Source organism: Schistocerca cancellata, chromosome 3 (genome assembly GCF_023864275.1).
Source record: "Schistocerca cancellata isolate TAMUIC-IGC-003103 chromosome 3, iqSchCanc2.1, whole genome shotgun sequence".
Lineage (NCBI taxonomy): Eukaryota > Metazoa > Arthropoda > Insecta > Orthoptera > Acrididae > Schistocerca > Schistocerca cancellata.
This window is the reverse complement of record NC_064628.1, coordinates 409,183,381-409,327,559: the sequence shown is the minus strand read 5'-3', so window position 1 is coordinate 409,327,559 and position 144,179 is coordinate 409,183,381. Positions and strand designations below refer to the sequence as shown.

The 144,179-nt window shown below is 40.2% G+C and overlaps 1 protein-coding gene across 2 annotated transcripts; it reads left to right on the top strand.

Annotated features, from left to right (window-relative positions):
• Window positions 1–52,276: 52,276 nt before the first annotated feature.
• On the top strand, window positions 52,277–139,913 carry LOC126175157 (protein phosphatase PP2A 55 kDa regulatory subunit). Of its 2 annotated transcripts, none has more exons than XM_049921735.1 (11): window positions 52,277–52,406; window positions 88,133–88,198; window positions 88,454–88,551; window positions 90,078–90,243; window positions 95,212–95,324; window positions 122,500–122,677; window positions 124,093–124,257; window positions 124,594–124,763; window positions 125,087–125,302; window positions 133,684–133,863; window positions 136,241–139,913. In XM_049921735.1, exons 1-10 carry the CDS (start codon window positions 52,295–52,297, stop codon window positions 133,834–133,836), a joined length of 1,437 nt encoding a protein of 478 aa, XP_049777692.1. In that variant the 5' UTR covers window positions 52,277–52,294; the 3' UTR covers window positions 133,837–133,863; window positions 136,241–139,913. The 2 variants fall into 2 exon arrangements, with proteins under 2 accessions (XP_049777692.1, XP_049777693.1); XM_049921736.1 differs by lacking the exon at window positions 52,277–52,406 and adding an exon at window positions 87,745–87,958.
• Window positions 139,914–144,179: the final 4,266 nt, after the last annotated feature.

The window sequence follows — 144,179 nt, the reverse complement described above, 5'->3', positions numbered from 1 at the left end:
TGCAATAACCACTGATAGACGGCTGGTGGCAGCATTACCAGTGAAAGGTGTTTCGGGAGGATGCAGAAAATAGTGCAGTTGTCGTAATTACAACTTTAAACATAACTGTGTGCAGCAACCATGAAAATATTTTTTGTAATAAAGATAGCCCACTGGTTGCAATGGATCTTATAGTCGAATTGACCATGGTTTCGTTTCCTAAACTAAAAGAGTCTTCATCAGAATTTATATTACCTAAATAAGGGGGATACAAAGTTAATCATTAATAAGAAAAATACAAGACTAATAATTAATATTCGTATATAAAGAAGTACTTACATACGTAAAAAGTTGAGCATTACAGCTCTCGTCATACAATTTTAACACCAAAAGGGCCACGTCACATAATAAAACATCCTGCGTAAAAGTTTTACTGTCATTTCTAGTTAAAAATTAAAGATTGCCGCTAAGGGCTGCTTGTGTATACTGAAACAGGGGGCATCAGACTGGGTGGCGCGTGCGCCGGCTATACTACGATGTGGACATGAGGTGTGACGCCATCTAGTGATGAAAATTGGTAACATCTGGTTTACGTGATAGAAAGGTTACAGCAGATTGTGTAGCAGATGTGTGTACAATTTTTAAACATTTTATAGTACGAAGACTACGGAAGAATGCTGAAGATTAGATGGGTAGATCACATAACTAATGAGGAGGTATTGGGGAGAAGAGGAGTTTGTGGCACAACTTGACAAGAAGAAGGGACCAGTTGGTAGGACATGTTCTGAGGTATCAAGGGATCACAAATTTAGCATTGGAGGGCAGCGTGGAGGGTAAGAATCGTAGAGGGAGACCAAGAGATGAATACACTATGCAGATTCAGAAGGATGTAGTTTGCAGTAAGTACTGGGAGATGAAGAAGCTTGCACAGGATAGAGTAGCATGGAGAGCTGCATCAAACCAGTCTCAGGACTGAAGACAACAACAACAGTATGAAGACATATTATAATTTAAAAGCAGTAAGAAATTATGAAAATTTCTTTTCAGTAATTTGTTACAGTAAAATAGAGTAAGTGATTAAACTGTAATAAGAGTATGGGGAGGAAAACAACATTACAGAAAAAACACGAGGAAAAATCGACATAGATGAAAAATATCTTTTAAGGATCCTTCAGTAAACGTTTGAAGCCACTGAAAGAATTCTTGTTACGTAACTGTAGCCGGCCGGGATGGCCGAGCGGTTCTAGGCGCTACAGTCTGGAACCGCGCGACTACTACGGTCGCAGGTTCGAATCCTGCCTTGGGCATGGATGTGTGTGATGTCCTTAGGTTAGTTAGGTTTAAGTAGTTCTAAGTTCTAGGGGACTGATGACCTCAGCAGTTAAGTCCCATAGTGCTCAGAGCCATTTGAACCATTTTGAAGGTAACTGTAACTGTTCATTAAGAATAAGGTTATCATTGAGGAGAAGTGTTTGAATATCTTTTAAGGATCCTTCAGTAAAGGTTTGAAGCCACTGAAAAAATTCTTGTTACGTAACTGTAACTGTTCATTAAGAATAAGGTTATCCACATCGTACTATAGCCGGCGCACCCGCCACCCAGTCTGATGCCACCTTTTTCAGTATACACAAGCAGCCGTTAGCCGCAATCTTTAATTTTTAACTAGAAATGACAGTAAAACTTTTACGTAGGATGTTTTATTATGTGACGTGGCCTTTTTGGTGTTAAAATTGTATGACGAGAGCTGTAATGCTCAACTTTTTACGTATGTAAGTACATCTTTATATATGAATATTAATTGTTACTGTCTTGTATTTTTCTTATTAATGACTAACTTTGTATACCCTTTATTTAGGTAATATACATTCTGATGAAGACTCCCCTAACTTAGGAGTCGAAACCATGGTCAATTCGACTATAAAATCCATTGCAACCAGTGGGCTATCTTCACTAAAAAAAAATAAATAAAAAAAATTAAAAAAAAAGAAAGATTTGTCGTAATGCAAAACAGAGCGATTTATGCGACGTCGAAAAGGGCCTATTGATTGCCTTTAGGGGGCAAGGATGGAAGAATTTCTGGAACGGCTAAGTTTGTAAACTGTTGTAGTGCCGCCCTGGTTAAAGTATACCGTGCTTGGCAAAAAGGCGCTATCCAAACCCGGCAATGAGGCAACTGTGGTGCCATAGATGACAGAGTTGAACGACGGCTACGGAAGTGTGTACTGGCGGATAGACGTGCAACTGTTGAGCGACTGACCGCCCCCATGAACCAACGGATTACCAAGAGTGTCTTCTGAGCGACTGCACAGCGAGCGTTGCTTCGTACACATCTGCGCAGCAGGCGCCTGGTTCGTGCACCCACGCTCACTTCTCGTAATTGGCGACGAAAGCTGGAATTTGCGTGCCGATACCGCAACTGGACGTCTACAGTGGGGACGTTTTATGCGCCATCGGACATATGGCTATTTGTGTGTACGGCGTGAAACGTCTGAAAGCAAACAGCCCGGAACAGTCATCGGAAGGGTCCAAGCTGGAGGAGGGGGCGTTGTGTCTAGAGCGGCTGTTGCAGATTGTGTGCTCAAGGCCTATACTGCCACTATTGGGCATCACCTTGGATGCCTACATACTGATTGGTAACGTAAATAGATTAGTTTGTTATGCGCTCGCAGTAAACTAGTTACAGTAAGGCCGCGGTATGGTGGCCGCCGGCCAGCAACTACTGATCGTTAAAAGTTGGCATCAAACGGAACAGTTCGTGTTGATTGTAGTCTGTTTCAGACTGCTACAAACCTCAGCGACCTAACAGTTGTGACCCTGTAACTGCGTGGTGAAACGTTGGTTTTACTACGTGTGCGAATGACTTGGATTATTAATAGTATCCGTATTTTAAATGCACGAATGACTGTGTGACAAGATAGCAAAAGTTTCATAAATAATTTATGAGCTAGTTTTCCTCTGCTCGCTGCTGGTATTACAACTACGGAATTAGTATAACGTACCTTGCTAGAGTCATGGACTGTGCGGCTGGTCCCAGCGGAGGTTCGAGTCCTCCCTCGGGCATGGGTGTGTGTGTGTGTTTGTCCTTAGGATAATTTAGGTTAAGTAGTGTGTAAGCTTAGGGACTGATGACCTTCGCAGTTAAGTCTCATAAGATTTCACACACATTTGAACATTTTTTTGTACCTTGCTAGAAATAAGTATCGTATTTTGACATTACCGCCTCTGTAATGTGCACTCACGAATCCATGTTACTTCCGCGTCAAAATTTATACCCTATTAGCTTATCGGTACCAGTTGCATACGTCCGTGGGTTTTTCAGTACTGGAAGATAAGTAATAAAACAGTCCTCCTCTCACATCCTCTAACCATGCAGGGGCCGCGCTACTTACTCTTCTACTCCGGATGTAAGCGGCCGAAATCAGCAACGTCAGTTGCAGTTAAACATTTCAAAATGTTGTTGGCCCAGTAACGTTTTGTTACTGAGCAGGGAAACTGCACTCTTAAGAAACTCGTAATGTTAGTTGACATCTTTGGATTCGGCTATTGGTCTCTAGTCGAACATTATTGTAAACTGCGGCTGAGAACCTAGAGGCTGCACATTACTTGATTCAGTGTCGTATGCGATCCTCGAGCCGCTGTTTGACGTCCACTGGTCTAGGTAATGGTTCAAATGGCTCTGGGCACTATGGGACTAAACTTCTGAGGTCATCAGTCCCCTAGAACTTTGAACTACTTAAACCTAACTTAACCTAAGGACATCACACACATCCATGCCCGAGGCAGCATTCGAACCTGCGACCGTAGCGGTTGCGCGGTTCCAGATTGTAGCGCCTTGAACCGCTCGGCCGGCCGGTCTAGGTAATGTTCTCGTGGCATTTCCGGGGCGATCTCGTCATTCTGGAAGGAACAGTGGACCAACACAAGTATGCATTTATCTATGTGGACCACGATCCTTGAATTGTTTTCCCTCGGCACATTGCCATCTACCAACAGGACAGTGCAACGCGTCGCGCAGCTCGCAGTGAACATGCACGAGTCGAAGAGCACCAGAATGAGTTTTACCGTAGTATTTGGGCGGCAGACTCCACGGCTTTAAACTCAAACGAGAATCTGTGCGACCACGTTGATCGGGCTGTTCGCGCCACGGATCCTGTCTCAGCTGGCCACGGCGCTGGAGTCTGCAGGCTGCACATACCTGTCGGCACCTTCCAGTACATGACTGAATCACTCCCTGCACGTCTCGCAGCGGTCCTTCTCAGGCTTTTGACAGGTCGTCACATTAATTTGACTGGACAGTAGAGTTTTGTCTGATTTCGCTGTGTCCACGTAGAGTGTCAACATTACACTAGAATGTATAATTACTCATGGAGTAGAAACAACTGTGAAAAGTTAACCTGAAACCGAAGTTGCCACTTACATTAAAAAGGAATACATACGTAAAAACATGTACACCCTCAGGTTTTGTAGTGACTAGCATTTGGAAACTTGTGCTGAAAAGTTCGTACACAGAATACCATTCGATGATTTTAAGTTGTTTATGAAACAGCTAGACGCATTATTAAAGTTATTAACTTCCAAACAGAATGCCGGCCGGTGCGGCCAAGCGGTTAAAGGCGCTTCAGTCTGGAACCGCGCGACCGCTACGGTCGCAGGTTCGAATCCTGCCTCGGGCATGGATGTGTGTGATGTCCTTAGGTTCGTTAGGTTTAAGTAGTTCTAAGTTCTAGGGGACTGATGACCTCAGAAGTTAAGTCCCATAGTGCTCAGAGCCATTTTGAACCAAACAGAATGACTTATTATTGATTGGACATTTTACCTTAAATGTTTGGGACATAGCTATTTGCAGCTTTGTTATTTCATATAACGTATATCTCGCTTATACGAGGGTTATGGAAACAAGCAGTGTTGCATTTGATAACACATCTATATACACTGCCGGAAAAAGAATGCAATACCCACAAAAACTGTGTTCAGTGGCATATGCGTACTGGGGGACTGTAGTGTTAGTGATTCATTTGTCACGGTCATCGGTGGTAAAATGACACTCAGGAGGCCTGTCTGTGGGTCCTCTGTTTTGATTCTGTAGGCAGTAACTGTACTGATTGTAGAGGTGAACAGTGTTTGCGATATTCATTCTAGCGTAGGAAGATGCCCCGCGGACGAATAACGTGCTCCTGTTGAACAGCTTCAGCCATTTGAACGGGGTCACATTGTGGCCTGCAGGAAGCTGGATGGACGTATCGAGTGATTGGTATCCATATTGGGCGCAATTTAACGGTGCTATTTGGAGCGTTCTCACATTTGTACTGGCGCACGTCAAGATAGAAATATCCGAGCAGTGCTGGCCTATCGAATATCATCTTAGGGACGAATCGGGGCACATATTGCACCTGTTATGTCACAAGTGACCATTGGGAACCGTCTGACTGCAGCAGGACGAAGATAACATTTGCCTCTGACCAGGCTACCATGGACTCCACGACACCAGCAAGCACGGCAAGTCTGGAGTCAAGAGTCGACCGGAGAGTGGATTGGCGCTCTGTTGTTATCAGTCACGAGAGCATGTTCTGGTGAGCTGCCTATTCCGGAATGCATTCGCTCACAACACGTGGGGCTCATCTCAGTCTTCGTGGTGTGGGTGGCCAGCAGTTACAACTGGCGGTTACATTTGATGTTTCTGAGGGTGAAGTAATCAGTGCCCTCTCCATTACACAGGCTGTTATCCCCGCGTTACTTCCGTTTCTCCGATAGGAACTCAAGATGATGTGCTACTTCAGCATGACAGTGCAAGTTCTCATAGGGCTGCTGCCAGTCAACGTGCTCTTCATGGTATAAAACAAGTGCCCTGGCCAGCAAGATCACCAGATCTCTCGCCAATTGAACATGTGTGAGACATGATGAAACGGGAACTTACTTTGTTCTCCACAGCCAGAAAGAACCATTACCGAATTACAACAAAAGGCGCAAAATGCTTCCAAAAACCTGTCGCAGTATGCCATACGGGACCTTTATGGGCCTTTGCATTCGAGAATACACGACTGCATTGCCACCAGAAGAGAATACAGTGTGTGTTGTTGCGACTTTACTGTGACATGCGTTTTTCATTTGATCTCAATTTGTTATAATATACTCTTAGAAAGATGAACCTCACTTGTCAATAAAATGACCTTGTCCTTAAGGCAGCGTGCATTGCAAACTCATTCTGTACTTATCTGCAGTTAAAGTAGTAGACTAATAATGAAAAACAAATTGACAACTTCAAGAGGTATTTGCGAAATACAAACAGGAAAGATGAACATTGCGCACACGACGTCAATGAAAAATATAATGTATTCTGTAACATAGCCTACCATTTCCAAGAAAAGTGTTTCAAAAACAACAAGCTTAATGAGTTACAATTATTGGGAACGAAGTCTTTCGCGTCGGCACCTATATGTAAAACATTCTCGGTTTTCTTGCCGCGTCAATTCGGGATAAAATCTCAACCTTTCGACGATTACCTCCATCGTCGTTGTCGTTGTCGTCAGGAGCAACTAACGATGACGATGGAGGTAATCGTCGAAAGCTTGAGATTTTATCCCGAATTGATGCGGCAAGAAAACCGAGAATGCTTTACATATAAGTTACAATTTTTGCTTTTTATGTATATTATTGCAAGCATCAGTGGATGTACGAAGATCAATAGGCATTTTTGCTAAACACAGCATTTCGTTTACCATAACAGAAAACTTCGTGACATTGGTTTCGAAATACTGGTTGAAATTGCTCGGTAAAACGTTGGTGTGTGGTGGGGTCTAAGGAAGCGACCGACTGCAGGAGGTATCTCGGGCGATACCTTCAGCGATCCGTTCTCGTGCGTGGTACTCTCAGTGACATCGTCGTCGATGGAAATGTAACGCCAAATTTTCCTTTCTGACTGGTTGTTCTACAACATACGGAAGCATGTGTCAAGAGCCTGACGTGAACTTGCATACAAACCCCAGCTACAATACAGGGATATTACAAATGATTGAAGCGATTTCATAAATTCACTGTAGCTCCATTCATTGACATATGGTCACGACACACTACAGATACGTAGAAAAACTCATAAAGTTTTGTTCGGCTGAAGCCGCTCTTCAGGTTTCTGCCGCCAGAGCGCTCGAGAGCGCAGTGAGACAAAATGGCGACAGGAGCCGAGCTAGCGTATGTCGTGCTTGAAATGCACTCACATCAGTCAGTCATAACATTGCAACGACACTTCAGGGTCGAAGTTCAACAAAGATCCACCAACTGCTAACTCCATTCGGCGATGGTATGCGCAGTTTAAAGCTTCTGGATGCCTCTGTAAGGGGAAATCAACGGGTCGGCCTACAGTGAGCGAAGAAACGGTTGACCGCGTGCGGGCAAGTTTCACGCGTAGCCCGCGGAAGTCGACGAATAAAGCAAGCAGGGAGCTAAACGTACCACAGCTGACGGTTTGGAAAATCTTACGGAAAAGGCTAAAGCAGAAGCCTTACCGTTTACAATTGCTACAAGCCCTGACACCCGATGACAAAGTCAAACGCTTTGAATTTTCGGCGCGGTTGCAACAGCTCATGGAAGAGGATGCGTTCAGTGCGAAACTTGTTTTCAGTGATGAAGCAACATTTTTTCTTAATGGTGAACAGACACAATGTGCGAATCTGGGCGGTAGAGAATCCTCACGCATTCGTGCAGCAAATTCGCAATTCACCAGAAGTTAACGTGTTTTGTGCAATCTCACGGTTTAAAGTTTACGACCCCTTTTTCTTCTGCGAAAAAAACGTTACAGGACACGTGTATGTGGACATGCTGGAAAATTGGCTCATGCCACAACTGGAGACCGACAGCGCCGACTTCATCTTTCAACAGGATGGTGCTCCACCGCACTTCCATCATGATGTTCGGCATTTCTTAAACAGGAGATTGGAAAACCGATGGATCGGTCGTGGTGGAGATCATGATCAGCAATTCATGTCATGGCCTCCACGTTCTCCCGACTTAACCCCATGCGATTTCTTTCTGTGGGGTTATGTGAAAGATTCATTGTTTAAACCTCCTCTACCAGGAAACGTGCCAGAACTCCGAGCTCGCATCAACGATGCTTTCGAACTCATTGATGGGGACATGCTGCGCCGAGTGTGGGAGGAACTTGATTATCGGCTTGATGTCTGCCGAATCACTAAAGGGGCACATATCGAACATTTGTGAATGCCTAAAAAAACTTTTTGAGTTTTTGTATGTGTGTGCAAAGCATTTTGAAAATATCTCAAATAATAAAGTTATTGTAGAGCTGTGAAATCGCTTCAATCATTTGTAATAACCCTGTACTTCAACGACGATTGTTACGAGCCCCATTCAGGGGCGATGGATGGCTGCGTGCTTTGACCCCGTCACACAAGCGATTCACCGAGCAGTTTCAACCAGTGTTGTTAGATCTACCTTGTTGCAGGAGATTTCCTGCTTTCTAAACAATCTACAGCTCTAGTGCTAAAAAGTAAATAAAAAGGCAAATCTCCTACTTCTTTTCAAATTCGTTTCTATTCCTTGAAAATATGATTCATTTTGGCCAATGTTGGTACACCAGTTGAGAAACTCTTTATTTATTGGAATACTAATGAAGTTTACGACATCCTTGAATTTCTCGTAGCAGAGACTTTCTTCTTGCCAGTTCTAGCTCCTGAATGAAGTTGCATTCAAGTTCATTCCTAGCATGGATATTATTTAAAACCTCTGCTTATCTGTTTATAATATGTGCCTAGGCAATGGTAACCCACCCTTTGCCCGAATGCGAAAAGCTGAACAGACTATTTTTGTACATTGTAATGACTCACAACAGTCTGACGTGGTGATAAAATGCCTGTCATTTATTTCCATATAATGTTGTCAAAATAGGTCTGCAATAGCCCCTACGTTGTTCATTCCAAGAAAATAAAACTGTTCATATGGTCTTTCTACTTTTCGTAGCTAAAATTTGGCGGAATAGTTGGGTAAAAATGACTGACATGATTGCAAAACTATTGTGTCAAAGCATTCTAGAGTAATGGAGATGGTAAGATGTGTTCCTGGTGTCGACTATCTTGAAGTACTGGAATGGTATGAGAGAAGAATTCGAAAACTTGAATAAGGTAATCTGATATTGCGATAGTGCGTATTGCTAACAATTTCTGGTTTACTGAGTTTCGCTATTGAAATTAAGATGTCTCAGTTCGCCCTACAGTTGGTGTGTTAAAGGTTTGAAATACTCTGTCTTCCTGAAAGTTAAAAAGCAGAAATGAGTGCACCGGGAGCTTGGAAAAATTAAAGAACCCTCAAAACTAACAAAGTGAGTAGGAAAATAAAGCTAACTTAAGTGTCGGCTACAAGGTAGTAAAAAGGGTGGTAATTTTAGATATATTGTTTGTTAAACCACTGTAATATTAATTTCCTAATTTAGTACGAGTTTTTGTATATGTATTATATTTAGTAATGTATAACAGTGGAGAAAAAAAAGGCTCTCTAGTATTTCTGCTATCTGCTGCTTTTTCGAATTTCTGTCACCTGATTTAGAGACTGTTGTATCTGGGAGCACTGATTTCAACTAGTTTCGAGCACCACTACTTGGTGAATCTCTACTATGGCAAATGTTAATCAGGAGTGGCTGCTTATCCCCGTAAGTCTACGAATACTCGTAAAACAAACAATGAATAAAAAGAACGGGGACTGAAATATGTTAAACTTGTTTTGAAACGCTTAATATGTTTGCTTAAGACGTCTCATTCTGTTTACAAGGTGAAAACTTTAAAGCGTCAAGTTGTTTCATAAGTAACTTTAAATATCAGCTGGAGAGCAATATAGTGTAATTATTACTATGATCTTTTCATGAATTTCTGCTTCTACAGCACAGGCTTCTAATTGCTGCTCACTGCTAAATCTGGGGGGTGTCATTGTTTTTATGTTTATATTACTTGTTAATATGTCAGTCCCCCCATGAACCATGGACCTTGCCGTTGGTGGGGAGGCTTGCGTGCCTCAGCGATACAGATACAGATACCACAAAGGAGGGGTATCTGTTGAGAGGCCAGACAAACGTGTGGTTCCTGAAGAGGGGCAGCAGCCTTTTCAGTAGTTGCAAGGGCAACAGTCTGGATGATTGACTGATCTGGCCTTGTAACAATAACCAAAACGGCCTTGCTGTGCTGGTACTGCGAACGGCTGAAAGCAAGGGGAAACTACGGCCGTAATTTTTCCCGAGGGCATGCAGCTTTACTGTATGATTAAATGATGATGGCGTCCTCTTGGGTAAAATATTCCGGAGGTAAAATAGTCCCCCATTCGGATCTCCGGGCGGGGACTACTCAGGAGGACGTCGTTATCAGGAGAAAGAAAACTGGCGTTCTACGGATCGGAGCGTGGAATGTGAGATCCCTTAATCGGGCGGGTAGGTTAGAAAATTTAAAAAGGAAAATGGATAGGTTAAAGTTAGATATAGTGGGAATTAGTGAAGTTCGGTGGCAGGAGGAACAAGACTTCTGGTCAGGTGACTACATGGTTATAAACACAAAGTCAAATAGGGGTAATGCAGGAGTAGGTTTAATAATGAATAGGAAAATAGGAATGCGGGTAAGCTACTACAAACAGCATAGTGAACGCATTATCGTGGCCAAGATAGATACGAAGCCCACACCTACTACAGTAGTACAAGTTTATTTGCCAACTAGCTCTGCAGATGACGAAGAAATTGAAGAAATGTATGATGAAATAAAAGAAATTATTCAGATAGTGAAGGGAGACGAAAATTTAATAGTCATTGGTGACTGGAATTCGAGTGTAGGAAAAGGGAGAGAAGGAAACGTAGTAGGTGAATATGGATTGGGGCTAAGAAATGAAAGAGGAAGCCGCCTGGTAGAATTTTGCGCAGAGCACAACTTAATCATAGCTAACACTTTGTTTAAGAATCATAAAAGAAGGTTGTATACATGGAAGAACCCTGGAGATACTAAAAGGTATCAGATAGATTATATAATGGTAAGACTGAGATTTAGGAACCAGGTTTTAAATTGTAAGACATTTCCAGGGGCAGATGTGGACTCTGACCACAATCTATTGGTTATGACCTGTAGATTAAAACTGAAGAAACTGCAAAAAAGTGGGAATTAAGGAGATGGGACCTGGATAAACTGAAAGAACCAGAGGTTGTACAGAGTTTCAGGGAGAGCATAAGGGAACAATTGAGAGGAATGGGGGAAAGAAATACTAGAAGAGGAATGGGTAGCTTTGAGGGATGAAGTAGTGAAGGCAGCAGAGGATCAAGTAGGTAAAAAGACGAGGGCTAGTAGAAATCCTTGGGTAACAGAAGAAATATTGAATTTAATTGATGAAAGGAGAAAATATAAAAATGCAGTAAATGAAGCAGGCAAAAAGGAATACAAACGCCTCAAAAATGAGATCGACAGGAAGTGCAAAATGGCTAAGCAGGGATCGCTAGAGGACAAATGTAAGGATGTAGAGGCTTATCTCACTAGGGGTAAGATAGATACTGCCTACAGGAAAATTAAAGAGACCTTTGGAGATAAGAGAACCACTTGTATGAACATCAAGAGCTCAGATGGAAACCCAGTTCTAAGCAAAGAAGGGAAAGCAGAAAGGTGGAAGGAGTATATAGAGGGTCTATACAAGGGCGATGTACTTGAGGACAATATTATGAAAATGGAAGAGGTTGTAGATGAAGATGAAATGGGAGATACGATACTGCGTGAAGAGTTTGACAGAGCACTGAAAGACTGAGTCGATACAAGGCCCCCGGAGTAGACAACATTCCATTGGAACTACTGACGGCCTTGGGAGAGCCAGTCCTGACAAAACTCTACCATCTGGTGAACAAGATGTATGAAACAGGTGAAATACCCTCAGACTTCAAGAAGAATATAATAATTCCAATCCCAAAGAAAGCAGGTGTTGACAGATGTGAAAATTACCGAACAATCAGTTTGATAAGCCACAGCTGCAAAATACTAACACGAATTCTCTACAGACGAATGGAAAAACTAGTAGAAGCCGACCTCGGGGAAGATCAGTTTGGATTCCGTAGAAATATTGGAACACGTGAGGCAATACTGACCTTACGACTTATCTTAGAAGAAAGATTAAGAAAAGGCAAACCTACGTTTCTAGCATTTGTAGACTTAGAGAAAGCTTTTGACAATGTTGACTGGAATTCTCTCTTTCAAATTCTAAAGGTGGCAGGGGTAAAATACAGGGAGCGAAAGGCTATTTACAATTTGTACAGAAACCAGATGGCAGTTATAAGAGTCGAGGGGCATGATAGGGAAGCAGCGGTTAGGAAGGGAGTAAGACAGGGTTGTAGCCTCTCCCCGATGTTATTCAATCTGTATATTGAGCAAGCAGTAAAGGAAACAAAAGAAAAATTCGGAGTAGGTATTAAAATCCACGGAGAAGAAATAAAAACTTTGAGGTTCGCCGATGACATTGTAATTCTGTCAGAGACGGCAAAGGACTTGGAAGAGCAGTTGAACGGAATGGATGGTGTCTTGAAGGGAGGATATAAGATGAACATCAACAAAAGCAAAACGAGGATAATGGAATGTAGTCGAATTAAGTCGGGTGATGTTGAGGGTATTAGATTAGGAAATGAGACACTTAAAGTAGTAAAGGAGTTTTGCTATTTGGGGAGCAAAATAACTGATGATGGTCGAAGTAGAGAGGATATAAAATGTAGACTGACAATGGCAAGGAAAGCGTTTCTGAAGAAGAGAAATTTGTTAACATCGAGTATAGATTTAAGTGTCAGGAAGTCATTTCTGAAAGTATTTGTATGGAGTGTAGCCATTAATGGAAGTGAAACATGGACGGTAAATAGTTTGGATAAGAAGAGAATAGAAGCTTTCGAAATGTGGTGCTACAGAAGAATGCTGAAGATTAGATGGGTAGATCACATAACTAATGAGGAAGTATTGAATAGGATTGGGGAGAAGAGAAGTTTGTGGCACAACTTGACCAGAAGAAGGGATCGATTGGTAGGACATGTTCTGAGGCATCCTGGGATCACCAATTTAATATTGGAAGGCAGCGTGGAGGGTAAAAATCGTAGGGGGAGACCAAGAGATGAATACACTAAGCAGATTCAGAAGGATGTAGGTTGCGGTAGGTACTGGGAGATGAAGAAGCTTGCACAGGATAGAGTAGCATGGAGAGCTGCATCAAACCAGTCTCAGGACTGAAGACCACAACAACAACAACAATATGTCAGTGACGGTTTCAACTTCATTTTTCACAATGGTTCGTGTTCCCTGAAAAACTGTAAATTCTAACGTGTTTATTAGCCACGTGGGCACAGCGAAACGAAATAAAACCACACAACCACGCTCAGTAACTACTAAAACGAGTCGCAGCCATATTCTGGCACAGAGACGATTCGTCTAATGTGATTCATCATATTCCGAGCGATCATCGATATATCGCTATGATGTGCAATTCGCCAACAGCTTGCCATTTACGGACTGATCGCGCAACCTGGTGACGGATTGCTGTGGTTTTTTCGCTCGAGTGTGGGGCCCTTTAAGCAACAACGCTGTCCTTTTGATTTCTAACGGCCTCGCTTTCCGCAATTCTTTTGTACCAAAATTCGTTCCTAAACAACTCGCTTTTGCGTAATTTTGGATGCGCGGTAGTATCGAAGCAGCATACGTTCTCAACAAGCTAGTTTAAAAACGAAAGGTAGCAGATACTGCACTTGTTTTACTAAGCTGTAATACATCATGCTTCTATAAGTCCATAGCAGAGGACACGTGACATTACCAATGACTGATGGAAGAATTTAACCCACGATGCTCGAATAGCATGATAGCTTCACATGAAATTACAGTCGACGCCTTTGTGAACTCATAACCAAACCATCACCTTCCATCGTAACCTAGACCTCAGACTGAGACTGGCTGATAAAACAAACCAAACAGGCGTCATACTGGATAGCAACTTTGTGAAGCCTGAGTGCCGTATAATACGATTTTCTGACATAAACCTGAGTGCAATTAACAGACGCTGTTTAAAACGCATGATTTTCGGTACGATTTGTGCTCTTAAAATGTCGTTAGATCAAACCATTTTACGGCTTCTGTCCTCCACGAAGTACGCTTTAAAACAAGTTCATCAATGTTAACACACAGCTACCATTTTTGTTTGGCTTTGGAATCTGAGGTGCTCGACATTCCACATGGTTTTCTATTTTGCCATTGTTAAGTGCTGTCGCGGAAAATATCAATTTTATCTGAACGACATTGTCCATTCGAAACATAGTTCGCACATTTCTCATATGACAGTCAGAAAGACGTAGATCAAGCATTCGAAAGTCCTTCACCAGAGAAGACGAAGAAAATGTTCTAGAATTCGAATCAAGAACAGCTGCCAACATGAGTAACGTAGAAGTGGATATCTTCGGAGTAGTGAAGCAACTAAAATCACTTAATAAAATCAAGTCTTCCGGTCCAGATTATATAGCAATTTCGTTTCTTTTAGAGTATGCCGGTGCAATAGCTCCATACTTTAACAATCAGAACACAAACGCCAGCTCGACGGAAAATCCGTACCAAAAGACTGGAAAGTTGCACAGGTCGCACCAATATTCAAGAAAAGCAATAAGAGTAATCCACTAAATTACAGGCCCATATCATTAACGTCGATATGCAGCAGGATTTTGGAACATATATTATTTTCAAACATTATGATTACCTCTAAGAGAACGGTCTGTTGACACACAGTCATCACGGATTTTGAAAATACACTTCTTGTGAAACACAACTATCTCTTTATTCGTACGAGATGTTGAATGCTATCGACAAGGGATTTCAAACTGATTCCGTATTTCGAGATTTCCAGAAGGCTTTTGACACCGTGGCCAACGGCCTTGCCGCATTGGTATCTCCGGTTCCCGTCAGATCACCGAAGTTAAGCGCTGTCGGACTGGACTAGCACTTGGATGGGTGACAATCCGGTCTGTCTAGCGCTGTTGGCAAGCGAGATGCACTAAGCCCGTGTGAGACAATATTTGATTGAGAAGTAGCACCGCTGGTCTCGTAAACTGAGATACGGCCGGTAAAGCGGTGTGCTGACCGCATGCCTCTCCATATCCGCAATCCAGAGACGCCTGTGGGGTGAGGGTGACACGGCGGGCGGTCAGTACCGTTGAGCCTTCCAAGGCCTGTTAGGATGGAGTTTTTGACAACGTACCTCACAAGCGGCTTAGTAAAACTGGGTGTCTATGGAATGTTGTCTCAGTTTTGCTACTAGATTCGTGATTTCCTGTCAGAGAGGTCATAGTTCGCAGTAATTGACGGGAATTCATCGAGTAAAACATAAGTGACTTCTGGCGTTCCTCAAGGTTGTGTCGCAGGCCATCCACAAGGAATCTGTTAAATTTTGATTATGCGACAAATCAATCAAATCTAAAGGCCGTAAAATCAACTAAATACCGAGGAATTCCGAACTCAAACAACTTAAATTGGAAAGAAAACATAGAAAATGTAGTGGGAAGGCGAACCAAAGACTGCGATTTATTGGCAGAACACGTAGAAGATGCAACAAATCTACTAAAGTGACTGTCTAGTCTACTCTTGTCCGACATCTGTTGGAATACAGCTGCGCGGTGAGGGATCCTTATCAGACAGGATTAACGGAACACATCGAGGAAGCTCAAAGAAGGGCAGCACGTTTTGTATTATCGAGGATTGTGTGAGAGAGTGCCACGGACATGGTACAGGATGTGGGGTGAACATAATTAAAACAAAGCCGTTTCTCGATGCGATGGGATCTTCTCACGAAATTTCGATCACTATCTTTCGCTTCCGAATGTGAAAATATTTTATTGGCACCGACCTGCATAGGGAGAAACGATCATCATAATAAAATAACGTAAATCAGAGCTCACACGGAGAGATAAAGATGTTAGTTTCTCCCACTGGTTGGTCGAGAGTGGAATAATAGAGAATTATTGTGAAGTAAGTTCGATGTATCGTCTGCCAAGCACTTAATTGTGATTTGCAGAGTAGCCATGTAGATGTCGAAGGCAGTCATTTAGAGGCATTTTTTTCTTGACTTCCGAAAAGAATTTGACTCAGTACCACGCCTACCGATATCATTAAAAGTGCGATCGTATCGTTATCAATTTAAATTTGTTACTGGATTGAGGATTTTTCAGTAGGTAGGGGGATGGAGACACATAGACGGAAGTAGAAGTGGCTTCAAGTCCAGGAAAGTGAATTAAAGACACTTGCCGTCATCATGTATGTTAATGACTTAGCAGAAATATTATTGTTGGGGTCTTCAGTCCAGAGACTGGTTTGATGCAGCTCTCCGTGTTACTTTATACCGTGCAAGCTTCATCATCTCCCAGTACCTACTGCAACCTACATCCTTCTGAATCTGCTTAGTTTATCTTGGTCTCCCTCTACGATTTTTACCCTCCACGCTGCTCTCCAGTACTAAATAGGTGATCCCTTGATGCCTCAGAACATGTCCTACCAACCGATCCCTTCTTCTAGTCAAGTTGTGCCACAAATTTCTCTTCTCCGCAATTCTATTCAGTACGTCCTCATTAGTTATGTGATATACCCATCTAATCTTCTGTAGCACCACAGTTCAAAAGCTTCTATTCTCTTTTTGTCTAAACTATTTATCGGCCATGTTTCACTTCCATACATGGCTACACTCCATCCAAATACTTTCAGAAACGACTTCATGGCACTTAAATCTATACTCGATGTTAACAAATTTCTCTTCTTCAGAAACGCTTTCCTTGGCATTACCAGTCTACGTTTTATATCCTCTGTACTTCGACCATCATCAGTTAGTTATTTTGCTCCCCAAAAATGTTCAAATAGCTCTAAGCACTATGGGACATAACATCTGAGATCATCAGTCCCCTAGACTTAGAACTACTTAAACCTAACTAACCTAAGGACATCACACACAGCCATGCCCGAGGCAGGATTCTAACCTGCGACCGTAGCAGCAGCGCGGTTCCGGACTGAAGTGCCTAGACCCGGCCTTTTGCTCCCCAAATACCAAAACTCCTTTACTACTTTAAGTGTCTCATTTCCTAATCTAATTCCCTCTGCATCACCCGATTTAATTCGGCTACATTCCATTATCCTCGTTTTGCTTTTGTTGGTGTTCATCTTATATCCTCCTTTCAAAGACTGTCCATTCCGTTCAACTGCTCTTCCAGGTCTGCTCAATATACAGACTGAATAACATCGGGGATAGGCTAAATCAACAGAAATATTGATGGTAATTAAATACTTTTTGAAGGAGATGCAGTTATCTATATTTGCGTTCTGCCTGGAAAACAGCACGAATAGTCAGTTAGACCTTGATAAGATTTCAAAGTAGGGTGTTACAGTATGTAAGCATATGAAATGGAATGATCTTAATGCTCAGTCGTAGATAAAATCTATGGCAGAATTTGGTTCATTGGGAGAAACTCCCGTGCAACGAGCTCTAGAATTTTGCTCAGTTGTGTAAGAACGACACCGAATAGGACTAACAGGGGATTTTGAACGTATACAAAGACCAGCACGAATGGTTATAGATTCCTTGCCTCACGGGAGACTGTCATGGTGATGCGGAACAAACTGAACTGCCATATGGCTGAGGACATATGGTAACGGGTCTATGAAAATTCAAATATCGGGCTTACAGATGGTCGTCGTTGAATACATCCTATGATATTTCAGCTGGGCACCTTTCAGTCATCTTCAAGTGAGCGATCGAAGACAGTCCACGAAAGTTGCAAGAACCAATATTAAGTACAGACTAGAAATTCACAACAATCCCCAACATATCACTCCCGTAGGGATCGCGAAGACAAGATTAGATAAATCAGAGCGTCAACCGAGGCATCCTTTACGCGCTCCAAACGCGAATCTAAAGGAGACCTTAACACTTGATACAATGGGAAGTACCCTGTGCCAAGCACTTCACACTGGTTTGCAGATCATGTATGTAAGATGTGAGGGCATTTCGCTAATGATGTGCAAGCTGCTTCTGCCATACGCTTTAACACCCTGTAGACAGCGTTGAAAATACACTGTTCTCCTTACTGCGAAAGTTGGAAAAAATCTTTGTCCTGCAATCATTCATTGAATGGAATGGAAATAACAGCAGTATTTAACTATTCCGAGGTAGCTTACACTGTGTAACTGCTGACACGGAAGCTAACAATGGGTGATTTCACAAAGGAACATAACTGTACTGCACCACTTATTCAAGATTTACTTTGAGAGAACATTGTAACGTGTGGGGATCTTAGTGACATTCTTCGCAGCTAGCTAGTCTTAACGAGGATGCTTTGGCTGATTTAAAACGACACACACTATATGGATAAGAGTGCAGTGCTATCGTGAGCCACAGCCTCCTAGATAAGAGGCGGGGAATCTGGAGCCACAGTGCCCCGAGTTAAGCTCTTGTTTGCTATCATCCAAGATAAAGGAACGCAGAGCAGTTTCAGGAGCTAGAAATATGTTGGCACGTGTGCTCCGTTACAGAACTGTGACAGTTGCGATTTCTGCATAACAAGTGACAAGCTAGCCAGAAAAAGCAATGCATTGCGCACGCAACTTCGCTGATAACGGGAAACATAATCTGCTTTCCTGACCCCATCTCTTACTCGTGTAGTAAGAGATGGGGTAGTGGTCAGGGCATTGGAATATTACTAAAACTATATCTTTAAGGATCGAGCAAGGCAACGTAGTGGACAAAAATGGCCTCCATATTCGGCAGGATGACTATATGCTAGTAGATATTGTTTTTTGTTGGTATCAAGCCGCCTACGTATGTGGCAGTGGCGAATAGTTTGAATTGTTCTCACTAGCCGTTTTAATATTTTGCCTTGCATATTTACAGGAGAATCAATATGATCGTAGCTGGGTGAAATGATGGTGTCCTAAGTAGCTTAAATTCCACCATTACTTACAGCTTTACAAGTACTTGAGTGATAATCAGTGAATGCCGATAGGATAAATCTGGCGATGTTTTATTAGTTCTTTAATGAGAGACGCCGAATGCAAATAGAAATAATCAAAATTTTCACCAATGCTGAATAATATTAGAAAAGGTGAATTTCAACTTGAATAATGTTTAATCTGACTTTAGTATTAATAATTCAAGCAAAATGCTGAATAATAGTAGTAAAGGTGAACAGATTAATTTCAACTTCAATAATGCCTACTCTGGCAATAATTAATCTAGCCGTAAGATCCAGAACAGCACAAGCCTACCAACCGCACTTACGAGGAAAACAAATTTTCTAAGTCTCGCAACTTCACCGCGAGAGACCCGAAATTAAATTAGCAAGATAGAAACTATTCATTTTGACTTAAACAATAGATTGAATAATATATTCGCAGTTTTAATCTGAGTCAAAGACTTCACATTCTGTATCAGCATGTTCCCTTTCGCGTTCCATATGTTTGCATCCGTTCTTCAAAGTATCACCGATAACGAGGAACAATGGAGGGATGTACATACTCCGTAATGACCTTTGCCTTAGGAACTTTGGTATTTTCTCTTCATAGGCGCATTTAAGCAACCGATGAATACGCTGCTGTCGGAACTGAAATGTATCTGACCGCTTGCAGTATTACTTACAGTCACAACGTTTTTATGATTCTCAGCGGTTTTATATGTCGTCATTTTCTACTTCCCGTGATCATTCATCAGAGGAACGGGTTCCTTCAAACCAAGGAAGGTTTTGTAATCATTGATCATGGATTGCTCAACATCAACAACGCTTATATTACCAGCATTCACTGTTTTTGTACACTGAAGCGCCAAAGAAACTGGTATAGGCTTGTGTATTCAAATACAGAGGTATGTAAACAGGCAGAATACAGCGGTGCGGTCGGCAACGCCTATACAGGGTGTTACAAAAAGGTACGGCCAAACTTTCAGGATACATTCCTCACACACAAATAAAGAAAAGATGTTATGTGGACATGTGTCCGGAAACGCTTAATTTCCATGTTAGAGCTCATTTTAGTTTCGTTAGTATGTACTGTACTTCCTCGATTCACCGTCAGTTGGCCCAATTGAAGGAAGGTAATGTTGACTTCGGTGCTTGTGTTGACATGCAACTCATTGCTGTACAGTACTAGCATCAAGCACATTAGTACGTAGCATCAACAGGTTAGTGTTCATCACGAACGTGGTTTTGCAGTCAGTGAAGTGTTTACAAATGCGGAGTTGGCAGATGCCCATTTGATGTATCGATTAGCACGGAGCAATAGCCGTGGCGCGGTGCGTTTATTTGTATCGAGACAGATTTCCAGAACGAAGGTGTCCCGACAGGAAGACGTTCGAAGCAATTGATCGGTGTCTTAGGGAGCACGGAACATTCCAGCCTATGACTCGCGACTGGGGAAGACATAGAACGACGAGAACACCTGCAACGGACGAGGCAATTCTTCGTGCAGTTGACGATAATCCTAATGTCAACGTCAGAGAAGTTGCTGCTGTACAAGGTAACGTTGACCACGTCACTGTATGGAGAGTGCTACGGGAGAACCAGTTTTCTCCGTACCATGTACAGCGTGTGCAGGCACTATCAGCAGCTGATTGGCCTCCACGGGTACACTTCTGCGAATGGTTCATCCAACAATGTGTCAATACTCATTTCAGTGCAAATGTACTCTTTACGGATGAGGCTTCATTCCAACGTGATCAAATTGTAAATTTTCACAATCAACATGTGTGGGCTGACGAGAATCCGCACGCAATTGTGCAATCACGTCATCAACACAGATTTTCTGTGAATGTTTGGGCAGGCATTGTTGGTGATGTCTTGATTCGGACCCATGTTCTTCCACCTACGCTCAATGGAGCACGTTATCATGATTTCATACGGGATATTCTACCTGTGCTGCTAGAACATGTGCCTTTACAAGTACGACACAACATGTGGGTCATGCACGATGGAGCTCCTGCACATTTCAGTCGAAGTGTTCGTACGCTTCTCAACAACAGATTCGGTGACCGATGGATTGGTAGAGGCGGACCAATTCCATGACCTCCACGCTCTCCTGACCTCATCCCTCTTGACTTTCATTTATGGGGCATTTGAAAGCTCTTGTCTACGCAACCCCGGTACCAAATGTAGAGACTCTTCGTGCTCGTATTGTGGACGGCTGTGATACAATACGCCATTCTCCAGGGCGCATCAGCGCATCAGGGATGGATGCATGTATCCTCGCTAACGGAGGACATTTTGAACATTTCCTGTAACAAAGTGTTTGAAGTCACGCTGGTACGTTCTGTTGCTGTGTGTTTCCATTCCATGATTAATGTGATTAGAAGATAAGTAATAAAATGAGCTCTAACATGGAAAGTAAGCGTTTCTGGACACATGTCCACATAACATATTTTCTTTCTTTGTGTGTGAGGAATGTTTCCTGAAAGTTTGGTCGTACCTTTTTGTAACACCCTGTATAACACAAGTGCCTGGCGCAGTTGTTAAATCGGTTATTGCTGCTGCAATGGCAGTTTATCTAGATTTAAGTGAGTTTGAACGTGTGAACGTCGGCGCACGAGCGATGGCACACAGCATCTTCGAGGTAGCGATGAAGTTGGGATTTTCCCATACGACCATTTCACGTGTGTGTCGTGAATATCAGGAATCCGGCAAAACATTAGATCTCCGACATCGCTGCGGCCGGAAAAAGATCCTGTAAGAACGGGACCAACGATGACTGACGAGAAACGTGACAAAAGTGCAACCCTTTCACAGATTGCTGCAGTTTTCAATGCTGCGCCACAAGTGTCAGCGTGCGAACCATTCAACGAAACATCATCGATATGGGCTTTCGGAGCCGAAGGTCCACTAGTGTACCCTTGATGACTACACGACACAAAGCTTTACGCCTCGCCTGAGCCCGTCAACAACGACATTGGACAACAGTTAACTGGAAACATGTTTGCTGGTCGGACGAGTCTCGTTTCAAATGGTATCGAGTGGATAGACGTGTACGGGTATGGAGACAACATCATGAAACCATAGACCCTGCATTTCGGCAGGGGACTGTTCAAGCTGGTGGAGGCTCTGTAATGGTGTGGGGCATGTGCAGTTGGAGTGATATAGAACTCCTGGTACGTCTAGATACGACTGTGATAGGTGACACGTGCGGAAGCATCCACCCTGTCTGATCACTGCATCCATTCATGTCCATTTTGCATTCCGTCGGACTTGGTCAATTCCAGCAGGACAGTGCGACACTCCACACGTTCAGAATTGCTACAGAGTGGGTTGCTAGAGAGTGGCTCCAGGAACACTCTTCTAAGTTTAAACACTTCCGCAGGCCATCGAACTCCCCAGATATGAATATTATTGAGCATATCTAGTATGCCTTGCAATGTGCTGTTTCTGAAGAGTTCTCCATCCCCTCGTACTCTTACGGATTTACGGACAGCCCTGCAGGATTCATGGTGTCAGTTCCCTCCAGCCTACTTCAGACATCAGTCGAGTCCATGCCAAGTCATGCTGCGGCTCTTCTGCGTGCTCGCGGCGGCCCTACACATCAGGCAGGTGTACCAGTTTCTTTGGTTCTTCAGTGTATGAAGACAGTATATCTCTCTCTTTTCTTCATTCCTGTACGGACAAAATCACGGTCACAGAGGAATGAGTGGCCTCTGGCTGGGATTACATGGCAGAATTAGTGCTAATGTCCGCCCTTCAAAAATAATGTAAATACTTTACTTTAGTGTTGTTGCCAGTTTGAGTTTTATAGGAATCTGTGAAAATGAATAACTATCTCACATTTACACCGACATACTGTTGCAGGAATTGGTTCAAGAAACAGACAATTTCATTGAGGATTTTTCTGCCGGTTAAGTTTAGTATAGGGACACATAAATACATAATTATCTGACATGCGGTGAAATCCTAAAACATACAGTCATAATTGCCTTGAATAAAACATGGGGAAATATTTTTCACGTATTGTCAGATACCACACATTTTGAGGTCACGTACACTGCTGCTCTATCTTGTATAAGAATCTGACATTTTCTCATGTCCTGATAGAATCTCTTGGCAGTGATTTGTGAAGTTTCTGGCTTCTACATTTTTCTTACACGGAATTTCTAGCTTTAGTCTCTCACAGTCAGCGCATATACACTCCTGGAAATGGAAAAAAGAACACATTGACACCGGTGTGTCAGACCCACCATACTTGCTCCGGACACTGCGAGAGGGCTGTACAAGCAATGATCACACGCACGGCACAGCGGACACACCAGGAACCGCGGTGTTGGCCGTCGAATGGCGCTAGCTGCGCAGCATTTGTGCACCGCCGCCGTCAGTGTCAGCCAGTTTGCCGTGGCATACGGAGCTCCATCGCAGTCTTTAACACTGGTAGCATGCCGCGACAGCGTGGACGTGAACCGTATGTGCAGTTGACGGACTTTGAGCGAGGGCGTATAGTGGGCATGCGGGAGGCCGGGAGGACGTACCGCCGAATTGCTCAACACGTGGGGCGTGAGGTCTCCACAGTACATCGATGTTGTCGCCAGTGGTCGGCGGAAGGTGCACGTGCCCGTCGACCTGGGACCGGACCGCAGCGACGCACGGATGCACGCCAAGACCGTAGGATCCTACGCAGTGCCGTAGGGGACCGCACCGCCACTTCCCAGCAAATTAGGGACACTGTTGCTCCTGGGGTATCGGCGAGGACCATTCGCAACCGTCTCCATGAAGCTGGGCAACGGTCCCGCACACCGTTAGGCCGTCTTCCGCTCACGCCCCAACATCGTGCAGCCCACCTCCAGTGGTGTCGCGACAGGCGTGAATGGAGGGACGAATGGAGACGTGTCGTCTTCAGCGACGAGAGTCGCTTCTGCCTTGGTGCCAATGATGGTCGTATGCGTGTTTGGCGCCGTGCAGGTGAGCGCCACAATTAGGACTGCATACGACAGAGGCACACAGGGCCAACACCCGGCATCATGGTGTGGGGAGCGATCTCCTACACTGGCCGCACACCACTGGTGATCGTCGAGGGGACACTGAATAGTGCACGGTACATCCAAACCGTCATCGAACCCATCGTTCTACCATTCCTAGACCGGCAAGGGAACTTGCTGTTCCAACAGGACAATGCACGTCCGCATGTATCCCGTGCCACCCAACGTGCTCTAGAAGGTGTAAGTCAACTACCCTGGCCAGCAAGATCTCCGGATCTGTCCCCCATTGAGCATGTTTGGGACTGGATGAAGCGTCGTCGCACGCGGTCTGCACGTCCAGCACGAACGCTGGTCCAGCTGAGGCGCCAGGTGGAAATGGCATGGCAAGCCGTTCCACAGGACTACATCCAGCATCTCTACGATCGTCTCCATGGGAGAATAGCAGCCAGCATTGCTGCGAAAGGTGGATATACACTGTACTAGTGCCGACATTGTGCATGCTCTGTTGCCTGTGTCTATGTGCCTGTGGTTCTGTCAGTGTGATCATGTGATGTATCTGACCCCAGGAATGTGTCAATAAAGTTTCCCCTTCTTGGGACAATGAATTCACGGTGTTCTTATTTCAATTTCCAGGAGTGTATCTGTCATTGCACGGGCTAAAGGATGGTTAAACTATTTGTTGTAAACAATCGTGTTCATAGGAACAAACTGAATTTTTAAAACAATGTTATAGGCTTTAGTCGTTAGTGAAATACATTTGAACGAGGTTCTGGCGATTCTTCCAGCCCCTGTCTCTTTCTTGTTGGCAGAAACTGATGTCAAGCCTGAAAGGTATGTTCTTGTAACTAATGGTGTTAAATTGTGTAATCAGGAAGTTCTTTGAGGCTCCGCATGTACCTAAAACGAAAGATCAGACATACTGCCACAGACGTCTACGGGAACTGAAGTTGTGTTAACGCGAAATGATTAACCTGATTAAAATTTGACCTCATAAAATTTAGTTAAATGATAATAAAATAGCAGTTCTAATAAACCCTAAACTTATGTGCAGTCTTCGCCTGGAGTTCTCTCTAGCATAGCTTTCACAAATGAGTTTACATAAGGCCGGTCTGAAATTCTCTTTCTTTTAAGGCGGTTGTTCTTGCATGACTTCGGATTTGATTTTGGCTTTGGATCTGGTTCGACTTCCGCATAACTGTTACAGGAATCCATACTCATACTTCCTTATAAAGTAATCAGAACTTTATTACCCGGACACCAACCGCATGTCAACAATACACTTGTAATTAGTGTTACAGCTTAGTTTCCCAGCCACACAGCAACGGTGCGCTAAAAACATAAAACTGAATATACGCTGTCTTGAAACTCAACCACATGAAATGAATCACCTCTACTGACAATCAGAAGAGCATAATCCATGGTCATGTGCATTTATGATCATCATTGTTATTATAAAACACGCCTTCTTTGAGAATTTTTCGCTGTTATGACTGTCAATGGTTTGCGTAGTGTGGGATGAATTCACTGATCCCAATAGCTCGTATAGTGCCAAAAGGTGGACATGTGGTTTTTTGGAATCAGTGGCTTCATTTTTTTACAGATGATTTATTTTTGGCTTCTGGCATACATACTTTTTATGAATCACAAACTTCAGTTTTTAATATGGCGTTGGCTGCCTAAGCATTATCTTCGATTCAGAGAAATAACGGCGTAACTGTTTGCACAAAAAGGGGATACATTTTATTATTTCACTGGTAAAAACTGATTCGTATCTTATTGCGCTGAATTACTGATGCCGCGTTGCTGTATATTAATTACCACATTCAAAATATTGCACTGGTGGTAAAAATATAACTTCCGGATCAGAATGTAACTACTTGCTGGCAGTAAAAGAGGGTTTACTCCTAGACTGGTCAGATTTCTTTTATTTGCGAGCTCATTAATATTTATTTTTAATTCATCCCCTTTAAACTTACATGCAAAACTAACAGACGTGGATTTTGGACTGTTCATCTTATTCTTCAGATTTATTACCCTGCTTGGCGTGGTGCTGAGTCATAAAAAATGCCTTGATATCCCACTAATTCTCTAGTAATCTCCAACCTACGCTATCTACCCAACAGCAGTTTAAAAGAAATTGGAGCTAATCCTTCACGGCTCCACCGCTTTCACACTACTACAGAAAGGAGAGGTTTTCGCTCATCAGGCAGTGACATCTAATGTGTGTTCTACTCTCTCAGTCTCCTTTAGTGTATGTGTCTTAGGTTTCAGCCGGAGGCTTTCCATCGTGTTGTTCTCAGCATCTTCCTTTACCTGTCTGTAAGGTGCCTTTTCTAATGTCAACTATCATTCCAATGCTCTTCCTACCTCTGCTTCTCACTCCCACCACTTTTCCCTCTAAAATTCTTTGTTGCAAAAAATTCCTACGCAGTATATGCCTCAGCCAAGATTCTTTATATCTTTCTGACGACTTCCAATAATCTTCTTTCTTCCCCTGTTTTCTTCATTACTTCTTCGTCCTTAAGTCTTCTATTACCCCTTTCAAAATGGCCTTCAAATTTGGCGACCAGCGCAATTTTTTTTTCCTTGTAGGCGTTGACGTCTGGCAGGATGTGTAGTCCATGTTCTTGTTGCTCTCGCTAGATACCTCTGCCTTCGCCTCCACTCTCTCAGTCGGCGTAGTACATATGCAACATGGCATTATTAACGTTACAATCTCAATTAATATGCATTACAATACACAGTTTTGTTATTTACACAACTCTTACCAGTAAAATACCTTTAATCATTGGCTTGATGCTTTCTAGGATGGAAACGCAGGAAAAAATACCCACTGAGATCCGTAGCCGAAAGTGGTGTCTCTCAGTACTACTGCTACTCATTCCGTTTCCTGTTTCACTCGCTACTCTCAAACGAGGCTAAGGAAAAACAACTATCCACGTGCTTCCTGACTTCTGTTGCCTTGTCTTCGCTGCCGCTACGTGATATGTATGATGGAGGCAGTAGGATCATTCTGCACTATGTCGCAAATGTTGGTTCTTTAAACTTTTCTCAATAATGTTTAACGTATTTTCCCCTCCAGAGATTCCCCTTTGAATTCATTGCGTATTCCAGTAATATATGCGTGTTGATCGAACCTACCGGTGACCAATGAAGCAACACACCTCTGAATTACATCGATGTCTTCCCATAATCCGACCTGATTGGTATCCAAGATAGTCGAGCAGCACTCAACAATGGATCGCACAAATTTTCTGTATGTGGCCTCTTTTATAGGTGAGCTAAATTTTTTTATAGTTCTCCCAGTAAAACGAAATCAAACATTCGCCTTTCCTACAGCCGACCTTAATTGCTCGTTCCATTTCATGTCGGTTTGCTATGTTACGCCTTGATATTTGATAGATGTGACTGCGTTGAAGTAGCACACCGCTAGTATCGAATTCAAAGTTATAGGATTGCTTTTCCTACTCATCTGCATTAATTTGCATTTTTCCTTATCCAGAGCAAGTTGCCGTTCATCACACCAAATAGAAGTCAACTTCAAATCACCCTGTATCCTCCAAAAATCAGTTTGCCCCCTCCACTACAGTATCATCGGTAAAAAGTCGCAAATTCTTGCTCACCTTAGTGTTCCGCCGGTAAAGATCAAAATTTCAACGTGATGTTAAAGTTACAAATGTGTTTTCATTTCGTTGTGCGAAGCTGCGACCAAAGCCTTCCCTCATTATTCAACAGCGTCATGTTTTATTTCTGAAGGTATCACAGTTAAAGCGGCGTTGAATCACGGAAAAAGTAATAATCGCACTTCAGCAAGAGAACTGTCATTGTTTGCTAACATTTCTGTATCTCTATGCATTCAAGGTCATAAATGGCAGAACGCAGAAGAGTTTGTGCAAACAGTATACGAGATTCGGGTTTAGCAAACCTTTGTGAACAAACACTGTGTTTTCGTATCGACTGTCATTTCGTATGCTATGTTAGAGTATGCTAAGGAAAATCCGTTTTAGTCCACACGAAATATTTGAGTGGCTTTAATCTCTGCAGACTAGTAATAAATCGATACTTTGTTCCAAACGAAGAGCGAGACGTTGTTACTATATTATGGCTTCTCAGATTGCAGGTTTTGTACGATGAACGTTGTGCTTAGTTGCTCCTAATGAACTGGATAAACAAAACATGAAGGAATCTTTATTACTAAACTGCTAACCCGGTGCACGGTGCTCAAACTCAGTTGCAGGTTGCCTATCTAACGGTTTCCAGGGGCAACAAAAATTTGATTTTCAGTATTTTATATACGTATTGACCGAATATAAGAATTTAAATTACTCGGACCACACTCATCAAACGTTTGAAAATGAGAGCACTTAGGCACTTCCTAAAACTTTAAACAAACTTTCTCTAAACTTTTCCTCACTTACATGTTAAAAGTCAGATATTTGACACTTTAGTCAATTGTAATGTAATCAGACGTTTGAACCTCTTTCGTACGTAGGAGTTCGATTTTTTAAATAATTGGGGTGAGGTTTACTGGTAAAATACGAATCTAGAAACTGTCCAATTCGCTTTTTTATTATTTTTGTTGTAATCTGTTTTAAGTAAGTTATTTTTAACATCTATTTGTGCTGGATGTATTTTATCCCACATGAGTTAAGGTGGGCAGCTTTGTTGCAGTTTAATTATAGTTTGTCTAGTTCACACAGCTGAGTAATGCGTAATATAATCGTCATAATTTCTCAACGGCTTGCGTTGGAACGTTCAAACTGCACGGTTGGCTGCATGGCATGATAGGAATTAGTATGCACATGCGGGTTTGGTTTAGCGATGAAGCCTACTTTCATTTGGATGGGTTCATCAATAAGCAAAATTGGTGCATTTGGGGTACTGAGAATCCGCATTTCGCGATGGAGAAGTATTTTCACCCTCAACGGGTGATTGTGTGGTGTGTAATGTCCAGTCATGGAATAATCGGTGCGATATTTCTCGATGGCACGGCGACTGCCGAAAGGTACGTGAATGTTTTGGAAGATGATTTCGCCCCCTTTTTTCCAAAGTGACCCCGATTTCGACAAGAAGTGGTTCTTACCGTACGGAACACGACCCCATCGAAGCAAGAGAGTGTTTGATGTTACGGAGGACTACTTTTGGGGATCTCATTCTGGTTCTGGGGTACACAGAGGCCGCTGGCATGGATCTCGATTGGCCGCCATATTATCCGGATCTGAACATATGTGTCTCCTTTTTGTGGGGCTATATTACAGACAATGTTTACAGGAATAACCCCAAAACTATTGTTGAGCTGAAAACAGCCATTCAGGAGATCATCGACAGCATCTATGTTTCGACACTGTCCTCTTTCGAGACCCAAAAGGAGATATAAAAATCATTTTCAGAGGTAGCTTGCTGACTGAATTGAACATACGTAGTATTGATCATCCATTGGTTTAATGCTCCGACAGTTGCCGTATTTGCAGGTTAAACTATGGGAGTTCTGGCCCCTCTACTAAGTACAAAACTAATCTTTTTCCTTTAATCATATTTTGGCACATAATTATTAGAACGTATGTCAGGCCTAAGAGCTTTTGTGTCTGTTGTGGTTGAGACCTTACTTTATAGACTTAGATTTTCTACTACCGCACCTTCTACTTTGTTATATCGGGAACAAAATTGTGTTTTTTGTAGATCACTTGATGTTTAAACGTTATTTAGTTTGGGAAATTTGTGGTAAGGTGTTACGGGATCAAACTGCTGAAGTCATCGGTCCCTAAGCTTACTTAATCTAACTTAAACTAACTTACGCTAAGGACGACACACACACACACACACACACACACACACACACACACACACACACACACACACACACACCCATGCCCGAGGGAGGACTCGAACTTCCGACGGGGGGAGCCGCGCGGACCGTGACAAGACGCCTCAGACCGCTCGGCTACCCCCATTATTTAGTCCCACAAAAGTAATTCACGCCTCTGTTTTGTGATTACTCACAGTGTTTTGTTAAATTCATATTTTTTGCTTGCGAGAGTTTCTAATAAAAAACATGTGTTTCTGTTCATGTTTCTCCAGTGGATGAGCATCCATATGAAGACAGAAATCACAAGAAAAATAATTATTCCTAGTTAACCTGTGTTTGTGTTTTACAATCCCGAGTGAGAGTGCCCTTTGCTGCGTGCACAATGGTGCTGAAACATTTTTGAGCCATAAAGAGAATAGTTGTATTCATAATTGGCGGACATCAGTACTCAGAAGTAAGTAGCACTGTTTGCCACGTCGTTGCTCTATACTTTACTCTATTTAGCGAGGGATTGGGCCAAAACTCCAGCTCGAGCCAGAAAAATAATTACCAGTTTGCCGTCGGGTGAGCTGATTTACATGGGTGCAGGCTGCGTGCTAGGAGGGATTCGAAGCGGTCACGCAGCCACCGGCACGCGAGGTGGGCATTCCTGGCGTTGCATGCCTTCCGCAAGAGGCACGTGGACTGGGCACTGGGCAGGCTGGGGTGGCAGCTGTACAGTGTGGTGTGGGGAGAACTTCTGCTTTCAAAACTGTAGAAGGTATACTGACGAGCGAATGGTGGGAGAGGGGTGTTTCCGCTGGAGAACGCCACAGCTGCGGTGCAAGCACACCGAGAATTTATATCCCTTCTAGTAGGGGTGGGCTAAACTGTGACTTTCCGATATCAGTGGATTTTGTGAATGTTACTTTTGGGTTACTGTTATGTTTAGTTACCATTTGCCAAAGTTTAAAATCATGTTTTACTAACTTACAACTTGAATCCCTCTGCGCTCCACCAATGTTATAATGCCATTTGCCACCGTTGACGTTGCACTGTGATTAGTCACAAGTGAAAACTAACTGGCACTGGTAAGTATATCATCTGCTCACTGGTATATCTAGAAAGGTGAGCTGTGTCAGTGCAACGGAAGTGATATTTTCTCGGCTGTAAAGTGTGCAAACTGAGTAGGTTAGTTGGTTGGCTGATTTGCGGAAGGGGACCAAACAGCGAGGTCATCGCTCCCATCGGATTAGAGAAGGGTGGGGAAGGAAATCGGCCGTGCTCTGTTCAAAGGAACCATCCCGGCATTTGCCTGAAGCGATTTAGGGAAATCACGGAAAACCTAAATCAGGACGGCCGGAGTGGATTTGAACCGTCGTCCTCCCGAATGCGAGTTCATTGTGTTAATCACCTCGCTCAGTGCAAACTGAGGATTTCAGCAATGTTTCATGAAGCCATCATGCGATTTAAAAGGGATGATAAATAATTGTGAAATACACACTATTGTGAAATAGACTTTATTTGGCAATCGCATTCGTCGACTTCCCCAACCCTCAACCGAATTATCAACTTTCGGTCTAACGTAGATCTCGGGCTACGCTACCCAGCCGAGTTTTTTTTGGTGGGGAGGGGGTCTAATATCATACTCGCAAACATATCAGTCAGTGCAGATTAGCTTATTGGTTCATTTTTTCAATCATAGTTAGGTTATACAACAATGAAATGAGACACAAGTTTCTTAGAAAGAATTACTAAATTCGATCTTCTTAGAAAGAATTACGAACTTCGGCCAGCACAGTCACAGGGCTTTGAACTGTTAAATCCTATTTTAGTTGCTACTTGTGACTGTCAGTTGTGGCTGAAATCGCTACCAGATACTGTAAAGTTATTATAGTGAAAACTGCGATATCGCAGTCGCTGAGAATTGTAACAATTACGGGATTTCTTAATTCATCCCTACCTTCTAGATGGGCAGAAACTAGAACTTCAAGGAAAGGAGTGCTCAGTTGTTAAAACTAAAATGAATTGAACTTACATCCTAGAATTTCAGCGAGTACAGAAGCCCGGCTATTTTTTTTCAGTAATTCACTCGCATAATTCCGTATCTTTATGGAATTAAAAGAAAGATGTGAACTTTACTGATGCCCAGTAGCCTGTGTAGTGTTATAAACAAGGATAAAATCCTAACACATTAGAACAAGTGTCCAGCGAAAGATAATTCATAATTTGTCTGTGTCAGTGCAACTATAATCAGTCTTCGTTGCTGACGGTGTTTCAAAAATTAAAACTACTGATGAAGCCAGTGCTCCTTTCATATTCAGAATTATGTGTTTGCATTGCGATTAGGCTAGCTTCAGCATCAAAACTGTGAAGTGTAGTATCAGTGATAAGTAGCAGATTTCAGAAAATTTTCTGTAATCTCACCGAAGAAACTGAAGATAATACCAGAAGGATTCCTAGACAAGTTGAAGATAATGACCGAATAATATGTATGGAAAAACAGGGTACAGTTAATCAACTTTAAATTCACCTATGTTTGTATGTATATAGGAAGATGAATAAAGCCTCGGAACACAGGCATGAGAAGATGATCTCATTCATTTCACTTGCCTGTAGAATATTATAAGAAACTCTCTTTCTCTACGAATATTTCCAGAATATTCTAATCACGTACGAGCTACAAATCTTATTCCCAGTTGGGTTTTGGTAGTTACTATCGTTCCGATCCGCACAGTGTGGTACTCTGGAAGGGCATATGTACAACGGAGGAGCCGAAACCGTGATCGCCGCTACACTAGCCGCTGATGCCACCCAAGACCACGGACATTCGCCAAGCTGAGGGCTTACTGCACTGAGCAGACAGCAATCCAACCACCGTGACAATCCCTGATAACATTTTCTCGTGTTTTCGGGGCGTCCACAAAGGTTGTTGCAGAGTCCCAGACCACTTGTCATTAAACAACATTATTTTCATCAAGCTATGTTTTCAAAATTTTTACCTTGGTGAATTCTCATAACCATTTTTGAAATATTTTTGAAACTTGTGTGCGTAATTCTATGTATCTGTTGTTGCAAACATAATACGAAAGGCGTTCAATAAGTGACCCAAAACAAATTTTTCTTCTGAAAGCAGGTTGGTTTCATTAGGGATTACAGTACTCCATGTCATTCTCCACTCTTTCGGCTATAAAACCCTGTTTTTCAACACAATCCCCGTTCAATGCCATGGCTTTACGCAAACTTACTGGGAAGGCCTGTGTGGCCGACATTGGAGCCAGCGTTGTGCTATATCAATAACCTCTAAATCATCCACACATTGCTTCCCGCGGAGTGCATCCTTCGATAGTCCGACAGATGGAAGTCAGAAGGTGCGAGATCCGGGCTGTAGGTTGAGGAAGAACAGTCCAATGAAGTTTTGTGAGCTCCTCTTGGGTGCGCAAACTTGTGTGAGGTCTTGCATTGGCATAGAGGAGGATAAGTAGAGCAGCGAGGCGTTCCATTGTGATGAATAGAGTGTCCGCACGTTCCAACGTTGCGGGAATCAGCTGTTTGCGGCCGGCCGGCACGCGGGAGATGGGGCAGTTTGCGCGACCTTGTTGCGATGGTGGCAGATGCCTCACCCAACGACTCACCGTGTTTTTGTTTACGGCCAGCTCTCCGTAGACATTCTGCAAGCGCCTCTGAATATTTGTGATGCTTTGATTTCTCGACAAAAGAGACTCAACGACAGCTCTCTGCTTGGACCGAGCCTCGGTGACAGACACCATTTTGAAGGCTATGTATAGCGCCATCACATGTCGGACTTTCATTAAAGTATAGGGCCTGAAGCGGGAATATTCCAATCATGTCCCACAACAAATTCCGCATTTTTTCAACCGAAACTGGCTTAGAAAAAAAATGTTGTTTCAGTTATCTAACGCCTTTCGTACATTATAAAGAGCAAACTAAGAAACTGAAAAGTGCATCGACATTTATTCAGATATGAAAAGACGTAGGTTAAAATGATATGTTTTTAATTATACGATGAATAAAAATTTTTTACTTTCTGGACCGTAGTTTACGTTACGCAATTGATACATGATGGCTAGGTTTTTGTTGTATACAACAAGCATCTTCAGATCGTGCAAATCGTTAAACGAGTATAAAGTGCATTGAAAAACATAATCGTTAGCAATAGTCATGCAATTAATGCATCTGCCAATAAGACTAAGACAATGCTGTCGAAAACAACATCGAGAGCGAGCCAGGTTGCAAACAATCATCTCGCAAGATGCAGGTAAAAAAATGGTTCACATGGCTCTAAGCATTATGGGACTGAGCTCATCAGTCCCCTAGACTTAGAACTACTTAAACCTCACTAACCTAAGGACATCACACCACATCCATGCCCGAGGCAGGATTCGAACCTTCGACCGTAGCAGCAGCGCGGTTCCGGACTGAAGCGCCTAGAACCGCTCGGCCACAGCGGTCGGCTAATGCAAGTAATAAAGGAGGAAAACGACCGGTTGCTTGAGTAAAAACTGCGTAGTTATTACCTGCATCCTACGAGATTGTGGCTTACAAACTGGCTCGTTCTCGATGATGCTTTTAACAACATACTCTCTTACTCCTGTTGGCCAGTAACACGAATGCGTATCATTGCATGTCTGTTGCTAACAATGATGATGTTTTTCAATGCGCATTCAACTCTCCTTACGATCTGAATGATCTGAGGATGGTTGTTGTACGCAACCGAAACTGGTCATCATGTTTTAATTGCACAAAAAATTTTATTCGACAAATTACGTTATGACGCTGTCTCCTTTTTCACAATGTCACTTTTCATCATATTAACTATAAACATTGATTTGCAAAACTTATGGGCGGAAGTAACTTCCGCATGACGAGCCACTGCTAAGTAAGACAGCTCGATGAAACTTGGACCATACACAGAAAGAACTGCTTGCTACACTGTACAACAGAAGGCAACTGAAATAAAATACCCAATGAGACAAACAGAAAAGACACTCAATTCAAAGACAACAATTACATTGAAGTCACAGTGATCATGATGGCCCTCTGGGTATTGTAAACGGCGGGGAAGGCTTCGTAACAGGGACGTGTGACCACCACGGGTGGCACTGTATGCTGAGCAGCGTGAACCCTGGTGGCCTCAAGGACAGTACGGAGTTCCTGCGCTCTGCACCAGCGCGGTGGCGTCAAGGAAACAGTATGCTGGTCGACTCTTCTTGGAACGTACGCTCTCGGAATTTTAACAGCAAATGACACCAAGAGACACATCGCCTCTCTTGTAACGCCTGCCACTGGAGGTTGGCGAGTATCACTGTGACACTTTCGTGCCTACTAAATGAAACTGTGACGGAACGCGCTCCTATTCTCTGGATCTTCTTTATTTCCTCTTAAGAATCCTGTTTGGTAAGGGTAAAAGTGAAATACCATTTGGAAAAAAAATCTAGAAGTAAGCGGGAGATTGTGCTAGAGTGGTCTGATGAAATTGATTGGCTGTGCAAATGGCTAACAACAGCAGCAAAATTAAGAAGTAAAGGCGGTATTTTTTGTGTCATAGAAATCTTGGTGAAAGGCGACTCTTAGCAAATCTTAGCTGCGTTCTTCCGTTCAAATGTGTGTGAAATCTTATGGGACTTAACTGCTAAGGTCATCAGTCCCTAAGCTTACACACTACTTAACCTAAAGTATCCTAAGGACAAACACACACACCCATGCCCGAGGGAGGACTCGAACCTCCGCCGGGACCAGTCGCACAGTCCATGACTGCAGCGCCCGAGACCGCTCGGCTAATCCCTCGCGGCACGTTCTTCCGTTGAAATCATTATGGACAACGTTAATAAATGCAATAGAATTGTTGTGGTGAATACTCACTCTAATGTAACGTTTGTACCCAGTGCACAACTAACTTATAAAGCGAACCGCAGGAGGCAACATGGCAAAGTGTATTACGGATTTTTTTTCAGTTAAATTATGACAAAAGTAATAAATTTCCTACCGAAGGTGTTATTCAAATACAAGAACGCTCTTACCAAGTCTCACAGACTGTATGACTCGTGCTTTAAAAGGCGAGCTGGGAAAGGTCTACTATACCATCATTGTGACGCAACCAATTCCTTATCCTTCTGACGTAACTGCGTAAGTAAATTTCAGAATCAGCTTGTCTCCCATACTTTTACTTAAAGAACGTCAACAAGAAGCTCGTTTTGTTTAGTGGATGGATCACTAAACAAGCAGCAGCAATACCATCGTTAAATTCGGAAATGACGCCTCATAGTATCTCGTCCAAAGTGAACAGTTCCAACCGGCCAGCTAGCCTTTTAGCACGGCAAGTCCGTGAACAGTGGAGAGTGGCGGCAGGCTTTGTTCACTAATGCCCTCCAGGCAGCCAAAGCACGAGGCAAGCGTTCATATCAGTCGGCCTCTAGTCTAGCGTCGATACGTTTTGCGTGATACTTTGCCACATCTTGTATGTTTTGTTTGTAACTGTATTCATGTATTAGAACTTCGTCTGTTAAGATGCTCACTTGTTCCTCAACCTTCCCCAACTTCTTGGCCACAGTGGATTATACTCGTAGTTACTTCGTGAGATAATATCTCAAAGTTCATTCACTCGAGACGTTCACCCCACTTTCTTCTCGTATTTCTTTTTCTTACCAGTCTGCCCTGCTAAAACTGTTCACAGCCCTAAGAAATGTCCTGATAGCCGCCTCGATCTTATTTTCTTCTTGTTTCTAAGTTACTTATATCTCACTTCCGCTGACTGGAGTGAGGTCGACTATTACCTTAGGAAACTTCAACCTCGCTACTTTCCGCGTCTTTTTTTCTTTTTTTTTATAATACTTGTTTATTGTCGTTTTACTACCTGCATGGTGTGTGTGTGTGTGTGTGTGTGTGTGTGTGTGTGTGTGTGTGTGAATTTCTGACCCTGCTTAAACTAACTTATGCTAAGAACAACACACACACACACACACACCAATGCCCGAGGGTTGACTCGAACCTGCGGCGGGAGGGCCCGCGCAGTTCGTGACATGGCGCCTCTAGCCACGCGACCACTCCGCGCGGCGCTGCTTTCATGTATACAGGGTGATTCAAAAAGAATACCACAACTTTAAAAATGTGTATTTAATGAAAGAAACATAATATAACCTTCTGTTATACATCATTACAAAGTGTATTTAAAAAGGTTTTTTTTCACTCAAAAACAAGTTCAGAGATGTTCAATATGACCCCCTCCAGACACTCGAGCAATATCAACCCGATACTCCAACTCGTTCCACACTCTCTGTAGCATATCAGGCGTAACAGTTTGGATAGCTGCTGTTATTTCTCGTTTCAAATCATCAATTGTGGCTGGGAGAGGTGGCCGAAACACCATATCCTTAACATACCCCCATAAGAAAAAATCGCAGGGGGTAAGATCAGGGCTTCTTGGAGGCCAGTGATGAAGTGCACTGTCATGGGCTGCCTGGCGGCCAATCCATCGCCTCGGGTAGTTGACGTTCAGGTAGTTACTTTATCGTAGGACTCTCCATACAGTTAATTGTGGAATTTGCAGCTCTCTGCTAGCTCTGCGAGTCGACTTTCCTGGGCTGCGAACAAATGCTTGCTGGATGCGTGCTACATTTTCATCACTCGTTCTCGGCCGTCCAGAACTTTTCCCTTTGCACAAACACCCATTCTCTGTAAACTGTTTATACACCACCTATCAGGAGGTTTAACACCATACTTCGTTCGAAATGCACGCTGAACAACTGTCGTCGATTCACTTCTGCCGTACTCAATAACACAAAAAGCTTTCTGTTGAGCGGTCGCCATCTTAGCATCAACTGACGCTGATGCCTAGTCAACAGCGCCTCAAGCGAACAAATGTACAACTAAATGAAACTTTATAGCTCTCTTAATTCGCCGACAGATAGTGCTTAGCTCTGCCTTTGTCGTTGCAGAGTTTTAAATTCCTAAAGTTGTGGTATTCTTTTTGAATCACCCTGTATATCATCGTCATACTTAATGCCGAAAATCACTGCGAGTGAGGCATCTCACTGACAGGAGCAGAATTAATTCTCTTTTGTGATGAGACCCACTTCGAACAGATTACCGATGACCAGCGGCGTCGCTTCTTTGTGACAAATTTGGCATGTTATGTTCAGTTCAGGGGGTAAATATTCCATACTGTTCCAAGCAGAGGAGAGTATCTATCAATAACAGATGTCGTATTTTTGGTAACATTGTCAAAGAACACACGAAATATGCGGTGACTTTTCTTTTCTGATAATCATTTCACGATAACGTCCTACATATTTCCTTTCCACATCGTATTTATTTACTTTCGAGTCTGCTCATTTGACAGCCAGTCTCAGACCGCACGCGCCACTGCAGTGCAGCGGATTTTCGACGCAGCCGAGCGAGCTTCAGTGCGAAACAGCTGCAAGTTTGGGGACCTTCTGCAGCGTGTTTGCTAAAGAGTACGCATAAGGTGAGACTGCTCATTATACAGCCTGTAGTGCATGGTAGTCTACCGTTAAAGCACATGCCTGGAAACGGACAGGTCGCGGGATCGAGTTCCTGTCCGACCACGGAAAATTTTCAGCCTTCCTTTAATTTAGCCTTAACCTCTCAACGATGTGAGGTGCCACTGGCACTGAGCCAGACGAAAATAAATCTCGTATATTGAGTGTTCTTTCACTTCCATTCGTGCATGGAGCAAACAAACACTTCTCATCACGTCGACACCCAGTGTTGACGTAAAACGTCGGTTTGTTTCCCGATACTAACAAAATTATTTTTAAAGCGGAATTTTACGTGCCCGTTCGATAGGACGGTGCCAGATTAGTCTAGCACGACATTTCTTTTACCCATATGTGTTAACAGGGACAGTAAAATACGAAGCATAACCAGGACGCCATCAGCGACAGCGCTCCCCCGGCCAGCGCTGACTGCAACCGCTAAGTATGCAACGCTACTGGATTGCTGTTTATTCTTTGTATTTCACTATTCGTGCTAATACGTATTGATAAAACGATTATCAGACTACACTAATTTGGGAGCGCTCTATCAAATGGGTGTGAAAAATTCCAATTTAAAAATAATTTTGTTTGTAATGTGGACATACCAACGCTTTCTGTTGACAACGGGCATCGCATGAACGATGTAACGAGCAGTAATTGTTTGCGCTGAATCCAGCTATGCAATGCAAAAACGAAATTGCAGATATCTGACGAAACACCAGAGAAAATGCACCTGATGACTCTTAGGAGAGACACCCGGTATTAGTCCTCAGCATCACCTCATTTAATTCAAGTGTTTTCCATTACTCTTGTTTTACTTTTGTAAATATTCATTGGCTAATCTATTTCCAACAAACTGTCCATTGCACTCGACTCGCCGGCCGCTGTGGTCGAGCGGTTCTAGGCGCTTCAGTCTGGAACCACGCTGCTGCCACGGTCGCAGGTTCGAATCCTGCCTCGGGCATGGATGTTTGTGATGTCCTTAGGTTAGTTAGGTTGAAGTAGTTCCAATTTCTAGGGGATTGCTGACCTCAGATGTTAAGTCCTATAGTGCTCAGAGCCATTTGAGCACTCGACTCAGCTTGCCTGTGTCATGTATCTTGGAACATTTTTGTCACGATTAACTCTCTCAAGTGTCTCAGCAGTTCTGAGGGAATGTTTTCTACTATAGGCGCCTTGTTCGATATAGGCACTTTAAGTCCTTTGTCAAATTCTTCTCTCAACCTCATATTTCTCGTCTCATCTTCATCTGCTTGCAGTTTAATTTCAGTAACAGTGTCTTTCAGTTTGTTTCCTTTATAGTATAGAGCTTCTATGTAGACGTTTCGAAGGGGGTTCCTTCCTTCCGTACCCCTGAGCTGAGCTTCCATGGCGTCGCGTGAAATCACACTCACGGTCGCGGTGATAATCGACTCACTTTTGTCGATGTGAGGCGTACTACACGACGTACTCCTCCGCAGATTAATCGGAAACGTTTATGGGCGGACGCAGGTTAACTCTTTTCACTGCCACACTATCCAGTGAATTTACACGGTCCAGTCGCAATCGCCTGTGTTCGATGTCAATGTGCAGTCGTCGTAATGCGGAAACGAAGCCATGCATCAGAGGTCCGAAAGAGCATAATCATTGGTGTTCGAGCCAAGGGTGGAATCATTTCCGAAACGGTTAAGTGTCGAAAATATTTACCTGCTGCCGTGGTCAATATATACCATGCATGGCAAAATGGTATTGTCCAAAACCGGCGCCAAGGCAACTGTGGTGCACCACGGGCCATAAAGACAGGGCTGAACGGCGGCTGCAGAGGTGTGTACGGGCGAACAGACGTGCAACTGTTGAGCGACTGACCGCCCAGATAAAACAAGGGGCTGCCAACAGCGTGACCTCAACGACCGTTCAGCGAACGTTGCTGCATACTGCTGTTCATCGGCGACGAAGCAATTGGACGTCCGCTGAGTGGCGACAGTGGTCTTTTCAGATGAATCACTTCTGATGCTCCATCGGAAACGTTTGAGCATAAGAGAGCAGGTCATTTAGCGCTACAGGTGGCCAAACAATGAAAGACGTGAAATATGCGTTCGAGTAACACAAAGATTTATGACCGTTGCATCTATCACGAAACTGCCGAAGCACAGCAGAGATAATTTGAAAACGGTTGCAGTCGTTTGTGGTACCTTTACTCGAACGCACCTTATTTAACATTGAGGTTTCCAGCCCATCTGAATTAGGAGCAGAGTGTCGGCAACTTCATTGACCATTTCCAACTCCCACATATAGCGCTTCTGTAAAATGTTGCTCCCCGGCAGGACTTTAGGAGTTTGCCTGCCATGTGTGTCGGAAACATGAGCCGTCCTGGGATAATCACTCCATCTTGAACCGGCCTCTTATGCCCAAGCCATTATCCATTTTGGACGATTATAATTGGAGTAACGAATGATGGCGGTCGAGTTTAGGCTTCTTCTGCACACCTACGTCACCCACACTCCGACAGCCAATGAGCATTCAGTAGTGCTCTGAGCGCTCTGCCCTGAATGCCGCAACTAATGCGAACATTAAACGTGGTCGTAGCGAGTTCTTGCGGGACATACATTTCCTTCAAGCGGAAAGCACGCGCATGCTAATACCGCAACTGTCGCTTGCAATCGTCAACAATGCCATTCCCGTCCGTGCCTCGAACCGCCATCCTTCGTGGATCGGACTAAAGGTAAAGATCGGTCCATCAGCTACAGGCCGAAGAGAGCCTCCTTCCCCTCAGCCAAGGGAAGAGCTCACAGGCACAGCCAGGAAATGAGTTGTTGCAGGTTTTATTTTCCTTTGCTTAATACATTTTCTACAATTTTATATTTTTTTCCTTTCATCATTTACGTTCTGTATTTCTTGTTTCATTCAGGGGATTTCTGATGAGCCTTGTTGTTTGATCCTCTGCTACCTTCATTATTTCATTTCTCAAAGCCATTCATTCATCATCTGTTATTTTCTCCTTGTAACACCTTGAGCTATTCCTATTTCATTCAATGCTCCCTCTGAAATTCACAACAACCTCTGGGTCTTCTATTTATTGACAATCCATTGCCTTATTTTCCTACTTTTATGTAATTTATCCAGTTTTAATCTGCAGTTCGTCATTTTTTTGTTCTTATTTGTCCATTGCAGTTTGAGAGCTGATTTCTAAATCTTTGTGTGACAATTACATAACGTATCTGAAACATCCTGGTGTTTCCCCAAGACGCCCACGTATACAATCTTCCTTAATAATTTTTTGACCTAGTGTTTGCAGTGATTACATTGCGGTTAGTACAAAATTCTATCAGGAGACTTCCCTTTCATTGTTTTCCTCCAACCCATTTTCACGTACTATTTTTCCTTCCTTTTCCTACTATGTATTTCCAGTTTCTCATTACAATTACGTTTTTGTCTCCATTTAATGAATTGAACACAGTCTTCCTTGGACACTATAACGCATTCACTATGCTGCTCATAGCAGCTGAACCGCATTCGTATAGTACTCCTGCGACACACCTCTTTTATTTTCAATATCTCTGCACCAAACTTCACTAATTCCCATCGTAACGTCAACCAATCCTTTTCGCTTTTCATTTTCTCTAACCTACCTATCCGATTAAGATCGATAACATGCCACCCTCTATGTAGTCCCCGCCCTTAGATCCGAATCAGGAACTATTTTAATACTGTATATTTTACCCGAGAGGATGATATCGTCATTAAACTTTTTAGTAGAGCAGCATGTCGTTAGGGAATACTACGGCTGTAGTTTCGTCCTGCTCGCAGGTGATCATAGTACCAACATAGCAAGTCCATGTTGACTAATGTTACAAGGCCACATTCTTGACCACGCAACTACTATAAAAGCTGCTGCTCCTGCCACTCTTTGACTATAAGCAAATCTGACTTCTCCACAGATGCCCCTCCGATGTAGCACCTACTGTGTGCTTATCTGTTTCGTTGAGACAGGCGCGTACCAGTCTTTCATGAATGTGGAGAACGACTTAAAAACAAGTCAGTCAGTAGCAGTGTTCGTGCAAATTTTATCAAATGAGCAATGAACGGACAGACACTTTATTGTGAAAAGCAGAGTAATCACGTAGATGTAGAGATGTAGATGTGAATTTCACACTGTCGATGCACCCTCGAGAACCTTGCTTATAAATTCGCTTGTTTATTACCTGTCATGCCATGTTAATAACAGGTTTGTGCGTACTGCGTAGGGAGCGTTTGACGGACAGTTCAGATAACAAAGATAATGCCTCAGCGTTAATAATATGGCCGCAATTGCTGCAGCTGTCACGCGTCGAAATCGGGAGTTAATAACGTGAAGGTTAACGTGTAAGCAACACAACGTTCTTGTAGAACTAGTAGCAAAGATAGGAACTTAACTGCCTAATGCAAGTGGAAACCATATTTGTATCACAAAATGTGAGATCCATAAATAAAGATTGCCAAATCCAGTGTTATAGCAATATGATGTTAAATATATGTTCATCAACTGGAACCTTGACCAATAAACAAATTACCTTTTTAATGAATGTTTTGCCAAAAAGTAATTTTGATCGCTGTTAATTCTTTCGTTCAGACTAGTTTCGTATACTGCAAGATTTTAGTAAATTTTCTAAGATTCATCAGTTCTCGGTTCTGTGTGGCTTACTAGAACATGTCTGAAAATTTGGTTATTGCAAGTGTAAAAAAACATGCGTTGTTGTGTTATCTAAGGCATTGTGATTAACTGGGATCATACTCAAAATCGTAAGTCACAGAAGGCGCGGTTTTGCGTTTCAACGGAATAATTCTAATAGACTCATACAGGGGTTGGTGACCCGTGCTAGAAAACCATATCAACTCCTCTTTCTTGCAAAACTGCTACTAGTTCTCAGTAATGAAGCGCAGAACTGTACTTGACCGTAGACTAGGAAAGTTTGGGCAGATGCCTTTGCGCTACATTTAATCGCAGGCTACAAAGTGAGGTTAACTTTAATTCAGTTTTGCCAATCAACAGTTTTATTAAGCTATTTTACCAAAGAAAATTATGCATCAACGTCTACCAACTTTATCAAACGATTAATTTTCGATGTTACCTTTCGCAACTCATTACACATTCTCGCCCAAATAGAAACTTTCTCGAAATGTTGATTTCAACAAATACGACTTCCTTTTCCTGAATTGTTTTGTGGATTCCTTCACGAATATGGCGGTTATCAGGATTTTGTAAGACATGTTAATGGAACATGGGAACAAGTGGTATTCGCATTCGACCATTCTCCTCAATAAAACAGTAGTGGCATTGAAGTTGCTCATTCACTCGCAACATCCATGTAACACCTAAACATACTTATTACCCTTAGTAACTGCACTGTTGGTACATTACAGCTCAGAATTCTTCAAGCTAGATTCTACAATGAAGTTTCTTTTTCCATTATTGACTTTTTTTCCTATTTGCTGGAAATTGTTCAAGAACCCTTGGCTGCAAATTTCATTGATTACTATAATCAACAGTCGTGAGTTCTCTCTTCCGTAACCTGAGGGTAAGAGCCTCTAATGATTTTCATAAGTGCGTTAGGTTGGAATGAAACGTACTGTAGCCTTAAAATGCTTTTGCATAGCTCAATAGTTGCATGTTTCTGTATTCTTCGTACATAGGACGCATAAAAAGCTCTTAGAAATATCATTGTCCGTTACTATCCAAACCGAAAGGTTCTGATTAAAATAAATCACTACAACTGGGCCAACAAGCTGTACAAGATAATTAGGACTACCATGTAATGTCTGCTCAAACTTTTTAAGGATGATGATTGATGCTATGCAGCTGACTACTCAGGACCAACAGTGATCGCCGAACTAAATAAGCCTACAAGGCAACATCATTTGATGACACTTTACGCTTAAGTATTGCTGAAGGAATTAAAGTAGAAATAAAATAGAGAACGCAAGTGACAGAGAATATAAAAAGAATTGTACAGGGTGAGGCAGTGAAACGGCACGATTTCGATAGTGGTTGTCGGGCGCGGAGGGGGGTTTCGAGAGTGGGGGAAGTGACCTTGGGCGTCTAGAGTGGTGGAAGTTTCAGTAGCCATGGAGCGTTGGTCGAGTGTGCAACGTGCATATGCCGTAAAGGCATATTACAAAAACGCGGATAGTGTGGTTGGTGCTCAACGCGCCTTTCGTCGTGAATTCAACCTGCCGCCACGGGCTCCCGTGCCATCAAGGAAAGCCATTCTCCTTTGGGTTAAAACCTTTGAAGCTACTGCTAGCACAACAAAGAAAAGAGGCGGCAGCACAAAAACAATCCGGACACCCGAGAACATTAATCGTGTGCGCGAAGCGTTGGGACGAAGTCCGCGAAAATCCGCGAGACGGCACAGCGCAGAACTTGGTCTCAGCAATCGATCAGTAAGACGGATTTTGAAGAGTGACCTTCACTATCATCCATACAAAATTCAGGTAGTGCAAGCCCTTAAACGTAATGACTACAATAACCGTATATGCTTTTGCCAGTCAATGCTTAACGTTATTGAACGAAATGAAGAAAGAGTGCATAACTTATGGATGAGTGATGAAGCCCACTTTCATCTTAGTGGGTACGTAAATAAGCAAAACTTCAGATATTGGTCCTCAGATAACCCGCACGAACTTCATGAAAAACCTCTCCATTCTGAAAAAGTAACAGTCTGGTGCGCAATGTCATCTCGTGGAATCGTGGGGCCCTATTTTTTTGAAGATGAAGATGGCAACACAGTGACGGTAAACTCTGGACGTTATGCTGACATGTTGACCATTTTTGGTCTGCCTGGAATTGATCGACATGATCCAGATGCTGAAACACTCTTCCAGCAAGATGGTGCAACAAGCCATGCTAATGTCTCAATGGAATTGCTCAGACTTGCATTTCCACGACGTCTAATCAGCAGGAATGGCGATTTCCCCTGGCCTGCCCGTTCACCAGATCTGACGGCACCAGACTTTTTTCTTTGGGGCTACCTCAAGTGCAAAGTCTTCCAGGAAAATCCACCAAGAACAAAAGAAGACCTGAAGGAGCGAATTCGACAGGAAATTAACAACATTCCAGTTCAGATGCTACGAAACGTCATGGGACAATTTCATCTCAGGCTTAGACAATGTGTGCAAAACCAAGGACGACACCTCACTGACACCATATTTAAAAAATGATTGTTTTTAAGTTTAAATCTTTAATTTCCACTCTTGTACTTGAGATCCATGTTCAGCTATTATGATTTTACTTGTAAGTAAATCTTTGGTGGTTTTACAAAATCGTGCCGTTTCACTGCCTCACCCTGTACAACTAGTATCATTTTTCCTGTTAAATACACCTGTTATGACAACGCCATTTGATTTACCAAATTATATCTGAGACTGAATTAATAACACCCTCGGCTATGACCGCTCTTCGAAACGTGTTTTTTTTTTTTTTTTTTTGGCATTACGACCATACATAATAAAAGACGACTTCTCCAATTTTTTCATCATCCACTTGCCTTACCAGTCAGTTCCTAGGTCGTGGCTAGGATTCATTTTTAATTTTTTCCCATGTGAAATGCATTGTCACATAATCCTTTTCCCTTTCAGTATCTTACTGCAGTATGTATCTCTTCCATGTTACAAAGGTTTTGAAATTGCTTTTACCAGTTCCACTCTTATCGAAAATTATTATCGGAGCTACAGCATAAAATAAATCCAATAAACACTGAGAATCTCAACGTTTGTTGGGTTGGGTTGTTGAGGGGAGGAGACCAAACAGCGAGGCCATCGGTCTCATCGGATTAGGGAAGGACGGGGAAGGGAGCCGGCCGTGCCCTTTCAAAGGAACCATCCCTGCATTTGCCCTGAGCGATTTAGGTAAATCACGGGAAACCTAAATCAGGATGGCTGGACACGGGATTGAACCGTCGTTCTCCCGAATACGAGTCCAGTTTGCTAGCCACTGCGCCACTTCGCTCGGTAAAGTTTGTCATTTGAGAGCATACATATACATATTGCATTCCTTGCACTATCCATTTAGATACGAACACTTGATTAATTGACTGGTCGATAGCTCTTTGACGATTAGTGCGCAGTGTTCTATGCTCGTTCTTTGTTGGTGGAGAGTTTTGTATGATTGATTCTGATAACGAACGAAACTCTGGCTTACTAACTAACCACCTGATATTCTTCATGCTATCAGCGGTTACTCTTGATCACAAACCTAAGTGTTTTAATTTATCTGCACATAATACAGGGTCCAAAAGATATGTTAAACTAATGACTGTTGCAAGTATGTCAGTAGGCATACTGTAGTGTATATTCTGCTTTGTGAAACAGTTTTATATTCTGCTTTATGACACATTTTAGTTGTCGTTTGTGAAATTCTTTGAATATTTATTGTATATTTCCAAATGTAGACCTCATGATGGTTTTCGAAGAGAACTATGAAGCAGACGGTGCAAAAGCTATTATAAGTTGGTAGGCATGTTTGCTTCTTGTCTTTTCGTACTTCCCCTTCTTGAGCGACATCACGGTTCCTTTTTTTGATTGGGAATGGGAATGGGGGGAGTGGGGGGGAGTTATTGATGGGACTTCCATTTCTCGGTGTCTTGCTCGAGACAGGCGCAAACCTGCTATCACTGGTAATAGGCATGCCTGTTGTTCTCTTGAGTAGAAGTTTCAGTGCATGCTGTATTCTTATAAAGACAGGCCAAGCAGAGTTCTTGTCTTACTAGAGTGTATCGTTTGTCGAGCATCAACATCAAGTTGTTTCTTTGAACCTTAGTAAACATTAACGCACAATGAAGGGTTGTTTCTTGGACTTTAACTGAGCAAATTTCTTAAGCCTTAATTGTCTGTCGCACTCTCAAATTACCGAACCAGTATCTGGAATGCTACAGTCAGTACATTCTAAGAATCCAGTATGTGCGAGAAAGGCCAGGGGAAGAAGGGATCAGGCCCAGGGAAAGATTTGTCTTCTGGAATGAAGCTTTGTTGGAATGGGGCTGTTGTAGTCCCGTTGACATCGAGATCATCAGAGAAAGACCGCTATAGCTCAGCATGTGAAAACAAGTCAGCAAGGAGCTGGTTAGTAGAACCAGCTGGCACATACTACACAACTAAAGCTCAGACTGGCTGTATGAAGCCCACATCTTCCTAGTATGAATCAGTGTCGTTTTACCCATTTCAGTTTTGCATTTGGTACCGAACGAAGTGGCCCAATGAATAAGGCACTGAGCACGCATTAACGAGGGGCAGCATTTAGATCGTCTTCCGACCGCCCAGAGCCATATGTTGCATGGTTTCCCAAAATCACTTACGAAAAAATATCGAGTGGTTCTTTTGAAAAAGGTCACCGCCAGTTTCTGCCCCCATTCCTGCTCTGTCAGAATTTATTATGATCCGTATTTAGTCATCTCGTCGTCAAGATGATGTAAAACCGTAATCTTAACACTATTCTCTTCTTTCTAGATATATAATCGGAATGCAGCAAATCCGGGCTGACGTACAGTATGTGTAGTTGGCGTTTCCTTTCCCACTCAGCTAGCCACCATACAATGTGTTGTGTAGCTTACATAAGGTATGACTAACTGACAGAGTTGCAAGTGGAGGGCAGTGTACTTAGGAACGCATGATGTTTCTTCGTCGGTACTTTAGTTGCGAATGGTTTTAGAATTCCAAGAAGGAATGCGCAGTAGAGGCTCCTTAAGCAGTTTTCAACATTTTCTATAGTCTTTGTTGTTGTTAGGTATGAGGTCGCGCTCTGTGCAGCGTTTGTAAATATTTGTAGTTCTATACATTTAAGTGCTGTAAAATATATTAATGCCATTTGCGGTAGGTTGTTAATTAGCTTAGCGCCCGTAGCTTCGCTCACATTGACTGTATGGTCTACACTGTTTTCCTTTTGTTTTTGTTTTCCCTTAATCGAATTTTTATGTTGTTCACAAATTGCAACACCTTCTAAGCTTTACACGCTAATTAAGGCCATAGAAACATGTTTTTTTTCTGAATTTACTTCTCGTTCTGGCAATTAAGGATCGTAGATCTTTGTTAATTCTGCCTTATGAGCTCTTGTGGTGATATTTCCATTGAAACTTCCATCCCCTGACACATACTGATTTTGAAATCAAACGTAGGGGATCATAGATACAGCTTTAAAAATATTTTAATATAACGAAATATTTTCATAAAAGTGTTCATCCCCTTATTGGCTGAATTTCCAAAACTACTGAAACACGTACTTTTTTCCCTAAGCAAGAAAAGAATACAAATTTTTTTAGATTTAGCTTAAATTCTTTAATCATGAAACATTTTCATACAAATTTCCATCCCTTATTTCACCACCGTGGAGGTTGAATTTCCAGACACACTGAAACAGTTTTTTTTTTAATTTTTTTATTTCTAACCAAGAAGGCGGCAAATATCAGTTTTCGTGGATGTAGCTTTAAAAATGCTTTATTAGATGTTTAGTAATGATTTATTTTTTAAAAATGCTGTCACCCAGCTTTTTACCCTTAGTGGTTGTGTTTCCAAAAATGCTGAAGCACGTGCTTTAATTTGGACAGAGAATTCTAATATCAACTTTCGTAGCTCTAGCTCCAAAATTGCATTAATGGCGACATATTTTCTAAAAAAACCTTTCATCCCCTATTTCACCACCTTACGGGTGGAATTTCGAAAAATCCCTTCTTAAACGACGCCCACAGTACATGATCGACACCCTCTGCAAATTTCAAGCGTCTATCTTTAGTGGTTTGGCCTGGGTAAAGATGAGTAGATGTCTTTTATATGCAGAGACTCTACAGTTACAATTTTAATGCCACGTAAAATTCTGTATATTTTTAGAACTAATTATATAACACATGGTAGCGAAGCCATACTACGTCAGTCGTGCACCATCTTGAACCTTGAAACAGAAGAATGCCTTTTACCAAGGAACATGTGCTATTTGCAATATAATTGAGATTCATTAGTGTCTGAACAGTTTTAACTGCCTTGAAAATGGAAATTTGTGTCAGTGTTCAATACAGTAAATTTCAAAACGTATCTAACTTGTAATTGGTTTTTTATTCAAATTCAGCTTGGTTTGATTTCACTTCTGATTATTGGTGTGTAATAGAGTAATAATTTATCACATAAGCGACTAAACATATTACTGACAATATTTTTTTGATTGCAACACTTTTAAAATTTCAATAGGATATCTGTATATTTGGAAATACCTTTATTTTCTGGAATAATTTTTGTAATTTCGGAAAAAGATGCAGCGTATAGAAAGAGAGTGTCATCACTTAAAAATGCATTAAACTTCTATTACAAGAAAATGTATTAAACTTCTATTACAGGGCTGGCTAGAGGTGAAATCTGGAAAGTGTTCCAAGAGAAAACATTCTCCTCCATCATTTTACCCCATGCAAATTGAATTCTGTTCCATCATCATTTGGACCAAACAAATCAGTATGGATCAATCAGCTCTGTTTCCTCCCGTTAAACAACTTAGTAAACATCTCAGATTCATAAAAACTACTTGAGAATTAACAAAATTAGAGAGTTGTTGGTGACCTGTTTGACCATGAATTAAAATTTTCTTAACATACTTCTAATCACTCTTAGTTGCGTATGTCTTTTTCCAGTGCTTCATAGATACTATAAATCGCTCTGGATTGATACGGCTGACTATTTCATGACTGTGGACAACAATGATTACTTATTGATGATCTAACGAACAATTAGGGTCTTTACAACTATTTATGCACACTGTAGTTCGTTTGTGTAGAGCATTAGATGCTAGTCTCTCCATCGAGTGCTGAAAATTTGCAGGTCTTCCTGAATTTCATAATTCGCAAAAACTCTCCTGCTTATTGAGAGACATTGTGAGAAGCCTAAGCGTCTTCAGTTCGCTTTCCTAGACCTGGAAAAGACGTGACAGATTACGACATGATCTCGTTTCCCCTTCTTATCGTCGCAGTAACAAACAGTCACCAAGATCGTCAGAAACTAGCACCTTGGACACCGCTGCATACTGATGACGATATATTGACTATTGTCGACATGAAGACCTTTCACGACAAGACCGTGGAAAAATCGCGTTGAACAGCCCGGACTATGCGTCAGTGGAAGGAACGGGTGTCGTATATCACTCCCTTAGGTTACGTTTTGCAAATTTACACCTCTGAAAAATCGTTATTTGGCCTTGTTGCTTTACGTGTCGAAGAGTGCGGAGGGAGTGCATAAAATAAGGGAAATCAGAGCTCGCTCGGAATGTTTCCTGAAAGTTTGGCCGTACATTTTTGTAACACCCTGTATGTGATACTTACAGACATAATAGCTCTCACTAACCTATTTAATTTAAAATGTAGCATGACTTTGCTGATTTACGCGTTTAGCAGCTGTTGACCTTAATAACTCATTGTCTACTGCCTATCTACTTAGACATACTGTAATTTTCATAGTTTCTATCGTACATTTAACATGGCATGTATCTCTGTATACACGCGTCCCAGAGAAGCGTCTTTTGACCTATGTAAACTGAACGTGTTTTAAATGGTCGCTGAGACAGTGTTCTTAGCACATGACTATTTAATACGTGGTTTAGTGGACACGAGACAGCTGCACTAATCGTTGGCTACCGGTTCCTGTGGAAGGAAAACCCAGCAATAACTCAGTTTATCGCCACTCTCCTAACATTTCATAGCTGCCTTTTCCTCGTCGGCTAGCTATGGCGATGTAGCGTTACCACAGGCTCTTATTTTGTACCAAAATTTCTGAATAGGGAGCTCACGCCACTTCTGTAACGTTACAGCTCGCAGTTAATTTTACGTGTGAAGATCTCTCCGTTTAGAATGATATGACTTGTTAGAACCCTTCATCCAATCACCAAGCTTGAGCACATCAATACGTATTCTTTACTGTTAAGAGGACATTGCCTTCGTGTCCAACAATATTCACATATTTCACTTCATATGCACAAGAATTCCTCGTCGTCGATATAAAAGTAGGTCATACTACTTCATAAATAATTGCACAATTTGCACAAAGACAGCCCAGTAAGTTTCTAGACTGATTGTATTCCTGTGAATAACAGATGTGCATTCGACCAGTCAATTGTGAGCACGCAGGACGTGCGGTCGCAGAGTCAGCGTTGTTGTAGCACAAACCGCAGTGGAGCAACAGCTCTAAAACAAGTGTTCAAAACGGTCTACAGAATGTTTTGAAGACGATCGAGGTGTGTGCGAAGTTCGCCCCGCACACCTTGACTGCCGAACAAAAACAACGACGAGTGGGCGCCTGTCGCGACTTGAATGCAGTTCAAAACGCGGACCATTCTTTTCTGGAAAAAATCGTCATGGGTGAGAGAGTTGGTGTTATCAGTAAGAACGTACCACAAAATGACAAACTGCAGAAATTCACGCGAAGGGTCAACGCTTTGATGACATAATTAGCAATCAAATCAACGAGATACGCGCGTTGAATACCATCCCAAAGAAGGACTTTTGTGCGTTATACTCAAGTGAGTGTGAGTGTGTGGAAGGCGAGGGGGGGGGGGAGACTTTGTAAAATACCTTGCGTATTAAAACGTCTTAACGTTTCTCTATTATTTTTATCAGAGACAGAATGACTCGATATGTCTGCACGGGATTCCAACTACTTGTTGAGCCCGCGCTACATCTAGCTGCTGTACTACGTCCGGTAAAAGGAGGTCCGAGACGATGTTAGGTGGTATCCCATGACTTTCGTCATCTGAGTGTTCTGCCGCGGCTGACACTCGCAACGTACTGAGGACATTGTGCAGGTGTCGCTCTGTTCGTCGTCAGATACAACGGCACAAACGTACGGGCTTAGCTAGCATCTGCATTTATGTTCCACTTGCATTTCTCGCAATGTTTCCGTATTTTTGTCGAACCCCTTACAAGACAAACTGACAGGTACGCTGTCCCTGGACGTTTATTGACGTGTGGCACGCGTGCTGCCCGCAGGTCGGTGTGGCGGCGTCGCGGGTCACGGTCGCGGTCACGGCTGCTCTTGCGGCGACGGCGGCGGCGGCAGAGGCAGGCGTGCGGCGCGCGCCCCGCCAGCGGCTCCAATGGTGAGGGCGAGCGGGGGGGCCATGATCCGCCAGGCCAGCCTCACCAAGCTGGGCGTCATGATCAACACGGCCGTCAACAGCAAGAGGAGCAGTAAGCAAACCACTACTGGTAGGCCTAAGTGCTGCACTTATCTACTCATTTCTCCAGTAGGCTCGTTTTCTGTGATTACAACGTAGCGTAATGGTGATCACTCTGCAGATGAGCTTGCTAACGCGCGGCTGTACGGAGCTTCTCATCTCAGACGTAGGCAGTTCGAAACCAGATGGTGAAAAAAAAATCATCGCTGACACAAGAGAGCTCAGCGAAAAAAATAAAGTGAAGTCATTGCGACGTTTTGTTCAAGTGATATGGTTATATACCGTCTTTTGGGACGGTAATAATTTCAAAGCATCATCAGTGGTCATAGTGGATGTTTGCCAAGATCGTTAAGAGTTTTCATGTTTCACATTACTTCTGTAAAATCGTATTAAATTACAAACTAAGGCTTTTTTGTTTCCTAATATTCTTCTGCATACAGGCGTCTGATTTTTAGTTCACTACACTTTACTGACAGCGAATATATTTTCGTTTTCATCTTGAGTCGAACCACTCACGCCGGCCGCTGTGGCCGACCGGTTCTAGGCGCTTCAGTCCGGAACCGCGCCACCGCTGCGGTCGCAGGTTCGAATCCTGCCTGGGGAATGGATGTGTGTGATGTCCTTAGCTTAGTTAAGTTTAAGTAGTCATAAGTTCTAGGGGACTAATGACCTCAGATGTTAAGTCCCATAGTGCTCAGAGCCATTTGAACCACTCACAGGTGCTTTCTTTCTTTCTTTTTTTTTTTTAAAAAAAAAGAATGCCGCAACAGCAAAACAAAGGACACAAGGTGTAAGTGCATCTGTTAAGTGAGATATATTCCGTATATATAGGAGGGCGTGCTCAAAAGTACTGCCAACTGAATTTTTTTGAAAAATAGAATTCTGTACCTTTCAAAATGTTCAAATGTGTGTGTGAATTCCCAAGACTTACACGCTGCTTAAACTAACTTACGCTAAGAACAACACACACACACACACACACACACACACACACACACATACACACACACACAAGCGCGCGCGCGCCCTCCGGCGGGAGGGCGGCGCCATCCGTAACATGGCGCCTCCCACTCCGCGCGCTCCAGACCTTTGTTATTCATGTCTACAGATTTGCAGTCCTCTGCTGCTAGAGGGCTCTCCGAATTGGACCTTGTAACATGGCGGTGGGTGACATAACTATACTGATCAGCCAGAACACTATGATCACCGACCTACTATCGATATAAACCCGTCCATCGATAGTAGCGTCACCCGGCGAGGAATGACTGCTTGTCAGACACACGCACGGCGCATGTAATATCATTGAGCTTGCTCTCCGTGTGTACAATGGGGAAGGCGCTAGATCTATGTGAGTTTGAGCGACGGCAGATTGTGATGCCCAGGAGGCTCAGCACGAGCATTTCGGAAACTGCAAGACTTGTCGGGTGTTAGAGGAGTGCTGTGGTGAGTGTCTTCAACATGTGGCGAAACCAAGGCGAAACAACGTCCATACCTCGTCGAGTTGGGTGGCTACCCTTCATTACAGATGTCGGACGTCGTAGGTTGGGCAGACTGGTAAAACGGGGCAGGCCGACCTAACATCAGACTTTAATTCTGGGCAGAGCACAAATGCGTCTGAACACACTGTGCGTCGAAGACTTAAAGACAGGCCTCCGCAGTCGACGACTCATGCATGTACCAATGTTAACACCACGACACCGGCAACTTTGACTGAAATGGGCACGTGACCATTGACACTGGCCATTGGCGCAGTTTCAGAGTGTTGCTTGGTCTGATGAATCCCGATATCTTCTTCATCATGCCGATGGGAGGGCGCGAATCGTCCTCTTCCAGAGGAATAGCTCCTTGACACCTGTACTGTGCGACAGAGACAAGTTGGCGGCGGCTCCCTAACCCTCTGGGCATCGATGGGGCCAGTGGAGTTCGTTAAAGGCACCATGACGGCCAAGGAGTGTCGTACCCTGGTTGCAGACCACGTGCATCTCTTCATGACGATCGTGTTTCCCTACAGCAGCGGTATTTTTCAGCGAGGTAATGCGACATGGCACAATGCCAGGAGGATGATGAAGTGGTTCGAGGAACACAGTGGCGAGTTACAATTGATGTGATGGCTCCCCAACGTGCCATATCTGAACCCGATCGAACATGTGATTTAACGTGGTGTCGGTGCTCAACTGCCACCCTCCCCGGAAGGTACAGGAATTAGGGGACTTGTGTGTGCAGATGTGCTGCCACTTCCCTCCAGCTACCTACCAGGGCCCCTTTACTTCCATGCTACGACACGTCGCGGTTGTTATCCGTGCCAAAGGCGGACATACCGCTTATTTTGTAGGTGGTCATAATGTTCTGGCTATTCATTGCATGTCGGTACGTGGGAATCAGCGTGCTGTAATCGAGTTTCGAATGGAGAAAGGCCGTCCAGAAATGGTACACCCTCCTTCAGAACGACAATGCCGGACCACATACGAGCGCTGCGACATCCGCAAGAATCCGACGCTTTCAATTCACTGTCATCGATAATCCTCGGTGCAGAACCGACTTGGCCTCTTCCGATTTTCATCTGTTTCCAGAATGTAAAGAACACCTTCGAGGACTTCACTTTGATAGTAATAAGTGTTTCAAGTGGAGATGAGGTTGTGGCTTCGTCAAAGAGTCAGACGTTCTACAGTGGTAGTAATAACAAACTGGTCTCTCGTTGGGAGCAATGTGTTCGTGTCCAGGGTGACTACGTTGACACACAAATATGTAGACATAAAAAATTCTGAGGCATTACTTTTCAGCACTCCCTCATTTGTACTGGTATCCCAAACTTAAGGACAAATAATTTTGACATGATATGTCACTGCCAAATAAGGTAGCTCGATGAAACTTGGCCACACGCTAAAGGAACTACTACAGTCTAGCACAGAAGATAACTGGAAGGAACCCCTACGCAATGAGACGATCAGAATTTCACTGAAGTCACTGCGGTTCAAGATGGTCTCCTGGACATTAGAGAGGACTGCACTTACATAGCTACCAACTATTGGGGATTGTCCGTAATTATTACGGATTTATCACCCTCGTTACGGAGTTATGAAGAGGTACTAAAAATTATGAAAATGGATATCATTTATTTAATGTTTTTAAAAAAAAAATCGGAAAAGATACTGTTTCCTTTACTTTCCCATACGACAGTCACCTACCACTACTAGGATGTTTTATATATCGTGATGATTTCTTTGCAGTGTATGTAGTAAATCTGGCTACGAATAGTCTTGCAGGAAAAAATGTTGCATGTACGAGTAACAGAGCTTGTAAGTGATTCAGATATTTCTTGATAATAAGATATTCACATAATTTTCAGGCCTTGAAATCATCGAAGTTTTATCGCCGACGTCAGTTTCCTCTGAGTAGTATGTTTAGCCCCTGATTTTCTTTCATTAAGTGCAACAGTGTTCAGATTGCGAGCGGTTAATTAGACTCCTGTATTTACTTTTATTTGAAGAATTTCGCGTTTCATCCATGTCTTCATATAAAAATGCTACACGGTGAGACTTATCCTCTACGTGGCAGATGCAGAAAAACCTCAAGGAGGAGGCGGTAAAGATATCTTGAGCAACCTTCACTTTTACCGTAATAAAAAATAATAAAGTCACATGAAAAGTTTTTTTTAAACTGATTAGACACATATACAAGACAATGCCATCTTACGCTATAATAAATTTACAATTGTGGTTCTCTTCCTTAAATGATGAAACTAAGTACATCATCAATAGGACAATCAATGTCAGGGTGAGTGTTAAACAAGCTAAGCAATTAAGTCGCGACTTTTCTCGAACAAATGCCAGACAGAATAACGTATCGAGATCACTAGAATGGCCACGACTTTTCTGGTAGGTATGTGTTAGCTATCTATGTTCCGGACAGAAACATAAAATATAATGACGCGGATGCGCGTGCTATATAGGAAAATACAGCTACTCGATAACTCGATTCAGTGGAGTCGACTGACGAAAGAAATGAACGAATAACGTGCGGGCTGCCTGGGGGGGGGGGGGGGGGGGGGGTGACAATCCCGCCGGCCCCGCAGGAGGGGGGAGGCGCTCCCCATATTTATCTGCTACTGAGCCTCTACCAGAATACATACGCTGAGGGAGCCACGAGATAGTCCAACTAGATAAAAATTTCGCCCAACGGTGCTAGTTCGACATTTCCCCTGCGGGCGTACGGCAAGTGCACCTGCGTGCGGTGGTATATTGGAGAACGTGAGAGGCACCCACATGCCTTTCTCATACTGTGGCATCAAGCAGTCAGGCCTGCAAGATGAGTGGTCTGCCAAGCGAGTGGATTCATTCTTATTTATCGAGTAACATGAGCTCTAGTACTCACAATTAAGTTACAAATTATTCTCCTGTTTGAATATTACGCAACGGAAACGAATAACGCACATCTGACTATTAGTAATTTACATAACTCTTGACTGTTCACTACGCACTGGCAATACCACACTTTCTTTCTTATTCAACGGCTTTGATCAAGACGTGGCCATCGCACTGAATATGAATGGCACACACATTATAAATTCTGGATATCATGACAACATACTATTCGAAGGAAAAGGCCACCAATCTTTTTCTTTTCACTATCTTTTTTATTCCGATAAATTCTATAACCTAAACACACCATAACATTTTCTACAACAGTTGCACATGAGAAACTCCGCCCAGTGGGCATGGCTTTACATTGGTGATTCTCTATCTTATGATCTCGTAATTATCTAACACTACAGTGCACTGTCTGGATAGGATGATGGATCTTTTGCTATGTCTCACACTTCGACTCTCACATCTATCATCATGAAAATTTCCTCCAGACCGAGCGGTACAAAAGGAACATGCATAACCCACTACCTCTGAACCTATCTTGCTACTCTCCCATGCAAACCACACATACTTAAATTACATGAAATACACCACACTGGTAACATGGAATACAACACAAGGAATAGTCACAACGTTATAATCACATCACTTTCAGCTTTCCCACTTCAATTAGAATTCATCCCAGTTTCACACGACACTGCCCCACTTCGTAGCTTTTCTTTCCTACTATGAACTCTGGAGGATATATGCACGTCTTTCTGTGCAATGCAAGCAAAGTGGCGTTGCTGGATAGACGGCTGACTCACCTTGCATCACTCTCAGAGTATTATAGTTTGAATCAAGCGTCACACGGAAACATAACACGCAAAGTAATATTAAGAACATATTCGTCACACACGCGAGCCCTCAACTGATACCATGGACGAGTACTTCTCTTTATCCTTTGTCACACACAAATTGAGACTCACACAGTACTCACCACGTGGAAGTACTCGTCTCTAATTTCAAGTCCTGCACACGCCATTTCTTAAATATTTCCAACTTATAGTACACACGCCAGTAATTCTCAGCTTAACTTAAGCACTCGGAAGTATTTCAACTTATTGCTACACGTGGTTTCACTGTGACCGTTGGTCACTTCCGAAGATTACTACGATTCCCTTAATATTACCTGCCTGACATTTAATTCTCCCCACAAAAGTTCCTGAAATAGAGAAATTATTATTCCGAACTACTCTTAAGTATTTCACATGCATACCATGTCTCCACTCTTTTGTCTTTACGGAGCACACCTAAAACAGGTCGTACCAACACAAGATCCAGCGGCAGAGTCTGAAAACATGGCCTTTCTTCAGACGTAACGTTAGCGACAGCCCCGGACGGTGCACAAGTCCCACCCAATCACCCCCCTCCACACCAATCCATATCCTAAGCTCCGCCCATGATCTGCCGCATGTTCCAACATCAAAGTTGTTCGTATCACAGATATGCCAGTCATAACAAGGTAGAAAATCAGTAGTTAGTACGAAATACAGTTTTTCCGGTACCATTGTGAAAAGAATTAGAAACATGTTCATTGAATATGCAAGTTGAAAAATCATCAATAAGAAAGAAAAATAAAAATGGTATCCACACTGCCTTTTTTATTTCATGAGCTTTTATCTGCACTATACAAAAAAATCTTGATATTTGTTAACTGCAGTGAGCGCAAATTTCCGTTACATCGCGTAGTGTAAGAAATTATGTTGGGAAATATTAATTGGTAGTATCGCCAAGGATGCTGTCCATTATTTCGATTGTCTAAAGTCAATGTTGTGCACAAACAAGGAAAAGTCGATGTCTGGGTTTGTTTCTGATTACCTCATTAAGACTAAAGAATATAAGACTGGGATAATGTAGAAATGCCTAATGCAAGCAGTCAGATATTTATACAGTGACATTATTCATTAATATTTGCCTGTGAAATGAGTGAATTTTTACTTGTGAACTCTTAGGACTGCTTGCTTATAGCAGACACGAGATTACTTTGAGTTCTTCCTCAGTGTTTGAGAGCTTTAGAGCTGCCTATTGTTAAACATATGTATATAATTCCGTCAGTGTCATTCCAACACATCTTATCGACTTTAATGTCTGTTAGGTATCAGTTTTGACAGCAGTTGGCCACAACAATCATGATTAGATACCTTGTGTATAATAACATTATTAAGAGTGCATATCTATGTTTCATTTTGACAGTATTACACAAACTACTAAGAAGTACTAACAGCACAACACTGCTGGTACGAAAAAACCGCGGTAAAACAAAAAACGACGAACAAAAACACGACAACGACGATGACTACCAAAGATCATATTGATGCGCTCTTGGTTGGTGTGGCGGGGGTTAGGTGTGGAGGGGTGGTAAATGGGCGGGCCTTGTGCAAATGTCCGAGGCTGTCGCTAACGTTTCCTGTTCTTCAGGTCATCTCGCACCTCTCCCGAAGTGGGGGAGCACCTTGCTACCGTATTGGTCAGCCACATTTCAGGCGCTCAAAGCTGAGGTAAATTTCATCTCTTTGGTTCTACCAAAGGACCGTCTAAAAGATGGTCATATATTGCACATTCACTATCTGTGGTTAGCAGACGACCATACATTCATTCATTTCACAGATCTCACCAAATTGGATGTAGGGATTTATTTTGTGGGAGTGCACATGTGATCAATTAAATAAATAAATTATCCTTCTTTCCTACACTGGTATCCGGCTTCGGTGTATTAAGTGAAATTGAGTTATTATTACAAAAAATATGTTGTTATGACAAGAATAACGAAGAATGTTGTACCTGTTTTTCATTGTAGGGCGGTACTGTACCCTTTCGAACGTAAATTTGAAGTCAAAAAATGGCTCTGAGCACTATGGGACCTAACTGCTGAGGTCATCAGTCCCCTAGAACTTAGAACTACTTAAACCTAACTAACCTAAGGACATCACAAACATCCATGCCCGAGGCAGGATTCGAACCTGCGACCGTAGCGGTCGCGCGGTTCCAGATTGTAGCGCCTATAACTGCTTTTTTTTTTAACTCTCAATTTGTTCGCTTTTGTTCGTTGCATCTGCTCGGGGCGGACGGCGTAAGACATCCATTTATGTTCATTGTTGATCGATTGACTCAGTTTTTTTATTACAGAGGGCATGTAACCCTCTGACCGAACACGCTGAGCTACCATGCCGGCTGACCGCTCGGCCACTCCGGCCGGCATTGGAAGTCAGCCCGACCTTCTATAATTGGTGACACAGCCGTCAGAAAACATCTGGGGCGAGCGGAATCAGCTGTGAAATTAAACAGCCACAGTGGCTAAGGAGGTGCTCTTTACTGTAAACATTTGTAAAGCAGACCTTAAATGGCAGAGTTACAGAGTAATATGAGAGACAGATTAGCTTTTCCGTGATTTCCCGAAATCGCCTAAAGTAAATGCCACGACATGGACGATTTCTTTCCCATCCTTCCCTAGAGCGAACTTCTGCTCCATATCTGTGACATTGATGTCGACAGAACCTTGAACTCTTGTCTTCCGTCCTTCCTATTAATGTGAGAGACAGTGAACTTCTATCGTTAATTTTTCGAGTATGGGGAACCGCTGTATACACACGGATGGAAGTAAAAATGCCCGTTTAACAATAGTTTGGTGCAGCTTCGACCTTGAGTCTGTTAGATGTAAGCTAACATACCGACCAGAAACCTCACTCGTAGCTCTTTTTCTGCTTCAACAGAATACGATAATGAACAACTGACCTGGAGACCAAAGACCTTGTAAAAACAATTATTCGCCGAGGGGGCTGCAAGCGGCGGATACTTTGAACGAAGGCTGAACGCCATTGTGGTGTAAAGAGTCTGTTGTGGTGTAAAGAGTCTGGAAGGATGAAGTGTATTATGACTTTTAAGGACACATATCTATCATTACACATTCGTTGGTACGTGCATACATTATTTGTTAGTCGTAAATATGCCTAAGCTACCTTGCGTACGTTAAGAAAAAAATACTGAAGAGTTGTACAGCATTTAATTGCACGAATAAATTCGGGAAAAGAGCCATTGTTATCTTTTCACAAGCTGCGACATCGTCGCGAAAAAAGTGACCCGTATATGTAATAAGTTTTTAATTTACGTCTATGGTCACAAACTGTTTGACAACAGATTACCGGCTTCGGTCTTTAATGACTATCATCAGATCTGTTTCATAAAGACAAAGTCCTAATGTACTGCAGCCATAGTGGCATCGTCCAGTGTTAAATGCCAGACCGAAACCGGTAATCTGTTATCAAACAGTTTGTGACCATAGACGTTAATTAAAGGAAACTTATTGTTATCTTTCACAGATATGTGCGTATGTTCAGATGTTTTATATTGTGGACTTTGTCACAGCACGTACATTTTCAACAGGGATGCAGCATAGATTTTCAGCCATTTTTTAATAGTACCTGCTACGTTTGACAGTACTGGTGGATATGAGGATCGAAAATCAATACATTTCATTTTAAATATTTGGAGCACTAAGCAACGCTACGCTACATTTCGCGCTCATGCTTACTTAATAAGTTGCATTCGGTTTTGAACAAACAATTATGGCAGGTTTCTTGTAGTATGTAAAAAACAAACCGGTAAACAGTAACTGATTGCCGTTTGTTCATAAAATTAATTACTATCTATTATTTACATACTTAAATGAGACATTATGAGATAATGCAAAGGAAGGCTCGTTAAGTTTACCATCACAATGGCCGCCTTTCAAATCATCCGCTGTTCGCAGTAGACCACCTACGGGATTTTGGGATTCTGGTAGGCGCTCCAGGGTGTGCGGACATTTGCCATTTTACCTGCTCAGAAGGGTTGGCTGGGTCCCTTGTCTCCCCCTCCTCCGCCTCATCGCTGTCGCGCAGTGAAGGTACTTACTGAGCCTTTCCGCTGGTTTACTTAACATGGGACCAGAATCTCTTTGGATTTTCTGCCACATTTCTAGAGAGACTTTCGTTGTGGAAACTATTAAATGCATATCGCGTTGTGATTTCTAAATTTCAAGCCTCAGTAAAACTTTGCCAATCCTGGAGATTTTGCGTTCGTCTAAATTATACGTGCCTTTTTCGGTGCTCCTGCAGCAGCTTTATGTCGTGTTTTGTGTACCATGGGGGATCAGTTCCGTCTCTTATTAATTGATTTGATATGAATCTCTCGAGTGCTGTTGATACTATTTCTTTGAACTTAAGCCACATATGGTCGTCACTTACATAGTTTGGAAGGATTGGAGACTGTTTCTTAGAAAGACGAATTTTTTGCTGCTTTTATAAATAGATATATTTCGCGTTTAGTTTTAGTGAATTTCTTTGTTACGAAATTTAGCCTCGCTCGACTGTGTGTTCACTAATCCCTGTATCCATCGTGACGCTCAGGATTATTTGTGGCTAAAAGGTCAAGTGTGTTTTCCGTAACTATTTACAATCTGAATGGCCTCGTGAACTAATTGTTCAAAATAATTTAAAAAAGCATTTAGAACAATTACGGAAGTTGTCTTCTATCTACAATAGGGTCTGAAAATGTCTTTTTGTGAACATACGGAAGGTAGATTGAAGTCACTGCCAACTATAATTGTATGAGTAGCGTACCTATTTGTGATGAGACTCAAGTTTTCTTTGAACTGTTCAGCAACTGTTTCATCTGAGACCGAGGGTCGGTAAAAGGAGCCAGTTATTAATTTATTCCGGTTGTCGAATATAACCTCTGCCCATACTAAGTCACAAGAACTATCTGCTTCAATGTCGCTTGTGAGCTGAAACACACATTACATTATTTTTCCTTATGTTGTGCTTCTTATTTCTGTTGTAGTGCAGATCATTACAATTACGGATTTTCCCTCCAAAACCTAGGATGCTTTCTCTGTGGCCCTGTAAATACCAGAGCTAAACAATGTAGAACAACAATGTACGTTACAAGCATAGCATCCTGCTTTACTTCATTTCTTTATTTCTAACATTTTAAAATTGTACGTCGACTTTAGATGACATGTCAATCATAGATGTTCTTATCTCTATTTAGTGAACGTATTTTTAGTCATGTTTTGAACATTGTCCCGCTACACTAGGGTGACCAAATTATTTTCGGTGAAAACTGGGACACATTTACCCGGGTGCCAATGGACACCTCATTCCACATGTACCCAGGATTCTTAATTTTAAATATTAATGTTTTGTTGATACATTTTGTTAACCCGATTATTATAACTAATAAGAGGATACAAAAGATTGATATAATTTAGATTATCTGTATAATTAATGACATTTAATAAACGTATACAGTAATAAAGAAATGTGTTGCGATTTTACAAAATTTTACAGCCATTCAACTTTTAATCATTTAATATTAACATGAGCTTTAATATTACTGAGCACTTGTAGATGGAATTGACTGTCCTTGGAGAAAAGGGTGTTTTACACTGCCTCCAGCCTTCTTGATCATGTCTTTGTTCTTTGAGACACAGTGATAAAACTCGGCACAATCCATTTTGTAGTCGTACAGGATCTGCAGGATTGCTTCAAGAGAGTCCACCTCCATCCTGTTTCTTTCATCAGTCCACTGGATATTCATTAACGAAAATATTCTTTCCACATTGGCATTATGGGCTGGGATTGCAAATAAATACCTTGCAATTATTACCAACTCCGAGTAATGCTGAAGACAGTCACAGCTTTTAAAAAAAACTCACTCACTTCTCATTACATTCCAATGGTGTTTTTTTCTCATCATTCCACTTGTGAAGACTTTCTTCAACAAAATTTGTCAGTATGCCGAACTGATCAAAGAGAATGGAATCATCGATTTCAATCTCTTTACTTCTCAAATAAGAAACTGTCTCTTCAACACTTTCCCATTTTGGCACTCTCTTCAGTAACATCCAATCAAACACCGGCGATGAGGGTAAATATGAGGCGCTCCACTTGCTGAGATACTCTACACAAGTGTCATATAACTTGTTAACTTCCCTAAAACTCCTTTCCGCTGCTTCTGATACTTCTGCTCTTTTAAGGACAGATTTAACATTAAAAGAAATGAACTGCTGAAGTCTCTCCTCTTAGTAACAGTTTCCAGAGTATTTTTCAAAACATCATTTACCTCTATTACACTTTTCGTGCTTCCCTCAATTTCCTTTATCCCATGTTGCAAAGTGCTAAGCTGATTGCGAATGAACCACAAGTAGGCTTCACTTAAAGGGTTACTGAAAAACTGAACCAATATTTTGGGGGCTTTGTCTTCATTTAGGAAAAAATCTTTTAACGGTTCAATCAGGTGGATTACTCTTTCAACTGCTGGAAACAGTGATAACCAGCGAGTTTTCGAGTGACACATTACATTCATATATTCAGTTCCCACATAATCACAGAGCTCCTTAAGCCTCTCTGTTCTAACAGTATATATGTAAAAGTGTGAGTATACCTTCATGGCGATAGTCTCAACATCACAGCTTAAACTGTCAGCAGATGTCTGCTCGCTATTGTGTAAAACATGTGCAGGGCACCCTATGCCTTCAATGTTTTCATGCAATGTTGCCTTCAATTTGGTAAATACGTTGCATTTGCCCTGTCTTTTTAAACCACCAAAGTTTCTGTTGGTGTTGTCTCCACAAAATGCCACACATTTATTTTTCTCAAGATCAAACATTTCGATAGTATTCATACAAAATCTTGAAATTTCGTCAGATGTTTCATTAGGTAGGGAACTCACCTTCAAAAGTTTGATCTGAATTCCCTGATTAATATCGAAAAACTGAACAACAAACGGAAATATTTTAGTGGCCTTATAATTGCTGGCATTTGTGGATATCCCGTAAAAAGAAGACTTTTTGATGTATTCAAGGCATTCCTTTACACTCTGGGGAGCAATAACTCCTTTCACTAAGGCTGACACTTGAGTTCTTGCTGAACTAAACGTTTTTGCAATGGAAGAATCATCAAACATAATGCTGTTAAGCTTATTAGTACAATCACTAGATCTATAGGTTTGGTGATGTTTTACCGTGTGGTACGCTAGTGTAAGCTCGGCTGCTTGAACTTTCGTCTCTTCACTTGACTGATGTTCCACAAAATAATTTTGTAGAGTTTTACTGCAGCTCAGTTCACTGTATCTGTTAATGTGTTTCTTTGACCTGATGTGATCAACTATGTCGGAACGTCCACCATGACTTATACTAATAAAACAGTTACATACGAACACTCTTCGTAATCAAAACGACCTTTCTTAATGAACTTCCATTCCTTGGAATAACAGTCACTGAACTTGCAGACACGTTTCGGCATTGCGTTTCACAGTACTGCAGCAATAATACCACTAATATGAGAAAAAACTATTGCAGTTTGTCTGACAAAACATCAACTACTACACTGTTTTGACAATGAGTGTGAGTAAGCGGCGCGACAATCGGACGGTTTCATAGCTCTGTTACAATGATACAACTTACTACTTGGCCAAAGTACCGCTCAAAGTAAATTATTGCCTGAGTGTATCAATACTGATACTGTGATTACTAGTATGGGACAATGGAGGTTTTAGATAAATAAGCAAAAATATATTAGTTTCTTGTGTTGTATTTCCTTTAATATAGCGAAATCCCAAAAATTTGAGAAAGTTTCGCGAAATGTATTTAAAAACTGAATTCCGGGACTTTTGAGCGTTCTGAAACAAATTTTCGGGACACCAGAACACAGGGATGAATACCGGGACAATTCCCATTTCTTCTTGCCTTATTGTCTTTTGGGCGTGCAGTTGTAGTAATTAAAGTAGGCACAAATGCAGTGATCAAAAAGAAATGATTAGCGTACATTCGCATTCTCTTTACATCGTTCCTTTGTTGTTGCTCCCATGCCGATGGACTGTTTATATCGCAATCAGTAAGCGTGAAAAGAAGCTTCCCTACAAACAGAGGGATCTATATTTATACTTGGCAGAACTAATTACATACTGACATGATAGTCGGTGTTGCTTTCGTTTCCCAAAAGTTACAAATATTTCGATTTCGGAAAAGAAGCTCCGTATTTCGCCAAGATGTCGAAGAAGAAGGTCCCTTACGTACTGGTTGTATCGAGTAAGATGTGGAGACGGCGGTTTGGAAGCGGACAGAAGTAGTACGAGGAAGGCCGTCCCTTACCTGAGGGATCGCTACTCAAGGTACCTGGCGAAGAGGCAAGCGTGGCCAATGTCCGGCATTCCGCGCTCCAGACAGTTACCGTATTGTACAGATACCGTTGCAGTCGTCCCAGCAAATGTAATCGGCGTGACACCCAAAGACAGGATGAGTAAGATCTAAGACGTCGCAACGCATTTGACCACTGCCAGATTCTCAAGGACGGAGTACTGCTACTAATTATTGGAAATGAGGTCTGTCTGTAATGCAAAACACTGTTTGTTCCTGTGACTCAAACATGTATCAGCACTTCTGTACCATCATTAGTAGGTTTTCTTTATCCAAATTTACATCTACACCTACATCTGAACTCTGTAAGCAACCTTCATATGCGTGGCAGAGAGTGCCGGTTATTAGAGTTCCTTCCCGTTCCATTCACATATGGTCGCGGGAAGAATGATTGCTTAAATGGCTATGTGCGTGCTCTTATTAATCTGATATTGTCCTCGCATCCGCATGGGAGCGATACCTAAGCGGCTGTAGTATATTCCTTGAGTCATCATTTGAAGCAGGTTATTCAAACTTTGTTAGAAGATTTTCTCAGGATAGTTTACGTCTATCTTCAAGAGTCTGCCAGTTCAGTTTCTTCACCATCTCTGTGACACACCCCCATATATCGGACAAACCTATGACCATTCCATATTCGTTATTAGTCCCATTCTAGAATGGGTCCCACGAGTTATTTGTAAGCAGTCTCCTTTGTAGACTGAGTACACTTCCCCAGTATTCTACCAGTAAATCGAAGACTACTCACGAATGATCCCATGTGATCATTCCATTTCATATCCCAGGTGTTTTTATGAGCTGTCTGATTCCAACTGTGACTCACTGATATTACTGTCGTAGGATAGTACGCTATTTTCATTTTATGAAGTGCACAGTTTTACATTTCTGAACATTTAAAGCACCTTGCCAGTCTTCCCACCACTTTGAAATCTTACCCTGATCTGACTTTGTGTAGCTTATTTCAGACAGTACTTAATTACAGACAGCCTTGTCATCTGCAAAAGTTCTGAGGTTACTACTAATGTTGCCCGCAAGGTCATTAATATACAACAGCAAGGGTTCCAAATACGAGAAATGTGAATGTATTTTAAGTGATATGGAATCTAAGAAAATTAGGCCTAAAGACAGGTTTTGTTTGTTTTTGTTATTACCTTAATTTAACATTATATGGTTTTGCAGAACGTACATTATCTTATACTAATATCTTGTTATCTGCTACCAACTACGTTTATGTGAATGTACTTGGCGAATTAATATGAACTTGAAGCAAAATTTAAATTACATATAAGCTTAAAGTGATGTGGTAACTCGCCAGTCAAATTCACATTAATATCGTTTGTTTGCAAATGACAAGTTATCAGTACTCGATATGTACAAATGGTCCTCAAAACCATACAATGTAAAATTAAGGTAATAAAAAAATAAAAAAAACGGCCTTTAAGCTTAATTTTCGTAGGCCAGTTATCACTTAAAATATGTTCGCGTTTCACGGACTAGAACATCGCATACCCACTAATAATGAGACGGAGTTGCTGAAACGTGTTTGTGTCACAAGAAAAAAAGTGTTTTGCGTAACGTTTGGACCTTATATCCAATAATTTTTAACTGTGAACATGGCAAACACAAGAGCTGCAAGCCCAAATGCTGAATTTTGCTAGTAACGTAATTCGCAGTCATCTTACACGCTGAATGATTAAATGTTAAACTTGTACCAAGACGCTTTTGAAGCAGACCGTGTAAAGAAAGGATGTACAAAAAAGACGTGACAGGCACAAGTCCTTTCTACAAAAGCCCGAAAATATAAACAATGAATCTAGAAAAAGACTAGCGGAAAGCTGTTTTTGAAGCCCACCTTACAACGGGGAAGACAAGAATGAAACAATTAGAAATTATTGAACTACGGCGTTACAAAAGAATACTGAAGATCAGATGGACTGAGTGAGGAGTGATAGGTATCATCCACTACGGCAATGATAAAAAATTCCGTATATAGAACATAATGAATTGAGACGTAAAATGCTTGGGCTCATATTACAACCTGGGTCATTTCTGGAAACTGAAGACGAAAGTATGGTGAAAGGAAATAATCACCGGAGCAGGTGTGTGTATGGGCACTGTATATAAGACAGGTCGTAGATGACATAGGATGCAGCGATTTTCACGAAATGGGGAGGATAGCGACCAAGTGATAGAGCTGGAGAACGTCAGTCCTATATTTGGCTTGATGACTGAATCGACAATATATACTGTCGCAATTGCGCATGATTTATGAATAGCTGGATACAGCACACGCGATTTTGACGGTAGCTGAAGTTATACATTATCTGACAATAGTAGTTGCTCTGTCGTCTTGTGGCATATATAATCAGGATCAGAGGTACAGGGCCTTACCTCCTCAAAGTCGTGCTAACTTTTCACAAGCTACCTAGCCACTGGCATATTGCCTAGCCACTGGCGTATTGTGGTTACCGTTATTCGTTGAAAACTTCCATTACCTGTGTCACTCGCTTTGGTCAACCGAGTTCGCTGTTACCATTCTTCGACTGTTAATTGTGGATAGACGTGCAACAATGAAACTGATTACTTAACAGTTCAGTCTTGCACTACAATATTCAGATCACCTGTTTCTTCCAGAATGATCTTGCTACAGGACAAAGAACCCTCCCTGCCACTAGGGTGTCTCTAGTAACCGTTTGTCACAGTCCACGTAATTTAGTAGAGTTGCATATAAACCACCAATGGAGCCTTGAACATTGGGTACAGATCTTTTGAGATTTAACGAACTGATACAGTTCAAGTCGACTTTTTGTGACCTTACGTGGGCAATACGTTTGTGAAATATCTGTGGTACATCTACCAACGCCCTTCCCAGGCAAATTAGTCCTGTCAGCGAAGCAAAATTAGGAGAAAAATCGTGTAGTTGCAAAACTTTGCACAGTGCTTGGAGGGAGCGTCCTGAACGAAATACTAAAAATCCTGAACAGTGATGAGTGAGGGTTGGGTTGGGTGGGTGGTGGGTTTGTTTAAAGGCCACTCGAAAAACGCACATTCTAGCGAAAAATGTTTCCCAGTACAAAGTTAAACTACATAAAATGTCCTACAAGAAAATTCCTACTCTTTTTTTCTCTAGGACTAATAGTTTCTGCATTGCAAGGGATGGGAAAGTTGCAGATCATCAAAAATATTGATCTACATAATAAAAGTAATGTAAATCTTTAAATGAAGTGAGTTAAAAAAATATCAAATGGGGGGGGGGGGTATACCAATCTAAGTCCAGTAGAGCCGTTTTAAGGGACCAATTGTGCTCAGGGGTGTAATAGGGTGGAAGGGGAAGATGTGTGGGGTAGATCATTGTATTGTGTTCATGCACTCCCCTCCTTCATAGATCTGCAAACTGAAGGTCGAGAAGGTGATTCTCCGCATTATCTATATCCAACAACGTCACAAGAAGCAACTACAGGGTGTTTCACAAAATTGTGTAAGAGCACCTTATGATTCATTGGCGACGCAGTGCGCAGACACGCCAAGGGGGTGTTTATTTTGCACAAAATGCGTTAACACTACATGAAGCGCAAATACGAGATACTAATAACGCTAAATCAAGTAATGAATATAGTTAGAATATATGTAAATTTCTGCACTTTGTTCTACACTGCTTGAGGGGAAATTGATTCTTAGTCACCCTGTACAGCAGGTGTTGCGTTCTCCTGGGGAAAGGCAACTTCTCCCACCATGAGTGCTGCTCGCTTTCAGGTTGCAGACAGGCTATAATATCTCCGCCATTTCCTGTTCAGTAGACAAAATGATTTCACAGAGTTTGTGTTCGTGTAGTGGAATTACGTGTAGTGGAATTATTTTTAGTTTATTAAGTGAGTACTTAATAGCAGTTGTTAATCGAGCTATTATGCAAAATGATTCGACATTTGGGGCTGTCATGTGTCTACCACATTGAAGAGCCTTTTACAGTTCTAACATGCTCTCAATATACATTCGACACCGCCGAATTCTTTGTCTCCACTAAACTGTCTGAAGAGGCCCAGAGGTTTAAATTGGCACATCTAGGTGCTACAGAGATTCAGATATTTCAGCATAACTCAAAGCAGTGCATTGCAGCAGATTGTTGTTCTAGGCTTGAACGTGATCAGTCCCTTCTTCAGTTTCTCCCGGCGTATTTCTTGCTCGAACAGTTCACGGATTCGTTGGACGCTACGGACTGGCAGTACACCTGTGGACTGTTCGAGCATGATCAGTCCCATTCCACCAGACATATTCAATTGCAGCTTGGAAGATATACTGTGGATGTGTGGTAAGTGGCTCTACTCGGTGCAGTCCACTCTACAAGTGCCATTAATTCCTGAATTACCTAAAGAGTTTACCAGTAACAAAATTAATGTTGAAAGAAGTGTAGTAACTTTGGGTCATCAGTAATTCACTACCAGGTGACTAAACTACGAGTACCATTACATGACTTTACAACACACTGTCAGTGATAGGCAGCAGCAACGTGCGCATATACCAATCCAATTCTTTTCTCACCCACATAGGAGCATATTTTACATAAAAGCTCACTTAACAACTGCAGATAAGCAGTCATTCAGTGAACTGAAAACAATTCCACTATTACTCAGTGAAGTTACTTTGTATGTTCACATAAGGGAACTGGACAGAACTGGACAGGAAATGATAAAGATACGTAGTCTGTCTGTAAACTGAAAATCGAGCAACGCCATGGTGGAGGAAGTCACCTTTCCCAGTAGAAAGCTACAGCTGCTATACAGTATGACTAAGAATCAATTTTTCCTCTACCAGTGTAGAACAGTGTGCAGAGATTTACGTATATTATGCCCTTACACGCTACTTTCGTTAATATTATTCGTAGCTCATATCTGCTTTCCATGTAGCTTTAACACACTTTGTGGAAAATAAACACTGCATGTGCATGTCTGCTCACGGCGTCGCCAGTCACTCATGATGCACGCTGTGGACGGTCCGTATAACTTTGTGAAACGCAATATAGTCGTGTCTTGTGACGTAGTGGGGTAGACAGAGTGGGACATCACCTGCACGACCTTCTGTCTGCAGGCCTGCGAAGGAGGGGAATGCATGAACACAATACAGCGATCTACCTTTTCTCGCGCTTCTACCCCACACATCTTCCCCTTCCACCCTGTTACATTCCCAGAACACAATTTATCCTTTAATAAGGCTCTACTACAACTTGTGTATGGTACACAAATTTAATATTTGTTTTTAACCCACTTCATTTAAAGATAAACATTAATTTTACACCGTTAGAACAATATCTTTAATAATCTGCGATTTTTCCAACCCCTGCAATGCGAAAACCATTAGTACTGGAGAAAGAAAGAATAAGACTTATTTGCAGGACATTATCTGAAGTTTAATTTTGTACCTTGAAACAATTACGCTAGAATCCGCGGTTTTTAGAATTATTCGAGAAAAACAGAAATAAAGAGACCTTTAAATGCTCCTCCACCATTCCAACGCTCACACAACAACGGTCAGGATTTTTTTTGTATGTTATTCAGGACAATCCCTCCTGCACAGTGCAAAAATTTACGACTGCGATCCTTTTTGGTCGTCGTTGACTGGGCTAAATGAGGACAATGACCAAACAACATTTTTTCGACGACTGCAACTCGACAGCATATGTACTTTCCTTAAATGACTATCCCACAGTCTTGAAGTTTCTTGTCTGGCAGCCAGTATACAAGGTAAATTGCTTACAAACCACTCGAGCAACTCACCCTAGAATACTGATCATGTGTGTGGGATCCCTGTTAAACAGGACTGACAGTGGATTTTAAATGTATGCAGAGAATGTCAGCACGAATGGTCATAGATTTGTTTCGACCCAGAGGAGTGTGTCGCAGAGATCTCAAAGAACTGAACTGGCCGACTCCTGAAGATAAATGTAACACTGTCCCAAGAAAGACTAGAAACCCCTACGCATCGCCCCCATAGGGACTGTGGGTCAAGATTAGATTAATTACAGTACGCAGAGAGGCATTTTTAACTTTCAGTCTTCCCTCGCTCGATATGTGAATGGAATTGGAGAAAGCCCTAATAACTGGTACAGTGGGGCGTACTGTCTGCCATGCACTTAAAATGGTTTGCAGAGTATGGAAGTAGATGTAAACATCCGGATATCCGGCTCACACAACTCCACAACTTGTTCCTGCTCAACATCCGAACTCAGCGCGTTGCCGATAACTGTCCTTAACGCCCAATTCCGCAACTAGCAGCAGACTCGTGATTTTTTTCATTTGACCAGTCTTCGCAATACTTCAGAAAACAAGTTCATATAAATTTAGGAATATTAAGCCTAAGAGCAATATTACATTTTTGTCTTTTTTTAAAAAAAGATAAATTATAATCTTATATTCCCTTACAGAAGGATGAAGAAAAAATGGTTCAAGAAAAGAAAATGTGTGTTAAAGAGCTTCAGTGACAAGTACTTCCACTGAGAAATAATTTTTAAGCTAACAATGACATTTATACTTTGCGTGAAGTGGATTTCATTAAGATAAAATCTTTCCATTTCGCCGTTTTACCATTGCGAAGTTTTGTTCTGGATAAATACTCGTCAATTTTTAGTACCGAACCAGAATCAACGCTATTTAGCCTAACGTAAGAGTGTTTGTACTCTTCTCTAGTTACCCACAAAAATTTTAGTGTTAGGGTGAGCCCATTCAAACAAAGACTTAAAACGAGAATAAAAACTCTCGCACACGTTCGTCGTTTTCCAAAGTGCAGAGGACTAATGAGCCTAAATATGTGTCGGCACTTTTCTACCCGAATGACAAGTTTCAGAGTTCGTGTAGGTGCATTAACGGACCCTTCCTCGACCTTTCCTGAATCCCAGATTCATGTCCGCCCAAGACACCGCCAGACCTAGATTTAGCCGAGTGCGTCTAGGAGGCTCTCGAAAGGGATGTGTTGGCTTTCTAACGTAGTGCTACCAATTACCCCCGTGATCTGCGGCTCGCGGTTATGTGTTGATGGACTAGTGTCGGTGCTGACGCTGCTGGGACTTTGTGGAACCTATCTGTGATAGTCACAGGCGCTGTCTTTTAAGGCGTTTGTTTATTAGTGTAGATGCTAGATTACTTCTGAGTGTAAATGACGGGAATGCTGTTTCTTTCAGTTATTTCCGCCTATTTTCCGGAAGTTGGTCTTTCTGTATTTATTTTCTCAGTGGCTTGGGCTTCTCTCCCTTTCAGTCTCGGCGTAAGGCTCATATTACACTGTCGGAAGTTCTTCGATCAAAGCTGTCAAAGACTTGTCAAACTTCTTTGACCAGACTACTTCACTGGACTTACTACACTATGGACAGGTCCATAAATTGGGGACAACGTTGGCGCCAACAGTGTTCGTCCAGTGAATCGACGAAATAGAATTGGGACCAACACTGGGGTCAGTGTTGGTATGATTCTACTGCTTGTCAGTTTTTCGACCAAATATCAAAGGGCGTTGGAGCATATATCCAAACGTCATCCACACATTGGCGGCAACGTTATTTATTTATTTATTGTTGTCGTATCGAAACCCGAGTTTATTTGTCGCTTGTTCAGTTTGTTTGTTGCTCGTACATTGTAGTTTTTGAAATCACAATTTCCCAAGAACACTGGAATAACATGCAAGTTCTTGAATATTTGGAATTTTGACAACAAGAAATACCTTGTGGAATCCTGATACGAGGAACCATGAAAATTGCAATGCCACTGCGGATGCAGGGCAATACCCCCAGCAAAAGTGCAGTAAGGATTACATCATAGCCGAATTTTGAAAAAAGGAATCTTTAATGTCAATTTATCGCCTTTTATTTTGAATTCAGTTATTTGGACAACCATCTCAAAATCTGTTGTTGATAAAACAGCGAACTGGGGCAACATTGTACCACGTTTTTCAACTTTCTGAAAGCACTCGACACAAAATGAATCACACATGACCTCAGACTTTGTAACACTTTACATCTGTGTTTACTGGGTGCTTGGAAAATGTGAAAACGTATTCTAATTATGGTCTATTAGAAACCACGCCAAAATGAAAACTGGTGTCAGAAGTAAAAATAAACAGTGTTAATTCGGTGTTGCAGGTTTACTTTGAAATATCAGGGTATATGTACCGACGTGGCAGTGTTGAATTTAGGTCATCACCGTCAGGAGCTCTCTACACATCAAAAGCAGTTACAGAATAATCACAAGTCTCAAGAACTTGCAGGAATATGGAAAGACAATTGAAACACGAATTAAAAATCCCAGAGGTAAAACTTTTACTTTTAGTACAAAATAATGCAAGCAGGTGGAACAGCAGCCATTTTAAACAAAAGTAGTGGATGGTGCAAAAAAATACGCTGACCGGTTAAAAATTGCATTGATAGACTGTACGACAAATGCCATCAAATTGCCCTGAGGGTTCATGCATCAATGGCATAATAATTGACGTCCTTCATACTTGCAACATTATTTATAAATAAAATCACTAGACAAGTTGATGGAATTTTAATTATTGCGACTGATGACGTACACCTTATTTACAATGTACTGATTTCGGAATGTGTGGAGTGTTATAGCCCACCATTGTCTTTTACGTGTTTTCCTTTCAGTGTTTTCCAGTGACAAAAGATAATTATTCAAACGCAAAACCGCAAATGCACCGGCAGCGATCTGTGTGTCAGACACTTTTATGTTGGTTCTGAACGAATTCAGCCGAAAGTTAGTGCGAATGTGTAGGCAATGCCCCACAAATGTTAGCCGTTATTGGCGCCAACGATGGCACCAATGTGTGTACGATAGCCACCGCAAAATTTCTCGTTACGGTTGTTCGAGAATGAAAGCTAACAGTTAATCGTACTTGCAGCAGCATTTAATGTAATAAGGAAGAACAGGAACACTGCAATCAGTCGCAGTATCATCGGGTTTTCATTGTCCTTGCATATCCAGATTTCAGCTATAAATTGTCATATTAAGTGCTAAAATACAAGTAAATTATAGAATCAGATCTGATTAGAGTCAACATACTATTGAGTGAGTTACAGTACTGCGAACTCGCAGCAGTATACGTCACCATATTATTTTATTATTCTATAAGCAGAAATAAACTGAGGTGGTTGTTTACACTTGCAGTAGTCTCCGTTTGCGTCATGTAGTGTAAGTAACGCCCTCTACCGGGTGCCATAAAGTCTGGGTACATAGCGAACTCTAATAAATAATAATAAAGCACATTTTAGTCATTTTGGTGTTAGTAAATAATATTTTCAACATGACACCCATGTTTTTTAGTGCGTAATTTATGCACATTGCACGATTGAGGTGAATTCAATAGAATAGGTTTGAATTGCTGTCGATTTTAGCACACCGACTGGTAATGTGTTTGTCAGATGGTTTAAATCTGTAATCTTCATCGAGTAAACCTTCTCTTCCGGCACACTCCAGACAAGCAAATCAAGAAGAGAAAGGTCTGGTGAACGAGGGAACCGCTCCAATTGACCTCTTTTCCCAATCCAGAGCGGAAAATTGTCACGCAACCAATCTCTAACAGCTGCAGCAAAACGGACAGGGGCCCCATCCTGCTGAAACCAGACCGGAAGTCCCTCACCCAAACACCCAATCTGAGGCATCAATTTGTCTCTCAGCATGATCAGATAAGTCTCATTCGTTACATGTTCATCCTAGCACGAGCTTTCCACAAACCACGCTACACCATCACCTTTTAGCGTTTAGATGGACTCATCCAATGTGGACCGCTTTGAGACCAGTATCGAAGATTTAGTCTGTTCACTTCACCACTGACATAAAACACAGTTTCATCACTGAATAACATATAGTCTTTATTAAAATTGATGTTTTCATCCAATTTAGCTGCAAACAATTCACACATCTACATGCATCTGTTGGGCTCATCTTCATGTGAGTGATGCAATATCTGTAACTTGTATGGATGAAACCTCTCCTCTGCAGTATTTTGTGGATGGATGATCTTGGAACACCAAACTCTGTGGATCTCCGACGAAGCGATTTCTTTGGCCAGCATAAACCTTGGCCAGGACAGCCTCTTTCGTTTGGTCTGAAGTCTTTGGTCGTCGGAAACAGGGTTTGTCCAACACAGTGTCCATGGTAATTATTTCCCGCCTGTATTAAAACAAATAGGTTGATGATGAGGGTATCGAACGTTAAATTCTTCCGCAATTCTGCGGTACGACCATCCTTTCGCCTTCTGTTCCACTTAAGAGCACCAACTCCACTCGTTCTTCTTTAGTCAGAATCATCATTCAATCTGAAAGAAACAAAATGTATTAGAATTTTTAGAATATAGAATATTTATTAGAATTTATTAGAATTGTCTATGTATCCAGACTTTGTGGGCACCCTATATAATACAAAATAACTAACCCAGTTTCAGCCCAATGCAGTAGTTTAAAACCCATTTTTTAATAAATATAATCAGCAAGTATATTTGCATATCACTTGCAAATATATTGAGAAATGACGACTTCCAATGTGTTTGTTCATATATTAATGGCGAAGCGATCCATCAAATCTTATACATAACGCCGGCTGGAGTGGCCGAGTGGTTCTAGGCGCTACAGTCTGGAACCGCGCGACCGCTGCGGTCGCAGGTTCGAATCCTGCCTCGGGCATGGATGTGTGTGATGTTCTCAGGTTAGTTAGGTTTAAGTAGCTAAGGGACTGATGACCTCAGAAGTTAAGTCCCATAGTGCTCAGAGCCATTTTAACCATTATTTTATACATAACATCATTAATGGCTCCATATAATTGTCCTATACGGAGTTGTTACATCACGCTAGTAATAAATTATTTTTTAGATCATTTTGATAAAATACAGTTACATATGAATTTCAAATTCGTCAAAAGCTAAAAACTAGCGTAGCCGCTTGTATCATGGTGGTTAAGAGGTCCACTAAATAATTAAAATAAAAGAAATATAAAAGTTTATACAAATCGTATTTATGAAGATCTGTTATCTTCATAGCAAAATTTTGAACATGAAGACGAAAAGGTTAATTTATCCAGTTACATTTAATAAAACATACAAACTTCCTCTACTGACGTAAATTCATACACAACATATGGTTTAGCTCCGACTGACCAAAGAACGATATAACATATTGCCTTTTACCTAGCCCCTAAGGCTAACAGTGGAATTGTGTTTTACTTGTTTGATGGTAAAGCCGATGTAGCGTTGGATAGTACCAACAAAATGGAAGAAGAAACGACCCACTGATAATAATTCCGGCCCGAGGTGCTGGAGTTGGCGATTATGTGTGCGTGAGGTGTGCCCACTTGTGTGTGTGCGTGTGAATGGTTTGTGTGTGTGTGTGTGTGTGTGTGTGTGTGTGTGTCTACACTGATGAAGGCACCGGCCATCTGCAACTTGACGTGTCTTCTTTACGGTAAGTAGCAATCTGTCTTTTGCCACATTGTTGATATTCGTACCTGGAGCTTCCATTTTTTGATAATAACAAGTTACGTAGTCAGATTCCACTGTGCCTAGTGTTGTCATGTTAAAGGCAGATCAAAATTTCCAAATAATTTTTCTGCTCGATCGTGACCTCTCGTGTCGGCCCGAGTGGCCGTGCGTTTCTAGGCGCTACAGTCGGGAACCGCTTGACCGCTACGGTCGCAGGTTCGAATCCTGCCTCGGGCATGGATGTGTGTGATGTCCTTAAGTTAGTTAGGTTTAAGTAGCTAGGGGACTGATGACCTCAGAAGTTAAGTCCCATAGTGCTCAGAGCCATTTGAACCATTTTTGACCTCTCGTGCCCCATAGCAGTAGACAGTCGAAGAGCTCCCATAACCGGCTGCTCTTTACCAACACCAGCTCATTGAAAAGGCGAACGCGAGATGACCTCAGATGGCAGTATATCTCCGTCTCTTCCAGAACGTCCATGAATCTGCCTGACCTTCTCAGCTTTAGGTAACAACCTGACGACTGACCTCAGAGAGGATAAGGTGTATCCACTCTCAAACAGGTGGGCAGCAAAGTTGGATCTCTTATCTACATATCCCGCCTATCCAGGGCTACATCCTCACCAAACCTGAACCCAAGTCTCCTACCTGTCTGTCCCATGTAACAGGCACCACAGTCTGAACCACATCTGATTCTTAGTGCACGTTTCTTTTTTCAACTACATTAGCCAAAACATGTCAAAGGTTGTTTGCAGTTGAAAAGGAAAACTGTGTGTTTTGTTATTTGGAAACCGATGCTATTTGTGCTAAAAGGTGGCACAGTATGGCAAGAAAATGTGTTTGTTACTTATGTCTTCCATTTCATTGTTAACTACAGGTTCGTTTACATTTTGGTAATTTAAAAATATTTTTCGAAATTCTTTTCAAATGGGAAAAGTGGGAGCTTAAGAGGATAGTTTACAGAAAAATTTAAAAAGAATTCTCAAACTGGTTTGGGAGATTTGAATGGTGGTCAGAAATAAAATCAGCAGAAGCATAAAGCTTATTTTTAATTTTTATTACTAATGGAATGTAACAGTCTGTGTAGGACAGTTGTAAGAACGTGTTAATGAACTCTTGTATAAGATGTTGCGGATCGCTTCACCGCTAGTATATGAACAAACATATTGTAAGTCAGAATTTCTTGATGTATATAAAAGTTATATCCAAACATACTCGTCTGGAACCGCGCTACTGCTACGGTCGCAGGTTCGAATCCTGCCTCGGCCATGGATGTGTGTGATGTCCTTAGGTTAGTTAGGTTTAAGTAGTTCTAAGTTATAGGGGACTGATGACCTTAGAATTTAAGTCCCATAGTGCTCAGAGCCATTTGAGCCCAAACATACTCACTAATTTTATTTATTAGAAAATGGTTTTAAACTGCTATATTGGACTGAAAATAGGTTACTTATTTTGTATTATAGAGGACGTCATTTACAGTACATGATGCAAATTGAGGCTGTTGTACTTGTTGTAAACAACAACCTCAGTTTCCTTGTGCTTACAGACTAGTAAAGTCATGTGGAGACATATGCTGCTGCGAGCTTGTTGGATAACTCACTCAGATGGCACGTTGACCAGACTGAATCATTGCTACTGGACAATGTGGTGTTTTAATTAGTGTAAATCAATGCTGATATGTAACTTCCGTGTACCTTAGCACTGAAGATGGCAGTTTATCTGAAATCTGGATATGCAAGAACAACAGAAGATCAATGGGACTACAATTGATTGCTGTGTTCCTGTCCTTACTTATCATAGTCTACGGTCGATGTACACAACGATTCCCTATGGAATCGAAGTTGATTTAATGTAATGTTGACGGCGAGAGCCTTGTTTGAAGTGAAAGAGAAAGGGAAACGATTGTGGTTGAAAACTTTGATAGCGAGAATAAAAGCTCGAAGTGTCCAACAGAATTTACTACGTGAGCTATGTGTGAGGACATAAAGAGCTACGAAAATTATTTGAGAATGGACGAACAAACATTTCAGTTTGCCGTAATGAAAGCAGCTCCTCATACTTGCAAACAAGGTACTCACTTAAGAAATGCGATTTATGATAACGAACATCTCATGGTTATTTACGATTTTTAGCAACAGGCGAAAGTTATCTGAGCTTACAACATAGTAATGGTTCACAGTGTACATACCATTTCATGTGTTGTTCCAGAAACATGTGCAGCAGTACGTAAATCGTTTAAGAAGTACTGAGACAATTCTAGGACTGTTCATTTCGAAAAGTACACAGCCGTCCTCCCTCCAAATCTTTTCCCCAATACCAGTTTGAGCTCTATCTCAAATTACCTAGTTGTCGACAGGACTTATGCCTGTGCTGCAAGAACACCATCTGTCCGTCGACTTAATAAATACTGCGATCACTCACTGCTTTGGATGATCGAGACAGATGTGGTAAAGGCAACATTGGGTGTCTTAAGTAGACGTTTCGGACAAACAACGCAAAAAAGTATGTGTTCAGTCAGCTGCTAGAAAATCCATTTACCTTGTGTAATTCAATATGTACACAAGATATAAAGGAACGAATAATATCTTGTTATATTGATGATTTCGAAGTTATGCTTGTGTGCAACTGCAAATCGTACACAGACATAACATCGCAACCAGTGACACAACATTACTAGCAGTTGCGACTGACGGATCAGCAACATTGAGAACTGTCTAAAGGATGTAATTTTTAGCTTACTGCTTCAAAAGTTTTTGTTCTACTATTGGAATTCCAGCGTAACCCCATTGTGAAATGTAAGCATTCGAAGCCATGTCTTGTTACAAATACATAGCGATTCCGTGATGGTGTTACAAACTTTCAGGGATGATGGAGAATGGTAAATGTATCATTGTGAGGTAAGGGACCGCGGTCCCGAAACGATCTAGTCGAAAGTTAGAAGCGAAAAATCGTTCTGATATCTTGGAAAGTAGAATACATATACTGGTACTGTTGTTGCTGATATTGTAGAAAGGCAACTTTCAGAGGTGGTAGTATGGACAAGAACAAGAAAAAAAGCCTATAGACATGGGCTCTAAAATACATATCTTAAATCTATGAACACTCGTTGTGTGAAATCTTATGGGACTTAACTGCTAAGGTCATCAGTCACTAAGCTTACACACTACTTAACCTAAATTATCCTGAGGACAAACACACACACACCCATGCCCGAGGAAGGACTCGAACCTCCGCCGGGACCAGCCGCATAGTCCATGACTGCAGCGCCTTAGACCGCTCGGCTAATCCCGGGCGGCTGAACACTCGTTCATCTTCGCTTCTGCGAAACACGCCTCTTCTGATGAGCATGTGCCATTAGCTCTTAAGGTCCCATATTTACTGGACTTGTTTTCTTGGTTTAGTCCATACCACAACTTCCAAAAACATGGAAACCAAAGAACTTGCAATAGGAATACGTGTTTAACGGTATAGAATATTGAACAAACACTCTCTTTTGCCCAACTACCGCTTATGAGTTGCCTACCCTACAATCTTAGCAACAATAGTACTGGCATATATATTCCACTGTGAGAGGTATCAGAACGATTGACGCTTATAACTTTCGATCATATAGTTCCCAGATCAGAGTCCCTTCCCTCAGATTGATACATTTACCCTTCTCCATCGTCCCTGGAGGTTTGTAACATCATCACGGAATCACCTTGTACCTGCAACATGAGACGGCATCGAATATTTACACTTCACAATGGAGTAACGCCAAAATTGTAAAAGCAGAACAAAAACCTTTACAATCGTAAGCGTAAAAATACGTCTTTCTTCAATTTCTTATGTTGTTCCATTAGCCTCTCCATAATGTTGTGGACTGTGTATACATGAAAGGACCTAGGGCCTTTAACGCAACTGAACAGGTCATTCACTGGAAAAGGTTATGTTAGGCTACTTGGAGACTATTGTAGCCATTCGTGGGCTTATGTTACCAAACAACGACAGAATATGTATGGGTGACAATGCGCCATGTCACTGGGCCACAACTGTTCGCAATAGGTTTGAAGAACATTATGGGCGATTCGAGTGAATGATTTGGCAACCCTGATCGCCCGACTGAATCCCATCGATGATTTGTGGGACATAATCAGAGGTCAGTTCGTGCACAAAGTTTTGTACTGGTAACACTTTGGCAATTATGAACAGTTATAGAAGCGGCGTGACTCGCAGGGTACTTCAACGGCTGGTTGAGTCCATGCTACGTAGAGTTGCTGGCTGCACTTCAGCAGAAAAAAGGAGGTCCGACATGATATTAGGTGATATCAGACCCGAATCTGGATGGGGGAGGGGGGGGGGGGCAAACCGGGGTATCTGCCCTTGGCGGCAGTTTCAGGGGGTGCCACATTCATATTCTTGAAGAAGAAAACCTTGTTTCACGAAGCGCCTAGGATTCATCGATCGTTGGTCATTCGATTGTTTATATCATCTGATTTTGAAACGCATCCCTGTTGGGTTTTGAACACATTCGAAGTTGATTTCTGAACGAATCATAAGTTGATTTTTGAATGTGAGCATTGTGTACGTGACGTCTCTGTCAGGGCAATCCTCGTCGCATCTATAAATAAAAAAAATAAAAAAAACCTTTCCAAAATCAAAAGGGGACGGAGCTATCGAGCTGAGTCGAATAAATCGGAATGCGTGAATGCCAGTCGCTGTTTGTTTATGCGGCTGATTGCGTGTTCCAGTGATAGGCTTTGTTATAATTTTTAGCGGGACTCCTAGATTCAGACTACCAGTGTGGAAATAAACGACTAACAGGAATGACAGTTTGCAAAGATTACGTATTATCTTCTCATTGTATCCAAAAAAATGAAATTTTGACAGAAATCTTTTGCCAGAATGCTATACTAATTAGGGCCAGTTGTACAGCCACCTTAAGCAGCGGCTTTAGTTCTGTTTTCGTAATAGTGCGGAAAACGCATTGTACGTATACACAATAACGCCTAACCGGAGAATAAACGCGGGATAACTGAATCGGTGGTTCTGGCAGGATTATTGTAGTTTAACTTTTGACAGTGGCAGGAATTAGTGATGACAAGATTGTTTGTTAGAACGAGGAAGGAGAAGAAAATATGACATCACGCAAATTATGTAGAAAAAATATGAATATTCCAAATTTATATAAAAATTTCTCACTGCCACTACTTTTCGATCTCATGCTTGAGGAACAGGAACATATGAATGAAATGTGAAACTATTTGCTAACATAAAACATGTTGCTTGTAGTAGGCCTAATAGGCATTTGATATTGGTCTTCGTGAATTGTATTCTGTCGAGTTATTTATGTGAATGAGGTAGATAAGCCGGCTGGTGTGGCCTTGCGGTTCTAGGCGCAGGTTCGAATCCTGCCCCGGGCATGGATGTGTGTGATGTTCTTAGGTTAGTTAGGTTTAAGTAGTTCTTAGTTCTAGGGGACTGATCACCACAGATGTTAAGTCCCATAGTGCTCAGAGCCATTTGAACCATTTTTGAGGTAGATAAAAATGACCATTTGTGCCAAAACAGTCTCGCGTATTTGGCGTGTGTTACAATAGCTGCAATATTAGTGAGGCCTGTTACGTTGTATCTAGCAGACAGTGACAAGATAGACATAATCAAGTCTTGGGTGGTCGAATTAACAGCTTTTTCAGTATTAGAAAAAATGGCTCTGAGCACTATGGGACTTAACATCTATGATCATCAGTCCCCTAGAACTTAGAACTACTTAAACCTAACTAACCTAAGGACAGCACACAACACCCAGTCATCACGAGGCATTCAGTATTAGATAACGACATCTTGATTTTTCATGTAGCAAAACTTTTGACGAACTTTGTTGAGGTAATAGATTCTTTCGCAGAAAGGGAAGCACGCCGTGTAAAGCTGTAACAAGATTAGAGAGGAAAAAAGCTGGTATCTAAGGATTGAAGAAATGTGTACTGTTTTTCTTGTCTCTTATCTTTACTACTTTAGTGTTTACTACATTTAATTTTATAACACGCAAAAGAGAAAGTTATTAGTTAATAAGGCTTCTTATTCTCCCGGTCGCAAATAATCCCACCCAGTATGAATGGTGCGTTTTTTTTTAATGGGGGTTAGGATGTCAAACCAGCCGACGGGGAACAGGAGAGACACCACAGGACATTTGTAATTCCCACTGTCCCGAATATAGATTTGATGGCTTCCATTGCAAAATATACACGTTTGAATTACACAGAATGTGAAATAGTGACGTGCGATAGAAGAATACTGTGTGAAGAGGTGTGGCACTGCACTTTGGCACACTTAACACCAAATAACGTCTCACATTTCCTCGAACATATGTGTTTTATATATCAAACTCTTCAGAAAAATGTGGGCTACAAAATGAACATTTTTTGAAAAATTATTTTTTTTAAATTTTGATGTTCTACCTCAAACTCTCTCTCTAGAGAGAGAGGGGGGGGGGGAGAGTGGGCGGGGGCGCTACTATTGAGTATTTGCCCCGGTTCGGAAACATTGTAGATACGGGGGCTGGGAGGTATCGCATGACTTTCGTCACCTCAGTGTATGTAGAACACCCCAAGAATTAAAACTGTCGTGGACTGGCCAGTATGTCTCAATTTTACTGTCATAGATGAACACTAGAACGTACAAATTATACATGTGGTGGTTGGACTATGTGAGGAATAGGTTCATGCACTCGTTTCACAAGCTGTAACCTGCACACATTGTGTCATTTATTATTGGTTGTGTTGTTGTTGTTGTTGTGGTCTTCAGTCTTGAGACTGGTTTGATGCAGCTCTCCATGCTACTCTATCCTGTGCAACCTTCTTCATCTCCCAGTACCTACTGCAACCTACATCCTTCTGAATCTGCTTAGTGTATTCATCTCTTGGTCTCCCCCTACGATTTTTACCCTCCACGCTGCCCTCCAATACTAAATTTGTGATCCCTTGATGCCTCAGAACATGTCCTACCAACCGATCCCTTCTTCTGGTCAAGTTGTGCCACAAACTTCTCTTCTCCCCAATCCTATTCAATACTTCCTCATTAGTTACGTGATCTACCCATCTAATCCTCAGCATTCTTCTGTAGCACCACATTTCGAAAGCTTCTATTCTCTTCTTGTCCAAACTATTTACCGTCCATGTTTCGCTTCCATACATGGCTACACTCCATACAAATACTTTCAGAAATGACTTCCTGACACTTAAATCTATACTCTATGTTAACAAATTTCTCTTCTTCAGAAACGCTTTCCTCGCCATTGCCAGTCTACATTTTATATCCTCTCTACTTCGACCATCATCAGTTATTTTGCTCCCCAAATAGCAAAACTCCTTTACTACTTTAAGTGTCTCATTTCCTAATCTAAATCCCTCAACATCACCCGACTTAATTCGACTACATTCCATTATCCTCGTTTTGCTTTTGTTGATGTTCATCTTATATCCTCCCTTCAAGACACCATCCATTCCGTTCAACTGCTCTTCCAAGTCCTTTGCTGTCTCTGACAAAATTACAATGTCATCGGCGAACCTCAAAGTTTTTATTTCTTCTCCGTGGATTTTAATACCTACTCCGAAGTTTTCTTTTGTTTCCTTTACTGCTTGCTCAATATACAGATTGAATAACATCGGGGACAGGCTACAACCCTGTCTCACTCCCTTCCCAACCGCTGCTTCCCTTTCATGCCCCTCGACTCTTATAACTGCCATCTGGTTTCTGTACAAATTGTAAATAGCCTTTCCCTGTATTTTACCCCTGCCACCTTTAGAATTTGAAAGAGAGTATTCCAGTCAACATTGTCAAAAGCTTTCTCTAAGTCTACAAATGCTAGAAACGTAGGTTTGCCTTTCCTTAATCTTTCTTCTAAGATAAGTCGTAAGGTCAGTATTGCCTCACGTGTTCCAGTATTTCTACGGAATCCAAACTGATCTTCCCCGAGGTCGGCTTCTACTAGTTTTTCCATTCGTCTGTAAAGAATTCGTGTTAGTATTTTGCAGCTGTGGCTTATTAAACTGATTGTTCGGTAATTTTCACATCTGTCAACACCTGCTTTCTTTGGGATTGGAATTATTATATTCTTCTTGAAGTCTGAGGGTATTTCGCCTGTTTCATACATCTTGCTCACCAGATGGTAGAGTTTTGTCAGGACTGGCTCTCCCAAGGCCGTCGTAGTTCCAATGGAATGTTGTCTACTCCGGGGGCCTTGTTTCGACTCAGGTCTTTCAGTGCTCTGTCAAACTCTTCACGCAGTATCGTATCTCCCATTTGATCTTCATCTACATCCTCCTCCATTTCCATAATATTGTCCTCAAGTACATCGCCCTTGTATAGACCCTCTACATACTCCTTCCACCTTTCTGCTTTCCCTTCTTTGCTCAGAACTGGGTTTCCGTCTGACCTCTTCATGTTCATACAAGTGGTTCTCTTATCTCCAAAGGTCTCTTTAATTTTCCTGTAGGCAGTATCTATCTTACCCCTAGTGAGATAAGCCTCTACATCCTTGCATTTGTCCTCTAGCCATCCCTGCTTAGCCATTTTGCACTTCCTGTCGATCTCATTTATGAGACGTTTGTATTCCTTTTTGCCTGCTTCATTTACTGCATTTTTATATTTTCTCCTTTCATCAATTAAATTCAATATTTCTTCTGTTACCCAAGGATTTCTACTAGCCCTCGTCTTTTTACCTACTTGATCCTCTGCTGCCTTCAGTACTTCATCCCTCAAAGCTACCCATTTTTCTTCTACTGTATTTCTTTCCCCCATTCCTGTCAATTGTTCCCTTATGCTCTTCCTGAAACTCTGTACAACCTCTGGTTCTTTCAGTTTATCCAGGTCCCATCTCCTTAAAGTCCCACCTTTTTGCAGTTTCTTCAGTTTTAATCTACAGGTCATAACCAATAGATTGTGGTCAGAGTCCACATCTGCCCCTGGAAATGTCTTACAATTTAAAGCCTGGTTCCTAAATCTCTGTCTTACCATTATATAATCTATCTGATACCTTTTAGTATTGGTTGTAGTTGCGGAAAAAAGTGATTGCTGGTAATTAATATAGTCAGTATTACAGTCTTATAAAGTAGTGATAATAGTAATAATACTTCAAATTTACACAGTTTCAAAATATTACCGGGTAATTACATGCATGTTAGGAACCACTGCTCTATTGTGTAAGCTGATCGTGCTAAGGAATTTACGAATACAGGAAGACTTGCAAAAACTTAAAAACTTGACAAATTCTTAATGAATTACAAAGCGCAAGCTGTGAAGAAAAAGTTCAGTATTCTGCTGAACTGCGCCGTGCTTTTGCTACGCACTGATTGTTTACCTGCATACAGAAGTTGGTCTCAATCTCGTCCAGTTCCTGCTTCATCTTCTGTCTTCTGGTCCATCTTATTGTTCGGGCTGCTTCTTTTCTTGCTCCTAAGAAAACTTCCCATTTTTCCGGGTCCTTCTTGCTGCTCGTCTCTCCACGCTTTCCTGCGAGTCTACCGCTTCGTCACATTCCTTGTTCCACCACCAGTGCTACCGTTTCTTTTCTTTCTTGCCCCTAGTTCAGCCTGTTTCGCCATATTTCGCGTCATGTTATCCCATTCAGTGAATGATTCAATTCCTTCCTTATATCTGGATCGATTGTGTCTTAATTTGTCTCTGTCTACCTTTATTTTTTCGGTTCTTATATTCGTCTGTGGCAGTCTATCCCTGTTTGGAATCCAAAGGTACTTAACTTCTCTAAGATAACAGTTTTTTGCGTATCCAAAACTACGTTCACTCCCGCTTTCGCATCATAATGACCTAATTTCCGATGCTATTCTATATGTCATCATGTGTACGACGAGAATATCGGTAGAGGCATCAGGGCAGCAGGAATGTACTGGCGACGGAAACGAAATCTTTTCGGCCGCACTTTAAACTCTGGACAACATAAAGATTATGAAGTTTCCCCACTTTCCACCCAGATGAAAAACTTTGTTTTACGCAATTTTAATCGTAATTTCCCTTCTAATAGCTGCAACGAACGTACGATCGCAAATGTACCGGCGTCAAGAAAAGCGGTAATTAGTTTATGAATATCATTCAAAGCAAATTAAAAACAGTTTAGGGTAGGTCTTTATTTACCTTGACGTGTTTTGACGCTATGACGATTCAGAGAGCAAAAAATAGATTTTTATATATAGCGACTCTTTCGACCTGTCGATAACTCTAAAATTGTTCTGCAGTTGCTACTTGGCGTACCTCTGGAATTGCGCAGAAGCAGAGATAATACTGCTTCAACACCTTTAGTCACGTGATCTGTAAGTCTCCAAGCGCTTGTGGCGCGATGCGATAGTCAAGTTTTCCTGATATTTGCTCGGCGTGTGACGTCATGTTGGTTGTTATGCACTCGTGAATACCGCCATTGCTAGTGACAATTTTATGTTGAAATGTGACAAATCCTTTTTTATCGCTCCTCCTTTTAAAGAAACCCAGTGAACATAAATTTTTAAATATCTCACAGACTGCAGTAATCTTCCGAAATTCTCCCCGGTGTCTGCTATGGCCGGTAAGCAACTTGTTTATGTGGGATAAATACGGCGACCTAATTGTTCTCTGGAAACATGACGGTTAGGAATTTAAATCTCGGCAACCTCACTTTCGATAACTAACAAAGATCTTGTTTTTGTGCGTATGGTATTTTGAGGAGCGTTGTTAAAGGGATTGTATCTGTTATTTTTAGGTAATGGGGAGGTACAATGGTGCTTCTCTCAGGTGAAAGGGACGCTGGAAGAGGATGTAACAGACGGTAAGTTTCATGTCAGGCTATTTTATTGTGTTATACATTCATGTAACAGTTGCTTCAGAGAGCAGAGAGAGAATGAAAACCACTTTAGATATGTAGTTGTAACTATAATGTTTTAGCAACAACTAGTCCAAATAGTTGCGGTAAGGGGTAGCAGACAGTACCAGTAATCTTCGTAGTACCAGTTAAATACATTTAGTAAAATAAAACGTTTTTCCACCTTGCGAATCTCATTTGTGTGAACATTTTATGTTACAGCTGATATCATCTCCTGTGTCGAATTTAACCACGATGGTGATCTCTTAGCGACAGGGGATAAAGGAGGACGAGTAGTCATATTTCAGAGGGATCCTATCGTAAGTAGTTGTTTTCTGCATTTCGGAAACATGTAATTTTTCATACGTGTTTAATGTAGTGCGTAGACCTTGTTAATTGAGTGAATCCTAAAGCAAAACTTTTGAGACTAATAAATTTACTGTCGGTGAAGTCGTTAGACAGATTGGTGAATTTATAAAGTATGAACCATTTTCTGTAATACTTTGACCTAAAACATAACTGCTCAGGATATTAGTATTTAGTTGCCATTATATGAGATACCTTCACTCCGTAACAACGAAACTGGGCATTTTGCAAGCTTTTGTTCGCTACAGATGAATATAAACCCCTGATGGTGTATAGTATAATGGTTTCAGTACTAAAAATGTACAATGAGAAATTATAGATGCCAATTCTTCTTGTTTACTTCTCAGTGATTTGTGTGTGTGTTTTGTTCAAATATTGTTGGACAAATGAACTTGTTCAGTAGAGTAAGAATAAGTATTGTTAAATATCTGACCACAGCTAAAACAGGCGTTGCTGGTCACTAGATGGAATTGGTTTTTGTAATTTTTTTAGGATGGATTTCACCATTTGATTGGGCAAGTTGCTCTCACAGTCTTCCACATTTTGCCAAAATCTGGTCAGTGAGCATTGTTTGTATGCTATATCAGGTCAGTCCATAATTTTTGTCACAGCCTCTGAATGCTGCTGTTACTGTGACAGAAAAGAAACCAGTTCACTGTTGACTTGCATAATGACAGAAATTTTAAGTGTGAAGTGCAAAATAATGTAAGTTTTTTTTATCTTACCTGCAGTGGCCCACTCTTAACACAACCAGAAGACGAAGTATACTGATATGACGTATCAATGTGACTATATTTATATAAATTTTTCATTCATGGATAACTGTAATTATTATTAAAATATGTGAACAACAAGGGGCTTTTATTGTGATTTAACTTCAGTATTGGTGCCTGCTTGGCTCTGACACCCAGCTGTTCATCTGGGAGCTATTTTGCCAGCACTAAGTTGTATATCTTCATCATAGGGTAGAGTTTGGTGGTGTTGCTGTGAGTGAAGGTGGTGGTGGTGACGACAGACTTGTGTAACATAGTGTGAAGTTTGTCTTAGGTTAAAAGGTTTAGTTAGTCAGGCCATTCACTGTGGAAATAAGATACAGGTTGTGGTAGCAAATTCATGAATATTGTAGCCAGAGATCCATGTTTATGCCATATTTGACACATTTCATTTTCCAAATCATTACTTCAAGATGAATTCATAAAAGCTGTGCTGCTCTGTAGACAATCTCACTGTATTGTGAAAAATTAGGCCCGCAGGCTACGTATATGGTATCATTATATTTGAAAAATACTCGTCAACAAGTGTATTATTGTATCATAAACTTAAATAGCAATTATCTCTGTGTATAACTAATTTGTAGTGAGTTTTGGATGAACTCATGGTATTGTGAAGTGTGTCAAATGTTTTCATTGTCCATTTAACTTTATTTGGTTTTAAGTTGTGTTCACATAGCTTTCAGCTTCATTATTTAATTGTATTTCAGAGTAAAAACTGCATTCCAAGACGTGGGGAGTACAAAGTGTACAGCACATTTCATAGTCATGAACCTGAGTTCGACTACCTCAAGAGTTTGGAAATTGAAGAGAAAATTAATAAAATTAGGTGGTTGAAAAGGAGGAATCAAGCCCATTTTCTTCTCTCCACTAACGGTAGTCCAGACAATATACCTTATTTTGTTGTCAAATTAGATTTAATTTTTATTGGCTCTCGAAATATAAGTATTTGATAAATCTGGTTGAATGTCTGTAATTGTACAATGATTGTAGATTTAAATAATCGCTTAGCTTTAAGGCAGCAAATAGTTCAATATTTTACAGTACAATAGGTTGTGATCATATTTACAGAATGTGTAAATTTGTTCATTGATGTTCAAAATATGAGCTAGCAAAATTATTGTGTGTTGTTTATCTAGTGATTTCTCAATATAGCCATTATTTTTTGTATAAAATAATTTGGTTGGTGTAGTGCTTAATTAAACATAGGTATCAGTTTACCAATTACTTTTACTTCAAATAGTATGTTTATATAATAGAATATAAGCTGAAAGATGCATGGTCTGCATTTGGGCGTGGGTGTGAATGTGAATGCAACTATTACTATTGTATTTGCGTGAGATGGAGTGAAAATAGAAAGTATTCAAAGTTTTTGGATTTTGGTAGTTGGCATAGGAAGAAGAGAAATATTAACTTCTTGGTTTACTGTTCACAAATGGTTTGGTGGCTGTGTATCTGACTCATACCTTCTATTTTTTCAAACTCGTGGTTTTCAAGGTTCAAAAACACAGTTGTAGAGTGTAAAGAGCAGAATGTACAGTATGTTAACTGTAAGTTGGCAGACTGCTCTCAAGTTCAGAATTGGTAGAACTTAGTAAAAGTCAGGTGGCTTTGTCCAGTGGTAATTTGTTTTTGGCTTTGACCAACATTAGCTAGCTGCCAGTACTGTGTGAGTAAGCCATTGTTGGCTGCAGTGTTACTTTGTTGTACCTCACTGTATTTCATAGTTTCCTTTGCTAGTGATAAGTGTACGTGATTGCTGCAGTTAGCAACTTTAAATGTGTCAATAACGCGCGCGCCACACTCACTTAAGTGCCTGGCAGAGGATTCATCGAACCATCTACAGACTATTCCTCTACTGTTCCACTCTTGAGCAGCATGTGGTAGAAATGAACACTTAAAGATTTACATGTGAGCACGTATTTCTCTTGCTATAAGTGGACAGTGGCTAAATTTTTCTGCATTGGAGGAGAACATTGGTGATTGAAATTTTGTGAAAAGATCTCGTCATATTGCAAAAACACTACAGTTTTAGTGATTGCCACCCCACCTCTTTACCGTATCAATGGCACACCCTCCCGTTTTAAAATAATATAAAAGGACTTAGACTTTTCTGAACTTTTTCACAGTCTTCTGTCAATCCTATTTTATGCAAATTGTGCACGGAGCAGCAGTATTCCAGAATAGAAGAGGCGCAAGTGTCATGTAGGTAGTCTCCAAGTGTCATGTAGGTAGTCTCCAAGTGTCATGTAGGTAGTCTCCAAGTGTCATGTAGGTAGTCTCCAAGTGTCATGTAGGTAGTCTCCAAGTGTCATGTAGGTAGTCCTCAGTAGATGTGTTGCATCTTCAAAGAATTTTGCCAATAAAACAGTCTTTGTTTGCCTTCCTTACAATATTATCTATGTGATTATTCCAATCCAAGTTAATTCTAATCTTTAGCTATTTAGCTGATAAACGGCCTTTAGATTTGTATGATTTATTGTGTAACTGAAATTTAAGATTCCTTTTAATAACCATGTGGATGATCTCACAATTTTTGTTATTTAGAATCAGTTGTTTTCGTCACATACAGGTATATTGTGTGTGTCATTTTGCAGTTTATTTTGATCTTCTGATGACTTCAACAGATAAGTCAGTATCATCTGTAAACAGTCTAAGAAGGTTGGTAAAACTATCTACTAAATCATTTATATAGATTAGGAACAGCAGGGGGCTATAACACTTCTTTGGGGAATGCCAGATACCGTTTTTGTTTTAATCTATGACTTCAAATCAGTTACTACAGAGTGTGACCTTTCAAGTAGGAAATCACGAAACCAGCCTCCCAACTTGTAACACACTCCATAGGCATGCAATTTTATTAAAAGTTGCTTGTGAGGAATGGTGTCAAGACTTTAGTAACTATGGATCAGTTTGAGATCTCTTGCCGGCCGGAGCGGCCGAGCGATTCTAGGCACTACAGTCTGGAACCGCGCGACTGCTACGGTCACAGGTTCGAATCCTGCCTCGGGCATGGATGTGTGTGATGTCCTTAGGTTAGGTAGGTTTAAGTAGTTCTAAGTTCTAGGGCATTGTTGACCTTAGATGTTTAGTCCCATAGTGCTCAGAGCCATTTGAACCATTTGAGATCTCTTGTTGATAGCATTAATTACTTCATGTGAACAGAGAGTTAGTTGTTTCACATGAACAATATTTTCCGAACCTGCTCTGACTATTTGTCTGTAGTTTTTCTTCAAAATAATTCATAATGGTAACAAATAATATATGTTCTAAAATCCTACTGCAAATCAGCGTGATACGGATGTATAATTCAGTGGATTACTCTTATTCCTTTTTTGGGTATTCGTGTGACCTGTGCGACTTTCGAGTCTTTAGATATAGATCTTTCGTCTAGTAAGCTGTTGTATCTGATTGTTAAGTGTGGCGTTATTATATCAGCACACTCTGAAAGGAAACTAATTGGTGTACAATCTGGACCAGAAGCCTTGGCTTTAAGTGATTAAGCTGCTTCACTACCTGGAGGATAGACACTTTAAGTTATCCATGTTGACTGCTGTCCGTGGTTTGAATTTTGTAATATTTACTTAGTCTTTATCGAGGAAGGAATTTCAGAAAACCGTGTTTACTCTGCTTTAGTGATGCTGTCATCGGTAACATTATCGTTTATGTTGGGCAGTGAAGGTATTGTTTCTCTCTCACTGCTGGTATAGTTCACACGTGACAGGAGTTTCTATGGATTTTCTGGCAGATTTTGAGACAGTTTGGTCTTGGACCACTACATATTAATGTGGCATACAGATGCAAACAAATACCGTATTTACTCGAATGTAAGACGCACTTTTTTTCCGGTTTTTGTAATCCAAAAAACTGCCTGCGGCTTAGAATCGAGTGCAAAGCAAGCGGAAGTTCTGAAAGATGTTGGTAGGTGCCACCACAACTAACTTCTGCCGTCGAATATATGTAGCGCTACACGGGCATGCTTTGTAGGCACAAAGATAAATACTGGCGCCAAAACCTCTGCGTCATGAAATAAATTAAAAGAAAAAAAAAGGAAGGTGGAAGACAAGCTTTTTTTCTCTGCGCCGAGTTTCGACCACTGCATTTTCATACATTATCCAACGAAGTAAATACAAATTCCGTATTGTTCATCTTCAAATGTAGCAGCATTTCAATGTACTACGAAAACCCGAGTGGCAAGAATGTTTAGGATGTTTGTCAATGTGGCCAACTCTACGTTCTGATTTTTTTCCAATCTGTGAGAAGAGATGGTTGCTAATGGAAACTTTTATAAATTGTTAATCACATGCAGTATTCTCGTCACCATAAGAATAATACGAATATGAACATTTTGCCATGTATTGTTTCGTTTTGCTGCTATCTCATTTAAATCCTGTCTGCGTAATAAACCACAAAACTAGAGTGAGACAACAGCAAACGTGGAAGAATATACATATCATGTCATGTTTATATCCGTATTATTCTTATGCTAAACAGTGATACAGTCAGAAATGAAGCGAGGCAATTGACTAGATTTTTAAATCTAAGATGACTCTAATTTCTGTGCAGAATGTAATGTACTAAAGAGGCGCCTGCAAAGATTTTCAAACGGAGAAAAATTTTCGCTAAACTCTCGTTCAGAACATCTTCTATCATACACAGTCTATTATTTGGTTCTTGTTGATCATTATGACAGAAAACAGCAGTGTAAGTAACAACAAGTAGCAGTCTCTTGCCATTGTTTTGCTAATGAGACGATTCCTCTCTCTCTCTCTCTCTCTCTCTCTCTCTCTCTCTCTCTCTCTCTCTCTCTCTCCTTTTTTCTTGAGCGGCGGTAGCACACACAAAAGCAAGCCATGCCGCGATCGGCGACAGGCCATAAACACGCAGTATCAGAGTACGACAAACAATGCATGACACAGTACAGTAATGCATTTTCAGCGTAGAGTGACGTAAACACCTATAACAAAGAAAACTGCGCTTATCAGATCAAAGAAAAATAAGCAATCATTTCAAACCAGACGAAGCACGTGAAAAAGGAAGGGTACCCGTATAAATACGGACGGAGCGCCTGACGCATAGCAATGGCTACCTGGTAAAGCTTAACTGCTAAGCTTACGACTCGAACCAAACTACTGTAGCTGTATCGTCATTCATTCGACCTAAATTGTCTCATATTACAGTGGACCAACTTTGTTTCGATTTGGAGATGCGGCCTAAAACTTTTCTCTCCCCTTGAATTTCGAGTCTCAAATTTCAGGTGCGGCTTAGATTCGGGAAATTTTTTTTTTCCTTGATTTCGAGTCTCATTTTTCAGGTGCGGCTTAGATTAGAGTGCGGCTTAGACTCGAGTAAATACGGTAGAAGAGAACAAAAGCAATATTTATTTTGTTGCTTTGATGTTTTTATAATTTTGATTGCTTTTTATGGACTGGTCTTGTAGTGAATCCTGAGATATGTTTCAGATTGGAAGATGGTTTAGTTGTGAGAGTGAAGACAGTGAATGTGAATATGAAATCTTAGCTGTGCTTGTGTAATGATCTGTAACATGGCTCAGAGAGGTTGACAGTTGAATCAGTGAAGTCAACAAATGTAAAGAGATTGATTCATTTTTGTTATGTTGCTATTTTGCACATACAGTATTGAACTTGAATGACTGGTTTACAGAGATCAGTTTGATGAACGCATTCTTCAGACCATGCACTTAATGTTGCCAGGTTCAGTTTTATGGGTAACTTAATATGTTCATTTTATAGTGGAGCCAAATGTAATTAAGCTGTTCAGTGTGTAAAGTGTATTTTTCTGTTACCTTTATATTTTACTTAAACACTGTTTAACTTATTCCAGATAAGACTATAAAACTATGGAAGGTTTCGGAACGTGACAAGAGAGTAGAAGGTTATAATACCAAGGAAGAAAATGGACAGATAAAGGATCCTTCCTGTATAACACAACTCCGGGTGAGTATTTGTATTTCATTTGGCATAGCATTGGGAGAAAAAGATGTGTATTATGATCCAGATCAACCACGCACGGTATATTACAGGAAACAAAACAAGCCTCTTACAATGAAGTGACCTTCGTATATTTTATATGGACACATGTGCATTGACCTTCAATATTGAAAATCTTAGACAATTTTTGACACTACCTAAGATTAATAAAATTGGTAGAGCTAACCTTAGCCAACACAGTAAACTCCAGTTCAGAGGGGGATTTTATGAGAAGGGTGATTCCACACGTGTAAGTTGGTATCTGAGAGTAAATAGTAGTACTGGGTCGAGAGGAATCTGGTGAACTATTTTTATAAAACTGAGAAAGTGCTTGACCGAAGGCTATGAATAATCCCCGTAATGCCTAGAGACAGCATCAGTAAAAAAATTATCTATGCAGTAGTTATATTTTGAGAGGAGGCACATGGACTCAATCTGTTGTCTCTAGGATTCGTTACCTTTTCATCTTCTTATTAGCAAATATATGTGATTCAAATCATTATCGCACAACTTTTTAAACGCTTTGTTTTAGTTCAGTGTGTGGAGTTTCCTTCTATATTCTCTTACAGCAATGTTTTTTAATTAAATAAGTATTATTTTTGAAATATAGAATAGTTTCGTGCCCAAGTGAACCTCTGCCTGAAGCATTGAGCAAGAAATAGCACACTTCCAAGAGAAAAGGTGGAAGTTCAGTTTTGCTTACTAAAGCACATCAACTGTTGTATAATACATGTGTAGAACAGAGGAAAAGCTTCCTATCCAGCATGTAACTCCTGTAGCTAACTGTAGGTGAAGAGAATAAGAGAACAAAGAAAAGGAACAAGGATTATGAAAACACCCTCAATTTTTGAATTGTACAAAATAATGTAGAATACATTGAAGTGCTGTAGCCTCATGTACTTTCACGAATAGCTTGTAAATGCCTTTCCTTTTCCATTTTTCACAAGAAAAATTTGTGGATGCCTGTCTGGTAAAATGAATGTCTTGTGATTGCACCAGTTTTACATTGTTTCATCTGCTGAGTCACAAGTTTATTTCTTTTTAAGAAAACTGTTTTTTTTTTTTTCCTGTACCGGTGATTAAAAAAAGGGCAGGTCACACCCATCTATAAAGGAGAACACGACTGATCCACGTCACTACAGTCCCAAATCAATCATTTATGGCAGAATTTTGGAAAATATTTTGAATTTAGTAGTAAGTAATTACGTTTCTGAAAGTTGATTAATTTCGAACTAACGTAGAGTTCATACATAACGATTGTGCAATGACACTATGTTAGCAGTGGACTGAGCCAAGCAGATAAATTTGATACATACAAACTTCATAATACATTTGATGTAGCACAGAATCAACACCTGCTAGAGAAATTAAGTTCATGATACATTTGGCCAAAATCGTGCTCCAGTTGTCAAAGTATTCAGATAAGGAAAAGTGTGCTGTTGGGGTTTAGAGCAGTTCAGACATCGTACTAGAATATAGCATACCCAAGGACATTTAGTAAGGCAACATGTTTCCTGATAATGCATTTGCTGTGTTTACCAAATAACAAGCCACATTTTTTTGGCATAATTCAAACCTGAAGCAAGTGTGTGATTTATCAGCACAACCATACAAATACCTGGTATATTTTCACATCATACAACTTCAGCTGTAGTACTGATTACTAATATCTCAGTTTGAAATGAAAAACAAATTTGCCGGGGCAGGGAAATTAGTTACGTGTGTGAAATAATAATATAACAACCTGGTAATTGACAGGTCATTTAAGTACTAACGATTATCATCCTCGTAGTTCTGTTGTTGTAATGGGAGTGCGATTTGGTATTGAAAGTGTATACATAGAAGTAACTCGTGTATCCTTCTAACAGGGTAGCGATTCGTCTGGAAAACTGAGAACACTCGGGGTATTTTACCGGGAAAAATCAGGGAAATCCAAAGGAATTTTATAAAATTGCAGGGAATTACATGTTTTTAATGTAACATTAGAATTTATTTTTGTTGAGCTTAATAAATCACACATTCTAAAATACTTCATATTCAAAAGTATGTTAATTTTTTGGATATCAGACCATGTTCAGAAACTGTGATTAAACTACATGTGAGAGGAAAGAAAAGGAAGGGAGAAAAAAAAAGAAAAAGAAAAAAAAAACATTCCAGCTCTTACTATCTCGGGAGCTTCTCATGACATCTTCCTTCCCATACCTGGAATTCTCAGGGGACTCACCTCCACCCCCTTCCCCAAGCCTGAGTAGCCACCATGATGAAGTACTTTATTTGAACAGAAAGTGTCAGAAGACTTAACCAAGAATCTTTCCAGCTTCCACAGGCACTTGATCCAGATATGGCAGCAATACTCTTACAGTCTACGCCAGATTCACAGTGTCGGTGAGAAGCTTGTCTTTTGGGACACACTGAGCTATACAGCAGTGAGATGTGGAGGGGTGGCAAGCATATTTCATTAAGAACAACTGGACATCAGTAGAAAAGAATTATCATTTGTCAGTAATTACTGCAGAGGGAATAAAGCTGTCCCTTATGATATTCTGAAGTGTAAAATTTTTACCAAAGGGACTTTCCTTAGGTTTCAGTTAAATTTTGCTAGTAAAAGTGCTGGTGAGAACAGAATTAATGATGGACTGGTTAGATGCTTCCAGAATGAAATTTTCACTGTGCAGCAGAGTGTGCACTTCCTGACAGATTAAAACTGTGCTGGACCAAGACTCGAACTCGGGACCTTTGCCTTTCACGGGCAAGTGCTTTACCATCTGGTTAGATGCTGTTTGGAATTGCAAACTTAGTGCTGTACTCAGAGAGCTATACTATTTCGAAATGCTATTAAAGGGCACATTACACCTGAGATAAAGACCAAAGTTACTGTGTTAAACGTAGACCTAGTTGTTATACCTGGAGGTACAACTTAAAAATTGCAGGTGCTTGATGTCTTTTTACTCAAGCCATTTAAAGACAGTCTCCAAAAATGTGATTCCAGAAGAGGATCACACACTCACCCCAATTGGCAAGATTAAAAAGTCATCAGTAAGTCTCTATGGATTGTAGTGAAGGCAACATATTTTAAGAGGAGACTGACAGTTATAAAACAAATACTGCTTGTGTTGTTAACAATGACATGAGTGAAGACCGTTACTAGAACATTGGTATTTCTGTGCAATTTATCAAAATTTAAAGAAATGTGATAGGGGAATGTGATAATGTCATGTTTATATTCGTATTATTCTTATGCCAGTATGCCTAATAGTGATACAGTCAGAAATGAAGCATGGCAATTGACTAGATTTTCAGATCTATGATGACTCTAATTTCTGTGCAGAATGTAATGTACTAAAGAGGCATCTGCAATGACTTCAAAACAGAAAAATTTTCGCTAAACTCTCGTTCAGAACATCTTCTATCATACGCAGTCTGTTATTTGGTTCTTGTTGATCATTATCAAAGAGAGCAGCCGTGTAAGTAACAACAAATAGCAGTCTCTTGTCATTGTTTCGCTAATGAGAATTCCTCTTTTTCTTTTCTCTCTCCCCCCTCCCCTCCCCCCCCCCCCCCCCCCAAGCCATGCCGTGAGCGGTGACGGACTGTAAACACTCATTATCAGAATGCGACAAGCAATGCATGACACAGTACAGTAATGTATTTTCAGCTTAGAGTGACGTAAACACCTATAACAAAGAGAACGGCACTTATCAGATCAAAGAAAAATAAGCAATCAATTCATACCAGACGAAGCACATCAAAAAGGAAGGGTACCCATATAAATACGGATGGAGCGCCCGACACATAACAGTGGCTACCTGGTAAAGCTTAACTGCTAAGCTTATGATTTGAATGATTCGAAACAAACTACTGTAACTGTATCGTCATTTATTCGACCTAATTGTGTCTCATATTACAATGGACCAATTTTGTTTCGATTTGGAGGTGCGGCCTAAAACTTTTCTCTCCCCTTAAATTTTGAGTCTCAAATTTCAGGTGCGGCTTAGATTCGAGTGCGGATAAGATTCGAGTAAATACGGTAAATGAAACAAGCAAGCAAGGAAGGTTGGTATTAGTGAAATAGAATGGTAGACTGCAGTTTATTGGGAGAATTCTAGGACAGTATAGTTGTCTGTACAGGAGACTGTATATAGAACAGCAGTACATACCATTTTTTAATAATGCTAGAGTATCTGAGATCCCCATTAGGACAGATTAGAGGAATATAACGAAGCAGTTCTGAGGTGTGCTGCTAGATTGATTACTGGTAGGTTCCATCAACACAAGAATATCACAGAAATGCTTTGTGAGCTCAAATGGGGTCAAATGGGAAGATGACATTCATTTCATGAAACAGTACTGAGAAAGGAGAGCTTCTGTAAAGTTTGGAAGGTAGGAGACGAGATACTGGCAGAAGTAAAGCTGTGAGTACCGGGCGTGAGTCGTGCTTCGGTAGCTCAGATGGTAGAGCGCTTGCCCGCGAAAGGCAAAGGTCCCGAGTTCGAGTCTCGGTCGGGCACACAGTTTTAATCTGCCAGGAAGTTTCAGTACTGAGAAAATTTAGAGAACAGGCGTTTGTGACTGACTGCAGAACAAATCTACTACTGCCAACATACATTTCGTTTAAGGACCATGAAGACAAGATAAAAAATTTGGACTCATATGGAGGTGTCTAGACAGTAGTTCTTTCAGTGCTCCATTTGCAAGTGGAACAGGAACAGGTCCGGCTAGTAGCGGTATAAGACAACCTCTGCCATGCACTTGAGAGTGGCTAGCGGAGTATGTATGTAGCTGTAGAAAGTCTGATAATTTAAAGTGTTCAGGAATAAAGTGGTGCATGTTCTGAAATGAAATACTGAAACAGAGTAGTCTTCCACTGCACTATTAATGAGTCCCAACTGTAGTCAGTCATGCCATATGAATGCTGAATAGTAACATGTATATTTCTGCTGTGGTGGAGGGTGAATGTATCACATCGAGCTAACACAAACAGCAAAAATACAGAGGAGAGCAGCATAATCTGACTGTCTTATAGTGAATTGATCATGGTTAATGAAAATTAGTGCTCAACCAGGACTTCAATCCAAAGTGTATATGCCCTGGGAAATCAGGGAAAAAAGAGAAATTGTTTCATCTTTAAAAAACCTGGGAATTTTTTATTGTTTTAGTTTTCAATTAAATTTTTTGTAATTTTTGACTGGTAAGAACTGATAGAGAATTTTACTTTAGCTTGCTACAGCTGAATAATACTGCAATAGTAAAACATTGGTGACAAAATAACACCAAAATATAAAACTTTAGTTGCAAAGAAAATTCGCCTTTTATAACAACACACAATGCACATACAAGCCTCTGCAGACAGAAAATGTGTAAAAGGGTTTAAGGCAAAAACTATGCAGTACTTTGTAACAGCAAACTGCTTTCAGTGTGTGAGATGTCGCAGTTCACATTTCTAGCAGATTGCTGTAAAATATTACAAATGGTGGCTTGAGAAATGTTACTTTCAAACTATATATTTCCTTTTAAACAAATGAATTCCTTTTAAACAAATGAATTATGTTACTTGTGAAAATGTGTGATGAATTTCTTATATCGTGGAGTGTTTGACTCTTGTTCAAAACTCAATGCTGTGAGGACCAACCACTTAGAAAAGTTTTGGGCTCAGGAGACCAGCCACTTACGCCATTATTGAAAGTTTTACTGGCATAGTTATTGTTAATACACATTAAAAAGTAATGTGCTAAAGAAGACCAGTATTATATGTGAAACTTAACTTTTCTTGTAGCCATACTCTATGTATATAAATTTAAAGCATTAGCTTTCCCTATTTGTTATGTTCTTGCTGGTTACACCATGTTGCTGTTAGCGGACTGCATCAGATGTCCTATGCTGTCATTGGCTGGCGAAGTCATGTGAGACGAGCTATGATTGGTTGACAAGAGCATTGCAATCTCAGTTTCAGTGCTCAGAAGCTGTCATGCTGTGTTTGGTGGATCTGTATTCATACTTTGGTAATAACGAAAAGAAAGTCTTGTGTATTGTCGTGCATCAAAGGTCTTTCCAAAACACATTTTTGTGAGTTTTGTTTCCTAGAATACTGGCAAGTTCTATGCCAGTGTATAAAACCATCACCATTTAAAGAATTGAGAAGTATATTTTTAACTTAGAAATCCGGAAAGAATCTGGGATTTTTTTGTCTTGTCTCTGTAGTAGCATGTGCTTGTGAGTTGCTGTTGGAAAATCAAATATTTGTTGATGTAGTCTCCTCGGGTTATCAGCCAAGTCAAGACAGGTTTCTGCAAGAACTCTGAAAGATGTGTTGATTACTCGAAGATTTCATCATCGAAATTCCCCGAGAAAGCACGCATTCCCATATGTAATATTTGTGATCGTTGCAGTGTACAAGTGTCCACTAGGTAATTGGGTAATGAAAAAGTTGATGAACTTCTGCCAGACAGAAGGAAGGGATTATTAATTTATGGCTATTTTAATGCAAATTTCTTAAAGGAATCTTTACAGGAAAAGTGATTTATAGATGCTTTTAGCCATTTATAATTTGGTATGTCATAAAGTTCCCTACTAGTTTGCAATGAGCCTATTGCTAACTCCAAATTCAGCCTACTTCTTAATGAGTTTGTATTCATTTTTAAAGTAGTTTCCCTACAGGGATGATATAAAAGTGGAAAGTCCTTAAAGAAACCTTAGGTCAGTGCAGGTATCAGTCTCTTCACAATGAAAAACAGGATTTGTACAAAATAGCCAGAACAAGTAACGACACAGATATAAAAAAACAGTGCTGTAACATATTAAGAAAAGTTATAATAAAATCGAGGAATATGCACAACCTGTCAGAATTTGACAGATCAGATATTAAAATCAGATCCTTAGGGAATGTTGTTAAAACAGGAACAGGGAAAGAGACTGTGTGCGATGACATTATTTCTGTTAAAGACAATGGGAGCATTTTAAAATGCGGTACTGTGTTGCAAACACTTTCAGTTACTACAATTAAAAAGAGGTGAGAAAATTAGTGCTAATGGTTTGGAAGAGAAAGCAAAACAGTACACTGAAGAAGAAATACAGAGAACATTTTGTGAGTTAAAAATTAATCTCACATCCACATCTGAAATAAGAAATGTCATCTTGACTCTAAAAACCAGAAGTTTATTTAGATATGAGAACATCTCCAATAAGACCCTGAAAGTAATGACCCTAGAATAAGTAATGTTCTTAGTCACTTATTATGGAATGCATTATTAACCTAGTGTATTTTCCCAGAAAAATTAAAATATGCAATTGTCAGTTCTCCCTATGAAAGGGAAACCACAGATATCAAAAATTACCACCCAGTGTCACTCCTTATATCATTGTCCAAAATCTTTGAGAAGGCAATGTACACCAGGTTTGTCACCTATTTGTGTAGTAATGGGATGGTTAGACAAGCAGTTTCTATTTCAAAAGCACCATTCTGAGTTGACTATTTATACATTTACTGAGGCCACAGTATTATCTTCAAATCATAAAATATCGCCAGGTCTTTCGGAACTTACTGAAGGCATTTCATAGTGGTAGCTCTGTTAGAGAACTGTTTTTATGGACCTATGTAGTTCTGCAAATGCCTGGTTTATTAGTTCTTATGTAAAAAAAAGTGTGCAGAAAGTTATCCAAGGCTGTTCAAGTAACAGTGAGAGAGATGCCACATTACAACTAGGGTCATTTCATGTCATATCAGCACACGTACAATTTTCAGTTAGAACAGCTCATATTTTTATCAGCTTTGATGTGTTCATTGCACTTGAGAGAATGTATTCTGGTGCAAGTACGACACGAATTAATGGCGCTCTGAAGGTCTAAAGATGTGCAGAAAATTCGCCAAATGTTGCTGACGAAGACTGCTATGACTTCTGTTCCAAAAGAGAGAGAACTGTGAATCGAATAATTTTGGAAGGGTTAAGAGCAAGCTTTAAAATGATACCCAGCATGGCCGTATTCAAACAATGTATGTAATTAAGGTCAGTGACTGTGACTTTTGACCTTGAATATCTCAAAACATGCCGCCGTAAAATTTTCTGGTAAAAAGATATTTGCTTCTTCATACAACTACATAAAAAAATTAGGTTGGGATGACATTTGGATTAGGAGGTATAAATTAATTTCTACAGCTATGTGATAACAATAAAGCTGTATAAATGACACTATTATAAAAAGGATAGGTGCTATACAACAAAGCTTCTGGCCAAACAGGCCTCCATCAGAATAACCAGGCGCATGCGTGTTCTCTCTCTCTCTCTCTCTCTCTTCCACCCCCCCCACCCCCACCCCCCCACCCCCCCCGCTGCCAAGGAGTCTGGCCTACATAAAGTACTTAAAAACAACTTAACTGTTAAAAAGATAATGTGATAGCAACACACTAAGGTAGCAATGTGAACAGGCCAATAGCAAATTTCTGTAGTATGCTGAGTACAAATGTTGACGGGTGACAGATGTGCGATGGATGTAGGAAAAAACTAAGAAACAAGGGCCTGCTGCTGAACCAACTACATTGAAGCAGATAATGAATAGGAAATCTCTTATCTCTTAGCTAGCAGACTCAGGGAAGTTCGATTCTTTAGTGTGTCATATGGTCAGAGTTTAAAACAGAGTTGCCCAAATGGGAGAAGTGGTTTGTTTCTGGGAGGAATGAAATCAGTCTGTATCTACAAGAAACATTTATGTTTTGTGTTCTGTCAAATCTTCGGAGTTAAAATTAAGTTCCCTGGAAGATCTGAATGAATGGTTTGAATTTGTCACCTGAAAAATCATTCAAATTTAAATGGATGACCCAAATGTTAGCTTCAATATGTTGGGTGACTTGTAATCATTTCCAGTTAATGAAGAAGATAATCAACAACAAATCTTCATCATCTCCTTTTTTGTGTATGTTCACTTCATGTAGTGAATGAAGTTTTGAGAACTCTTCATGCTAAATGTGGTTGGTATGTTTGTGGATTTCTTAGGGTAGTATGGTATTTTATGAAGGATTTTTATTCAAGAAAGGCAACCTTCTCAAACATCACTGGCTTTTCTTAATTTGCTCTGTTTTGTTCTGTGATATAGATTGGAAATATGGAAGTCATGAAAAGAGCATTTAAACTACTTCCACCTTTGAAGTAAGCTGCTGAAGTACATAAGTCCACGTACACTAGAAACTCTGAAAAGATTATATGTCATATAGAAGACAAATTCCTTTGTACAAAACTTCAATTTTTTAATTAATTATAAATAAAAAAACGAATTTTTCACTAAGCACCAGTCAAATGGGCTATCTGTTCCCATTTTTGTACTAAGATTTGTTAAGTTTAATGTAGATCATTGTTTCTCTGTTCATAAAGAAAACTGGTGTCAAAATAGTAACAAATTCTAGCAAATTACTAACTACTGATGTTACCAAAGCAATCATAAAAGAAGTCATCATTTGGATATTGGTTGTGGTGCCACTGATGCTAGCAAGAACAACACGGAAAAGGATATCCTTGTTAAATGAGTGTGCAAGTTTTTGCAGAGTCTGAATACAATCTTAATGAGGACAAACTTAATCACATTCTAATTCACTGCGAAGAGTAAACCGTGACTTCAAGTTTGTACAGAAGCTGTTATGCATGTTTCATGGGAATGATGCAGTTGAGAGGCTTTTCTGTCAACAATGAAGTTTTAGCTGAAGACGTAAAAGATAGTTGATGTGGAAAGAAGTGTTTACAATGCAGTACAATCATTAGACCATTTACTTTATAGTAGTCATTTATATGAGCTACAAAGAATGCTTTATCAAAAAGAGTACAGGCCTTAAGTGTCCACTCTTCACTGGGGAACAGTTCAAGAAATACGAACTTAAAGATAAAAAAAGAATAATAGGGAAGGCAAAGCAAGAAGCTGAAATTTTAGACACCTGAAATTTCAAGTGTAGCTAAGAAGTATGGAATCTTTTACTGTGAAATTTAGACATTTGACATAAATTTTGTACTTTATAATAATTGTTATATTGCTCAAGGAAAGTTGCAAGATTACAGTACATTATTGTGTTGAAACCATTTTAATTTATGTGATTGTGAAGATATCTGAAAATAGGTTACCACATCCTAGTTGAGAGTTGAATGGTTTTCAGCATTTGTTGGTTGCTCTACTACAATGTTACTTAATATCCGTCTTGATTGCAACGACCGTATCGTTACCATAAGTAACATTATAAAATCACTGATTGCTGTTATCCCATAGGACAATATGTCTGTTTTTGCTCTACAAGTCATACACATAATGGGGAAGTTAAAGTTAGAATACCAACAATGTTACGAAAACATAAGCTGCACTTTACCACGTAGAGGAGGCATTCTGTGAGAAACAGGCACAATGAAAAGATTGCTAAACATTAAGCTTTCAGCTGAAATGCCTTCTTCGGAAATAGAAAACGCACACACATTCACAAAACCACAACTCCACTACACACATGGCCAAGGTGACATGACTGAGCTTCAGTTGTTAAAAACTTCTGTACTGTAGAGGAATTCTTGAGCTGAGGTTATTGATTACGTGAAAAAACGACGTGCATCCAACCATATAAATAATATTTGTTATTTAACTAAATTGAAATCCATTGGGTACAGGTGGTGCACAATGACTGTTGAATGTTCAAATGTAAAGGCCAAGCAGTGGGTCACAGAATACATAATTTATTGCAGATCTGTGTTTCAACCATAACATTTTCATCATGGGTGCTAAAATACAAAAACAGAAAGAATGAATAGACATGTAATATGTATAAAACATGGTAATGTAAATCCATATAAGTGGGGACATAGAGATGACACACCATTACCAGAAGGTTAATATAGGCATAACCACGTCAGAACCTAAATGTGTGGTAATTGACGCTAGCATTTACATGGCAGAAACAAAACTAAAGCTGTTGCTTACAGCCAGTGCAGGCAGCGAGAATATGCATCATCGACGACCTGTAGTGCTCTCTATTGAAGTATACATCTGAGAACATGAAGCTCAGTTTTATTGAAGACCATGACATTTAAATGAATCTTAATATGCAATATATCTGAGATACGCAAATTACATAGTGAAAGCAAACAAAAAATTTAAAGTCAAATACAGCCTTAAAAGATAGTTGTCACCCTACGGGTCTACATTGCAACAAAACCATATCGAATTTTATAAGAAGTCTAATAGCATAAAAATACATTTATAGAAGGTTTATATGGCGTATTTCATTTATGCAAGACAAAATGTATGAGGGATGCTGTGAATGAAACCTGAAAAATCTGCAGTCGTCTAAAATAATGTAAATTAGGTGCACAAGAGGCATGAGGCGCAATAATATAAAAGTGTGAGGGTAATACCAAAAGTAAGGTCTCCTATTTTTTTATAAGTACATCGACCTGTTAATTTCTAAAATTGTTTACATCAGTTTACAGCTTGAACATTTAGCTGTTTTTCGACACAATCACAATTTCTGTCGATGCATTTTTGTAGACGCTGTGGCAGTTTTTGTATGCCCATGTCATACCTTACTCGCTGCCATGCTGTTTAGAAAGTTGTGAACCTCTTCTTTCACCTCGTCATCGGAGTTGAATCGCTGGGACCACAATTAATGCTGACAGGTACTGTGGGACTGAAAAAACTCAGATGCGCAATTCAGAACCGGAGAAGAGGAATGTTTAGCAAGGGCGTGCACATTCTCCATGACAACACTCGCCCGCCCACACATCGCTCAGCAAACCGTTGCTCTCCTGCAACAGTTTCAGTGGAACGTAATCACCCACCCACGCTATAGTCCTGACTTGAAGCCCAGTGACTATCACCTGTTCCCTAGGTTAAAAGGACATTTGGCCGGAAAGCTATTCAGCTCAGACGACGAAGTGAAAGAAAAGTTTCATAACTTTCTGAACAGCATGGCGGCGAGCTTGTATGACATGGGCATACAAAAACTGCCACAGTGTCTACAAAAATGCATCGACAGAAATGGTGATTATGTCAAAAAATAGCTAAATGTGGAAGCTGTAAACTGATGTAAACCATTGTAGAAATAAACAGGTCTATGTACTTGTAAAAAAATAAGACCTTACTTTTGGGATTAACCTCGTGTTTTATGGTAAAGAACCTAATGTTTGAATGAAGTGCCATTTACACACTTCCATACTTATATCTATTGCATAGCTATTAAGTTGTTGCTAATAGGTACATCACAACACTGCTTCATAATAGAAGCAATTCACAAACCTGCACTTGAAATTTTATTAGGAACTCTGTTTACATGTCATATAAGAGAACCTTACAGAAAGAGCCATTACAGACCTTTAAAGAAACTTCAATTTTTAAAGATGATGATACGGTAATACAATGCACAAAGCAATGACAATAACAGCCAAGGAACTTTTCCATATTCAACAGTGCTGCACGTCACGTGTGGCATAATTTCAAGTTACATACAACGATTTTAAAGATAACTGCTAAGTGAAATGTAAAGTGGGGATTACAATATTTATAATGCCAGTTAACGTTAAAACCAGTATTGAATACAAGGGGACTGTGTTTTGGAAGACACAATTAAAACTGAAATAAATATGAATGGCATAGTTTGGTGGATAGTTATTCATTCTAGAAATGTTATTAATTGTATCTATTTCTAAGTCTCACTCATTCTGAGACAGTGGGAGTTGAAATAACTAGTGGAAGGCAAACAAATTTTATGTTGAATTGTGTGATTTGAATCATAGTTGCCTCTGTGACAACATTCGCCCTGTTTTATTTCTTTGTTTGTTGACCTCGGTGTTGATGTGCTGACTAAAAGAGTAGGATGTTGGAAGTGCAGTACTGTCTACTGTAAATGATGTAGCCGACAGATGCACAGTTGTGTTTCACAGTAGTTTACTTTGTTTGCACCCCTCGCCCCCTCCATATACACATTTAATATGGCCAGTGTACAATTGTTTAATGTTCGATCATCATCATTTAAGACTGATTATGCCTTTCAGTATTCAGTCTGGAGCATAGTCCCCCTTACAAAATTCCTCCATGATCCCCTGTTCAGTGCTAACATTGGTGCCTCTTCTGATGTTAGCCTATTACTTCAAAATCATTCTTAACCGAATCCAGGTACCTTCTCCTTGGTCTGCCCTGACTCCTCCTACCCTCTACTGCTGAACCCATGAGTCTCTTGGGTAACCTTTCTTCTCCCATGTGTGTAACATGACCCCACCATCTAAGCCTGTTCGCCCTGACTGCTACCCCTATAGAGTTCATTCCCAGTTTTTCTTTGATTTCCTCATTGTGGACACCCTCCTGCCATTGTTCCCATCTACTAGTACCTGCAATCATCCTAGCTACTTTCATATCTGTAACCTCAACCTTATTGATAAGGTAACCTGAATCCACCCAGCTTTAACTCCCATACAACAAAGTTGGTCGAAAGGTTGAACGGTGCGCAGATAACATAGTCTTGGTACTGACTTCCTTCTTGCAGAAGAGAGTAGATCGTAGCTGAGCACTCACTGCATTAGCTTTGCTACACCTTGCTTCCAGTTCTTTCACTACGTTGCCATCCTGTGAGAATATGCATCCTAAGTACTTGAAACCGTCCACCTGTTCTAACTTTGTTCCTCCTATTTTGCACTCAATTCGTTTATATCTCTTTCCCGCTGATATTACTTTCGTTTTGGAGATGCTAATCTTCATACCATAGTCCTTACATTTTTGATCTAGCTCTGAAATATTACTTTGCAAACTTTCAATCGAATCTGCCATCACAACTAAATCATCCGCATATGCAAGATTGCTTATTTTGTGTTCACATATCTTAATCTCACCCAGCCAGTCTATTGTTTTCAACATATGATCCATAAATAATATGAACAACAGTGGAGACAGGTTGCAGCCTTCTCTTACCCCTGAAACTACTCTGAACCATGAACTCAATTTACCGTCAACTCTAACTGCTGCCTGACTATCCATGTAAAGACCTTTAATTGCTTGCAAAAGTTTGCCTCCTATTTCATAATCTCGTAGAACAGACAATAGCTTCCTCCTAGGAACCCGGTCATACGCCTTTTCTAGATCTATAAAGCATAGATACAATTCCCTGTTCCACTCATAACACTTCTCCATTATTTGCTGTAAGCTAAAGATCTGGTCCTGACAACCTCTAAGAGGCCTAAACCCACACTGATTTTCATACAGTTGGTCCTCAGCTAATACTCACACTTTCCTTTCAACAATACCTGAGAAGATTTTACCCACAACACTGATTAAAGAGATACCTCTGTAATTGTTACAATCTTTTCTGTTTCCATGTTTAAAGATTGGTGGGATTACTGCTTTTGTCCAGTCTGAAGGGACCTGTCCCGACTCCCAGGCCGTTTCAATTACCGTATTTACTCGAATCTAAGCCGCACCTGAAAAATGAGACTCTAAATCAAGAAAAAAAATTTCCCGAATCTAAGCCGCACCTGAAATTTGAGACTCGAAATTCAATGGGAGAGAAAAGTTTTAGGCCGCACCTCCAAATCGAAACAAAATTGGTCCATTGTAATATGAGAGACAATTTAGGTCGAATGAATGACGATACAGCTACAGTAGTTTGGTTCGAGTCGTAAGCTTAGCAGTTAAGCTTTACCAGGTAGCCATTCCTATCCGTCAGGCGCTCCGTCCGTATTTATACGGGTACCCTTCCTTTTTCACGTGCTTCATCTGGTTTGAATCGATTGCTTATTTTGCTTTGATCTGATAAGTGCCGTTTTCTCTGTTATAGGTGTTTACGTCACTCTAAGTTGAAAATGCATCACTGTACTGTGTCATGCATTGTTTGTCGCATTCTGATAGTGCGTGTTTAAGGCCTGTCGCCGCTCGAGGCATGGCGCGCTTTTGTGCGCGCTAGCGCCGCTTACAACTAAAAAGAGGCGAATTGTCTCATTAGCGAAGCAATGTCAGGTTGTTACTTACACTGCTGCTTTCTTTGAGAATGATCAACAAGAACCAAATAATAGGCTGCGTATGACAGAACACGTTCTGAACAAGAGTTAGGCGAAAATTTTTCTCCGTTTGAAAATCTTTGCGGGCGCTTCTTTAGTACATCAAATTCTGCACAGAAATTAGTCATCTTAGATTTAAAAATCTAGTCAGTTGCCGTGCTTCATTTCTGACTGTATCACTATTAGGCATAAGAATAATACAAATATAAACATGACACGATACGTATATTCTTCCGCGTTTGCTGTTGTCTCACTCTAGTTTCGTAGTTTATTAGGCAGACAGGATTTAAATGAGATAGCAACAAACATGGAAGAATACATAGCAAAATGTTTATATTCGTATTATTCTTATGGTGAATGGCGAAGAGAATACTGCTTGTGATTCACATTTCATCAGGTTATTATTAGCAACCATTTCTTCTCACAGTTAGGAAAAAATTCAGAACGTAGAGTTGGCCATATTGAAAAACATCCCAGTCTTGCCAGTCGGATTTTCGTAGTACATTGAAATTCTTCTACATTCGGAGATGAACAATACGGAATTTGTATTTACTTCGTTGGATAATGTATGAAAATGCAGTTTTTTTTTTTTTTTTTTTTTTTTTTAACTGACGCAGAGGTTTTGGCGCCAGTATTTATCTTTGTGCCTACAAAGCATGCCTGTGTAGCGCTACATATATTCGACGGCAGAAGTTAGTTGTGGCGGCACCTACCAACGTTTTTCAGAACTTCCGCTTGCTTTGCACTCGATTCTAAGCCGCAGGCAGTTTTTTGGATTGCAAAAACCGGAAAAAAAGTGCGGCTTAGATTAAATACGGTATCCTGTGTAGCCATTTAAAACCTGACATTCCACTGTATTTGATGATTTCCGACTTAATTTCATCCACCCCAGCTGCTTTATTGCACTGCAATCTATTCACCATTTTCTCCACTTCCTCAAATGTGATCCTATTTCCATCATCATTCCTATCCCATTGTACATCGACATCTGAAACATTACTGATCGTATTTTCACCTTCATTGAGCAACTCTTCAAAATATTCCCTCCATCTGCCCAAGGAATCCACAGGATTCACCAGCAGTTTACCTGACCTGTCCAAAATACTTGTCATTTCCTTCTTACCTGCCTTTCGAAGACTGCTAATTACACTCCAGAATGGTTTTCCAGCAGCTTGACCCAGTCTCCAACCTGTTTCCGAAGTCTTCCCAAGATTTCTTCTTGGATGCTGCAATTATCTGTTTGGCTTTGTTTCTTTCTTCAGCATAACTTTCTCTGTCTACCTGAGTTCTAGTATGTATCCATTTTTGATACACCTTCTTTTTCCTTTTACAGGCTGCCTTGACTGTGTCATTCCACCAAGCTGTTTGCTTCATCCTACCTTTACACACTACTGTTCCAAGACATTCTTTAGCCACTTCTAGTACTGTGTCCCTGTATCTTGTCCATTCCTTTTCCAATGACTGTAATTGACTACATTCAACTAACTGGTACCTCTCTGAGATCACTTATGTTCTTGTGCCTGATTTCCTTATCCTGAAGTTTCTCCACTCTTATCCTCCTACATGTGGACCTGACATGCTGCACTTTCGGCCTCACAATCCCAATTTCACTGCAGATTAAATAATGATAAGTGTCATCAAAGAAACCCCTGAATACACGTGTGTCGCTCACAGCCTTCCTGAATTCCTGATCTGTTATTATATAGTCAATGACAGATCTGGTTCTCCTGCCTTCCCAAGTATACCGGTGAATGTTCTTATGTTTAAAAAAGGAGTTTGTGATTACTAAGCCCATACTGGCACAGAAATCAAAGAGTTGTTTCCCGTTCCTGTTGGCCTCCATATCCTCTCCAAATTTACCCATAACCTTTTCATACCCTTCTGTTAGATTTCCAATCCTGGCATTAAAATCACCCATGAGCAGAACACAGTCCTTGTCCTTTACTCTAACAACTACATCACTGAGTGCATCATAAAAACTATCCATCTTATCTTGATCTGTCCCTTCAGAAAGCAATATACTGACACAATCCTAATTTTCTTGCTAGACACTGTCAAATCTATCCACATCAGTCGTTCGTTTACATACCTTATTGCAACTACGCTGGGTTCCATTTCTTTCCTTATGTAAAGCTCTACACCCCATTGTGCTATTCCTGTTTTGACTCCTGACAGGTAGACCTTGTATTCTCCCACTTCCTCTTCTTTCTCACCCCTTACCTGAGTGTCACTAACAGCTAAAACATGTAGCCCCATCTTACTTGCAGCTTCTGCCAGCTCTACCTTCTTCCCAGAGTAGCTCCCATTGATATTAATAGCTCCCCATCTCATTACTATTTGTTTGCCAAGTCGTATCTTAGGAGTCCCTAGTTTCCCAGTTAGAGGTGGGACTCCGTCACCTCCAAAGGTCCGAGGCATTTTGCTCTGATTATTGCCAGCATCATATTTGAAGTACCAGGGAAGCAGGTTGCTAGCCTTACTTGCCCTGAGTCCCATTGAGTTTGACCCCTAACGGTTGAGGGACTAACCGGTGGATTTGGTAGTCTTTGCCGTATGAGCACAAAGGTGACCACGACTCAGAATATGTCCAAGATGCCCAGCCTTATTCCAAAGTAACTGGTATCTCGACTGTCGACCACTTACTTGGCCACTCATACATCGCCCCGTGGTTCATGAACTAGGACATGACTACAGGAACCCACACCATGAACCACTTAACTTTCGATAAGCTTCATTAATAGTTTTCAGGCAAACATCCACATACTGCTACAATAGTTTACTGTTGAATATCTATGAGCAGTATAAACATAACAGCATAGTTCACAGCTCTTTCAGAATAATCAGGTACATATGGAACAAACACTCATTGTTTTAACACACGGCGTAATTGTGTAACACTTATTTCATAGTTAAGTTGAAGCATTGTTCTAATCGAAAGAGGTTTGTGTTCTGAAACTCTGCCATGGACTGACTGACTTATGCCCAAAAATTGGGCCCTTATATATCCTCACAATAATAGGTGCTAAAAATACCCGTTGTTCGAAGTTAAATTTACAGAAATTGCAATTAAAACTTAACTCATTAAATTAACTGAATACATCGAAAAATTGGTTCTTTTTAACAGTTTCTTCTACAACAAGAGTTAGGCCAGATTATTTGTTTAAATCATGAAATTAACAAATATTGTTACACAAACAATACTTTTGACAAAACTGTTAATTACTTTGGAATTAATTAAGGGCTGGCTTTGCTAACATGTTTTCGAATAGAGCCAAATAGGTACTTTAAGATTACTAGCATTGTGTCTTCCAAATGTTTACAATTAGTACAGAATTAATATTTGTTTACATGTCAACAATAGAATTTGTTACGAATAATCACTGATTTCACCGTATAATGAAAGGTGCTAACTAGGAATAGTTGAAATAAATTAGAAAATCAATTACATACCTAAAACTAAGCACATAATTAGATTTGGTGTTAATTCTTTAAAACTGAGGGCCAACCTTTCTCTTCTATGAAAATGAAAATGCAGGTTATATTCATGTATGTTAATAGTAATTAGTTAAAGGTGAAAAAATGAATTTTAAGTAGGCAGATGGCAAAATAAGAGGGGAAGTAAAAATATGCCTGCTTGCTTCATCACAACTCTACAGTCCATGTAGGTTTTCTTACGAAAAATCATATAACAGTGGTTGCCTTATACATTTCTTACATTTAAATCAAGGAACTTAATAGAGCCATCATTTTCCACCTAACTTGCAATTTTTTTTCTCCTGTCAATTCATTAAATTTAAATACCACATATTTAATTACATCCTCATCGCCATTTACTGGAAGTAGTGTTTTGTCAACATACCTAAAATAACACACAATTTTCCTAGCTAAGTTGGTGTTTAATCTGAAGCAAAAAATCTGCAGTTTAGTTAAAATTCTGACTAACTGGGCAAGTGCTGTTTCCTACAACTGCAGGAAACTTTGAATCAGGCTAGCTAATACCATGCAGCATATAGCCTTCAATAAACAATGAATTACCAACTGTGACACCAAGGTGTGCACAAACAGTGTTCAACAAATACTTCAGGAATAGCTGAGTGATAAAATATAACTGATTGCTATGTGAAGCGAAATCGGGGAGCTGTTCATTAAAAAAAAAGTTACGAATAAGAAACTACATGATTTACATCTTGAACTTACAGGACTTCTAACAACTTCAGCTTTTAATAGTCTCCTCTGATGTGTAAAGGGATGTTGATGTTGAATGTTAACAATTTCTTGACTTCTGTTTGTACCACATAGATATGTTCCCTGGTTCTTCTCACATTACTGAAAGATCAATGTAATCTCTATGCACCTCAAAATCCTTGTCCTCTATCTGTGTCTCTACACGAATGCTCTATCGTGGGTCAGATGGGATCTGCGTTTACATATCCTGCCAGTGTGGAGCACCGTGTGCTGCTGGAACATGTCTGGTGGTTATGGCAGAGCATGACAGCCGTTGGCAGAGCCCTCCATTTCATTAAACGGGCCTCCCTTGACTGTGTCGTATTATTTACATGACAGTGGTTTTTATTCTGAGTTACAAGGTTTTAATCTACCTCTGGAGCAGGGCCAGGTTACACTTTCATCTCTTGCCAGGTTACACTTTCATCTCCTTTTTACTGTGTTTTAATCACTCTTAGATTCAGTTTGTCTCCTTTCTGCCACACCCAGTTCACTATTTCAGGTGTCTCACTTTGTTGAATAGTGAGCGCTCTTGACTATAATAGATTGGGTGAACAGCTGTGGGTGGGATGTTCCCAGTTGCATGCAGATCCACGGGAACACCCACCTGCTGACTAATATATTTCCTTCATCTTGCTTTTATTAGTGATTTATTTCAAAGACGTCCATTAAATTTTTAACTTCCTTGCTTTTACTGTTGTGTGTCTCATGACTAGATCAGAAAAAGTTTTTGGTGGATGTGTCTACTTCCAGATGGACGTGTATTGAGGGACTGCTGACTTCGTTTTGTCCTTTACCACTCCCCCTTGCCCTCCCCTTTTCCTCAACCAACCAACCAACCAACCTAATTTCGCAACATTGTGCAGAACAAAACAGACTGTGATCATTTTGGTGATTTTTGTTTGGAAAAGTCTTCCTTTGTTTTGGAGAAACCGGGCAGTGTCTGTCACATGCTCGATGCACCATTTGATTATCACCTTTTCCTTTAAGTGAAGTCTGTTGTAAGATTTTGGAATGGTTTTATTAACCCAGATGCGGTGCTGTGCCCTTCACCTCCTAAAACTAAAGCATTACACTGGTTCTCTTTTTGTATCTGGCATATATCAAGGCTTTTCCATATCCTCACATGTATGGGCTCGGGCCATAAAAGCATTGACACTAGTGAACATTTCATTATAATCACATGTTGTCTGCATGCTGATACTAGGAAAAACCTTTCGGCTAATATATTCATCTCCATGTACTGAAGGTTTATTATAGGTTTGTGTGTGCGTGTGCAATTGGGAGAGCCCCCACTGTACATGGAAATGTGGTATCTTGACTGCCACTTCACTTCTGCTGTTTTGAGTTTGCCTATGTTTCTGGAAAATTGGACCAGAACAGTGTTTTTTGTTAACATAGTGAACAACATATGAAAATGTCAGTGGCACAGTTATTGGTGTATGCCCAAGTCTTCTCCTACACCATTATGAAAATTTGAGTCTGCTAAACAGTGCAAAAATGTTTCCATTTTTTATGATTTTCCGGAAGTGAGTAATCCGCCAGCTGAAGAATGTTTTCACTCTTAAACCTGTTCAAACTTTTCGGTGTCTGTCTTTTGTATTTCTTCTGGCTACATATATAATTTGTTGCCTTTTCAGCACCATAAATTCTGCCGTTTTTACTAAAAACACTTGGTAACACTCAACCACAGCAGAATTTACCCAGCTTAATGTATGCTTCAGAGCTTACTTCAAAACACTGAATATGTTCTGCTTGTGAGAAACTTTGCTGCCTTTATTCATACAAAATCAGAGAATGTTCTCTGTGTTGAGCAGCTTTTCCACCACTTTACTCAACTGAAAACATTCTTGGGTGAAGTATATTCTCTGACTTGCTTTATTCACGGTAACCTGAGAATTTTCCCTAAAATTAAGAGTATAAAATACTTTCTCCATTCCAGATGCTTCTGAAGCTGGAATTGATAGAGCAAACAGTTGCATGTGCTGGTGAACAAATCCACACACATAATATAAAAATAAGATTTATATACGAGGTTCACTCCAAAAGAAATGCACACTATTTTTGTAAAAATACAGTTTTCATTCTGCATGTGTGAAAGTTTCGCAGTGTGTAGATATATCCCTCCCGCTTGTTTTCAAACTTAGTTCAACCTGTTCCTGTGAGTGGTGCCGTCACAGCATCTCTTCAAGATGGCCGCTACACTTTACATTTGTCAGAAGCAACATGCTCTCATAATATTCCTGTGCTGTGAAAATGAGACAGTGGGAAACATCCACAAGAGGTTGAAAAAGGTGTATGGAGATGCTGCTGTCGATCACAATACAGTTAGTCGGTGGGCAAGCAGGTTATATGATGAAAGCGGGCACAGCAATATCGAGGATTGTCCTCGCAGTGGCAGGCCTCATACAGCACACACTCCAGACAATGTGCAGAGAGTTAACGAATTGGTGACTGCTGACAGACGCATCACAGTGAACTAATTGTCACGCTACGCTGGGATAGGGGAAGGAAGTGTTTGCAGAATACTGAAAGTGTTGGCGTTAAAAAAGGTTTGTGCCAGGTGGGTTCCCAGGAAGTTGACAGTAGCTCAGAAAGAAACAAGAAAAACGGTATGCAGCGAACTTTTGGAATAGTACGAGAATGGTGGAGATTAATTTCTTGGAAGAATTGTGACAGGTGATGAAACATGGCTCCATCACTTTTCACCTGAGGCGAAGAGGCAATCAATGGAGTGGCATCATGCAAATTCAATCAAGGGGGAAAAAAATCAAAACCACACCTTCTGTTGGAAAAGTTATGGCTACGGTGTTTTCGATTTCGAAGGACTCTTGCTTGTGGACATCCTGCCAAGTGGAACCGCCATACATTCTGATGCATATGTGACGACACTGAAGAAACTTCGAGCTCGACTGAGTCGTGTGGTACCACATCGGAAAAAGCAGGATGTTTTGCTGTTGCACGGCAATGCATGGCCACATGTCAGTCAAAAACCATGGAAGCAATAACAAAACTTTGATGGACAACACTGAAACACCCGCCTTATTGTCCTGACCTGGCTCCATGTGACTATCATCTCTTTGGGAAACTGAAAGACACTCTTCGTGGAACAAGGTTTGAAGATGATGACTCCCTTGTGCACGGTGCCAAAAAGTGGCTCCAACAGGTTGGTCCAGAATTTTACCATGCAGGTATACAGGCGCTGTTTCCAGTATGGTGTAAGGGAGTTGAGAGGGATGGAAATTATGTGGAGAAATGAAAATATTGTTCCTAAAGGATGTATCTACATACTATAAAACTTTCAAACATGTAGAATAAAAGATGGATTTTAAAAAAAGTGTGCATTTCTTTTGGAGTGACCCTCGTATGTTTTAATGTTCTGTATCTCCTCCTAACTACTGAACAGATTTCAACCAGACTTGGTACACACATCCCCCTACTCTCAGGCAACAATCACTGTGGTGCTAAGAATCACTTGCCTATCAGTGCAGTAGATGTGACATCATAAACAGTGAGATGCATGGAAAAACTGCTACATCATGCATGACATTTAAATTTCTTACTCCTGTACTATTAACTCTGTTTGCAATAAATTTTGCAGAGAGTATCCATATATGCCGCTAAATGCACCTACAAAATTATATCGTACCACACATAGTTCAAGAGATAAGACACCATAAACACTGAGGTGTGTGAAAAAATGCTGCACAATGCCTGGAGTTTTAATACAGTTTTTTATTACTGAGACATTTCTACAGTTGAGTCAACTTAAGGAAATCCCTGACGCCTGGCAGTGGTTTTAATAACTTTCAGTTGTGATGTGCAGATGGCAGTAGGTGAAAACAGTAGCTGTTCATAGAGCTGCGAAGAGGTGTTGGCATAGAACTATACACTGAATCACGTTGTTGACCCATGGCAACTACCGCCAGTATACAGAAACTGTCTAATATCATCTCACACAAATTACTGCAGAATCTCAAAGGTGTTTTCATGAATGCATTGAAATGAAATTTTTTCAGTATTACACTATCAACTCATTCCAAGAAACTTGAATCAACTACACAATTAAAATGAACTAGATGCCAAACCACAACCTGTAATCCCATTCTATCCACAACCCAAAGACCCAGTTACTCATTAACTGCCTTAGAACAAAATGACCAGTAGTAGCAATACATCTTGAAAACGCATAACAAGTACTTTTCCACCAGTTATGGAATGCAAAACCTCATCATGGAATCCCCATAGTTTGCCTTCTAACCAGGACTAACAAGGGGACTGGGTGTACTTGCTCACCAATTTGATTCATATGGATAGGGATTATTGATTGGAGGTAAGACTTCAATGAATGTAAAAAGGATGGTGAAACTCAACTATTTTCGAGAAAGTTGAGTCTGAATGTGAAACATAGTGCATGTGTCGTTGCTAGCAACCAAGGAGTGCATAGCCAACAGAGCTTACCGAGTAAGTGCTTGGTTTCATAAGATGGACTCTGGATCGAATCTTGCTCCCACTACTTACCCCTTCACACAAGATTCTAATAGCAGGTTAATTATGAATGTGCAGATTATCAGTAAATAAGGAATCATTTATTGTTAACATAATCTTCACCTTGAAAATTTGGACTTTTCTCTTCACCTTGAAAATTTGGACTTTTCTCTTCACCTTGAAAATTTGGACTTTTCTCTTCACCTTGAAAATTTGGACTTTTCTCTTCACCTTGAAAATTTGGACTTTTCTCTTCACCTTGAAAATTTGGACTTTTCTCTAATGTTTCGGTAGTGGTTCACCATTATAACCATATTCCTGCAGGTACGTTTCAACCCACCATGAGCCCATTTTCCCAGAATAAGTACAGAAATACAGGTATGGTATGACTCACTGTATGAACCCATTTTCCCGGTAATCCTGTAGTTTGTTTTGATCCACCACAATAGTGGCTTGTGCACAAACAAATCACAATTGGTGGATGGATAGAGAAAGGGAACAGCATTTACAAACATGAAGAATACATCATTTTGTGTTAGCCCCTGTGGTAATTACATGTCAATGCTCCAAAATGTCTGATTTTATGAGTAAATGTATTGATGTGCCTGGTTCTTCGACAACAAGAGAACGTGAACCTGATAGTGAAGCAGAATTGCTTCTGAAGTACAATTAAAAATGACACTTCTGTACAGTGAACAGCTCCTTCTCCAAAACAATCTTATTGTTTTGCTGTAATAACACAAGAACATGTGGAAATTGGAGAAGAAATGTTTTGCAGAATTTTTGAAACTCTAGCAGGGAAACAGTTCTTGGTAAAAGATGAACTAATTGCTCTCACAGATATTGATGAAGACTGTGTGTGTGAATAAACTGAAGAAGTGACTCCATTTTCGTCAGATGATTGAGGGTGACTCCATTTTCGTCAGATGATTGAGGCCGAAGGGAAGAAGTCAAAATGGCCACCTTTTATGTTCCACAGTATTACTAGATTGTCACCAATCTAGCAAGAGAGCAGCCAGGATGGAGTTTGACCCCTTTTCATAGAACGAGAGCTTGATGGCAAGTGGAACAAGGCACGAACAACTTAAAACAGTTGATTTGTGGCCCTATGATTGTTACATAGAAGCTCGAGAATGTAATATGTAGATGACAAGGAGAAACCTGTGGGAGTGGACTCCTGTTGCTGTTAGCCAATTTCCTGATTTAAGTTTTCAAGCTTCTGACTTATGGGTCATGCTCTTCAAATGGAGACATCAGACTCACTAGACACATCTCGACAGATTTGTATGTGAGAGAGGAGGCGCTTTACTGCAGCAAGTCCTTGATGCAGCAGCAAATTTCTGAATGCAGAATCGAACCCTGATACAAAAATATGACAAGGATTTTGTTATTAACACTGATCAAACAGGTACTACACATAGAAGTACCCGATTGTTTTACGTCAATTGCAGTTTCATAGACCATATGATGCTAATTTGTGAATGTTTGTTCTAGGGTGCCAATATTGATCAACTTACGACCAAACATGAAACAAAGGTGGTTCTTGTGCAGCGAAAGGATATCTTTGGAGTTTTGGTCTTTTTTCCCATGTGTCGACATCTTCATATTTGAAATGTTGTCGAGCTCTATGGTGACGTTGCAGGATGCCATGCTTTTGCATCATTACAGAGGATGATTGTAGGCACCTTCGAGCCAAATTTCAAACTTACATGTTGCAATAGGATTCAATTATGGGTTTTTAAAAAGTGATTCTTTAATCCTGTTGCACACTGTAGATATCTGCTTACTGCAATTCGTAGTAGGTAATGCAACACCTGTAAGTCATGTGATACACCACCTATGAAACAGAGGACGTTAAGACACGATTTAAAGTCAGCGTTGTTAGAAGTTGGCTTCCGGTGTGGGACAAGTGTGTGGGCCTGTTGCCACTGGTTTAGCATTTATGTCCCAGTCTTTGTGCATGAAGTGAACGTCCATATCTATTATAAAAGTAAGTGTGTGTGTGTGTGTGTGTGTGTGTGTGTGTGTGTGTGTGTGTGTGTGTGTTTTCCACACCCCTTAGACCGCTAGGCTGATTTCAACCAGACTTAGTACTTGTAACACTTACTGCCAGCGAAGTATGGTAAACTCACCCTGATGCTCTTTGAACCACACACACATGTTGAGATGTGACATGTTGCATTGTCCTGCTCGTAGGTGCCATCTTGCTGAGGAAAAAGAAATTACAAGTGAAGGTGGACAAGGCCCTCAAAAGTGGTAGATGGATGCTTGTGTTGATCCATTGTTCCATCCAGAATGGTGAGATCACCCAGGGAATGCTGTGAAAACGTTTCCCAGACCATAACACACCCCCTTTCGGCCTGGACCGTACTGATGATTGAGGCAGGGCTTTACACAACGACCCTCTGTCCAATGGAGCATAAAATGTGATTCATTTGAAAAGGCCACAGTGGATGTCCGGTTGTGATATTGGCATGCAAATTCCAGGCTTTTTTTGCCAATGTACAGTAGTCAGCATAGTACATGAAGCAGGTGCCTATTGCGGAGTACCATACACAGCAGTTTTCACTAAACATTTGTTGAGGAGACACCTTTATTAGCCCCTTGGTTCATCTTGACACTCACTCAACAAGTACATGTCCATTCACCTGTACACATCCATTGTTCACACCTGTCATATGTGGTCTGTGATGCATTACAGTCACATTGGCGGTAGTTTTGGATAGCGCCTCTTTGCCATGTGTGATACACTTAAACTATGGTGGCTCTTGACAATTTACAAACCTAGTCACTTTAGGAAAGCAGCCATCCTTACCACGAAAGGCAATGTTCATTCCGTTTAGGATGGCTGGTAAATTGTTCCATTCACGCATTATAATAATCAGATTGTTTTCCACATCCTCCTGAACACTTTGTGTTGTACACTGTCAGAGCTGCTCCTACAATCTGAGTAGTTACTGCACATTGACATGGAACATAGACAGTGGTCATATCACTGGAACCGTACATTACTATTGAAAAGGCAGTAAACAGTGTCACATCTATGTTTTTTGTCTGTTGCATGAGAATTTGAAATAATAAGTGTCTGAATTCCTTTTAAAATTATCATTGTCTTTGTGAAAATTGAAATAGTCAATTTTTTGTACTGAAGGTTGGTTAAAATATATTACCAAAATTTTCTTGGTAAAATACTATACATTATTCTAAATAACATTTCTTTAACTGTATATGAAGAGAATTCAGGGAAGTGGACAGTATTTTCCAGTGTCATGGCATTAATAAAAACAGTAATTTACCATTATTTGTGACAACAGTTTCAATGTTCATTGTTTTTTCCAGCTAACCTTTTTAGATGTCATTCTCATTGACTTTTTGCTCCATATAAAATATACTTTTTACAATACTCTGAAGGCTATATGGATTGCTTGTTTCAGGTTCCAGTTATAAAACCAATGGAACTGATGGTTGAAGCTTCACCACGGAGAATATTTGCTAATGCACATACTTATCATATTAATTCAATTAGTGTCAATTCCGACCAGGAAACATACCTGTCTGCAGATGATCTTCGAATAAATTTGTGGCACTTAGAAATTACTGATCAGAGTTTCAGTATCCTTTTCCATCGCAAAAAGTATAACTCAGATTTATGATTCACCGGCAGATTGCTAATTAGTGATCACGAGAAATAAATGTCAGCGGTATTAATTGTTACTTTGCATCACTCCCTGTATGCTAGGCAATGGGCTGCATGATGTATGTACAGTTTTAGAGGGTTCTGATTCTAAGAAAATGTGTAGAGGGTATGATGGGTAGTACCACGTTTAAAGGCATCTGGCTGTGTGTGTTGATAGCTTGAAAGTAACTTTTAAGTACTAATGTATACCAGCTCTAAATTATTTTACAGTTTTTTCTGTGATTTTTGTGGAATTTTCAATTTTTCTTGCATGAAGATACCCAGTGTAAAACATTCTGAAGAATGTTTTCTCATCTAAAAACTGAGATGAATGCAAATATATGTTGAAGTAAAATCTGTGAACCTCTTGTAAATTATCACTGAAGAACAGGATCAGTGGTGGAACTATTTTTTTAACATTGTTGTTAGATTCAAATGAATGAGAGATCAACATGCTGCTTTCTGGGACTAGTGTTATCTTGTAGTTAGAACTTGTGAAAACCCATTAACCTTTGGAATATTCTATATGAATGAGTGGTACATGCAATTGTCACTTCTTTTGATTTCTTTCATGTAATTGCTTTGTAGAAGTTTTGTTGTGGAGTATATAGGAATGACTATATTCTGCCTGGATCATCTCGTCAACTTCACAGCTTTATAACTTTAAATAACAGTCTTCCAATTTTCTCCAAATTTCCCAGGATGTGTGAGGATGAGCAGGCACTTTATCATCATGAGACCATACACTATTCTAGATTATATTCTCAAAAATTTTCTTGCTGCAGAGAAATTCAGTTTCTTCAGTTCAGCGTGTCTATCTCGTGCATCAGTATTGCTTTCAGCATCTCACTTTAATATCCCCAACAATGTTTAAAAGTGTTGAATGCACCTTTACCTTTTCAGCTAAGAAACAGATTAGTGCCAATTATTAAGGTGAATGTTGTGGTTTGTCTGAAGCTTGATGGTGGTATACTTTCTTCTCCTGGATCTATTGAGTTTATCAGGTGTAAAATACATTCCAAATGAAGTAACTTTCTCATTTCTCACTTTCTTCTTTTTCTGTAGGTGTTCGACATATCACTGTTTGTGTAGGAGTGTTCTGATGTTAAAGCAGTCACAAGGTTAAAAGCTTGTAGGTAGATTCAGTACAGTCATATTATGTGATGGGATGATTATTCACAGCTTCCTTTGGGCATTGGGTGTCAAGTTATTTGTGTAATAATCTACTTTTATGAATCAAGCTGAGCACTGCACAAATAAGTCAAATAATTAAATAAAAAGGAAACTATTTTATCCAGTATCTATCAAAAAATGATTGAATTAAGTTTCTATCCTTAACTTTGTGCTTTAGATATTGTAGACATAAAACCGACAAATATGGAGGAGCTTACAGAAGTTATAACTGCTGCAGAGTTTCACCCAGTTGAATGTAATCTTTTTGTGTATAGCAGTAGTAAAGGGACAATAAGGCTGTGTGACATGCGAGCGGCAGCACTCTGTGACAGGCACGCAAAGAGTGAGTATTACTGTTCTTTACATCAGTAAAAATTTGCCAGTATTGTTCCAGCCCCTTCTCATATTGAATATTCAATGGTAATGTACACTGAGGAAATATGAATGACCGTAGCGCACACGTTTCATTACAAAATTCACACACACACACACACACACACACACACACACACACACACACACACACACACACCTTATAATTGTGGAAAATGTGGCTTACCTCAGAATAAGAACATGTAATTTGAGGCTTATTTCCGAATTATGCTTCCTCTTCAAAACAACTTACTCCATCAGTAATGGTCGTTACATTGTCTAATATGGTATTTACCTTTTGTTTCAGTGTTTGAAGAACCAGAGGATCCAACGAATAGGAGTTTCTTTTCAGAGATAATCTCAAGTATATCAGATGTAAAGCTGTCTAATTCTGGTCGTTATATGATATCTAGGGATTATTTGACAGTTAAGGTTTGGGATCTTCACATGGAAACCAAACCTATAGAATCGTATCCAGTGAGTAGACAAAATGCTTTTTCAACATGGAATGGCAGTAGTGTAGGAACATGAATATTATTTCCAAATGTACTACTGTTTTGCCTGTTATCTGCTTGCGCAATTGTTATTAAACACCTTGTATTTAAATTCTTAATTAAATTCAATTCATGTTTGCTGACTGTAAATTGGTTATAACTGTTCATAATTAGTTAGTAACTAATTTTTTTGTAGATGCATGAAGCAATAACCAAACTTTGACATTTTGTAAATGTGTCTGGTTCAGAAAGATTACTACTTGTGTCGGAGATCGAGATATGATACACAAGGATATTTCCTTTCAGGTTCACGAGTACCTGCGATCAAAATTATGTTCGCTGTATGAAAATGACTGTATCTTTGATAAATTTGAATGCTGCTGGAATGGAAATGATACATCAATTATGACTGGATCATACAATAATTTCTTTAGGATTTTTGATCGCACAACGAAGAGAGACCTTACTCTGGAGGCATCTAGAGATATTGATAAACCAAGAACTGTTCTGAAACCTCGGAAGGTGTGTAAAAGTACAATAAGGCAATTAAAACTTCCACAACTACTCATTTTTTAAGACATCATTATGAGAGCTTGGATGGTATGCCCTACTGTAGGCATTTGTGTAAACAAACACTACTGATACAAAAGTTTCCAAAACATTATACTTTAATGTCTGTAGAAACTAGTCACTACAGTCATTAACCGTGGCTCTCATAATTTCTAAACTAATGTTTTTCTCCTACACAGAAGCACAGTAAATAATATTGCTTATTAGAAACTATTGTTTTACCTATTTAAAAGTAATTGACATTATTATTCATAATTTACTAACAGGGAGTAGAGGTGTCCCTACCTAACTTCTCTGATTGTGAAACACTTTAATGTAATTATTGTAACTGAATGACTGCTGTTGATATATAAAGAGTCTGCACTACAAAGAAGCAAAGTTAATTGCAGGACACGGAACATTTATCAGACAGTCTCACAGTTACATAAATTGATGTAGCTACACCACAAGATCGACAGTATCAGTGCAAATAATTTTCCCAAGAAGTGCGTAAACTTGCATTACTTCATGTGAAGAGCATCAGAGTATGATTCAATAAATTTATCACTGTGGGAAATGTTTTGAAATGTCTTTGTCCTTATATGAGACAAAGAAGGGGATTAAAGTGTTGAATACACTTATGTCCAAACATTTAATTTCCCACCATCTGGAGCAAATGACAAGCTTACATCTGATATGTTCTGTTGTGTGAATGTTAACTCTCGTGGGCGCATTTTCAAATTGTCTCCAGATGACACCCCCCCCCCCCCCCCCCCCCCCCGAAATAATCAGAAGACAAAATACACTGATGGGGAAAAAAGTCAACATCAAAAAGTAATTAATGTAGGGTAATGAAATTTGTTTATATATCATATGTAAGTACGAGTGTTGCCCAGAAAGTAATGCACAACATTTTTTCTCAGCCGAAAACAATGCTATGAATGTGAAACGTTACATATGTATTATTTGAAGTCTGCTGAGTGAGCATGCCTAGTTTCTGCCACTTCCGACTCATAGTGTAGCTGTAGGACAGCTTACAAATGGCATCAGTAGGTGATGTATGTTGCAAGCAACATGCCGTATTTGAATTTATCATGCACAAACGCTTGTGCAAAGTCGACTACTGTCGACAGGAGTACAGTTAGTCACTGGACATGGAGGATAAGATCATCAAAAGGTATTTTGGCGGAACTCCACGATTTACAGTGAAGATTTGTCACTTGCATGGGAGACCATGCATGGCTGTCACACCTGATCTACCCCCTCGGACTTCCATTTTTTTGGGCCATTAAAGGATGACATTCAAGGAAGACATGATGAGGAGGCAATTCACACAGTGAAGCACTGGCTCTGCCACCAAGACAAGAATTGGTATCAACGGGGCATACATGCCCTTGTTTTGCACTGGAGGAAGGCCATAGAAGGTGGTGGAGATTACGTGGAAAAATACTGTGTATGGATAAAACACTATTCTTTCGTGTGCAGTAAAGAATTGTTGAAGAAAAAAATTGGTGGGCAATCCTCATAATAAAGGGCAATCCTTGTAATTAAGGGCAATCCTTGTAATTAACATTGCTGGATCACAGGTTAATATATGTGCGAGATGATGTGGTGTTCAGTCCAAAGACTAGTTTCGTACATCTCTCCATGCTACTCTATCCTGTCCAAGCTGCCTCATCTCCTAATAACTACTGCACCCTAAATTCTTCGAATATGCTTATTGTATTCATCTGTCGGTCTCCCGGTATAATTTTTACCCTCCCCCTCCTCGCGCACTTTTCCCTCGAATACTAAATTTATGACACCTCGAAGTCTCAGAATGTATCCTATCAACAGACTCTTGCTTTTGGTCAAGTTGTGCCATAAATGGTGCCCCTTACTCTATTCAACACCTCCTTAGCTACGTGATCTACCCATGTAATCTTCAACATTCTTCTGTAACATCACATTTTGAAAGCTTCTGTACTACTTTTGTCTAAACTGTTTGTCATCCATGTTTCCTTTCCATAGATGGCTGCACTCCAAATAAATACTTCAGAAAAGATTTCCTAACACTTAAGCCTGTATTCGATGGTAACTTTTTTTTCCTTCCAGAAATGCTTTTCTTGACATTGCCAGTTCACATTTTATATCCTCTCTACTTCGGCCATCATCAGTTATTTTGTTGCTCTGCCCAAATAGCAAAATGCGTCCACAACTTTCTCATTTCCTAATCTAATTCCCTTAATATCACCTGATTTAATCTGACTACACTCCATTATCTTTGTCGTGCTTTTGTTGATATTCGTCTTACGTCCTCCCGTCAACACAATCTCGCTTCCGTTCAACTGCTCTTCCAAGTGCTTTGCTGTCTCTCTGCTTTGTTTGGAACTGGAATTATTACATTCTTCTTGAAGTATGAGGGTATTTCGTCTGTCTAATAAGTTTTGCACACCAGATGAAGAGTTTTGTCGTAGCTGGCTCTCCCGAGGCTATCAGTAGTTGTGACGGAATATTGTCTACCCTGTGGCCTTGTTTTGACTTAGATATTTCACAGCTCTGTGAAATTCTTCTCTCAGTAACATATGTTCCATCTCTTCATCTATGTCTACTTCTCTTTCTTGCCTTCAAGTTTCTCCCTTGTATGGACAGTCTATATACACCTTCCACTTCTCAATTTTCACTGTTTTACTTAAGATTGGCTTTTTTAAAATCTGAGCTTTTCATGTTCATACAGCTGTCTCTCTTTTCCCCCAAAGGCGTCTTTAATTTTCTTGTAGGCAGTATCTATCTTTCCCCTAGTGAAATACGCTTTTGAAACCATACATTTATCCTCTGGCCATTCCTGCTTAGCTATTTTGCATTTCCTCTCATTCTCATTTTTAGTTGTTTGTATTCCCTTCTGCCTACTTAATGTGCTGCACTTTTACATTTTCTCCTTTCATGAATTAAATTAAATTAAATTAAATGTCTCTTATTTTATCCAAGGATTACCTGTTCGATCCTCTTCTGCCTTCACTATTTAATCTCTTCAAGCTACCCACTCGTCTTCTGCTGTATTCCTTTCCTCGGTTCTAGCCAATTGTTACCTAATGCTCCCCATGAAACTCTCAACAATCTCCGATTCTTTCAACTTATCTAGATCCCGTTTCCTTAATTTCGTACCTTTTCCAAATTCTTAAGTTTAAATTTATAGTTCACCACCAATAAATTCTAGTCAGTCAACATCTGCCCCTGGAGAAGTCTTTAAATTATACACTGAGTCCCAAGTATCCGCCTTACTGTTATATAATCAGCCTGAAACCTTCTGGTGTCTCCAGATGTCTTCCACAGATATAACTTTGTTTTTATGATTCTTAAATAAAGTGTTCACAATGATTAAATTATGTTTTGTGCAAACCTCTACCGGACAGCCCCCTCTTTCATTCCTCTCCCCCAGACCATATTCATCTATTATTGAATTGCAGATTCTGATCACTATTAAATTTCTGTCTCCATTAACTATCTGAATGTATTTAATTTTGTCATAAATTTCTTCAATCTCTTCATGTGCAGAGCTAGTTGACATGTAAACTTGTACTACTTTGCTGGTTGTGGTCTTCATGCCTATCTTGACTCTAGTAATGCATTCACTGTGCTGTTCATAGCAGCGTACTTTCATTCCTATTTTCTTATTCATTATTAAACTTACTGCTGGATTATCCCCATTTGATTTTGTATGTAAACGCTATATTCACCTGACCAGAAGTGCTCTTCCTCATGGCACCAAACTTCACTGATTCCCACTTCATCTAAATTCCACTGATCCATTTCCCTTTTTAAAATTTCTTATCTACCTGCTTGAGTAAGGGATCTAACATTCTGGTTTTGTTTCCGCTGATGACTACATCCTCCTGAGTAGCCCCCCCCCCCCCCCCCCCTTTCCGCACAGTGATTTGAAGGGAGAATAATGTACCCAAGAGGCCATCATCATTATTTAACCATACAGTATAGCTGCATGCCATCGGAAAAAATTATGGCTGTAGTTTCCCCTTGCTTTTAGCCGTTTGCAGTGCCAGCACAGCAAGACCCCTTTAGTTGATGTTACAAGGCCAGCTCAGTCAGTCATCCAGATTGGTGCCTCTGTAACTACCGAAAAGGTTGCTGCCCCTCTACAGGAACCATACACATGTCTGGCCTCTCAACAGATACCCGTCCATTGTGGTTGCACCGATGGTACAGCTATATGTATTGCTGAGCCACATAGCCACCCAACCGACGGCAAAGCCCATGGTTCACGGCGCCCATGGGCGAGATAATCCATTGCAAATGTGAAATGCAGATACAGTAATAACAGATGTAATTGCCAGAATGTTTAATGTAGGCATGTACACATACACGCATTGTGTTGTATGGGTGTTGGATGTCAGTTTCTGTGATGGAGTTCCATGCCTGTTGCACTTGGTTGGTCAGCACGGGGACAGTTGATGTTGTTCGTGGATGATGCTGGAGTTGTCTTCTGATAATATCCTGTGTGTGGTTGATTGGAGACCAATCTGGTGACTGAGCAGACCACGCAACATGTTGACACTCTATAGAGGATGTTGGGTTACAGTATCACTATGCAACAATCATTATCCTTTTAGAAAACATTACCTGGAATGCTGTTAATGACCAGCATCACAGCATGCCGATTTACCAGATAGATGTACGGATTTGTAGTCAGGGTGTGTGGTATAACTACAAGATTGCTTCTGCTGCCATATGAAATCACACTACCAGGCTTGCCTTTAATTGGCCGTCGCCTAACCAACACAGGGGCATCACTGGCATTAGCTTTCACCAGAAAAAATGGACCCCCAACGCTGTGTGCAAAAGCATGTAATAATACATTTGTGGTGTAAATTCAAGATCATAATGTAGAAACCTGTTCAACCAACTTTATATTCTAACCACTGTTTGTGCATATCTTCATTCCGTAATAAAATTTGTTGCAAATAATACATCTCTTTCCAACCTACGCACAATATCAGTAGTAGGAATAAGAACAGTCTACATAAAGACCGCCGGCCAGTGTGGCGGAGCGGTTCTAGGTGCTTCAGTCCGGAACCATGCTGCTGCTACGGTAACAGGTTCGAATCCTGCCTCGGGCATGGATGTGTGTGATGTCCTTAGGTTAGTTAGGTTTAAGTAGTTCTAAGTCTAGGGGACTGATGACCTCAGATGTTAATTCCCGTAGTGCTTAGAGCCATTTGAACCATTTTTACATAAAGACCTAAAATCACTTACCTTGGTCCAAAAAGGAGTCCATTATTCAGGAGCTGACATTTTCAACAAATTGCCAGTGACCATTAAAAACTTGGGTTTCAGATAAAGCATGGTTTAATCAGAGTTTGAAAGACATTTTGGTAGGCAACTCCTCCTACTCTGTAGGTGAGTATCTTAACAAAGAGCATCAAACCAACTTAAGTAAAAATGTTAGATTTCAGTCTTGACAGCTCTTAGTCACAACATTCAAGATAGGCATTTTGTGTATGCTGAATTCATTAAGAGTGTAACCATGTTTCATTCTGACTGTGTATTTATTCTGTAAATATTACCAGTTCCAGTTTACTGTAATGTATTCACCTATTTTGAAAATCTCATGACAAATGATCAGAATCATATAATTTTGGATCTATGGAATGAAAACTGAATTTAATCTAATATCCAGTCTGCCTTTCAATGAGCTCTCACATGTCGTCTGAAGTCTGTAGTAGTTTGGGGTCAGTGGAATGAATGCTACAGGGCATTGGGATCTGGCTGAGAGCTGTTTTTGAAGTAACTTATTTGTAACAGTTCGTTGTGTCACTATAGTGCCAACTGCTGCTCAAATTACTGCTGCGGATGCAGTATGATGCACCAGAGCTGTATGTCAAACACAGTGGTCTTCCTCCTCGATAGTGCCGCATAGCCGTGTGGAGCGTGGTCTCGCGAGCATACATTGTTGTGACAATTGCTACTACCAGTAGTGTACAGTGGCTAAATTCCTGCCAAGTTTTTCTGCAATATTGCGGAAGGAACACACAGCTTCTCATGGCCCTGTTAACACGATCCCAATCAAAGTCAGTGAGGTGTTAATAATGGTATTCTTGGCTAACATCAACTCACCACATTCAGTCTCAAAGGTAACTAACAATCATGGCCGTTAGAGCATGTATGTAAAGGAAACGGGATTTACATGTTCATAGTGATGCTACTAGTACCACTCTTATGCGACAGGCACAAAATTTTAGTATACATCATCTTTCATATGTAGAAACAAGACTACCAGCCTTCGTTTGCTGCAAACTCCCCACTCCCCTCCCTGTCAATGTATTTGCATTTAGGTTTCAAGCAGTGCATATTAATGTTGGAAAGGTTTCCTCAGCTGCTTACCCAGTCCATCTTGTTGCAGTATACTGGGACATCTTGTTGATTTCAGATTCATGTGTGACAGTTTCCCCTGTTGCTGAAAGAGATATGACTGTTCTTCAGCAATTTTATTGTTGACTTTCTGCTTTTGGAGTTCTGTTGTGGAGAAAAAAATATCGATTAAAGCTTAATGCTATAGTGGTGATAGTCATTACAGACATACATGGAAGAGAATAGTGTCGATTTTAAAGGAACTGTAAAGGCATTTGGCTTTCAAACTTCCTTTTTCTAGAACTTTACTGAAGTCGCATTACAGTTAGACCACCTTGCATGGTGGATTATGTGGCAGGTTATGTGCATCAGACTATACATAAACTACGTGATCAAAAGTATCCAAACACCCCTAAAAACATAGGTATTGTGATTAGGTGTATTGTGCTGCCATCTACTGTCAGGTACTCCATATGAGTGACCTTTGTAGTTGTTAGACATCATAGGAGAGCAGAATGGGGTGCTCCGCAGAACTCATGGACTTCGAACGTGGTCAGGTGATTGGGTGTCACTTGCGTCATACGTTTGTATGTGTGGTTTCCACATTCCTAAACATCCCTAGGTCCACTGTTTTCAATGTGATAGTGAAGTGGAAATGTGTAGGGACACGTACAGCACAAAAGCGTACAGCCTGACCTCGTCTGTTGACTGACAGACCTTTGACAGTTGAAGAGAGGGTCGTAATGAGTAATAGGCAGATATCTACCCAGACCATCACACAGGAATTCCAAACTGCCTCAAGATCCACTGAAAGTACTATAACAGTTAGGCAAGAGGTGAGAAAACTTCGATTTCGTTATCGAACGGCTGCTAAGCCACACAGCATGCCGGTAAATGCCAAACAACGCCTTGCTTGGTGTAAGGAGTGTAAACATTGGATGATTGAACAGTGGAAAAACGTTGTGTTGAGTGACGAATCATAGTACACAATGTGGCGAGTCACGGTACACAATGTGGCGATACAATGGCAGGGTGTGGGTATGGCGAATGCCAGGTGAATGTCATCTGGCGGTGTGTAGTGCCAACAGTAAAATTCGGAGGTGGTGGTGTTATGGCGTCATTTTTTTCACTGGGGGGGGGGGGGGGGGGGGGGGGGACACTTGCGCTCCTTGTTGTTTGGCATGGCACTCACAGCACAGGCCTTCACCTTCTTGCTTCCCACCGTTGAAGAGCAATTGGGGATGGCGATTGCATCTTTCGACACAGTCTAGCACTTGTTCATAAGCACGGCCTGTGTGGAGTGGTTGCACGGCAATAACATCCCTGTAATGGACTGGCCTGCACAGAGTTCTTACCTGACTCCTATAGAACACCAACCTGTCTGGTGTTTTGGAACTCCAACTTCGTGCCAGGCCTCACCGACTGACATAGACACCTCTCTCAGTGCAGCACTCTGTGAAGAATGGGCTGCCATTCCCCAAGAAACCTTCCAGCATCTGATTCAACGTATGGTTGCGGGAGTGGAAGCTGTCATCAAGGCTAAGGGTGGGCCAACACCATATAGAATTCCATTGTTACCGATGGACGGTGCCACGAACTTGTAAGTCATTTTCAGCAAGGTGTCCGGATACTTTTGTTCACAAAATGTATGTATGTGGCTGCTAAAAAATGAAAAATCGATTTTTAGAGTTGTACTTGCATTTATGGGAATTTTTTCCCATAACATTTTTTTCTACTGGTATGTAGTTTTATGTAACAAATTGAAAAATGTAAGGTTTGAAACGGAACAAATTGCTTTTTCTGTTAACTGCTTTTGGTCCCTTTGGTATATTTTGGTTGTAAAGTGTTGACGTGTTACAAACTACTCCATTTAATTATACTTTCAGTTAAAAGTAAAAATGATCATTCTAGTTTCAACACAAACGTATTTTTTAAGTAACCAGGAAGAAATGCTCCCTTAAATATTCTAGATATGTGCAGGTTTATAGAATTGCGTTCTATATGTTCAACAGGTATGCACAGGAGGTAAACGGAAGAAGGATGAAATCACTGTTGACTGCTTGGACTTCAATAAAAAAATATTGCATACAGCATGGCACCCTTCGGAAAACATAATTGCAGTGGCTGCTACAAATAACCTGTTCCTATTCCAGGACAAGTTCTAGCAGAATGGCATGAGAGAAACAAATTGGGTAAATATCATCATAAACCAAACTCATTATGTAGATTCGGAAGATTACTTTCTGTTAAATTCTGTGTCACATTAACTGAAACCTACATGCCATTCACAGTCTTCTGTATTGCTTATGGTTTCAACTAAATGCTTTCAGAGACAGATTACCAAGAGTATGCTGCAAGACCATAAACCAACAAATGTAAGAGTTTCCCAGTAATTCATTTGTTTTACATGTATTCTTGATCATCTCCCTGCCTTGTAGTTATTTTAAGAGTGCTCTCTGTTTGGTACTACCCCTTTTTCTATAAGTTCGTTATGCATGAATCGTTGCTTTTCTCAGAGTCTTTCAAAAATTTCACAGCTTAGAAATAATGAAGACAACCATGGCAATATCTAAATGAAATGAAGTATGGATGAGTATGTCCACTAAGGTATTGTCATCACAAAAGCAGAAAGCAAAGACTGTGCTGCTATTCATTACAAACTGAATTTTTCCTAAAGTAACATGTGTTTGCTGACCTTTTTGCTAGCATGAATTTAGTGTGGTGACTGTAGTGGCACTCACAAAACAGCTCAATTTCCCTAAAGTAATGTTGTTTCTCTTACACAATTATGTGTAATGTCTGCATGTTTATACTGAAATCTGGAGGAGCTCATTTTGACGGAAAGTGCGAAATAATTTCTCAGTACCCACATACAGATTCATAACCCCATAGATATAGTTCTGAAAATTCATGATTCTAAATTTTTAATAACTGTGAACATACTTGAGAGATTTATTAGAGAAAGTGTAGGGCGTACGCAGTGTGTAATTGAATGAATAATTGACCTTGTAACTATTATGTCACATGCACCCCAAATTTTTCATTGTAAATCTTACAGGTATTTTCATAGCTGTTAAAAATTCAGTCATAAATTTTCCCAACTATTTGAGGATAGGAGACGTTATTTTATAGTGTTAGTTTGATTTTTAAACATTATAAAATTTCAATATGTTTATTTAAATATAATTATTTGTTCTCATGTTTCCGTAATTGCTAAAGTATTTCACGTAACAAGAAAACATAGTTTATCTGAGACAGAATTGAAGTGTAAATCTGATGTGGTATATGTGACAACTTCTTTCCCAAAGTAAAAGAATTATTGCTTCCAAATAATAATGTATTATTAAATTGGATAGATAAAAAGTTTACTCATAAAGCAGCAGCAGCAGCGCGCTCACACACACACACACACACACACACACACACACACACACACACACACACACACACAAATGACTGTTGATCGGCAAGCTTTCGGAGTCTGTTGTGATTGGCAAGCTTTCGGAGTCAGTGGCTCCTTCTTCAGGCAGAAGGGTTGAAGGGAAATGAAGAAGGGTGAAGGAAAAGGACTGGAGAGGTCTAGGAAAAGTGGTAGATTTTGGGAAAGTCACCCAGAACTGCGGGTCAGAGGAGACTTACCGTACGGTGTGACGAGACTAATTGTTGGAAAGATTACATTATATCAATAATTGATTGTCTTCGTTGAAATAATAATGTATGTAATACATAATTTTTCCCTAAAAGAATTTTGTATCAAGACTGAAAGACTTATGAACAGAACTTGAATGATGGAAACAAGCTTGTGTACTTCTTAAAACATTATGTTTGAAACTGAATTTAAAATATTTAAATGAAACATGAACTTTGGATATTGAACAAGCTATTTTTTTCTTTTGTCTCCCTCTTCTCATTTCATTGCATTGGATACTTAGAGGTGATACCTTTGTTAATGATGTGGGGGCTGTCAACATCATACTCGAATTCGTTGTTTTTTTTTCAACACTCGGAAACCCATCTCGTGGGTATCTTCAGAGTGTAGACAGGTGTACATTTATGATTGTTTTAAATGTTTTAGGCAAATTTTGAATTTGATGTTTTTTTAAGAGCAATGAATACTATCAGCGAGCATTCTTTTGAAGGTTATTTTACACTTCATTATTCTGTGATGTATAATAATTTTAACAATTTGCAGTTTCGTAGGCATTTAATTTCTGTGAAACAATATGAAGTATCTTAGTATGCACTAAGGCATGTTAATTGGGGCAACACTAGGTTTTATGACAGTTATTCCTCTAATTAAAAATCCTAGCTTCATAGTATAGAACAAGCATATTTATTGCCATTATCATTATCTTAGAACAGTTTCTTCCATCATTAAATCACTTTCATTTGAAGTGTATGGGATAAATAGTTTCGGTGCTGAGTTAGTCACCTGAGCCATACCCAGGTACATTTGAATGTGAAAGCCGAAGTGCTAAATGGTGTCAATTTGATTGTCATTTGTGCATGTTGTCTTCAAAAGGTAAAATATATTTGAGTAACATAACAATTTAATTAAAATTGTTTCAGCTTTCTGTGAAGTGCTATTGACAGTGGAACTTAATAGCCATAACTGCAAAGGAAGAGGAGCAATAATATGGGTGAGAGCCATTGCTACAGTGCAGAGTCCATATGCCCATTTTGAAGCTCATCAGCATCGTTCTTCCACCGCTAGTGTCAAGAAATGTCTGTGAAGTACTTTTTTATATAAAAATGTTCAAAATGATAAAAAGGGAAGGCTTGTGAGGGAGTCCAGTGCACAGTTGTCCCCAGTGTCTGTGATGTTGGAAATAATGCAACTGCCTCCACATAAACGTGCTCCAGTATATATCTATGTCTAGCATGCTGGGATTTTTTTTATTACAGTTTATCTGCAAGGACTACAACTATTTTATAGACTGTCCAAATGTAAGAAAAAGCACGCCAGATAGTTTTCCGGCCTGGCAGTATGCGGCTTTATATTGCCTGGTTTAATAAATTTTTAGTTTCTATTTTTGACGTGTATGCTTGCATGCTGGAGGCTGTACCGGAATATGTATGCTTGGAAACTGTTTTGAAATACTCAAGAAGTGTGGACTAAAACTATTTTTTCAATAGTGTTTAGCAGTTTGAAGTGTATCTGTTGACTGGAAAATGTTTTTGTGAGAGAGAGACTGGTGCAGATCAACAAGAGTAACAGTGTTGTTACTCCCGATTTTGCTAATCAGATTGTGAAACAGTTTTGGTATAACACTCGTTACTCATATTTGTTAGCATTTTATATTGGAGTATTTTGTGGATTACGGCAATAATTAAGGGGACGTGGCGAGTGAGTGACAGGTTAATTTGATATATTGATTATTTTCATTTTGTTGTGTACAAACACTACCTTTAATATAAAATTTATGAAAAAATCGTGTCTCCTTTTTTAAAGATTTGTTAATAAATTGGCGTTCTCTGTTGATAGGCAATTGAAATTGTAAATGCATGGTCATGAATAACATTGTAAAATATATGTTGTGTTAATTGAACAACGTGTCAAAGGCATTCTATTCCTTTTATTTATTATTTTTTGTGTTATGTATTACTGATACAGAATGGTGCACAAAATATGTATATTAAGATGTGAATCTGGTGTGTGCTGTAGATTGTCGTTTTCCTTCTCTGAAGCTTTCAATGTAAGGCACTTCGACAGTTACTCCTTTGTGTATGAAAAAAGTAGATATATTTTAATTGTACTCATTTTTTATTTAAAAATTAATTTTAATTTTGGCTCTACCAATACATATAAAGTGGAATATACCATAATATGACTGTTACAAAATGGCTTATTGAAGTCAGTTTCCTTCCATTAAAAGTAGGTGGGATATGAGTGAATACTCCATGTGTCATCCTCCAATGTATCATATTATCATTAAGTTATTCACCATTACTTTATTTATTTATTTCTATCTGAGCTGTGATTTTCTGCAGACTGTTGGCTGATATGTTAAGGAAAAAGATTCATAACATCTTATATTTCAGTAAGTGAACATAAAATAAAAACACTCAGTGCAGTGGGAGTCATAATAGTTAATTATTTATTAGTTATAAATATGGAACATAAAATCTGTGGACATACAATTATCAAAATTAGTTTCTAACAACACCAATATTTCACCAAAATCGGAAGAATAAATACATTAATTTGTTAGAACTACCGTTTCAGAAAAGCAATGCACAGTACGTCGTCTTTTCACAGGACCACCAGTTCACTCTAAGAATTTTGTTTCCTAGTAGTTCCTGGACTAAGTTATTTGTGCATCTAATAGGACCTCACATGTATCTGTAACAGAGGTCCACATAAAAAATTTTGCACCATCATCACTATTATTGAGTATCTGAAGCTGTAGCGAACTAGATATTCTAAAACATTGTGCATTACATATGTTGCAACTTTTCTGTATTTTGCTGTGGGCAATGGGCTAACAGAAAACCATAGCTAGTTTTCAGACAGATGCCTTCATAATTGTGAAAACTATTCGACTCGTACTGCATTTTTACAGTGTATTACTTTTTGATGTGTATAATATATTTTCAGCTAACTGTGAATGTGAATATAATTGCCTTTCTGGAACCCTGAAATTTTACAAATATCAGATGTCAACAACTACCTACATCTGGCACTTCGAAATTATTTTTTGCAGAATGTTTTTCTTGTATCATTAGTGGAAAAAAATTGCATAAATTTTTCAGACGCAGCTATCATGTAGTAAGAAATTTTTTTTATAGTTTACTGATTTGTAACTATGCCAAAAGATTACTTTCTGATGGAATGAAATGTCATAATCCAATTTCAAACTCCAGCTTGTCTGTAGATAGTTCAATAAAACTGGAAGTCCACATTACAAAGGCGACGTATCACAGTTTTCAGGGGTATTATGGAATGTATTAAACAGTGTCACAGCAGCTTGCCACTAGGGTTTTCACTATTGTCAGAATATATACTGGAGACTTCATTCACATAAAATTTGGAAAAAACCAAATAAGTAGCGATACCACTGCAGCTCTCATCTTGACTGGCTGGACAACTAATTTTAAGTGACAAGCTTTTGTTGACGAGACTAAAAAAAATGACAGGAGAAGCTTTTCTGTCAGTGTTATCGTGCAGTGTGACTTTCTTGTGTTCATAATTTTAATTGTTATTCTCTGATACACCACAAATCTTCTGAAATCTTTTAAATCGCATTATGATCTGTTAACCCATGCTGTGGAGTTGATTGCTCTTGTACTTCATTTTTCAGTATTTTGATAGTTTGTATTTTCCAGTTATGTTCAGAATAATTCATAGAAATTACGGAGTAATATTTCCACCTTTTATAGTCAGTCAAATATGTGCTACTTTTTTCTTGTTCTGCTGCTCAATTTCTTTACCTGAAACCTGTAGTTAGTGTTTGTCTATCTTCCTTCGAGGGAGATTCCGTCACATTGGATTTCAAAAGTAAGCTGCATCAGTAACTTTGCTCACACTAAAGAATCACTATGGAAATTTTTCTAGTAGTACGTTGCTACTGACAGACAATAATAATAAAAAAAACTTACTCCATGCAGGGAGTAATTTCCAATTTTTGATGGCCTTGTTGTCTTTAATTATAAATACTGTTTTTTCAGTCATACAGCGACAAAAGTATGTGTTCAGGTTCTTGATGTGTCATGACATATAGCAACAAAGTTCTGCATTTCCTCCCCGTTTTAAGCTTTCTCTTAAACAATGCAGCTGTGTGTAGACTTAATTAATGAGAAAGTTTGAACTGATCAATAATCATTCATGCCTCAATTTTATAGCTAATTTGTGTCATTTGATATTTGTTGACAATTTCATGAACAATTATGGTAGAATTTGAGACACATCCTTTGTTTTACCTTCCTTTACGAACTACTTTGTGTTTCTCCAGCTGTTTTGCAGAATGGCTGTAAAGTAAAAGTGAAACTCTGAAACAGTATAAAGAAAGATCTGTTCTGTCCTCCTGTAGTCATTCACTCACAAAAGGTTTAGGAAGCTGAATGTTGTGTTTGTGTATTAACATTCTTGCATTAAAACTTGGAGTCAAAACTTTTGCATGAGACAGGTGTAACTCTTTTGCAAAAAAAGGTGTACGTCATTCAGTTGGTGGTCTTTGCCATAATTTTGCTGATTGCCTCCACTTTTGTGCCAATTGCAGTGTGTGCCCTTCATACTGATGGAGATTTTTACTGGATCTCGCTTTCATTTACAGCGAATGTTGAATCAAACACTTCGAAAATGTTGACACATTGTTTTGTGTACAGACAATAGAGCTCCATATTTTTGAAGTATTTCAATTGGTATGTGGTACGCTTATATACAAGAACTGTTTAGTGACGTTCATGCTTACCTGCATTGTGTTAATGGAGGTATGTGTATAGAAAAAAATGTAGGACTTTTCTCCTCTCTGTGTCTGCGTGTGTTCACACATGAAGTTGGCTTTGGGCATTTAGTACTCCTTTGTTTTAGAAGGAGTATTACGAAGTACCTCATGAAGGCAGTTTGCTCAGCATTGTTTTTGTACTATTCAAACATGGCTAATTCTGTGACAGTGAAATGTTTCTTTTCAGGTTTTTCATTGTATATCAAATAATTAGGAAACCTGTATATTTTCTTTTTCACTTTACTCTGTAAAACATTTATATTCAACAGAATCTGTACAAAAAAAAAGCACCATTCCATTGAGTAAAGTGTTGAATATCTGCAGAATGGTTTTATTTTGTTCGTTTTCAGTGTTTACCTGTGGTGGCATATTTGGAAATTGCTGTTGCTCAACACAAGATTCTCAGTTCATATAAGATGAAACATAAGAGATTGTGGCTACAGTTTCTTATTTGTGTATTTGCTGTTGTATTTTGGAGATATATGAGAGTTGTAAAATAAAAAGTTGCAGTCAATATTTTTTTTTGCCGTTGCTAGAGAGTTAAATAATTCTTAGTAATAATGCTCTCGCTCGCTCTCTCTCTCTCTCTCTCTCTCTCTCTCTCTCTCTCTCTCTCTCTCTCTCTCTGTGTGTGTGTGTGTGTGTGTGTGTGTGTGTGTGTGTGTGTGTGTGTGTGTGTGTGTGTGTGTGTGTGTCAGTGCCTCCTTCATATCATTACAACTGGAATATGAAAAACATTTAATAAAATCATGCGGCTACAATTTCTGTAGTGATGAGTATATAATTTTGATTGATGCATTTGCGTCTGTTCAGGCTGTACTTATACGTGGGGAAGTTAGGAACGGTTACAGTATTGATAGTATGAATGTAGTAGTACTGAAGCTACATAGCACAATCTTCGCATACAACAATTTTTTAAAGTGATACTGCAATCAGGTTAAGTTTTCAATTTGTGCCTTGAGAACTGTTATGAAACCAAAAGTGCACACTATGATACTGGCTGTTTTATTGCTGTTACTGTCATTACTCCTGTTTCACTTTGTTTACAGATGAAAAGTGCTATTGCAGGAGAATTTGTACTTAACAAACTTAATGTGGAAACTGTAATTTAAAATATTGTCTGGAGCTTGAATCAAATAGGTAAATAGTCATCAGAATGACTTCTCTGAATGTGTGTGCCTTTGGGAGATTTTTAGAATAAAAACTGGCAACAGCAGCATTGTTTTTATTTGTTAGAAGTTCCTATATAATGTGCCTTCAATATTCCTCAAAAATTTAAGAAAAAAAGCAGATCTTCCCTCTTTGAAAATCTTTTCTTACTTTTGTGTAGAGGAATATATTTTTTGGGAAATATCAGCACTCCCTCAGCTTTAAGGTAGACTAAAAAAAAAATGACCACAGCTCATACCAGATATGTTAATGAAAGTACCATTTATTCCATTACATATATTATTTGTCAGTATTATTTGTATAACATTTCCTTGTGACAGTGGGATAGTTAGATTATAATTAATTGCAAAACATGAATGCTTGAGTAATTGAATACTGCCAGTATGATTAGATTCAAGACTACTTGTGTAAGTACAGATTTATTGAACTGTTCTGTGATTCTAAATCATTTGTACGAAAATATTATGTAAAAAATTCATTTTCAGCGAAACTATGGCGCCACAATGACAGTACTTCTGGTGCACTGACATGACTTTTGATTATATATTTTATCTTATCTGCACACATGTTACTTGTATAAAAAAAACTACTTTTACATGCAGGTTAACCTTATTTTCTGAGAACAAAGTCTCTTGTTTCTCCTCTCGTTTGTGAAGTGATGTCTCTATTCAGATATCCCTTAGACTTCAGGTCTGTCTCGTCTGCCAGATATTTGTCACCAGTCCAACATATTTTACACCCAGAGAGTAAGTTTTGATATTTTTTTCTGCTGCTGATATTCAAAAGACTTTGTTGTGTAGTAAGTTTATAGGATAAATGCGTGTGAATTATTTTGCCTGTCTCCTTTTTAGTGATTATATTTATGATAGTACCAAAGAAATCCGGCTGTCTTTCATACTCATTATACCATTGTGGTGCAAGGAGCGTCCAATAATTAATGCAGTAGACCTGTCCTTATGTTTTCAAATTGAAAAAAGTTTCATTGCAAGTAACTATCACTAAATGAGGTTAAAAACATCAGTGAAACTGTAAAATTTTACTTAAAAATTACATGACTGGTAATAATGGGATCTTGAAATGCAGGAGACCATGTCCCTTTGGTATAATTCTCTTGCTGTGTTTTGTGAAGCAGTTAGTTGATTTGAAAGCCAGATATCGCATATGCTGTCTACTTCAGCAGTAATATTTATTCCTGCATTCTAGTGAATCGCAGGCTGTGAGAGTGATAACATTAGATTCCTAATACCGGTTTCTGTTATTTGTTTTTTGTTTTTGTGGCTCATTATTGTAGCTGAATATGAAAAGGGACTACAGTAAATACCATTATTTTTGGATAAAACATTTCAGCAAAGGCCTGTCATTATTATAGTGTGTAAATAGGCTACATCAGTAACTGCTCATACTTCTGTGACTTTAGTTAACCTCATTTCAAGATTTAATAACATAGTGCCAGTAGTATCTTTGTTACATATGCCATGTTATTGGTTTTGCTTTGTGATATTTTGTGGCAGTCTTCTGATAAGCTTTAACAGTAGATTACTGATTATACTCACGATAAAAATTTAAGTTAAAAATTTGCATTGTTTCTGAGAAGCAGCAGAGGATGACATTTGCAATAACATAACTGCAGCCATCCATTTAACAGTATTGTTATGATCAAAGACTTTCTTGTTGCGATTACACATACACTTTCCTTAATATTGTATAAAGTTAAATAATGGAGGATAGTGCATAATAAAAATTGTTACAGTGCAACAGAAATGTATTAGCAATTTATTGAGTGAGGCCCATAAACATGTCAAGCAGTATTAGAATGTTAATGTACTGTAATGACATGGCATAAATAAAATGCTAGTCTTCTAATAGTGTGTGTAAACAACAGAAAATGAAACTTCTTGGCAGATTAAAATTATGTGTTGTTCTAGCAAGCAGTTGCAATATGTCAGGAAGTTAAAAAACAGTACACTTTTCATTGCAAAGTGAATGATTCAGTCCAATAACAAATGAATTGACTGTATTGTACCATGTATCGTACAGCACTGAGATTTGAATATATTTTATACATAATCCGGACTAAATTTACTGGAGTCTCTATTTACTGCAATGCAAGTGTCATTATGCATTATGCATGTAGTATTTTATTTTGGTGCTAAACATCACGTAAAACTCACTTCTCCTTTAATGTAATCTGGTTTTCCACTGTTCAGAACAACATAATCTTATCGCAACTAGAAGCCATTTTCAGCAGCAGAGGATAGAACAGATAATGTGACATTACTGCTGGATAATACATATTTGTTCTAAATTTTAAAACTGATTTGCCATTGAAACACTGGATTAACATTATAATGTAAATGGAGAGATAAAAAATTTACTCGCCAAGCAGTTTCAGGGGAACACACACACAAAAGGGGTTTAACGTTTACAAGCTTTCGGAGCCTGTGGCTGCTTCTGGTGGAAGAGTTGAAGGGGAAGGAATAGGCATGAAGGAAAAGGACTGCAGAAGTTTTGGGAAAGGTTACAGTTCAGAAAAGTCACCCAGAATCCTGGATCAGGGGAGGCTTACCAGATGGGCTGAGAGGGCAGTCTCCACTGACCTGGGGTTCTAGGTGACTTTTCTAAACTGTACCCCTTTCCCTAAATCTCTTCAGTCCTTTTCCTTCACCCGTCAACTTCTGCCAGATAAGGAGTCACAGGCTCTGAAAGCTTGTAAAAGTTAAATTGTGTGTGTGTGTGTGTGTGTGTGTGTGTGTGTGCGTGCCTCCCCCCCCCCTCCCGCCACCCCTTGGTGGACAGATTTTTTTGTGTGTCCATTTACATTATACTGTCAATAATTATTTTCACCCTATTAACATAGGTACACTACTGTGATCAAAAGAGCAACACCCCATGTG

Bases quoted from the DNA above. Each gene is read 5' to 3' on its own strand.
- LOC126175157 (XM_049921735.1), top strand. From the start codon at position 52,295: ATGGTGAGGGCGAGCGGGGGGGCCATGATCCGCCAGGCCAGCCTCACC. The intron at 88,552-90,077 runs GTAAGTAGTTGT...ATTGTATTTCAG, and splicing joins TATTTCAGAGGGATCCTATC to AGTAAAAACTGCATTCCAAG. The intron at 124,764-125,086 runs GTGAGTAGACAA...ATTTCCTTTCAG, and splicing joins AACCTATAGAATCGTATCCA to GTTCACGAGTACCTGCGATC.